At 37.8% G+C, this 140878-nt stretch overlaps 5 protein-coding genes and 2 pseudogenes across 8 annotated transcripts; 4 read left to right on the top strand and 3 right to left on the bottom strand.

Moving 5' to 3' along the window:
- Positions 1-8209: 8209 nt before the first annotated feature.
- Positions 8210-23789, top strand: chrna5 (cholinergic receptor, nicotinic, alpha 5). The gene is made up of 6 exons (XM_066701646.1): positions 8210-8386; positions 14700-14851; positions 15713-15757; positions 16976-17085; positions 20402-21239; positions 22424-23789. The coding sequence occupies exons 1-6, from the start codon at positions 8311-8313 to the stop codon at positions 22580-22582; spliced, it is 1380 nt and encodes a 459-aa protein (XP_066557743.1). The 5' UTR covers positions 8210-8310; the 3' UTR covers positions 22583-23789.
- A 4760-nt stretch (positions 23790-28549) lies between these two features.
- Positions 28550-32913, top strand: LOC136748147 (UDP-glucuronosyltransferase 2C1 pseudogene; annotated as a pseudogene).
- Positions 32914-34858: 1945 nt separating this feature from the next.
- LOC136748146 (UDP-glucuronosyltransferase 2B31 pseudogene) lies at positions 34859-38444 on the top strand (annotated as a pseudogene).
- A 12657-nt stretch (positions 38445-51101) lies between these two features.
- Positions 51102-63735, top strand: LOC136748143 (semaphorin-7A). Its single transcript, XM_066701641.1, has 14 exons — positions 51102-51248; positions 53864-54006; positions 54523-54558; positions 54803-54898; positions 55369-55462; positions 55629-55736; positions 56287-56429; positions 57197-57375; positions 57827-57935; positions 58761-58956; positions 60240-60355; positions 60652-60797; positions 61528-61583; positions 62485-63735. The coding sequence occupies exons 1-14, from the start codon at positions 51152-51154 to the stop codon at positions 62838-62840; spliced, it is 1875 nt and encodes a 624-aa protein (XP_066557738.1). The 5' UTR covers positions 51102-51151; the 3' UTR covers positions 62841-63735.
- A 1298-nt stretch (positions 63736-65033) lies between these two features.
- LOC136748145 (AT-rich interactive domain-containing protein 3B) lies at positions 65034-120742 on the bottom strand. 3 transcript variants are annotated; one of them, XM_066701642.1, is made up of 10 exons: positions 120447-120742; positions 117213-117863; positions 91926-92000; positions 91634-91706; positions 75862-76045; positions 74261-74517; positions 71846-72097; positions 71563-71634; positions 71379-71468; positions 65034-71171 (listed from the first exon to the last, which is right to left on the bottom strand). In XM_066701642.1, exons 1-10 carry the CDS (start codon positions 120480-120482, stop codon positions 71017-71019), a joined length of 1845 nt encoding a protein of 614 aa, XP_066557739.1. In that variant the 5' UTR covers positions 120483-120742; the 3' UTR covers positions 65034-71016. The 3 variants fall into 3 exon arrangements, with proteins under 3 accessions (XP_066557739.1, XP_066557740.1, XP_066557741.1); XM_066701643.1 differs by having other exon boundaries at positions 71846-72094; positions 120447-120741; XM_066701644.1 differs by lacking the exon at positions 71563-71634 and having other exon boundaries at positions 120447-120740.
- Positions 120743-125787: 5045 nt separating this feature from the next.
- Positions 125788-134350, bottom strand: fam219b (family with sequence similarity 219 member B). The gene is made up of 6 exons (XM_066701640.1): positions 134134-134350; positions 133226-133328; positions 132616-132706; positions 130326-130403; positions 129682-129730; positions 125788-129474 (listed from the first exon to the last, which is right to left on the bottom strand). Exons 1-6 carry the CDS (start codon positions 134185-134187, stop codon positions 129319-129321), a joined length of 531 nt encoding a protein of 176 aa, XP_066557737.1. The 5' UTR covers positions 134188-134350; the 3' UTR covers positions 125788-129318.
- Positions 134351-135793: 1443 nt separating this feature from the next.
- LOC136748141 (cytochrome c oxidase subunit 5A, mitochondrial) lies at positions 135794-140026 on the bottom strand. 2 transcript variants are annotated; one of them, XM_066701639.1, is made up of 5 exons: positions 139848-140026; positions 137670-137786; positions 137161-137282; positions 136422-136554; positions 135794-135957 (listed from the first exon to the last, which is right to left on the bottom strand). In XM_066701639.1, exons 1-4 carry the CDS (start codon positions 139918-139920, stop codon positions 136441-136443), a joined length of 426 nt encoding a protein of 141 aa, XP_066557736.1. In that variant the 5' UTR covers positions 139921-140026; the 3' UTR covers positions 135794-135957; positions 136422-136440. The 2 variants fall into 2 exon arrangements, with proteins under 2 accessions (XP_066557736.1, XP_066557735.1); XM_066701638.1 differs by having other exon boundaries at positions 136426-136554; positions 139848-140025.
- Positions 140027-140878: the final 852 nt, after the last annotated feature.

Genomic DNA, 140878 nt, shown 5'->3' with positions numbered 1-140878 from the left:
TAATGTTCGTGTTACTCTACTTTCTGAATTATTTGGTTGGCCTGATGTCAACTGGATTTGTTTCCACTGAAGCAGTTAGCCCATCTAGTATGATGGTAAAGTTGGCAAAACACAAAGTTAACTCTGAGGAATGTAATACTGAGAAATGTTTAGTCAATACTGCCTATCGTAAAGAAATTGAACTGCAGGATGCAGATTTAATTACAACAGGCCTTACAAGAGAAACAATATTACATCATTGTCAAACCCCAGAGTTTTAAATTGGTACTGCATTAGATCTAAGATGATAAAATACTGTAGTATAGTTTTATTGAGGTCTAGGCATTTTTTATGTTCCAGTAAGTAGGTTTATTTTAATTTGTTTTAACCCATTTCTGACACAACAGAAAATATGTATTTGTTCTCATATTTAGAATAATATGATAATAATGTAATTCACATATAGAAGACACGTATGTTAACTAGCCTAATTTGTTACTGTTTATGCATATTTGATGTGTCTTAATCCAAATCCATGCTCTAAGGGCAAATAACATTTTATTAAATCCTAATTAAAAATTGAAGGTAAATACTTATTTGAGAAGTGGAGACTATTGAAAATCCAGACCAAGAAAATAACAAACATAATAAAAATTCGTACACAAAATTTCAGACTTATTTATCTGTGATGTAACTTGAAATATTATTTAATGCTGCATCATCATCACAGTTTCATTTAAGAAGACAGTAAATCCTGTTTACTGTGGCACACATAATAACATTTAATCTTTCACACTTATAATGCTAATATTGCAAAAAAAATATGTATTGCATTAAAACATTTGTTTAAGAAATAATGTTTAACATCTTTACATTTATTCAAGTACATGCTGGTTGTCATGCATCTTTTTCAATGATATCCCTAGTATACTCAAATTGTGTACTTGTAATATACTTTTGACATACTAATCTGAAGTATATTTTATTTTGTTATACTGATAATGTATTTTTAATATACTTACATAAAGTATGCAGTATTTTTTTTACAAATACTGTACTTGGAATATACTTTCACAATGTATACTTTAGTTTTTAATACTAATAATGTACTTTGAATATACTTACACAACGTGTGCTTTAGCTGTACTTACTAGTAGTGTATTTGTATTATACTTACCTTAAGTATACTTTATATTTACTAACTAAAAGTGCACTTTAATTATACTTAAAAAGTATACTTTTCTTTTATTATACAGAATCACTGATATAAGAATCAATCATGATCAAAACCACTAGGACAAAATCAATCTAACCATGTTAAAAAAAAACTTTAAATACTTTTAAATACGCAAAAAAAAATGACTACCCAGCATCGCAGTTTGGAATTTGAACATCAGTGATGCCCCTGAAGATTTTTTTATCATACCATCAATATATATACATATACATAAATAAATACATATATACAGACATGCTCAAATGTGTTGGTACCCTTACAGCTCATTGACATAATGCTTCATTCCTCCTGAAAAGTGATGAAATTAAAAGCTATTGCATCATGTATACTTGCTGCATTTGGTATGTCATAGAATAAAGCAAAGAAGCTGTGAAAAGAGATTAATTATTGCTCATTCTACAAAGACATTCTAAAATGGCCTGGACACATTTGTTGGTACCCCTTAAGATAATAAATAATTGGATTATAGTGATATTCCAAATGAATTAGTTTCTTTAATTAGTATCACATGTCTCCAATCTTGTAATCAGTCATTCAGCCTATTTAAATGGAGGAAAGTAGTAACTATGCTGTTTGGTATCATTGTGCGCACCACACTGAACATGGACCAGAGAAAGCAAAGGAGAGAGTTGTCTGAGGAGATCAGAAAGAAAATAATACACAAGCATCATAAAGGTAAAGGCTACAAGACCATCTCCAAGCAGCTTGATGTTCCTGTGACAACAGATGCAAATATTATGAAGTTCAAGGTCCATGGAACTGTAGCCAACCTCCCTGGGCACGGCCGCAAGAGGAAAATTGACAATAGATTGAACAGAAGGATAGTGTGAATGGCAGGAAAAGAACCAAGGATAACTGCCAAAGAAATACAAGCTGAACAAGCTGAACAAGGTGAAGGTACGTCCGTGTCACTTTTAGAGTGAAAGTGGCCTCCATGGAAGAAGACCCAGTAGGACTCCACTTTTGAAAGAAAAACCTAAAAAAGCCAGACTTGAATTTGCTAAAATGCATATTGACAAGCCACAATCTTTCTGGGAGAATGTCCTTTGGACAGATGAGACAAAACTGGAGCTTTTTGGCAAGTCACATCAGCGCTGTGTTCGCAGACGAAAAAAAGCTTTCAAAGAAAAGATCACCATACCTACAGTGAAACATGGAGGAGGCTCGGTTATGTTTTGGGCTGCTTTGCTGCGCCTGGCACAGGGTGCCTTGAATCTGTGCAGGGCACAATTAAATCAGGACTATCAAGGCATTCTGGAGTGAAACGTACTGCCCAGTGTCAGAAAGCTCTGTCTCAGTCGCAGGTCATGGGTCCTCCAACAGGATAATGACCCGAAACACACGGTTAAAAGCACCCAAGAATGGATAAGAACAAAACATTGGACTGTTCTGAAGTGGCCTTCTATGAGTCCTGATCTGAATCCTATCGAACACCTATGGAAAGAGCTGAAACTTGCAGTCTGGAAAAGGCACCCATCAAACCTGGGACAGCTGGAGCAGTTTGCTCAGGAAGAGTGGGCCAAACCACCTGTTAACAGGTGCAGAAGTCTCAGTGAGAGCTACAGAAAACATTTGATTGCAGTGGCTGCCTCTAAAGGTTGTGCAACAAAATAGTAGGTTGAGGGTCCCATCATTTTTATCCATGCCATTTTCATTTGTTTAATTTACAATACTATGTTGAAAAACAAAAGCAAAAGCAAAGTCTGATTTTTATTAAATATGTAATAAACAATGGTGGATGTCAATTACTTTTGTCAGTTTCAAGTTATTTCAGAGGAAATTGTGCATTCTTCATTTTTTGTGGAGGTGTACCAACACATTTTTTTTCCAGAGCTGTATATAAGGAGGCTGACTACATTCATTTTCATTCCACTGGTTCTAAACCCATGGGTCTTCTGGCTTTTGTTTTACCTGAGTTTTCATTTACTTCATTGAACCCTTACATGAATGTACCTTATACTTCTCATTATGTTGGCCACTTCAGTAAACTGAATAAAGTGAGTGCCAAATATTCTTGTTTTGGTTGGGCCAAAGTCTGCAGTTATCCTAAAAAAACGGATTTATTTAGCATTTTGAAATGTAATGTAGTATTTATATTTTATTGAGGTTGTGTCCAAAAGTACATGTAGTATAAATTCAAGCATGAATTGTCAGTATACTTTGAATGTACTATTTTTTGACAAGGGATTCCCTGCATATTTTATATTGATTATTTATATCAGAGATTCACAATCAAAAGCTGAAAGAATTGCATATGTTAAAAGCTCATTGGCAGCTGTAATTTATCTAGAATAATGTGCATGTTGGTTTTATGGTTCAGTTAATGTTCTCTTTAAGAGGAAATGGGAAAGAAATAATCTCTTCAAAAGGAATCACAACAATCAAATGCGGCATGCATGCTTCACAATGCATGCTATTATACTGAAAACAGAATTAGGTGTCATATGTAATTGTATAGTCTATTCATAATTTATGCAAAAAAGCTCACCAAAATTCAATTATCGCTGTAACTGAATTCTATCATCCAGTTTGTAAACAATAAAATGGCAATTCGAACACACAAACACAGGAATGAAATCAGTCTTAAATATTTACATTATGGAAACAGAAGATAATCTGTAGAGATACATCAGAAAATATAGTTTAGAAGAGAGTTTCAAATTGCTTCCTGAACACAGAAAATATATCTGCTTTTACCATAAACAATACTTTGATGTTTGTTGTGTATGCTTAATGGAATGAAGTCATTCTGGGAAGCAGCACAACAGCAGTATTAGTTCACAACATTTATGCTATTACATTACTGCAAATTGAGAAACATGATACTTCAAGGTCCCATCCCCATCAATTTAGTAATACTAATTGTGATAGTAATACTAATAGTAATGTACAGATACTCACAAGTTATATAGCTTTTTGTTGTCAGTCAATCCTCTTCCAGAAAAAAAATAAAAATGTTAGAATCATTAATTGACCATAAAAACAATCAGATGTATTGAACATATACAATAGTATACATCTGTATGTAAATAGTGTGTATTATACTCATAGCAAGTCAAATTAAGGGTTCACACAATGCATTCAATCTACCACAAGGGGGAACCCAACCTTACACACTACATCTGTTATTGTTCAAACTAGCACACTCTCAGCTCCTTATCATGTTACATAAATTACTATTTTTTGCCAGTATAACATTGAACATCAGTGCACTATTAAAAATAAAATATTTAAAGAAAATCATACTCATTGGAAGGAGTGGCTGTATTGTACCTATATATTCGAGATGAGGCAATTTACATCTCTTTGCGCTCATTATTGTCTTTCTATTGTTTGTTTTTTAATTACCAATACATACCAAACTTTAAGAGATATAACAGAAAGACATGTCAAACACTGTGAGACAAGTCTAAAGAGCAGCACGTTCAAACACGGCATGTTTGAAGACACTTATAATATATTCATGAGGGCTTTTTAGAACCGAGTGTCTGAGTTAAATGCTGTCTTCCAGTGATTTATGAGAAGCATAAATAGATATTCCAGACTTGAGTGGTAGGGTTACTTGGAAAAAGCTGGTTTCATATTAATGTATGTATTGTATTCTTGTTTTTCTCAAATTGTCTGACTAGGCCTTCATTGTCTAGCAAAGAGAGGGCAGAAATAAACTGTCAGTGGTGTAAACTGAAATAAATGTATTAATAATAATAGTTTTGTTGTTGTTGTTGTTGTTGTTGTTGAGCTAATATGGATATATACAGACGGGTGACAAATTAAAGGAAAAACTTGAATAAATGAGTGGAGGAACATAACAAATGCAGATGTCTGCAAACAGGTGTACTGCATGATACAATTAAGCAATTAACATCATATCATGCTCTGTGGCATGTATACAAATGCTGAGCAGACCCAGTTGACCTCGATTTTGGATCAATATGGCAAGAGGAAAGGATCTAAGTGACTTTGAAAGAGGGGTCATTATTGGGGCACCATAGGCACTGGTCTACAGAGATGTGGAAAAAAGTGATATGGTCAGGTGAGTCATCCTTCACCATATTCTCAAAGTGGGCGAGGGCATGTATGGGACACCAAGAGAACAGTACAGGCCTGACTGCTAGACCCCTATAGTGAGGCTCTGTTATGCTGTGGGGGGCATTTTCCTGGCATGGTTTGGGTCCACTTGTCCCTTCAGAGGGAAGGGTCACTGCAAATCATTACAAAGTTATTCTGAGTGATCATCTTTATCCTGTGGTGAAACATTTCTATCCTGATGGAAGTGGTCTCTTCCAGGATAACAATGACCCCATCCACAGGGCATGAGGGGCCACTGAATGGTTTGATGTGAATCATATGCTATGGCCTTCACAGTCACCATATCTTAACCCAATTGATCACCTATGGGAGATTTTGGACCGACGTGTTAGACAGCGCTCTCCACCACCATCATCAAAACACCAACTGAGGGAATATATTTTGGAAGAATGGTGTTCATCCCTCAAGTAGAGTTCAGAGACTCGTAGAATCTGAGCCAAAAGCATCGAAGCTGGCGGTTCATGGTGGCCCAACACCTTACTGAGACACTTTATGTTGATTTTTCCTTTAATTTGTCAACCGTCTGTATGTATATAGTGCACCTCAAAAAAACTCAGCTGCATAGATTTTAAATAGATGAACAAATATAAATCATCATCATCATCATCGCTATCAGTCTATATTGATCCACTGCTGGATGAAGGCCTCTCCAAGATGTTTCCACTTCCTTCAATCTATAGCTTCTCCTTTCCATGTCACAACTGCAAAGTGCAAATTGTATGACTGACTCTTCCCATCTTTTATTTGATTGTCTTCTAGGTCTTTTTTCATCTCTTGGTGTCCATTCAATAGTTTCCTTTGTCAATCTTTGTTCTGGTCTTTGATCTTTCAATGATGTCACATATTTCAGTTTGTTCTCAGATCCATTCATTTCTTTTTCTATCTCTTCTTGATATTAAAAGGATACATCTATCCATGCTTCTTTGTGTCGTCTGCAGTGTTTGTATCATTTTTGCATTTTATATATATATATATATATATATATATATATATATATGTGTGTGTGTGTATGTGTAAATGTGCTTTACATTGTGTCCCCAATACTTGCACTTGCTGCTATGATTTCTTTTAGCACACCTACAACCCTATTGCATTAGCACAGGACTTTATCCATGCCTTTTATACTTTTTACTTTGTTAAGCCAATATGTAAATCAGAGGTAAGAAATTCACAGTGTGACAGCACGATACATTCAGGGGCTCATTTCTATACAGCTTTGTAATACCACCCTGTCAGCAAGTCTGCTAAAAACCAAATCACAATATGTGAGATATGGTTATCTGAGGTGGTGAAAGAAAAAGAGAGCATATGAATATGTAATCAAACAAATGAGCCATTATTATGCTGTTTTATCTGAGCTACAGCAGCGGCAATATAGAACTCTAGATTAAAGTACTTCAGCATATGCATGACTAGGGGGAAATTAAGGGATTGATTTTCTCTTTCAGTGAGATCTGATGCTTTGAATTTTAAATCACCAAGCAATGTGTAGATGGGGCTGAGGACAGAGAACAGGGAATAGGCAAGCGTCTGTGTCATTCACCCGAAATGTGATGAACCTGGTCCATAGCAAAAGAAAATGGCAGGAATCTGAGCCTGAACCTAAGCATGCAGAGAAATGTTCACACTCAGCAATTTGTGTTTAAGTATCAAGCTTCAAAATGGTACAAACTTTCTTACTTACCTATCTGTACCTCAAATGCAGTACATTGGTTTTCTTCTTTTTGATAGTTATTCCTGTGCTTCAATAATCATATTGAAATCAAGTATTTTAAAACTGTAAATTGTGTATTCCCTGTTAAAGTTAAAATGTATGAATAAGAGAAGGGAAATTATGTGAAAAGCAAATAAACCAATACAAAGGGTATCATGTTAGAACAGCTTGATTTTACGTGTATTATTCCTATTATTCCTATGAAGTTTTTATAAATCCATCAGTTAATTGAAAATGCAGTCTATGGCCTTCTTAATTTGTTTTAAAATTATTAAATCTAATATATATAGCATATATACAAATGTAATAAGTAAATAGATAGCTGTTGTTCATATGAGTTACCACAAAAGACAAAAGTTTTCTGTAACATTAAGGTAATTTTTATTATTATTACCACAATGACAATAATCCATCTTTCTACATACGTTGAAGAAATATTATTACAATTGCATTCTTTCTGGCAGATTAGCACATGACATATTTTGAGCATCTTTTCAGATAGTGGAAAAGATTAAGATTCCACCCACTTGTGTGAATCAGGCCAAAGACTGAAATCAAATCATTAAATTCTGTCCTCCATTGTAGCAAATGGACTCTTTTAATAAGTTTGAACACACAGAAGAACATTTTCAATTCCATTAGATAGACTGCCTTCTCTGATCAGAGCTGCAGATTCCTAACCACTCATACAATTTCAGAAGCCACTGCCAGGACGAAAACAAATGAATAAATTATAAATAATCTAATACATCAAAACATAAATAAATACAACTAAAATTGCCTTGAACGGGATGGGATGCGGATATGTTTCCTGATGAAGCACTGAATAAATGCCAAGCAAAAGGCACCTGGTTCCTGTTCTGAGGATGCTTTGTACTTGTGATTAAGCATCTGTGAGGGAGGGGTAGAAAAGGGGGAGGGCCTGCGCTGCTGAGAAGCGACTGTGCATTTGCCAATACTGAAGCAGCCGGCAATGGTTGCTGAGGAGGCTGGCTGCCTGACTCACTGTCAGACCTTTAGACGTGAGGAAAAGTGTCTATCCTCTAGCTCGCAGTTGCCTCCCTTGAGGTTAGGGGAGTGTATGAGACAGGAAAGAGGAGGATCGGAGGGAAGGGGGGAGCTGCTGGAGGTGGTGGTGGTGGTGGTGGTGGTGGTGGAGGGTGGGGGGGGCTGAGTCTGTAGCGCTGTAATCTCGCTCTTACATGCGCACGGCAGACACACTCAGCCGTGCTCATGGCTGCCTAACGAAGCCGCAGGGTCCCTCTCCCTTCCTATCTGAGGAGCTGCTAAGATGCTGAGGACAGACAGAATGTGTGTGGCAGTTCTGCTCTTGCTTTGTTACTGCCTCTACCTGTGCAACTCCCTGGGTAAGTTTATGTAACCTGCCTCCATCTCTCCATCCTTACTCTCTCTCTCTCTGTCTCTCTCGCTCTCTCTCTCTGAGAGGAGTGTGAGGGAATGGAGACAGACAGAGGGGCAGTGATAGGTTGACAGAAATGCAATCACAGATGGACAGTGACAGTCTGATACGGCAGATGGATATGAGGGAGATGCTGTCAGATTGATGGATGGAGATGCACTCGGATAAAGATTAGATACATCCAAGTCTAGATGAGACAGAAAGGTAGATGGGTGATGTGGTTTGCCAAGTTGTGAAATCAGTGGTCTAATGTTTTAGTTTCAGTTTTCCTGTCTTGTCGCTGTCCCACTGTCTTGGCATCACTGGTTTTGAAGTAATTGAGTTTGTTATGAATCAAACATGCTGTGGGCCCGGTGTGTAAACACTTCACGCTGCTGTCAGGTGTTACCTTGAAAACTCAGTCATTCTTTGAAAACATCAGCATTATGTAAGGTGATTCAAAAATGACCAGGCAACAGAACTGTATACTGTCATAATCATTAGTTGTTTATTATAATTATTATAGATACGATCTATAAGAAATGTGTACCTAACATTTTGGTTTAATATTTAAAATGAATGTTTGTCACAGAAATTAAAGTAAGGAAAACATGTAAAATCCCTCATATATGAATGGTGAAAATGTACCAGATGAATTTGACATAGATTACTGAAATTACTCAAATATTGTGTCATATAAGGTAGTTTTCATGTGTCTTTAAAATACGTTCAGAGTAACAAAATAAGTGACATATAAACATAAATACTAAAGGGTATATAGAATGTTCTGTTTATATTTACAGTACCAAAAGAAAACATTATATTTTTCTTAATCTTTTTCTTGTGTTTCTTCTTCTTTTTTTGTAAAAGTGTATTTCAGGAAATCCTATGACGTACTTGAATTTCACGGTAAATGCACAGTGTAAAATGGTTGTTCTTTACACATCTCAAATGTATAGCTAATGCTCAAATGCATTCTGTGCAGATATATATTACAATAATGAAAAATATATATTTCTCTTCATATCAGTTTTTTGGGGTGATTTAAAAGGGTAAAATGTAACAAGAATATTTGGTTAAATTTTAAATAATTTGTTGTACACAGAGTCAATGCTAGATTAAACAAATTACTGTTTATGAGGAGGTAATGAAAATGGTAATATTCTGAAATGCAGACGTGCAAGGTAAGCTATTTTGGAAGAAACCTTCACATTCTAATAATGACTTAATTCAAGATATATATTCCTGATATATATGCCTGGCCTTTGTTAGTACAGGAAGTGATTGATTTCTTAGATTTGCATTTAGAAATCTTATTCAAATTTAGTATTGTAATGGTCATAGAAGACTGACCTTTTTATGATAAAGATAATCTGAATTCTGAGATGTTAAGTGCATTTAATCATTTATACCTTCTTAAAAAACGATTTAACCAATTTCATAAATACGTTTCCTTCCATGTGGAACATGGTTAATTATTCTATAACTTAAACTTTTCCTAAACTTTTCCTGTAGTAATGACTCAGGAAACAAATATGCAGAGCTTACCCTGTCACCATTAACCTTAGGATCAAACGCAACAATCATGAGGTTCATATTCTAGCTTTAATTGTTTTCTGCCATATGGGCCATATGGGACAGATGGGAGCCTGTTTTTAATTAATTACTCTTTTTAAATAGGAAATTCAACATTACCATTCCACTTTTCTGACACAGAACTAGATCTTAGTCTATGTTATACTATAGTCAGTATTTGATACTGGTTTTCACTCAGATAAGTTTAAGAGCTGGTTTGCTTTGGTCTGCCATTTAGCACATTGCTGCATTTAATGTATTTCAGTCCATATTTGTCTGATTTATTTTAAATTAACATTTAGCTAGCAGGGAGACTGAAAGGGGTTATTAATGTGAGGGTCTTGATGTTGTGGCAGCATTTGGTGCCCCGTCAGTGAGACGATATTGGAAAGGCCACCTGTGCTAATGGCTTCTTTAATCAGCACAGCAGTACAAAGCATTCACTTCCCACCTCTGCACTCACTTTGTATTGGCTTCTCCTTATTGGGGGCAAAGTAGTTCCACAGCTGAAACACAATGACTGGACCATTTTCTGAAAATATTAGTAAGGTACTGACTGCGTTCTTCTGCGCTGACCTCATTATCCTTTTATATATATATATATATATATATATATATATATATATATATACACTCACCTAAAGGATTAATAGGAACACCATACTAATACTGTGTTTGACCCCCTTTCGTCTTCAGAACTGCCTTAATTCTACGTGGCATTGATTCAACAAGGTGCTGAAAGCATTCTTTAGAAATGTTGGCCCATATTGATAGGATAGCATCTTGCAGTTGATGGAGATTTGTGGGATGCACATCCAGGGCACGAAGCTCCCATTCCACCACATCCCAAAGATGCTCTATTGGGTTGAGATGTGGGGGCCAGTTTAGTACAGTGAACTCATTGTCATGTTCAAGAAACCAATTTGAAATGATTCGACCTTTGTGACATGGTGCATTATCCTGCTGGAAGTAGCCATCAGAGGATGGGTACATGGTGGTCATAAAGGGATGGACATGGTCAGAAACAATGCTCAGGTAGGCCGTGGCATTTAAACGATGCCCAATTGGCACTAAGGAGCCTAAAGTGTGCCAAGAAAACATCCCCCATACCATTACACCACCACCACCAGCCTGCACAGTGGTAACAAGGCATGATGGATCCATGTTCTCATTCTGTTTATGCCAAATTCTGACTCTACCATCTGAATGTCTCAACAGAAATCGAGACTCATCAGACCAGGCAACATTTTTCCAGTCTTCAACTGTCCAATTTTGGTGAGCTTGTGCAAATTGTAGCCTCTTTTTCCTATTTGTAGTGGAGATGAGTGGTACCCGTTGGGGTCTTCTGCTGTTGTAGCCCATCCGCCTCAAGGTTGTACGTGTTGTGGCTTCACAAATGCTTTGCTGCATACCTCGGTTGTAACGAGTGGTTATTTCAGTCAAAGTTGCTCTTCTATCAGCTTGAGTCAGTCGGCCCATTCTCCTCTGATCTGTAGCATCAACAAGGCATTTTCGCCCACAGGACTGCCGCATACTGGATGTTTTTCCCTTTTCACACCATTCTTTGTAAACCCTAGAAATGGTTGTGCGTGAAAATCCCAGTAACTGAGCAGATTGTGAAATACTCAGACCGGCCCGTCTGGCACCAACAACCATGCCACGCTCAAAATTGCTTAAATCATCTTTCTTTCCCATTCAGACATTCAGTTTGGAGTTCAGGAGATTGTCTTGACCAGGACCACACCCCTAAATGCATTGAAGCAACTGCCATGTGATTGGTTGGTTAGATAATTGCATTAATGAGAAATTGAACAGGTGTTCCTAATAATCCTTTAGGTGAGTGTATATATATATATATATATATATATATATATATATATATATATATATATATATATATATATATCAGCAGCAGCAGCCTATTTCAATCCATTGCTGAATGAAGGCATTCCCAAGATGTTTCCAGTTGCATCGATCTATATCCTCACTGTTTACTGCTTTCTCTCCACTTTGAAACAACAATACGTAAGCCACTGCCTTATGTGTGCTTTACACCTCACTGCAGCCAAGTACAGAGTGTAACTCTTGTCTTAAAAAACCCACTTCAAAACAACTGTTAATTCTACTAGTTTATATCCTGGAATAATACTACAATGTTCCTTAGAAGTCTTTTTGGCAATCCAGAGTGAGCGGGAAACAAGGCTTCAGCTAGAAGTGGGCCCATAGAGGTGATCTAAAGGAGAAATAGCCTGCAGCTCACAGAATTCAATTCTAGCAGGTGGCAAATTAATTGCAAAGTGAACATGAAAGTCAAGATGAGTAATGACATTACCATACTTAAGTCTCAACAAGGGGGCGTTAGATCTTTCTATTCAACCAGTCAGAGAAAGGCCTCCCAGGCTTGATGCCATCAATAGAGATGTGCTCTCAGAAAAAGTCATTACAAGTGACTGTCTTTGCCAAGCATGAAATAATAAATGTGAGTGTCTGATTGAGCAGGTGTAATGAACAATATGACAACATTCAAAACTATCCTGAAAAAGCGTCCTGCTCACAGAATGAATAGTCTGCATAATTTGTTTATAGTCCCATTATGTCAAGCCTGTAGAAGTGATGGATTTTCTGTTAAAATCATTGCTGGCTGTAAATCTGTCTGGAAATACACGGGCTCTGCTATTGAAGCAGGAGATTTCAACTGTAGGGTTAATTACAGTTCAGATAATGCCATCTACTAATTAAAGGAAGTTTGGAATAGGGCAATTTCCAAACATAAAAATATTCAGATTGAAATTTGATGACATTTGAAATAACTGATAATTTGTGTATGTTCCTTACAAACACCTTCATTAATACATACACACCATTCAATTGAATAACCCAAGTACAGATTCCAATTCCATTTATAGATGCATAAATAAAGAACCTAAATGCATCCGATGGAAGCAGGATGATGCTGTCACATGACTCCACTACAGATATCTCAAGGTTGACTGCCTATTTGTATGAGCCACCTGAGACTGGGTGTTGTCCATAGCCTGCTTATTCATTTATGGAAACCCTAAATCCCCTCTATGTTCACCAGCTCCACGTCCTCAACTATGGCCCATGATGGCAGTGATGCTGATTTACAGCCTTCTCGCTTTCTCGATTTCTCCTTCTCCAGACCTGCTTTATTAAATGCCATTTGGTTCAGCACTGGGGGGAAGTGAGCAATCGACTTCTGATAACTTTAAGCAATTTAATACATTGTCACACACAAATAGTACTGGTACGGCTGTCCCCAGAGCACTGTACAATATATATATTGAATAGATATGGTTAAATTCCCTACATTGCCTGGAGAAAGGGGGGTGGCGGGTACAAAAGCAAACATTTATGTCTGTCTGATCTATATAGATTTCTATATAAGGACATTTTAGTAGCCCACAACATTTTTTATTACTAGGTCTAAACAATGTATATGTTAGCTTTTTACAGTGTTTATATAAATGAGCCTTTTAAATAGACAGACAAAGTCAAAGCAAATTTCCTTAAGACTTGGGATGTTCACATGCTTTCTGTCAAATAGTAAGCAATTCATGAAAGCAATTGTTCTGTGATATATTCTGGTCTGCAACTTCAACTTTCAGTGAACATTCATATTTGTCATGGTTGACTACAGTCTTTCTCTGTTAGAAAATTACATAAAAAGCACAGGTCTGGACTCATACAAATGACTTTCTCCCTCTTGTGTTGACACATAGCTGCGTGGTGATTGATCCCAGACTCCTTGTGCTGGGGTTAAAAGGTCAATGCAAACTAATTGACTAAGATGCTGATTTCTGGAAACAGACTCAAATGGCTGCTTTACACACAGAGAAAGAGCTGACCTTTCTCTTCCTCCCATTTACTTTAATCTAGTTATGACAATGAATGGCAGCATGACTAACAAACAAACATTACACAGAAACCTGTTCCATGAAGTAACAGATTCAAATTCAAAGACGTGGTTATTCAAGTCCACATTGGACAGAAAATCTAAATATATTATTAATATTAATATTAATATGAATGCAATCTATATGTTCTACTGACCAACAAGAGAAAAATAAACAAATATTTAACTCTATAAATATTTAATCTTGTGATTTGTTCCATTTCACCCATGCATTGTGTTGTTTTATGATGTGCAACTTGTCTGATTCAATCAATCTGTCTGATTCTTTGTTATATTCCTCTGGACATTAAATGTAGTGGCAACGTGAAAACATTGATTACGCTCCAAAACAATGTAGAAAAATGGAAAAGCAGTGTAATTCAGGTAATTACAAATTTGTTTAGGGGCTCAAATGCGATTGATTTGAGTTGTATTTTATGGAACTATACAATAATATGAAATATGTTGGATGCTTCGTTCTATCTTGTTGTGCCCAGTAGCTTTAACACTGTGCTCATATACCGTGGTGAATGGGGGTCTGGTTTGCAGTGGCATGTTATTGCAATGCTAATATGCTATGTGAGTCATAGTGATGGTATACAGCGTGCAGACTTCTTTTTGTGTGGTTTGTTCATGTCCTTGTGATGAGTTGGGAAGGAAATGCAAAGATTAATTCTCCCTTGGTATATTAGAATATACCTGGCACCCCAGATAAACAAATAAAAGGGACAGTTAAGTCTTTTTCATTACAATCATCACAAAATAATCTTTAAAATTTGCTCTTATTCAGGATTATCCAACCTCTCTTCCTATGCAAAGACTGAAGACAAACTTTTCAAGCATCTCTTCAGCAGCTATCAGAAGTGGGTGAGACCAGTGGAACACCTGAATGGCACTGTGAGGGTGAAGTTTGGACTAGCAATCTCCCAACTGGTAGATGTGGTGAGACAAGTACATTTTTCAAAAGAAAGATTTTAATCAGTTTCTTGAGATGCAACATTTTGTCATGGCTCTTTTGGCCATTGTTGATGCTGTTGTTTATATGGAAATTCAGCATTTTAAATGTAATACACAGTGAAACTACACAATCAAATGTTTTGGTAGGACAGGCAATTCAGACTTTTTATATATATAAAAATAGGAAGTGAATCAGGTGTAGAGTCTGCAGCGCAGTATGCTTGGGCCTATGAGAGGGATGCATGTGTTTCAAGCTGTCTGTGTTCCTGAAGCAATACAGATTTGTAGATTACAGGCTGTGCTGTTTATCCCATTAACCTCCTTCACTGTGTCAGCTCCAGCCTGGCCCTACTTGTCAATCACAGATAATCCTACCATGGAAATATTTAAGTATACTACAGAGAGCTAAAACAGTGTTATGATCTCTCACTGACACCCATTTCCACATTAGCCACAGGAAATTAAATATGACCAGCTGTGATGTGTTGATTGACCTGCTTTTGGCTATAAAATTAGATTTCTCCTACATTAATTCTGTGTTTTGTGTAAGTTGTTCTGTCACCCTCCAGTAAAGTCCCTCTCAGTCATTATAAGATCATTACAATTTCCTTTTTTTATAATAGATAAAATCTGCATATTCCTTTTAGTCTCAGTTGTACAGAAAAAGATCTCTGAATGTTAAATATGCATAGAAACTGCCCTAAATAACCATTCATTAAAACAAATAATTGTTAATGGAAGAAACAAAACTCCTGTACCATTATGTTATAGTTACCATACCAGCTTGTGGCCGAATGTATAAGTCAAGTCCTTTACTCTTCTCCTCTTATTTTTAACTTGAAACAGGATGAGAAAAACCAACTGATGACAACCAACGTGTGGCTGAAACAGGTATGTTTGTAAAAGCATAAGCACCAATTCCATATGGGGCAATTAACTAAACGACTGTTTATGTTGACCAGGTTTGAACTACGGAAACACTTTGTGTAACAACAATAACATTCTTATTGACAACAAAAATTGCTACTCACATTTATCACCCTACAATTTATTATAATTTTGCATATTTTATCGAAGAGGGACATATACTTCTGTCTCAGTCATAGAGGCTTTCTCTGTTAGTGATAATGTATATATAAATTAAAGCACTGCTTGCCTTTATCAATCCCCCTCCTGTTCTGCCCACGCGGTTTCTGCAGTGCAGCCGCTGTGTCTATGGCAGATTTATGAGCGTCCAGGGAGCAATACTGCACTAAGCAGGCCGCAGTGCCATCACTCCTGCCCATTTCTGCATCAGGTCACAAGTTCACAGGCTCCTGGGCTGCTGGAGCACACATTGCTTGTACAAGCAGGGAGATGGAAAGTGTTCAGTTCATTACAGCTTCAGCATCCTGCCTTACCTTCCCATTAAATCACTAGAGACTTTTCTCTCCGACCAGTGTCAGCAAATCTGTAGTGAAGCACTCCCAAAGGCAATCAATTAATGTTAATATCCCTGCACCAAATTCCCATTAAACACGGAGTCTCTTTGTAAATCATGTCATCTAGTTACTGCAGATTAAACCAAGATTTAAAAAAAAAAGTCAGCTACATGGATTTCTTTCCTTTTTTAAGTCACAAATCATGGCCATTTATTGTATATGTTTGATGTAAATTCATTGGTAGCATTTTTTATGATAAAAACTATGTATTGAAACGCATGTCAGCTAGCAATTTTTCTATTGCAAACCTGTCAAGTTTAATCTGCTAAAAGAAATAATATTACAACCCATAGGGCAGTGTGAATCATTTTAGAAGTATTGGATTTTAGTTACTTACTACGACAGGTGTTGTGTAAACATTACTCTGCCATTCAACTGAAATCAATGTGGTCAGTTCAGGGTTTACACACCAACTGTCACTTCAGTCGACTATTTTCCAACCCTTTCATGCTTAAGGCAACCCTATTTAATTTAAACTAAATTAATCACCAAATAGTGAAATTGTTTCAGATTAAGGGTGTGAATACTTTTAATTTAAATTACATATCATAGAATACATCACATACTCTAAAAGGAAGGGATACATTGGAACAATTTCATGTCTCAGTTTTGTGGTGTTTGTGTTTAGGAATGGGTCGATGTAAAGCTGCGATGGGACCCTGCAGACTACCTAGGAATAACGTCAATCCGAGTTCCTTCTGACTCCATCTGGATCCCTGACATAGTTCTCTATGACAAGTGAGTACCCTGCTGCCACTGTACTTTTAATCTAATCAACAACACCACAATCCTTTCAATCAAATCCCATATGCAAACCAATATTTCAAACAGAGATTTTGTTAAATAATTGTATTATACAGTGATTCTGTCTAGAGACTATATTTCGGTGGTCTAGATCATCATATGATTATGAATCAGAGAGAGAGAGAGAGAGAGGGGGGCGCTAACTCTGAAAACACGTCAGCAGCCAGTGGAGAGAAACAGTGGAAACACGTGAAACATGACAGCGGCATTGAAACAGCAGCGACACTTATAAGGCTGCGTCCCAAATCGCACACTTGTTCCCTCGTTCCCTGTACTCCGGTGGCATCTTAAGCGCTGTCCCAGACCCTCAGGGAGCGAGTGAAGAGCCTAACCGAGCCGGCTGCGCTTCGATGCCCCTTCAGCGGACTGAACCGGAAGTGTTTAGCGCTGATCCCAGAACTCTTTGCGTTAAAGGCGGAGTCAAGACAACTGGGAAAATATAGCAGCGGCGAGTGCATGTACATGTAATGTTAGCTAGACAGTTGTAGAAATTGTTAAATAATGTATCAAGGAAATAATACACAGATAGATCAAATAAAATGATTATATAATCATGATTTAAATATACGATTAGAAAGTTAAACCAAAAAATGTTTTGGAAACTATCATTTAATTAATTACTGAAGTAGTATCCTATAAAACTAGGAGGTGATATTAACGAACAGTGTATTTCAAAATTATTATTACTATTTTAATTAAATACAAATACAAGAAAAGACTGCGTAGTCCTTTTTCAGACAAAGGCAAAGGCGCTGAAGTGAGTCCCATTGAGCGCTTTTAGTTTCACCTGCACCCTGCTCCCTCCAGTGCACACTCTGTGACGTCAGCACAACGTCACCCAAAGTGTACACTTGTCGAAGGTGTAGGAGCACGGGTGCGATTTGGGACGCGTGGCGGAAATAGGATTGTGAGGCGACACAGGCTCCTGTGGCGGCAAAGACATTTTCCCGCGTCTGCCATTGTGACGCATCGCTCTCGCTGTTTGTGGACAGTCTCTGCTGTGTTTAGGGTCACCAGGGCTCCAGAAATCGGAGGACGTGAGACCCAACGGGATTGGGACTAAATTGAACAACATGAATGTGTAAATTAACCATTGAACTAAATGAATAATAATAATAATAAACTTATTTAAGAGTATTATTAATAGCTCATTACCAGGATACAGCTCTGCAATTCAATACATCAGTAACTAGGGCTACCATATGGCTCCAGATAATTATACAGAACAGAATTTCCAAATTCCATCTAAACTGAACAGTATATTTACCTATAACCTAAACTAAACCTTTGCTGAGATTAATCCTGTGGTGGAATTGCTACAGAACACAGGCATGTTGCTTTGATCGTATTTACATACTGGCTAATTAAATATTAATAAAATAGAAAGTAAAAAGCAACCGGTTGCATTTCATTCTTAGTATAATACAATTAATTGGTGTTGATGGTAATAGCACCATTATTCATTTCAGTTAAATGGTTAATTTACACATGAATGTAGTTCAGTTTAGTCCCAGTCCCGTTCGGTCTCACGTCCTCCGATTAATGCCGGGGTCACACTACACGATTTTGAGCCTGATTTGGCCCTCACGACAGATCGGCCCTGATCGTCATGACAGGCAGCTGGTCGGGGTCCCGCCGCCGATGGTGGTGCCGTGAGAGTCGCTGCCTCCGATCCGATCGGCTTTATTAGACATGATTAGTATGTACGACTCGACCGGCGCCGATCGTGGAGAGTGACGTCACCCGCAGCCAATGAGAGCCGAGCTGACTGAAGAAGAGAAACAGAAGAATAAACATGACAGGAGAATAAGATTTTCATACGTATTTATTAAAATACCTCAAATACCAATGGTTGTTTCTTTTATAGAGTAAAAATACTCTAATACAGGGGAAATAATATTTTCAAATACCATTCAAATGCGCTAAATATCGACCCTACACTGCACTGTGGGATGGATGAGCTGTGTGTTGCTCAGCTGCAGCTCTGACGGCCATGTCTTCACACTCATCCTCTTTTCTCTTTGTGTGTTTGTCCGACACACGAACACGGACAGCAACAGCAGTTTGTGGTCGTGTTCTTGTTGCGCAGATTTCCGCAGTTTTGCATAGATCTGCAGAAATCCACTGATCCCATTGGTGGAGCAGCGCACATCTGCGCATGACTGCGGACGTGTCCAGTCCGTGCGTTTTTCTCTCTGTGCGGGTGTGGGGTGTGGAGGCTGTGACGCGGATCCACGACACGGATGTCAGATCAGTCAGTGCGTCTGTGCTGAAGCGCTCGGCTACAGTGACTACAGTGGTTAAGTGTGAGCTGCGCACTGTGCACAACATCGGGTCGGACTGTAGACATCGTGTAGTGACCCCGACATAATCTGGACCATGGTGACCCTAAACACAGCAGAGACTGTCCACAAACACCGAGAGCGATGGCAAACTAGGCGAGCTCTTGGAAAATGTCTTCGCCGCCACACAATCCCATTTCCGCCTCAGGAGCCTGTTTCCGCCGCTGTCATGTTTCAGGTGTTTCCACTGTTTCTCTCCACTGGCTGCTGACGTGTTTCTGAGTTAGCGTCTCTCTCTCTCTCTCTCTCTCTCTCTCTCTCTCTCTCTCGCCTTCTTCTGATGGGTTTCAAATGTTACAGCCCTTTCTCTCCTGTGGTCGCTGCAAACGTCCTGTTAACGAGTTTGATTTGCTTTTGCACTCCTCGGTTTCCGTAGATACCTTATTGGTGACAGAAGTCAAACCTTGAAGGGAGTAATGGGTGCTAAGTGTAATTAAAACAAGTCATTATCAAGAGCATAATATGCAGTTGCATCACAAAAAAGTGTTAACAGCTCAGGCAAATTCAGACAATTAGTGTCTTCTGCTAATGGTCTGTTAACTAATGAGCTATAATGAGTGAAATTCTCCTAATGACCGAAACAAACTTCCTAAGTTTGGTCAAATCAATACTATAGTAGTTCTGTAGTTTATTGTTTTTTAAAGTGTGGATACTGAGATCCTTTGCATACACTGAAGAAATATATTTGCAAAAGACTGAAGAAACAACAGACACTTTATTTTTTAACATTTGAACATCTGCTTTTTTTTCTTTTTTACTTTGTGTGTGAATTGGGGTAATATATATATATATATATATATATATATATATTGGTTTTAAATATTTTATGTTAAAAATATATCATGACTAATTTTAATTTGAATCAGTATCAGTCATTAATCCAAGCCTTTTTTTATTTCTCCCCAAAGCGCTGATGGGCGATTCGAGGGCTCTGTCACTAAGACAGTGGTTAAGTATGATGGCACCATCTGCTGGACACCACCAGCCAACTACAAGTCCTCATGTACCATCGATGTCACTTTTTTCCCCTTCGACCTGCAGAACTGCTCAATGAAGTTTGGTTCCTGGACCTATGACGGCACCCAGGTGGACATCATCCTGGAGGATTTCCACGTAGACAAGCGTGATTACTTCGATAATGGCGAGTGGGAGATTGTTACAGCCACGGGCAGCCGGGGAGTGCGGACAGACGGCTCCTGCTTCTACCCCTTTATTACCTACTCCTTCATCATCCGCCGGCTGCCTCTCTTCTACACCCTGTTCCTCATTATTCCCTGCATTGGGCTGTCTTTCCTGACCATCCTGGTGTTTTACCTGCCATCCAACGGTGGGGAAAAAATCTCCCTGTGCACATCAGTGCTGGTGTCCCTCACCGTCTTTCTCCTCGTGATAGAAGAGATCATTCCCTCCTCTTCCAAGGTGATCCCTCTGATTGGAGAGTACCTGGTCTTCACAATGATTTTCGTCACCCTCTCCATCGTCATCACCGTCTTTGCCATCAACATCCACCACCGCTCCTCGTCCACTCACCATGACATGGCCCCGTGGGTCCGCCGGATCTTCCTGCACCGGCTGCCAAAGCTGCTGTGCATGCGCAGTCACGTGGACCGCTACGCCACCCCAGGGAGAGGAGGTATCACAGGCCCCGGGTTTGAACCACCTTCTTCCAGAAACAACCTGCAGGCGGCGCTGGACTCCATTCGCTACATCACCCTCCATGTGGTGAAGGAGAATGAAGTCCGTGAGGTAGGGGGCTTCAGGTGCCTAAGCACTTCAAACAGCAAAACAAAGGAATCCTGAAACTTTTATCTGGTTCACCTAAAAAGGCATATAAAGCCTTTTTGTGAGAACTGCAGCAATGTTTAGATAGATTATATGTTTTACTCTACCCACAATATATATATAGATGTGGGAGGAAAAAAGTTGGAATTGGAACACAAGAAGAAAAAGAAGCAAAAAATAGGTAGACTTTTTTTTTTTAAGAAAGCAATTAAACAAAAATAGTAGCAGCAACAACAAAACACCTGCACACTCATTTAGTGACCTATGTCTTAATTGTAATGAGACCATTACTATGGTCTCATCTTCCTGTTCTCTGGCCCAAGGTCCACCGAAGTTCAGAGGTGGAGGGAGGCTAAAGGTTTTATTGGACCTCTGTATACAGCATTGCAGTGATAGAATGAGGTAGATGCATTTTTATTTGCAGCACCTTCAGCATAAAGTATTGGAGAACATGTTTAAGGTGTTATGAACCTCATTATTGTACAAATACACAGTAGTTTTCCTATTTGAACATTTTATTCTAGATTAGACCTTTGTGTTTTTATAACTACCTTTTCAGGAGGCATTGATCAAAAATCCAACAGAAACTACATCTTCAAAACATTCAGTATAACCTATTACTTGTTAAGGATGTGTTTGTCTCCATCTATTGACAGTTATGCCTCAGAGCAGCTAAAGACTTTCATTGATTCTGTACAATGGAAAGCCAAGGTAGTAACAATAAACATTTTATAGGATTTCCTGTAATCACAAACTTCCACATCGTATATCTGTCTTTTAATAAAAAAAATAAAAACATGTATCAGAACCTTGCCAGACTCAAATTCACAAGTAAGGCATCTTCTGTCTATTTGCATGTTACGACTTTCTCTCTATGCTGTATTGAATAGTGTGAAGTTCACGGAAAACCTTGAGTCTCAACTTTTGTGAAATGTAGAACAAACATTATTTTAACAATTGACAAATTAAAAATGTAGAACAGACTTAAAATATTACAGAGCAGTGTAAAAGTAAAAAGTGAACACTTCTACAGCTCATTTAATTAATTATCTTATTTAATTATATAACTACTTTATTTAATTTACAGATTCAACATACAGAGTTTGATTGTCCTTTGAACCACTTGATTTCACGTTTTTCTCTTCCAGGTTGTGGAAGATTGGAAGTTTGTGGCACAGGTACTGGATCGAGTGTTCCTTTGGACGTTCCTTCTTGTCTCCGTTTTGGGATCTCTTCTTCTCTTCATACCAGTAATTTACAAGTGGGCCAACATCATCGTCCCCAATTATGTAGGGAGCCACAGCTAAGTTCCCAACAGGATTGCAGGAGCCGTGCATCACAGCTCCCCATCCTGAGGACACTACTTACATTGCTCAGATATTTACTGACAAAGTCTCATTGAGGAGAATCATGATCTGGGATCAACACTGGACAGCCCCCAAAGCCTTTGAGATGCTTGCTTTTTACTATCTCTCCTTAAGGACAAACTGACAATACTCTTTTATAGACAAGACTGAAACAATTAGTGTCTACACAAGATGTTGGTTTTCCTCTTGTTCTTATGAATGAAGGCGCAGATTTGTAAATTATGTAAATTAAATACCATTTTCATACAGATGTTTGAGGAGGGCAACTTGAGAGATAGTCCACAGCTTAGAACTAAGACCTTGTGAAGTAGCTCTGGAACAAATACGCCTGTCATGTTGTGGATTTACAATTAATTTAAATAATTGTCTCCACATTACTGAAAAGGTTAAAATTATTAAATAAAATATGTGTAAACAATGCCATCACATATGGACCATATAATTGTAAATGCAGTGTCAGCAATAGCCACTCCTTGTTCTGGAGATCCACAGTCCTGGAAGGGTTTATATTTAACAAAATGGCTAAATGGCCATTTTGGAAAAAATAGTAAATTTTAGTGCATCAAAACCTGATGCAATCAGAATGAGTATATTTACTTTTGTGTACCTTGGGTTCTGGTATATCTACCTAAGATTTTGTATTTGATGGTTGTATTCTATAGAAATACATAATATATACATATATTAAAAAAAAAAAAAAAACCTGAGTATTTTGTCTAAATAAAAAATGGCATATCCACTGCTGTTTTGGAGAGCAGGGGGGCTGAAGACTGCAGCATTTCTCAAGTACATCGCAGTAAATCATTCTTGTTAAAACTTCATGTAATGTACAGTTTGCTTTTAATGATTGATGTGCTATGATGTGCATGAAGAATCTATGCAACTTCAGCATGATCTATCAAAATAAGTGAGCTCCCTGTGGCTATATGTGCAAATTGTTCCATTTGAATTGCCTACTATTTCTGTCAATACTTGACACATATGGTAAGTCTGGGCCGTGCTATGGTAATGCCAATGAATGTTATTACCAGAGACTCATTATGGCTTGAGAAGTAGAACAATGGGAATGCTTTTCAGCTGGATAAACAGTGTTTTTATGTATTTAAATACTGAACAATGTAATAAAGCTGCTGGAAATTTTATACAATTATTGTTCTTAAATGTGTTAATAGGAAAGATGGAAATTAAGAATAAAAAAGAAACTTAGCATAGATAACATTATAACAAAAACAACAAGCCCTGATACATTAAGTAGTAAGCATTGTGGAATATGTAGCAAAATTGCATTGTATTTTAAGGACTATAACTTCAAAAATAAATGCATTTTCACTGGGCAATAATTTTCTAATTTTAGTGCTTCAGTGTGTTTGCAGTTTTAGATCAATTTGTTTAACAGACTAGGAAATAAGCAAATTACTAATTTTGCAAAAACATGCAAACATTTAGTCAAATTCAACGAAGGCAAAATGTGATAATCTGTGCATTATCTGTATGATCCCAATGCTGTTCCCTTAAACAATGTTTCACTCAGTGAACTTAACTGCCTTTAAATACATGTATTAAGAAAAAAAGGGTTAAATAAAAATATCTATATCAATATCTATAAAAATAACTATATTAAATATTAATTATATTAACTATAATATTAACTGTTAATTATATTATGATGGTAATAAGACATAGTCCCTGAGGATATGTGCTTCACTATCAACAACAAAGGAAAACATGGAGACATGTGGAAGATGAGAAAATACTTAAATGATATTTAAATTATCCTTGGGCCTATAATTTGAAAATATATTTATTTAAACTGGATCCTAATTTTACCACATGATTCAATAATTTAAAAACCTCACTGCACACTGAAAGTGCAGCTGTTATTCTTAACCACAGTAAGTACTTGAGTTCTTGTAACAAAAACAGACCAGGAGCATTATAAAGACATGTTCCTCATGTATTTAATTGTTGGATAATTTGGATTTACATGTCCAGTTTTAAATAAAAAGTTAAATTTATGTTCATATGAAAAAAATGTCCCCTGCTTTCTGTAAGTATATTTTAAAATATAAAATACAAATAACAAGGACAATGTATGTAAAATTATTTCATACTGAGAAAAGATTAAGAACAATTAGCTGTTGGTTTGGACTGGAACACAGCATGCTGAAAAAGCTGTTCTGAATTCCCTTGTCCTATAAGGAACTTCACTCTCTCTGTTAAAAACCTATTGCTTTTTTGCCACTTCTGTGCAAATACAATAATCTTTCAACTGAACTTTAGTGGAGCTTTTCTGAATTTGCAAGTCTAATTTCTTTACAAGGTGTCAGTGTTAGCATCACTGTCAGTGGGATACGAGTTGTTTTATACATTTGCCTATGACAACTTGAATCCTCTGGATTTTCTTGGGAGTGGCTTTATCAACTTATGGTTATAACTTCACTGTTGGAACAATTGGAAGACACAGAGGTTATCAATATTTCCTGCATAAACATCTAAGGAGTTTTATTTTAAACTAGGACCTAAACAATTAGCCAGAAATGCACTTATCCTATTTCCTGGGGCTTTTTTCCTTTATAGTGGCTCGTCAAACAAATGCTGAGTTAGTTAAGACTTTCATAGCCTCAAAGTGCGTCTTATTTTTCAAAAATTCTTTAGAACCCATTGGACTGGAGCCTATCAGACATGCACGCATCTGCCAGATCTACCAAAAGATTCCTCGTTTTGCGACACTGTATGACAGAGAAAATCGCATTCCAGTGTACTCTGCATTCATATTCAGACCAGGAGCAGTACCTTGCCTGTTGCCTAGGAGCAAAGACTGGTATATTGAACCGCAAGTAAGTCATTTGTTTTTATTGTTGTTCATTGTGTGAAATATATTAGCCTGATTCTCCTTTAACATTAAGTCTAGATAAATGTATGAATGTTTCCAAAGAGCCTATTTATGATTGTGGCTTTATTAAGTTTACATCTAATTATGTTTCTAAATTATGCATGGAGAAGAGTGGTCAAACGTCATCCCTTGATGTTGATTAACATTTTAAAAGACTAAATAAATTGTCCCTCCAATGTTATCAAAGCTAGAGTGGGATCACAAACTTATGATGTCCAGCCCAGTATCTCTTTAAATATACATATAACAATTTTTGATAGATAAGCTAGCTATATATATATATACACCGATCAGCCATAACATTATGACCACTGACAGGTGAAGTGAATAACACTGATAATCTCGTTATCATGGCACCTGTCAGTGGGTGGGATATATTAGGCAGCAAGTGAACATTTTGCTCTCAAAGTTGATGTGTTAGAAGCAGGAAAAATGGGAAAGCGTAAGGATCTGAGCGACTTTGACAAGGACCACATTGTGATGGCTAGACGACTGGGTCAGAGCATCTCCAAAACTGCAGCTCCCAATACCGGCACGCATTCAGTTCAAGACATTGACTCTCACCTACCACTGTCTTGACCACACTGCACCAAGCTACCTTCAGACACTCATCTCTCCATACATCCCCTCCAGACCACTGCGCTCCTCCAGTGCCAGAAGGCTAACTCTGCCTCCTCCCTACTCCCCTTCCTCCAGAGCCGCTCCTTCTCATCCCTGGCCCCTAAGTGGTGGAACGACCTGCCCACCGAAGTCAAAACAGCAGAGTCCTTGACCTCCTTCCGGCGCTTACTCAAGACACATCTTTTCCAACAGTACTTGTAATATTTGTCCTCTATCCCTGCTAGATAGCACTTCTCAGTTTTATTATGCTTCTTGTGTTTTTGATTTGTTTTCCTCCTTTCCCGTAGCCCTTGACTGTGACCCTACATCTTGACAGCACTTAGCTTTTACCGTCCAGGATGTAGGACCTCACTTACTGTACTTGCTTGTTTAAATTGTAAATTGGAATTTGTAAAATGTATTATTTTGAATTGCTATGTTTCAGTTTAATTGAATTTGTAATGATTGATGACTTTTATTTACCTGTATTTTTGCACTTTGTTTTACACTTATGTTGTAAGTCGCCCTGGATAAGGGTGTCTGCCAAGAAATAATAATAATAATAATAATAATAATAATAATAATAATAATGGAAGGAGGTGGCCTGGTCTGAATCACAAGTTCAAGGTGTTGACTTGGCCTCCAAATTTCCCAGATCTCAATCCAATCGAGCATCTGTGGGATGTGCTGGACAAACAAGTCCGATCCATGGAGGCCCCACCTCGCAACTTACAGGACTTAAAGGTTAACGTCTTGTTGCCAGATACCACAGCACACCTTCAAAGGTCTAGTGGAGTCCATGCCTCGACGGGTCAGGGCTGTTTTGGCGGCAAAAGGGGGACCTACACAATATTAGGCAAGTGGTCATAATGTTATGGCTGATTGTGTATGTATATATATATATATATATATATATATATAATGTTGATTGTCCTACAATTCTTTACTGTGTATTCTTTATGTGTGTACATCTGCATTTTCTTGCTGAATCAACTTTTAGTTACACTTAATCAAAAGTTTGGATACATTTGGAGGCTACTGTGTATATATACGCCATCAATAGATTATTTACATTGCTAATTAAAAACCACGGTAAGTTTTGTTAATGAAAAATAAATAGCCTAATTAAATCCTGGAAAAATATTGCGTGTACTAATTTCATTTCATGTTTTTCAGCTCACGTTTCATAACAGGCCCCCAGATATGATGCTACTGGAAGATCTTTACGATTCTGAAAAAAAGCCAAAGCCGAAGAGTGATTTTAGCCAACCCATTGTAGACAGCCAAGCCACGGACTGTGACTACTCTGCTTCTGGTTTTGATAAAGGACCTCTCAGTCTCAGCTGTTTCCACTTCGGGGACAGTCAAGAAGCAACTTTCACTTTGACCAATACAGTCCCCATGTACGAGAACTTTTACCGGATTGTATGGAAAAAAGCTTATGAAAATGTTTTATTGATGGGACTTCTTGCAGTTTGCCATCCTCCTTACATCCCTTATGTCGTTACTGGTGCAGTGCCTTCTAACCGGTACGCACTCGGTCGGGTTAATGTGCCAGATTGGATCTGGTCAGCTGTTTGCTGTACTGGCAGAGGGTACAGTATTGCCTTTATTGGACAAAATGCCCCAAATGGGATGGTAAAAGTCCTATCCTTGAAGAAACTTGAAGAGAACCTTAAGATGTTGTATAACCATTTTGTTACAATTTTCCCTTCTGGGTGCTACTGAGTACCAGCCTAGTCTTTTAGCACTGCATGATTGAGGTTTGTTTCAGCTGTTCTGTTGATCTACTTGCCACAAAACATAACAATCCTAGGACATTAAACGATGCAATATATTAACAGAAATTGGTTACAGCTGTTACAAAAGACAACTTCCTGCCTCTAGTAAGCATATTGAGTATCGCAATGGAGAGGTTGGTTTAATTAATAAACTTGGACACTAGAGGGTATTGTTTCCATACATACCACCATACATGACAACAGAAACTTTGCTACATAGACAGATCATAAAATGACTCACTACAGAAGCTAAACAGTGGATGGCGTTTAGTAAACAAGTGTAACAGGAGATTGAATTTATTATTGTTAATTTTTTTTTATTAGTATGTGTTTTAAAGGCGTTTTTTCTTAAGGTTGCAGAGGGGTTGCAAAAAGCAATGTTTGTTTTAATCAGTGGTCGCGTTTGTGTCGCGCAGATTTCCGCAGTTCTGCGCAGATCTGCAGAATTGCACCGATACCATTGGTAGAGCATCGCAGACCCGTGCAGAACTGCCGAAACTGCGCTACACAATTGCGACCGCAGATTTCCGTAATTGTACGCAGACCTGCGCTGCTCCACCAATGGGATCGGCGGAATTGTGCAGATCTGCGGAATCTCTGGTATAACCAAGTAATGAACACTCCCCATTCGGAGTTGTAAACGTTACGTCAAGGCGATGTGTTTGCGAAAGAGAAGGAAGTGTGTGTTAAAACAGCTTTGAATCGTGAGTCGTACGTTAACTGAGAGAAATAGACATAAATGCATTACAGTTACCGAAATTACACAAAACTATTGGAAACTAGGCACTAAGGAAATGTAGTTTGTGTATTTAATGTATATATTTATAAAATACAGGTATTCCTAATTAATGAATTTGTTATTGTTGCGGGGAGGGTTGCTTTATTATTGTCCTGGGCTTCAGGATTTCTAGTGTGCTTAAAGGATATCAAACTAAAAGCGAGACCTGGTAAGTTAACACACTCAAATTTACACATTTACTGTTCACTACTTACTGTCACAAGACGTACTTGTTTATGATACATATAGTTATGCGTTGTAGATGTATGTTGATGTGAATTAATATTAATCGATTGTTAATGTGTGATTGTAGTAACATGTTTCCCGGCTTTATTGTTCCTTTTCCAAAGTGGTTGTTCTATGGATTTGTGTAATCATCAAGATACAGGGTACAGGCACTTCTGCAGGCGTCCTCTCTCTTTCTCTCTGCTGTCCCAATATCTACTCACAGCGGTCCCACTACGTTGTGTATTTGCTTTTAAACAAATGGAGCCAAGGTGTTTTTTTTGTTTGTTTGTTAGATTTTTTTTTTATGTAATGAATCAACCATTGTACGGTATGCACCTAAACGTAATGGTGTTTTTATGAGTGCAGAAATTAAACGTCAATGTTTGTGCAATATGTATGTATTTCCAATTGATAATCTAATATATACAGTGAGGGAAAAAAGTATTTGATCCCCTGCTGATTTTGTACGTTTGCCCACTGACAAAGAAATGATCAGTCTATAATTTTAATGGTAGGTGTATTTTAACAGTGAGAGACAGAATAACAACAACAAAATCCAGAAAAACGCATTTCAAAAAAGTTATAAATTGATTTGTATGTTAATGAGGGAAATAAGTATTTGATCCCCTATCAATCAGCAAGATTTCTGGCTCCCAGGTGTCTTTTATACAGGTAATGAGCTGAGATTAGGAGCACTCTCTTAAAGGGAGTGCTCCTAATCTCAGCTCGTTACCTGTATAAAAGACACCTGTCCACAGAAGCAATCAATCAATCAGATTCCAAACTCTCCACCATGGCCAAGACCAAAGAGCTGTCCAAGGATGTCAGGGACAAGATTGTAGACCTACACAAGGCTGGAATGGGCTACAAGACCATCGCCAAGCAACTTGGTGAGAAGGTGACAACAGTTGGTGCGATTATTCGCAAATGGAAGAAACACAAAATAACTGTCAGTCTCCCTCGGTCTGGGGCTCCATGCAAGATCTCACCTCGTGGAGTTTCAATGATCATGAGAACGGTGAGGAATCAGCCCAGAACTACACGGGAGGATCTTGTTAATGATCTCAAGGCAGCTGGGACCATAGTCACCAAGAAAACAATTGGTAACACACTACGCCGTGAAGGACTGAAATCCTGCAGCACCCACAAGGTCCCCCTGCTCAAGAAAGCACATGTACAGGCCCGTCTGAAGTTTGCCAATGAACATCTGAATGATTCAGAAGAGAACTGGGTGAAAGTGTTGTGGTCAGATGAGACCAAACACGAGCTCTTTGGCATCAACTCAACTCGCCGTGTTTGGAGGAGGAGGAATGACCCCAAGAACACCATCCCCATCGTCAAACATTATGCTTTGGGGGTGTTTTTCTGCTAAGGGGACAGGACAACTGCACCGCATCAAAGGGACGATGGACGGGGCCATGTACCGTCAAATCTTGGGTGAGAACCTCCTTCCATCAGCCAGGGCATTGAAAATGGGTCGTGGATGGGTATTCCAGCATGACAATGACCCAAAACACAGCCAAGGCAACAAAGGAGTGGCTCAGGAAGATGCACATTAAGGTCCTGGAGTGGCCTAGCCAGTCTCCAGACCTTAATCCCATAGAAAATCTGTGGAGGGAGCTGAAGGTTCGAGTGGCCAAACGTCAGCCTCGAAACCTTCATGACTTGGAGAGGATCTGCAAAGAGGAGTGGGACAAAATCCCTCCTGAGATGTGTGCAAACCTGGTGGCCAACTACAAGAAACGTCTGACCTCTGTGATTGCCAACAAGGGTTTTGCCACCAAGTACTAAGTCGAAGGGGTCAAATACTTATTTCACTCGTTAACTTGCAAATCAATTTATAACTTTTTTGAAATGCGTTTCTCTGGATTTTTTTGTTGTTATTCTGTCTCTCACTGTTAAAATACACCTACCATTAAAATTATAGTCTGATCATTTCTTTGTCAGTGGGCTAACATACAAAATCAGCAGGGGATCAAATACTTTTTTTCCCTCACTGTATATACATATATTATATTATATTATATTATATGTTATATATGTTTCACTGGTATTTAAAATGTTATATTTAGTTACTCCTCATTTTTATAATACTGTTTTCAACATTTTGGCATTATTTTCATGTTCAAACAATATAATTAATAATGATACCTTACTAGGTTGCACTGCCCACCCTGCTGAGAACTATGCAGAATTGTGATGTCTTTGTATTCTGATCAGTTTAATTCTGAAAGACTAAAACAAATGATAACTTTACCCTTTATATTTGTTTACTGATTATATTTCAGGCATTATGAAGTCCTTTTCCTTTTGGGACACTTACTCTGCATTCCTCACAGTACCATTCCTTATCTGCTCAGTTCCCTGTATCCATGGTGGAAAGGTCTTGATTCCCCCAGTGGAGGGCAGCCATTGGGTGAACATGAACATCCTCATTGAAGCCATGCATGCCCGGGGCCACACCATCACAGTTCTCCGGCCAGAGAAAAGCTGGTACATTAAGAAAGAGTCTCCACATTACAGTACTGTCACAATCCCTCATGTTGAAACCATAGATGAACAATTCATAAAAAATATGATGATACTGCTAGAGATGGATAGAGGAAATTCATCCATGTGGAGCCTTTTCAGTTTACAGAAGGAAATGTTAAGTAAGTTTACTGAAGCTCACAAAAGGATTAGCGGAATGGCAAGCAGTATGTTAGAGGACCAGCAACTAATGAAGAGCCTCCAGGACACTCAGTATGACTTGGTCCTTACTGACCCAGTTTGGGGTGTAGGAATTTTATTGGCCCACTATCTTCAGGTTCCCTTGGTTTACAATGTGCGCTGGACTGTGGAAGGAGAAGGTCATTTTGCTATTGCCCCATCACCAATATCCTACATCCCAATAACAGGGTCAGGTTTAACAGACCAGATGAATATCATTGAGCGGTTGAAGAACATGCTATTCTATGGCCTTATGCGCCTGCAAGATACATTTCTAATCAGGCCACTTTACCAAGCTGTATGTGATCAGTACTTTGGCCCAGAAGTCGACTTCTATGCTCTACTGCAGTCAGCTGACCTCTGGCTCATGAGGGTCGACTTTGTCTTTGAATTCCCTCGCCCCACCATGCCCAATGTCGTCTACATGGGCGGCTTTCAGTGCCAGCCTGCCAAGCCTCTTCCACAAGACCTGGAGGAGTTTGTGCAGAGCTCAGGGGAACATGGTGTCATTGTCATGTCCCTGGGAACTTTTGTGAGTGAACTTCCCAGTGATATCATGGAAGATATAGCCTCTGCTTTTGCTCAGCTGCCTCAAAAAGTAATCTGGAAGCACAAAGGACACAAGCCAGCTAACCTGGGAAACAACACCTTACTGATGGATTGGATCCCACAAAATGATCTCCTAGGACACCCCAAAACCAGAGTCTTTGTAGCCCATGGAGGAACCAATGGTATGTATGAGGCAATTTATCATGGTACTCCTGTGGTGGGATTGCCACTGTTTTTTGATCAGTATGACAATCTGATGAGACTTAAAGTTCGGGGGGGAGCAAAGATCCTCCAAATGAACATCTTAGACAAAAGTCTCATGCTCCAGGCCTTACAGGAGGTCATCAATGAGCCGTCCTACCGGATCAACATGCAGAGGCTCTCCAGCCTGCACCGGGACCAGCCAATGAAACCACTAGACAGAGCGCTCTACTGGATAGAGTTCGTCATGAGACACAAAGGCGCTGCTCACTTGCGCACAGAGTCCTACAGGATGCCCTGGTACATCTACCACTCTGTGGATGTCATAGTGGTCTTACTGGTCACCTTGTTTGTCTTCTTATTTACTGCCATTGCAGTTATCAAATTACTGTGCTGCAGGGTTTGCTCCAGAAGAAAAGTAAAATATGAATAGGCTAAATATATTAATGTGAAAACATGTTTTCAAGTTTTTATTATTAAATTTGCAATAAAGTCTCTGTATGTCATCAATCTAATTAAAAAAATATATTTAGTCTTTTGCTAGTCTTGCTTTTTGGGTGCTTTCATTACTTGAAGTTGGTCATTTAACTTAATCGCAGTAGTTGTTCAAAATTGACTATTCCACAATAAAGGAGTGTATTTTCAAGAGAAACTTTAATGTGAATACTAATTGTTCAGGCTGTATAGCTTAATGTACTTCATGTCAATTTTGAAGTAATATTGATATTAAGGTTTAGATTCCACCAATGCAGGGTTAGGACAAATTAGGGTTGTGTTATAATTGATTATATTTAGTGTTGACTAAGGATTAGGTTGTCACCACTGTTACATAAATCCCTCTGATATGTGTTTTCAGTTTAAGCTTGCACATTTAGCTTTCTTAGCCAAGCCCTCTCTCTTTTCCTTTTGGAACAATCCGAATCAGCCCATAATATAGCAATGAATTTAACAGACACACTATTATATTTTCTAATGTAGAATAATTATGTCATAGTGACTAACATTAACTTTCCCTTTATGTTTTTGTGCAGTAAGTAAAGTTCCTCTGTGTAAATGTTTAGAACATAGAGGTTGCATTCAGGTCACTACGTATACTAGGCACCAGTAACCAGTAATCTGTAGTTATTCTATAGGAAAATATAGCTACTGAAGCAGTATTTAATAAAGGACATTACTTTACATGAAAACACTACAGTTTTACAAAAGTACTGAAAACAACAAAGTAACAGTATTTTGTAATTATAACATTTTATAGTCCAGTAAAGTACAAATCTTAGTGTAGGGGAGTTACTTATATTCAAGTAAATATAATAAACAGCTTTTAATGATGCCTTGAAAAACCAATCTGGATTTTAATTGTGAAAATACTGGAACATTCTTTATATTTCACAATTACCTGTGACTTTGATTCCAGAGGTGAAAATCAGTAAGGGTAAAAAGCCCCTGAAATACTCTAGGGAAAAGGAGACTGAACCTGCCCATTGCCTTTTCCCCATACAGATAAGAAAGCATGCAAAAATATGTAATGAATTACAGAAAAGATAACACAGCTTTAATCAGGGTCTCATATCTCCATTAGATTACACAGTATGTGAAAGTTGAATATGTTGTAAGAGTATGTATGTCCCAGAACATGGTCCAGTACATATTTTTTGGTTTGTCAGATTCCTCTTGTAACTAATAAGAAATTACTTGGGACCTAGTCCTCTAGGCAAACAGTAATTTTCGAATGTGTAGCTCAGTTACTATGGAAGGATACTCTATAGCACACCCTCTGGATTACCCACACTGGTGGTGTTATTCACTGTGCCATGTCTCCCAATGGTGGATTGTGCAGAAGGCAACTGGTGAATATGTCAGCTAGTGCCTTCTACTGGAAAGAGTATGTCATGAGACACAAAGGTGCTGCTCACCTCCGCACAGAGTCATGCAGGATGCCCTGGAACATCTGTCACTCCATAGCGCCATAGTCTGATCACTAAGTTTTTCCTTCTTTTTTACTGCCTTTGCATTTCTCACATTTCTATGCTGTAAGATTTATTACAGGCAAAAAATAAATATATTTTGTATTAATATATCAAATTGTTATACAGTAATACTTTGTGTGAACACTTTTAATTAACACAGCAGCTTTAAATGTAAGCTGATTTGGAAGTAAATCGTTTAATCTCACTGTAATGTGGGCGATCTTAACACGATAGTGTTACGAAGGAAGTGCAAACAAATCCGATGTGGTGCAGCTTTTTAACTATTCATTGCATCCAATAATCAAGAATGCCATAAAATAAATATATATATGTATATATCAGCAAAAATGAAAAAATAACACTTTCATATTGCAACCTTACACTACATTCAGTACTGTAAATACTTCAGTCCATACGTCTCCATACTAGCTACAGTGCGACAGGAGAACTGACCCAGCTCCTCTCAGGAGCCTTTAGTCCCCTAATCAAGAATACCGCCTCCAGACTGCTCTTAACTGGAAGAGGGAGTATTATAATGCATTAAGTCACATTTAACCATTAACACTTTTATCCATAACTTTAACCAGTTACATTATAGCAAAAGTATAATAACTCAGCTAGTACAGGTACTAATGTACCTTAGTATAGTTACAACACACTACTATTGACATTTTATGCAATAAGTTGCATCCCTGCGCGCACACCTGCGGAACTGTGCAGCACTACATATCAACTCACACAGGGATCCATACATACAATCACATACAAGTGAAGAAAAGCAGACAGACTGTTCAAAACTAACTAACAACCTGCAAAGTCTCAGCTAGACATATGTGAACCAACAACCAACTTCTAACAGGACTGTAACACTGCTTGCGTTACAAAGAACAAAAACTCAGCAATAGCACCCTGCGCGTCAAGCACTCTTGAGGTATGTTATTGTACAATGTATGTATACATGATATTGTTCTTTGTGACATTACCATACTTTTAATAATTGCCATCTTGCGGTGTATTGTTCTTTTAAGTCTCAGGTTAACTTCCACTTCTCATTACTTGGACGTGATGAAGTGTGGTGCTCTCTGTATTGTGCGCTTAATCAGACTCACCAAATAATATACACCAGCAAATATAATTGTTTTTCATGCTTCAGAAAAATCGCTTTTGTCTTTGTACATTTAATGATATAGGTCCGCATGACACAAAGCGTATCCACAAGAAATATCAAATATATACTGCAGTGTTTAATCAAAAACAAATTAAGGAAAAAAGTATCACACTCAATTGAAAAAGTTACTAATTGCAATCGCTTCAAGTGATTAATTTATTAATATAATGCATAATCCTTCTTCAGGTTTCCTTACTAGCCTCTGAGTACAGTTTTTTTTAAGACCTCACAGAGTGTCTGGAGTGGATTTTGACCTCTGCTGATATGAAAGCCTTAACTGAATGACACTGATAAGCAGCTGTGCAATCCTGTCACATTTGGATTTTTCTAATTTACACAGTGAGTTATTTTTCTGACAGGTAGGTGCATTTTAAATACCTTTATTTAATATGTGTGTGTGTGTGTGTGTGTGTGTGTGTGTGTGTGTGTGTGTGTGTGTGTGTGTATGTATGTATATATATATATATATATATATATATATATATATATATATATACATATAGCTTTGGAAATAGATTTTTGTCATGGCTTCCTTACTATCCTTACTATCATTGTTTTCAACCGAGAGGAACAGAATTTGAAATTCATTGGGCATTTTAAGTGCATTAAATATTAAGAACATTAAGATATTGTCATAGATAAGGTTCAATAAGTATGGCTGAATGTGCAAGAACCATTGAATGTTTGCAATGTGGTATGTCACATCTCTAATTTTCTTGTAACTTTAATCTTTTTTGTTAAACTGTAGTGGTTATTTGTATATATAATAAGGCTTTACAGCCATATCATTCTCTTAACAGCACTCTGAAACATTTTTTATTTGTTTCTTTCTTTGTTTAGATACCATGAAGACATATAATCTATCAAACACTCTCTCAACCTTCACTTTTGTACTCATTATCGTCACTTTGCATTCTTATGATTGTGGTAAGGTTCTGGTATTTCCAGTGGAAGGTAGCCATTGGGTGAATATGAAAATCTTGATAGAGGAACTGTATTCTAGGGGCCATAATATTACAGTGGTAAGATCATCAAATAGCCGATACATTAAGGAGAGCTCACCTCTCTACATGTCAATCACAATACCTGACAATGCAGAAATGGATGAAGACTTCTTTGACTTGTTCCTGAGCAGGTATCTTGAGGTCCAAAGAAAAGAGAGAAACATATGGACTCTCCTAACAATGCAAAGGGATTTCTTTCAAATGCTTTCTGAAGCACATCGTGCATCATGTCAGATGGTGACTACAATGTTTGAAAATAAACCGTTGATGAAAAGTCTGGAGGACACTCATTATGACCTGGTACTAACAGATCCTGCCATAGCCGGTGGAGTTTTGTTGGCCCACTACCTTAAACTCCCCTTGGTTTTAAATGTTCGTTGGATCACCAGTGGGGAAGGTCATTTTGCCATTGCTCCTTCTCCAGTGTCTTACATCCCACTACCAGGATCAGGATTATCAGACAAAATTAATTTTATGGAAAAAGTGAAAAACATCCTTTATTATGGCATTATCCTCTACCAGGATATATTTGTACTTGGCCCACATTATCAAACTGTAATTGACCGCTTCTTGGGCCCAGGTCTTAATATTAAGAGTCTCATTCAATTAGCAGACCTCTGGCTCATGAGGGTTGACTTTGTCTTTGAATTCCCACGACCCACCATGCCTAATATTGTCTACATGGGTGGCTTTCAGTGCAAACCTGCCAAGCCTCTTCCACAAGAGTTAGAGGATTTTATGCAGAGCTCAGGGAATCATGGGGTCATTGTCATGTCTTTGGGAACTCTGGTTAACAGCCTACCGAGTGACATGGCTTCAGAGATAGCTTCTGCCTTTGCCCAGCTCCCTCACAAAATAATCTGGCGACATTTAGGGGAGAGGCCTGCTAATCTGGGCAACAACACCCTACTGGTTAGCTGGATGCCACAAAATGATATTCTAGGACACGCCAAGACCAAAGTTTTTGTAGCACATGGGGGAACCAATGGGGTTCAAGAAGCCATCTATCATGGTACGCCAATTCTAGGCCTGCCACTGTTCTTTGATCAGTATGACAACCTCCTCCGGCTGAAAGAGAGAGGGGCAGCCAAGATCCTAGAAGTTAATGAAGTGAACCACAGTCGGTTTCTCCAGGCCTTACAGGAGGTCCTCAATGAGCCGTCCTACCGGATCAACATGCAGAGGCTCTCCAGCCTGCACCGGGACCAGCCAATGAAACCACTAGACAGGGCAATCTACTGGATAGAGTTCGTCATGAGACACAAAGGCGCTGCTCACCTGCGCACAGAGTCCTACAGGATGCCCTGGTACATCTACCACTCTGTGGATGTCATAGTGGTCTTATTGGCTGCTGTGTTGGTCTTCTTACTGTCTATCATTATTACCTGTAAATGTTTGTGTTACAGAGTTTGTTATAAAAGAAAAACTAAATCTGAATAAGCTCAATTTTAGACTTCTCTACTTAGAACCACATAACATATGAAGTGTAATAAATGTAAAGGTAAAAATCGAAATAATGTTCTGTTGCTGCTGCTTTGGTCTGTTCAATAGGTGGCAGTATAAGCCAGTTTAATCAATAAAGCAGCTTCTTAATTGCTACATTGAAAAGAGCTGCATTAAATTCATGATTGTAGACAACAAGAAACCAATAGTATTTCAAGAGGGTTACTTGATGACAAGTTAAATGATATAACATCTGGCAAATTCAAACTTGCCATCAAATACTACACTTTTTAGTTTGGCAGGTGGGTGAAAGTGTTGATTTCATCTGGGCCAAAGTTACATTAGATTACATTACATAGTTACATTACTTTGTCCTATTGAGTGCAGACCTGGGTCAGTAACAGATTGTATTGAAAATACAATAAAATAACTATTTGTATTGGATATTTGAATATTTGAATAAATACTTCTGAAAATCAAACACTCTTGTCAAATAGTATTTGAATATAGTCTCTTCTTCTGAAAAACTAGTAGTAGTTTCAAATACTTTTATTTTATAATTTATATAATACTAAATAATATCAAATTTTCTTAACAAAAGGTTTCAGTAGCTGACATCCAAAAATGTTACATATCAATTATTTTATATCATTTTAATGACACACAGACCTGTGCAGACCTTAATGAGCTTGCCACTGAATTCACTACTGAAGAGGACCTGGCCACTGACTCATCCACTGAGCTGCCACCAGCAAGAAGAAATCCAATTGATATGCTGTTTAATTATAGGGACCAACCTGGTGCTCCTGACAAAGATGCACCTCTAAACCAGGAGGATGAGAAGTACTGCACCACCCCACATCTCCCGCAAACTGCAGATCCCTACAGGTATCGAAAATGCAAAGTGCCTTTCGAACTTTTAAGTTAAGTTTCTGAGGAATACCTCCATGTTCCAGCATCATCTACTACTGTAATGTAAAGTGTGGGCTGGAATGTGTGAATACAAAAAAGATCCACAATATTGTGTTAATTGTCATTCCAACTGATGCTATTAAGCATGAAAGATAAACAAAAAGTTAATTCTTAATTCTCAGTATAGTCTTTTTAAATACTTAAACAAAATGTGTGTTTTGTAATTGCTGCAAATACATTCAATTACTATCCCAAAGTATTTCCAAATACTTATCAAATTTCAAATAATGTAATTGCAAAAGGAAAATAAATGAAATGCCTTTTCAAATATGTATTTAACAGTAATTGAAAATACATCAAATAGTATTTGACACAGGTCTAATTAAGTGTACAGAACCTTTTGTCTAATTGTGTAATTCAAGTAGCCTTAGTCAGACCATGATAATGGAATTCAAATAAATGGACTGAAAACCAGAACAAGTTCGGTCTCAAGGTCTACGTTGGAGGTTCTGATACAGTGGATTTCACATCACATCACAATCAATGGATTGTCCATAAAGAAATCTCAAATAATGGCATCACAACTGCAGGAAAAATATTGTGACAAAAAAGAAAAAGAGAAGATAATTTACTATAGCTGCTTGGAAATGTAGTTGTGTTACATTCATTTTAAACTATGGTATTTTTTATTTACCTATGCAAATTCTCTAGAATCATGTTTTATCTGGTAATTCAGCAGTACTAATCAAAAATGTTCCTAAATTGACACACACACTTTTTTGTAGTTTCAAAATCATTGTTGAAGAAAGTATATTTTGGGTGTTTGTTTTACGTCTGTAATAGTAGTGTTGGGAAACAAGATTAGCTGTATTTCATGTTCAGATTAACTGAATTGTCAGTAAATTAAACTTAGTATACAGTTAGGTACATAAATACAAACTGGAAAATGTATGGACATAACTGTATATATTCAGTAATACATCTGTATTGTCAGAATTAAAGCAAATACATTGGTTTAGACATAGTTGACAGTTTCAATATTTTTTTGAAGAACTTGCAGATGTTTGCAAAACAGACCTGGTGAAATGTAGTACCCATGCAGCTAAGTCTATTTCTAGAAATAAAGGCCATGAGCACAAAAATAGAAATGTGGCACTGTGGTCTGCCCTTTCTGAAAACTGGTTTGACTGGTTTCTCAGAGCTTTATTAGCACTAGTCTAGGACTACTCTATCTAGAATAGCATTGAGTAGTCTGTGACTGGTGCTAATTTGGGGTCTATGAAACCTGCCCAGTGAGTTTTAAGAAGCATATGTGTGGAAATCATTTGAATGAACAACAGAAGTAAATAGATTGGAATCCTCATATCTCCAATTCAAGGCAATATTTTGTAAGCATATTAAAGACTTTGGTACAAACAAAATATGCACTATTGAATCTAAAATGTGTATTAACACAATCATGGTGAAACATGGAAGTTGTCTACTGCTGCGGAAGCTGACTGCAAAATAAATTCTGTGCTAGAGTTCATGACTGAGGAAATGTACTTTATGCTTTGAATCTTCAGCAAAGTTCTTTATTTAGCTACAGAAAGTTGCATGAGTTTATAATAATTATGTAATATTCTATCTGAATAAAAACTAAATTACACCTGTTATATAGTATCACCATCATCATCTTCATCATCGATCCAATGCTGGATAAAGGCCACACAAAGATGTTTCCACTTGTTTCATATCAGTATCCTTAGTAACTCCTGTGACCTGCTGGTGTATTTATTTTAGTGCTACACCCATTTAAGGAATTACACTCTCTTTCAGCTCTTCCAGTAGTTTTCATTTATTATAAGAAAGACTGTTTTATGATGTGTTTTTTTTTTTTTCCTGTCATACAGCTGTTATTTAACACCTGACAATATCCAACCACCTAATAGAAAAAAGGCTGCATTGTGTTTAATAAATGGTTGTGGATTTCTCAGTGGTACTGGGGTCTGTGCCAGAAATATGGAATATGAATGTATTGTATATGTGTTAATGTGGAAATGCTGATATAATGAAATACATTAGTATTAAACACATAGGCGATTCTAGGTTTTAAAACTGGGTGTGCAAATGGTAGTGACATTTTTTTGTGCTTACAAAAACACTCTCAAAATTAATAGTTGATCTAGAAAGGTCTACTATAGCCTAGTATAGCTACATAACTACATGACCATTGGTTATACATAGGTTTAAATGTTTGACATTATGACAACTGTGCATCACCAAAAAAGGCCACAACATTAGAGCCAACAACACAGTGTCACAGCAATTGTACATGAAAACCGTAATATCCTAGCTGAGAGTGCCACAGGAGCCACAGGAGCGCTTATAATGCAGCCACATCACAGCAATCACAGACGACATCATGTCAGTTTATCACTTAGGCCAAGTCAGTCTATCTTGTTCTAAAAAATGCACAAATTAATCGGGACCGCGTACAACGGGTCGCACAATACTGCAACCCTGAACTTTATAATTGTAAAGAAACAGGCAATAAAATTCAAGCAAAGTAAGAAGCTTCTGTTCTCATGATTCCACACAACAAATACAGATATGTTGAAACTCTTTCTCAGAATTAAAGTTTGATGTTGCTGTGAAACCAAACCCTGCCAATTTAGTAATCAGCCGCTGTGTGCCTGCAGTCTCAGAACTGTAGCAGGGCTGAAGACAGTACTGCATTGTGCCAGGTTTTGATAGTCAAAGCAGTTGTGTTCCTTATATGAACTGTGTAGCTGATGCTCTCAGAGTATGGTCCTAACTGTTCCAGCACACTAATATCTCTGTACTGTGCATCAGAAATACAAAGAGCATTCATATGATTCTCCATAGCATCTGGCTGAGGAACCTACTTAAGCTCCTTCAGAAAGATTCATACAAAAGGAATTGTGCAAAAATGAATAAGTATTCCAGGAATTCAATGTGCCAAGATTCTCAATTAGTTTCAGTTAATTGATTTATTAGTATGATATGAATGACTAATAACACAATATCAGTGCTGAGTTAGGCTGAGATGCCATTTTTGTGTGCAATCCAAAAAGTTTTGTTGTTGTTGTTTGTTTGTTTGTTTTCTATAGTTTTAACTCACTGTGACAAGTCTTTGTCTAGGACTAGGACTCTCATTAGCAGGTTGCTGGTGGCCATTTTGGCTCCAAACTGTGCCGGACTGGATACCAGCTCCCAGACAAGCACTCCCAGGTGTGTTGAGCTGTTTCAGCGGAGGACCTCTGTGTATTAACGCAGCCTGCACCACATAGGTTGTTTGTGGTAAGGAAGCCTAAATTTGGGGAACACACTTATTATACTTGGCTTGTAACTTGGAATTGGACTAAGACCTTACATTTTGAAACAGATTGCATTTTGTAAACTTGTGAAAAAAACATTTTTTGCATTTGTTGTGTAATTATTAGTTTTGCTGATATTGTTTGTATATGGTAAATTGAGTAGCATTACATATTTAGCTAGGAACCTATTGGAGGCATTGTGGTGTTTCTTTTTTTCTTCTAACTTTATCATTCACATGACATGATTTGGTACAACAATCCCTTGCACAATAGTTGAACTATATATGGATGAACCCTTGGGCGTATTTCCGATCACAAACCTTCAGAGGGTTGCCCTAGTCAGCCGAAGTTCTTAGGACATATTTGCATGTATCTACTCTGCCATATTTAATTATGATTAGTAATATAATTATTATTAATAATATTATTATGTTTAATTTGTAGTATTTTTGTAGTTCAGATGAGTTAATTTTAACTGTTTCAGTAAGCACTTTATGACCATTTAACTTTGTGTTCACTGGGACAGGATGGGATTTGAAAGTTCCCATTAAAACCAATTAAGCTGTAAATTAGGCATTACAGGCTTCCAAGATGCTTTATGACTTGATGACTTTATTTATAACATTATAGATTTGATGGGGAGTGCTGCAGATTTACAACAGTGCAAGAAGCACAATCGCAACGAGGACATTGCTGGTGTCCTGTTCGTGTTGTGTGTATTGAAGCGGGCCCACGCCTGCATGTACTCCAGTTCTCCTGTGAACCGGGCCAGGCCGGGTGGCAGGTAGACTGTGAGCGCAGGACCGAGGAGGGAGTCGCCGGGGCCCCGGGCAATAGGGATCCCTAGTTCTGTGTTGAAAAGGGCAATAAACTCCCGAAGTTGTTTTGAACAGTTGTCTGCTGTCCGTCATTTAAAAATAAATAAAACAGACCCCCGTGTATATATATATATATATATACACAATGTAGTGATTTAAATGGTAGCCCATATTGCGGACCGTTTCTCAAATAAAGAACACCTCAGAAAGTTATTTGTGAAATACCAATAATTACACGAATGCATAATTAAAACATTAAAATCAGTAATCAATAATTACATTGGTGAATAACTTGTGCTCCCCACAGCTGAACCCTTTACACCGCAGTAGAGGTTCTCTCTCTCTCAATGTCTCGATGTAACGATACATGTCTATATATCTATATAACTATGTATGAATCTATTTCACCTCACCCAATGATATTGTGTATGTATTAATGTAATGTTATTGATATAGGCTGGCAATATTGGAATAGCTGCCCGTGTCAGCATCTCTCGCTCTCTGGCTATTAACAGGGGGTGACGTCACATATCTCGGACAGGTGCCGCCCAATCAAAGCGCGAGGCTGTTCTGGTTCCGACCCAAAAGCCAGGCCGCTGTCATGGAAACAATGCCTGTCACGTCAGTGCGTGAGAATATTGGACTGGCGTGATTACAGTATTTCTGACATCCTCTCGAAAGACACAATAGGGCATCGATGGTAGAATTAGGATGGGAAACAGGGACGTGCAGAGGGAGGGCAGCGCTGTTTCTAGCCACTGCTGATCCGCCCGACAATTCATCCACAGCCCGCACTGTAGTCTAACCCCCCCGTTTGAGTCTCTGCACGGCCCTGTTATTGCGTGGTCTTCGTTATTAAAATAAATATATACACATATAGGCACCTTCAAAACACAACACGTTTAAAATGTAGAATATCAATTTTTCCCTCAATACGATCACGTAAAATGGGAGAAATGGAGGCTGTAAGAGAAGAAACTGAGACCAGTAAGGCTAAAGCAATATGGGCTTCTGGAGGCGCCGAGCCGGAGGGTTAAAACATGCACTGTGTGGCCCCTGGGAGCTGAGAGGAATAAGGCTGAAGCAGGTGTATTGCAGCTTCTGGGGGCGGCACCTAGCTTCCATACAGAGCGCATGAACCTGTCCTCATTCTGTTACATTGTCTTAAATACACTACATATGCATACAGAAATAAATACACACATGTATAAATAAATGCTCCTTCAAGACATCACATGTATAAAATGTAGCCTGTCCATTCGCCTCTCCATGGGATCAAATGAAGCGACAAATGCAGCTGTATACGGAACTGAGAACAAGGCTGAAGCGAGTGAATGCCAGCTTCTCGGGGGCCAGGAAAGCATAGGATAAAGCAGCGTTTTTATGCCTCTAGCGGGGACCTGCGGTAGTTGTTCCATAGACTACAATGGGGTCAATCGTGAAGGCTCAATGCATGTGCCTTTGTCTCCGGAGCTACAGCCCCCCCCGCCTCGATTGCATAACATTTCTTCTACTGGCGCTTCCATGCGTGTAGAATTGTGAGGGTACGGTAGCATTTTGTTGCCATTTGTTATTAATTAACTGTTAGATTATGACCGCAGAGCAGACAGAAGATGAGGGATTACTTAGTGAAAAATATTAGCCTTGATTTGTAATTTTTATTGCAGTGCAAGGTGACTCAATTCAGCAGTGCTGCAATGTATGATTTAAATGTTAATATATTTTCATTTAGTCTCCTTTAAAATGACATCCTGTCTCAAAGTGTCTCAAACACTTTGTGTTGTTCCCACTGAGCATAAATTCACCCTTCCTTCTGGCCCTATGTTAAACCTCTCAATATCAGAAGGCAAACCTCTGTACATGTGTATTTTGATTAGGTTTTACTGCAGTTTGCTTCTGAAATGTATGAGACAATGCACCTGGCATGAATCACAGGAAGCCGCACCCCTCAGACACTGGGGAGGAGGTTTGGGGATACTGACATCATAACAATAATTCTTAATCACTATTTCGTCCATATGTGTGATACCACTCTATTTTCTAATTACAGAAATATGTTTACACCTCAGCTATGGAGACAGGCGTGAATCTCTGGGACTGATTTACAATGACACCAAAAAATACACTAAATTTAATATAATTTCTATTTGTTTGAAAATCAGCATTTAAAATAACATTTGACCTGATTATGATTTGTAGAACAAGGACTTTTGACTCAATAAAACAATTATACACCATAAGTAAACACGTTTTCTACACCCAGTTAATTCTGAAAAGGAGTAGTAAAGCTTAACACACCTGGAAGACCAATTTCTACAGAAGATGGGAAAATCTGAACAACAAATCTTGATTTCTTTACAAGGAAAGATACAGACACTTTAAATGTAATCAAAGGTAACCTAGCAGAAGCATTGATAAAATAACAAAAACAAAACAAAAACAAGACTGTGTTATGATAAATGAGAAACATGCATGTTCCAAAAATGCTTTACACAATCTGAAGAATTGTGGGATGAGTGGTCTTACGTAAGACTGGTCATTTGACTGCAAAGTCATATATTTTTAAGCCTGCTGATCAGTGGATGCTGTGGCTCAAAATAACATGTTTTCGACCCTCTTCCCTGAGACCATGGGATTCAATGTAAGTTGAAGTGTAGGTTAGGACCTTTGACTTTTAACATGGCAAAAACTATAGAAGTAAATGGAAGAAGTTCAGTTCTGAAGCCATGGCATTTATTTTGGCCTTAACAAGCTTGGCTGAGTGAAAGACATGGTGGATGGGGCTGGGGAGCTGCTGTGAAGGCAGAGACTGGGGAGGCCGGATTTTATTCTTGAGTTTGAGCAAGAGGGAGTATGGAAGCAAGCTACTGATGCTGGGGAAAGTATGTGTTGCATGCTATTTATATATGTGTGTATAACCCCGTTCACACTGAAACAATTGCCGGCGATTTGCCGCAATATGCCGGCACGGAAAGACTCCTAGTCTAATTGCTGGCAATTTGCCAGCAACGGGTCTGCATGAATAGCCCCATTCACACTGAAATGCCGACAAATTGCGGGCAAATTGTTGCTCAGTTTACTAGTCATCTATTCTTCCAGTCTTCCTTATGTTAATGTCTTAATTGTTAATTGCAGGATTCTGAACTTACAAATAAACAGTCCCACCTTTATTAAAAACTGTACGGAAACACCTCCCCTTTAACATTGTTTCACTTCTGAATTCCTCCCACAACATCATATCCTTGGCCTTCATGTTCATGTCTGTTTGAAAAACACCCCCATAACACAAAAAGCAGCATACGTATGTTTATTGTAGTAAAGTGTAATATAGTTTTTGACAAGATGTTAACTTGCATTAATGTAAGGGATGTGTTCTATAGCCTGCTGTCTGTGTGCAATTCCTCATACCTGCTCACATACAGTGGGGGAAAAAAGTATTTGATCCCCTGCTGATTTTGTACGTTTGCCCACTGACAAAGAAATGATCAGTCTATAATTTTAATGGTAGGTGTATTTTAACAGTGAGAGACAGAATAACAACAAAAAAATCCAGAAAAATGCATTTAAAAAAAGTTATAAATTGATTTGCATGTTAATGAGGGAAATAAGTATTTGACCCCTTCGACTTAGTACTTGGTGGCAAAACCCTTTTTGGCAATCACAGAGGTCAGACGTTTCTTGTAGTTGGCCACCAGGTTTGATTCCTCACCGTTCTCATGATCATTGAAACTCCATGAGGTGAGATCTTGCATGGAGCCCCAGACCGAGGGAGACTGACAGTTATTTTGTGTTTCTTCCATTTGCGAATAATCGCACCAACTGTTGTCACCTTCTCACCAAGCTGCTTGGCGATGGTCTTGTAGCCCATTCCAGCCTTGTGTAGGTCTACAATCTTGTCCCTGACATCCTTGGACAGCTCTTTGGTCTTGGCCATGGTGGAGAGTTTGGAATCTGATTGATTGATTGCTTCTGTGGACAGGTGTCTTTTATACGGGTAACGAGCTGAGATTAGGAGCACTCCCTTTAAGAGAGTGCTCCTAATCTCAGCTCGTTACCTGTATAAAAGACACCTGGGAGCCAGAAATCTTGCTGATTGATAGGGGATCAAATACTTATTTCCCTCATTAACATGCAAATCAATTTATAACTTTTTTTAAATGCGTTTTACTGGATTTTTTTGCTGTTATTCTGTCTCTCACTGTTAAAATACACCTACCATTAAAATTATAGACTGATCATTTCTTTGTCAGTGGGCAAACATACAAAATCAGCAGGGGATCAAATACTTTTTTCCCTCACTGTAGCTGCTAGATTCATGATTTTCTCAGACTCAACAGCTTCCAAACATCATTTTTGTATGTGATTGTAATGGACTCGTAACATACAAAATGAGAGAGATGTCACCTTTACACTTGAAGTGGCGGTGATGTATATCAAGCTGTTTGTTTTATAGAAATGAGTGATAGGAAGTTCCAAATGGTGGGGGGCGGGTGGGATTTTTTTTTTTTTTTTTTTTTTTAGATAATTGTGATGCCTCATTGAACAACAGATTGAAGTGTCTCAATTTGCATCTCCATTCAGGAACAAGAATACTTGAAAAGTCTAGATATTGCTATCATTGCTAATTTCCCCCATTTCAGTAAAAGTGTCTTAATTTGGTGGGTAGAGTTGAGAAACCATGTTCCCGTAATGTGTCTGAAACTTCACACCAGCATCAACTGTGTGTGAATTAGGTTCAAGCAAAAGTCTCCATTAAGAAGATATATTTTATTGCACTTATATTTCGTACGTCACCCAGGATAAGGGGGCGTCTGCTAATAATAAACAATAATAATAATATGTTTTAAGAGCTGAATGAAGGCCATAGTTTTTAAGATGTGAGAGAAAGTTATCCCATTTCCATTAACCCATAATTTCTCATACATTGCACAATGGAAGAGGAGGCTACTCATGATATTACTGACACACTGAGGGCATTTTAAATCTTATTATTAACTACTAACTGCAAATATTGAAAAATAGGGGGTCTATGCTTTAGTGACAGGAGTTTTCGATACAAGCAAGGAGGAAGGGGGAAGAAGAATATTGAATAACAGTAACAGGGAGCTATATTGGGTCGTTGAGATTCCCCATCTCAATAATTCTGGGGTGGAGTAGTCGTTTAGGGTAAGCGTGTCATTGACCACCCATGACAACATCTTAATGTTTATAACAAGACATCATTAATCAACAAAGCATACAGTACATTGATACAAATAAACAGTTTCTGGGTCTTTAATAATTATCAATAAATTACCAGTGCAAGGAATAGGTGCAGTTCCAGCCCTCCCTATTCTCCATGTTGGATTGACATGATTCATTTAATTTCCTGAATTTCTCTGGATAACTGGTGTAGTGACCAGTGATTCACCTTGGCGTATGTGTAACATATGGTGACCATAAATCTTAAAAATAAAGATATAAAGATAGTCCTCTGGAGGTAGGCTACGTGAATCAGTTAGAAGAGGTGCTGAAGCCACAGATGTAGGAGATGGGAAATGTATTGCTGGTGCAGGTGGCAGGGAGTTTTTTTTATTTTGTCTTGTTTCACTTCCAGTGTTTCCATTTTGAATTCTTAAAAAAAAAATATCCATGATAAACATGAGGTAATGATTTTTAAACTTTTTTACATTTTGGGTTAGGTATTATATTTTAAAGAGATAATTAATACTAGCTAGTTCCCACTAAACCAATTGAATTAACCCGCGTGTGTCCTCCTATGCTGGGAATGTGAGCATTTTTGATAAACAGCAAAATCAGGATGTTTATATACTTTAGCTCTCCAAAGATTATATTTTCATAAAGAAATAGTCCTAAAAGATTACTCACCAATTCAGATTTTACTTTAAGTTCTTACAAAATAAAGCCATTAAAAAAGAAAATGGACCTGTTCCAGCTAGCTCTATTTATAACCACAAATAAGAGCCACAGTTGGCATTTTACAAAAGTGTGATAAAGTTGGCTGTACTCTGATATACATTTCCCATTTTGTTTGCTTATATTAATGTAGTATATTATCACCAATATAATATATAAAAATGCTGTTGTGTTCAAATCCTGGTGGAGCACCTGTCTTCTGAAAATCTCTTGATCATGTACTAGTACTTTGTTTTAGGGTCAGGAGGGCAGTGTGAGGTACATGAAGGTGTATAATACTAACTAATTTTAACTGTGCTATGAAGAGATGCTGTAGAACATTATACACTTGGTTCTGTAATGTTAAAATGCATTATAAAGCACTGTTTTAAAAGGTTTGTAAAAAATTAAATAATATAAATGTTCCATTGCTCTGTCTACAGAAAAGAGGGAGCGCTGCTGAACCCAGAGGACTGCCGCAGTTCCCCAGAGGCTAAAGTGAAGTAAAGATCAGTGAGGAACAAAACTAAAGCAAAATGATGAAAATCCAAATGGCAACTGCACCGTGCATGTGCGCTGTCCTTTAGGGGTCATTACATTCCTTTTGTGTTGTAATTACATGATTAAGCAAACATGCCAAAAAAAAGGAACAGCAATTCAAAATACAAAATAGTCAAATATACTATGGACAGAACCCCTCCCAAGTATCCTCCCATCATTGGCATCCACTGCTGTTAAGGTACAACGCTTCAGTTGAAGCAACCCTTCGGGTCCCAGTGAATCAGGCACCCCAGTGAGCGCTTCCAGTAACAGTGTAGACTCTCAGCAGGAGACAGGCCTGGGAAGTAAAGTCACTGACACAATGTCTGTTCGTTTATCTTCGTTTATTGAAAGTTTCACGCAGCCTTTTATACATCTACAAGCAATATTTCAAAGGAGGTTTGGGGCCGTCCCGAACCTGGATGATATTTTCTTGTCATATGTCCCGGGGCAGTTGCGAGACACGGGAAGCAATAATTGATAAGGTATTCTTTCTAATTGGGGAAACAATATTTCATCCGGACATGGAAGCACTGGTACCAAGGACACAGCACACACTGATACTGATAAGAACATGTTATATAGTTTAGGTTCGTTAACTAAATAATGTCCATGGCAGTAGACATTATCTCTATCTGCCACACAGATAAGTCTGAGCAAGAGCAAGAGCAAGTTTTAACTAGTATCTTACTGGAAAGCAATTTTACACCAACAACTGCTAACCTCCCCCCACCATACCCACCTCATCCCTCTGGTCTGGAGAGCATGTGAGCTTCAGTCAACTGAATGGATCTACTGCTGAATGTAAAACTGAATAAAGCAAGGGACCAAGACAATTTTGACCAAAATTATTATAAATATGCAGGTTCATTTTGTTCCCCATTCAATTTTTGCTCTCAGGTTTATTGTAAATGTACAGTCATTGAAAAATAGTAATAGCACTTCACCAATTTTTGGAATATGTCCCTTTTTATTTTGGACAATTTGAATCTTTAATCCTTCAAATAAGATCATTCAATCTTAATTGTATATAGTGGACCACCACCCCCAAAACACGTCACAATATAAACAACAATACATGCATCACACAATGAACACATCAGTTCAATATTGCAGTGTTGCTCCAGAGCAGGGGATGCATGAATCACATTTCATTAAGACATCGCGCAGGTACACTCATTTCCTTTCCAGGTGTCAAACTAATAAGGTTTGAGAAAATGTCCTTACTTGAACTGTGAAGAAGCCCCCACCTCCACTTTTTCTTGTATGTGTGGGTGGGATGGGGGGGTCTTGAGACTTCACAGTTCAAGTAAGGAAAGATTCTAAGGCAAACTGAAAACACAATAAGCCAAAATACCTAACATCATAAATATAGTTTGGCATCCTTTAAAGTGTTGAAAGTAAAGATCTGCATATTTCCATCTTGATCAACGTCTTAAATTACAGAGATATTTCATCCTTAACAAAACGACCAAAAGGCTGTATTTTGTATTTGGAATAATCCAGAATCATTTCATTTATACATGTGTTCTGAAGACAATAACTATATATTGGTAACAAACACATTTCATAAAAAGGGTTTTCCTTACATGGGTGGTTATTTTCAGGAAGTTACCCCTCCCATAAAGAGAAGCTGACACCCGCACTCAAACACCGCACATCAGTCGCTCTTGCAGCCTGTAGGTCTCTGACCAAAGTGCACCATGTCCTCTATCGCAGGAATTATTGCTGTACTATTTTCTTTCCATCTGAATATTTTGTCAGCGTCGACTTCAACACCTACACCAAGAGTGAAAAACGGTGAGTTTTCCGCTCCAAAAATATATAGTCGCAGCTTGTCTATCCCGAGGAAAAGACAATTGTACAATGACCTGAAGTCGTATTAACACCACTTTATAATAACATACGTCGTCGGTTTTGTGCTAGGAGGGTCAATTGAACATATTGAACACTATTGCTACATTATACAGAAGAGTGGTTAATGATGCTGAGAGCTTTGGCAGTTAATTGAGGATCTGTGTCAATTAAGAACACTAAACACATTATAATTTATACCACACTATCATATTTGATCGGTTTGTCTTTGGCTCGGATGGAGGTACAATGGACTTTAAAACTGCAAAAGTCTATATCGCTTAAAACAACAGTAACTGAGTTCAAATGAGTCTCTGATCACCTCCAATTGATCCTTTTTATTCAATTATCGTGGGGGATAGGAACGCACAGGGGCTTTATTGAATACAGTATAATTACACTTCAATACATACAATGACAGGAAAAAGATCAATAATTAAGGTGTTGGGTATCTCTCGTTGTCTCACTACTTGCTACTTTACATTACACCATCTGTTGTAACATTATTAATTCATGGTTACAGTATAGACCACCCTGTTCTTTGTGGCACTTTCTAATAGCTGTGCTTTTTTTCTGGTTTTGTCCCCTGTCTGAGACATGCAGATGATCTAATGATTATTATCTGGAATGTTTTTACCTTCCCAACAGTTTGCAGTGTCGGGTAATCCCTGTGCACTTTTTGCAGAGGCAAACCTTATATATAATGTATAAAAAACATGTTTTGCCTCGCAGCCTTTCAGTTGACCTCAGCACTTGTGTGTCCAGTATAGTGCTTTCATTGCTGTATAACTTTTCTTGAAATCGTGACTGACACACTAAGAATTGTGTCTTACTACGTGAGCTACCTTTCTGCAGCTTATGCTATGACATTTTAGGCAGGAGCAAACAAATGGCATAGCAGGAGCATAGTGTGTGTCTGTCTTGTGTCCACACTGATCACCCGTTGCCACATTGCACAGGCAACTGCAGCTCAATGTGGATGTTGCTATACTGCTGTGTAGTCCAGATTAACACACTCATGCTGTGAAAGAGGAAATGTTCATACATCACTATTAAATATATTACAGTGAAGGAGGAAGTTAGTAACTTCCTTGGAACGTTCTGCCTTATACTGCGAAACTAGTGAGTCTCGATTTAAACCAGTGGAATTCTTGAATCCCCCCAAATGGGGAATACTAAAACAATATCAGTTTTTAAGTTATCTCATTAAAAATATATCTGAGCATTTTTAAGTGATTTTTGTTTGACAATATAGGCCGTACTACAGATGTCTTTTCTTTCTCTCTTTCTTTTTCCTTTTCTACTCTTGCTGTAACACATCATTATAAATTTCATTATCAGTTTCAAGAATTGCTTGTACTAAGCTTTTTTAGATGTTGCCGTTTACGTCTTATCTCACACTTGGTAATGGTTAGAGTGTAATTTGAATTCTGTTTCTGCTATTTAAAAAAATACTAATTGTGGACTGCTGCCACCACATTGTGAATTGTAATACAAGATATTGCTGTATCTTGCCCTGTGAGACATGTCATTATCATTGCCTGTAGCACTGAGAACATATGAAATGTTTGTGGTTGATTTGTTTTTTTTACAGGGGTAAGTTGAGTGAGTAGTGGTGAAGTAACTGGTGCGTCATGTCTAAGGGATGAGGGTTATTTACCTACTATCTTTCTGTCATATTAAATTGCATTTGCAGTGGTACCGTGTTAGTGAGAAATTGGATCATGCAATATCTCTCTCTCACACAGACAGACACACCTTCTTATCAGGCAATCCCAAGTAACTCATATTTCCCCTTTTTGAAATACAGCAGTTACATACATTTTTGTTTACCACGAATTAGTGCATCGATAATGTTATAAATAAACCACAATATCAGCATAAACAACACAAACTATTCTCAATGAGAGCAGGCTATCTAACTGATCTAACCTTCAAAGTTGCTTTAAATCATCTAAGCAATAATACACCATTTTGGTTAACTGTGTCTTAAAGGATCCTGGTATTTGTTTTCTTTCAATATTAAGCGAAATAACATTAAAATAAAAACAATGCAATCAATCTAGTATCAATACAATTTAAGTAATGTTGAGTCATTTTGTAGATCCAAGTTGTTTTGATTTCTGTCAGTCAACAGACCAGTTTACAGTTTCTATATTACAAATGAAAATGCCTGACAGTGCACGGGCTGGGGCTGACTTATTAAACTTCAGCATATCTTGTTGACTGCTGTTGACTTAACATTGTCAGTAGGCAGTTCCAATTCGAAGTAGTATATACATTTGCTCAATTTTATGATAGCTCTCCTGAAAACTGAAAAAGCACAGATTATAAGTAAAAATAACATTTTATTCCATATTTTGTCAGTATTGCCAGCTTCCCACAGTCTGAATTTGAAAATAAAAATAAAAATGTGAATGATACAATTTATTTCAGCAACTTTTGAACAATGCTGTTTGTAATGTATGTGTTTGGTGTAATTTTAAAGAATTTTACTTTGAAATGAATGGAGGTTCATATACATTCAGGGATATTTGTTAATGTCTTTGCATTTCCTCCAGGTCAACATTTCATAACACGCCAGCTTCTTGGCCAGCACAGCCACACAGTATTCCTTCATGGTTTTCAAAATGACACACTTTATGTTGGAGGCCATAACAAACTGTTCTACCTTGACTTCTCTTCACGGAATCAGTCCAATGAGGTATGCTGGGTTATTTCTATTCAGTATATTATGTATGCAGAACATTTAGCTCCATAAAAGTGCTGAAACTTCCCTGTTAAGTAGGCCCACCAATTGGTTTTATATGCCTAATTATTTTACCAAAATATGGTGTATAGTGTTTGCCTTTTTTCAGCTGCAACTTTTCCAAAATGTATTTTTGTCTGTCTAACTGTCACTGCTGCAACTGTTGTCATTACAGTTGTTTTATACAGCTAAGCAAGACAGTACTGGCAGAACAGTACAATGCCAATAAACAACCATTGTAGCTCTTCACTCCTTCTGGATCTCAAGATCCTATTTTAATGGATGTTCCAGAGAAGCTGAGAAATTTCAAATACAATATACTATTCAAATACAAATTTTCATATCTGATATGGAGTTGAGATAATTTTTACATTTTCCCACAGTTTTAATTGGTTAGTATACATGTACTCTTGACAACCAAAATTAAAGTGGATGTATTTACTAATGCTCTTATTCATTGGTACTTCAAAGGTTAACCTCACAATTTCCAAGGAACCATGTAAAACTGTAAGTTATATTCTTTAATTTGGTTCTTATTTGACTATGAAACCAGTTTTAGAACTGTTTTGATGTATTTAGACATTTCTCACTGCTAAAACAAGGTTTAGCAGTAGTAAAGGTACCTATAGCTTTCTGACATATGTGGAACAAGGATGGATATAGTTGTTGGATTAAAAAAGATGACTATTCATGTGTAACAAATTGCATAACAGAAAATGTATCTAATTTTTACTTTTGTTATCTAATTCAGAGTCCGTGTTCATATGACATTACGATTATGCATGCAAATAAAAGCTTGATATTTGTCTGTGGAACTAATGGGGACACACCGACATGCTGCAACATGGTATGTGATAATGACTTGAAGAAGAACTCTTTGCACTCTATCTTTAACCCAGACACTCATATAGGTACGTACTCATGCTGCAGTCCTCTCTTTTCAAGTGGGGTCTCCATTACAGTAGATATAATACTGTCAGTTACAAGGTGAGACCTATGAACCAGCATTGTGCTGCTCCTTTGGACAGTGTAAAACTAATCTGTTGATTCATTGATTCAGCTTCACACTTCATCAATATTTTCCTAGCATTGTTAGACTGCAGTAGGTAATGACCATGTTACTTATACAAACTCTCAATTTTCAACAATAAATCGATATTGGCTCCAATTTTGATAGCTGATTAGCCTCTAAAGAATAAGGACAGATGCCGAAATGTGCATGAGAGTGTCCTTGGTCTGTTGGTCCACTACTTTCTGCATGTCCTTTCAGCCATTGATACATTTAGGATTTTTCTTGTATTCACATTTTTGTAACAGGACAAGAACCAGTTAGGCATCTGCAATGATGCATTCAAAAGTGAAGGAATTGCTCCATTCTCTGTAAACGACAGCGTGCCATCACTGTTTGTTGGTGAGTCACTGGATTAAAATTAGTATTTTTTCTATTCTTCTTATAAGGATCCACATTAAACATTATTATGTGTCAGTGGAAGCTCAATTTGTGTTTCTGTATGATTGTGCATATGCTCTAGACTGAGCTCAGTTTTGAATGATAATTGTGTGCTCTTATTTTATAGGTGATGATCTTTACAGCACCGCAAATAGGTATTCTAATGGAAACAACGTAGGAATTCGCAGGTTTCGCGATAGAAAAGGAGATGTCTGGTCAGCTGTGCCGAAGACAGGTGAGTTTCTTTTGCTCATCTGTAAGGGCATTATGCACACTGCAGCTTTTTGCAACACATTTTGCCAACGTACTATATGGTTCATGAGTTACCAGGGACATCCACACGTGGTCAGTTAACCCGAATAGACTGTGAGTAAGTTTATATTTATTAGTCTTTCACTGTAGTGACCACAGCGGCATATGGACATGTTAATTACACGTTCCAGTCAGGGGCCATAAATGTTCTTGCAAATAGATGCTGTTTTTGATGCATGCCACAAAAGTACAATATAAGGCTTCCACCATTGAATTCGGTGTCATACAGTACATTGTCCAATTACCCTATTCATCACACGTATTGAGATTGCTCTACTATTGACAATTGTCTCCTGTAGACAGCAGGTTGAATATTCATGCTATGAAACTGCAGGTAAAGACTATCGATTCAGGATAATGAGCAGAAATTGTTGCGGAACTTTATGTTTTTGCTTGTTTTTCTGTCTTTACAGTTGTTGAATTTGAACAACTAGCACGGCTATTAAAAAGTCACATTTCTTTTCACTTCTTAGAGCAAAAGTATATCGGATTGGTCCTGAGCAAAAGACTAGAGGATGAGCTGCACGATAAAATCTACTCTTTCCTCCAAGAGAAGAACGGAGACCAACACCCTGAAGCAGATCCCTGGATCGCCCGCGTGACACAAGTTTGCAGAGTAAGTGCCAGCGACGGGTACATGAAGGATTCTGGACACAATGTTTTTAAAGAATATTGGATAAAGAATATTCTCAATGCTAACAACTGAATTCCATTTATTATTTTTAATATTTAAGTATAAAACAATTTTACATTATAAACATATATTGATGTTTACTGGTTTTAAGGTATCACAGTATTGATACCGTTCCAGTTGTGCTGAATCGTGATTATTAGTATTACAGTATACATGGTACATGACCTTCTGTGACATGAGCCCTACTGGTCCTGCATTGCTTTAGAAATCTAAATGGATTGATAACATATTTATATAATCCTTGACAGTGTATATTTATATCTGTCACTTTAGCTTGTAAATAAAAAGATGAGGACTGTAGCACAGCATTGTTTTGAGCAACGGGTAAATATTAATAATATTAATACAACTTTTCACGTTTATTTCAGCTGTCACTACCTGTCTTTAAAGCTGTAAAAATAAAATAGTATATTATTTAAATAAGCTGAGCATATGTTTTTATTCTCTAAAATATAGTAGACCTATAGTGAATTAAGTTGCATGATTAGTACCGTGATATTAGTGTGGAATTGTGGAAAATGTATACAAACGTATCTTAATATAGCAGTGCTAAAAGGCTGGTTACAGTTTTCAAGATTCTCATGAGAATATCTCTGTATTTAACTTCCCTTCCTCAATGACGAATCACTGACTTATAATAGCTCTTGAAAGTATCCAATATGTCTCTGTGTTTTTCTTTTCTGCATCAGACCGATATGGGAGGCTCCAAAGTCATGTTGCAGAAACAGTGGACTTCAATTCTCAGTGCCAGGCTTACTTGTGGATTCCCAACTGAGAGACTTTATTTCAACCGACTTCTGGATATCTTTGTTTTACACGCCGATAACTGGAGAGAGAGCAAGGTCTATGGGCTCTTCTCTAGTCGCTGGTAAGTGGAAATAGTGATCTAGCTTTAATTCATTTTCATTCTTCTGGCGTCAGTATTAAACATTAAAGATCCTTAGCCGACACACTGGCTTTAACTGGCGGTGAACCTAGGAACCAAAGAACAGTTAACTACAGCAGTAAAGATACATTTGTGTGCTTCTGTATTTTTAACCAAGCTACTCTTCCTGAAAATGCAAACCCAGTCTATTTAAACCCACAGAACCAACTGTTAATACTTAATTTTCTTGAAATAGCACATTGTGGATGGATGAATCCCTCCCCCTCCATCTCATTTGTTAGTAAAATAATGATTTGGTTTATAAACATAATAAACATCAGGCTGATAATTAACTTACTCCTGAGAACACACATGTAAGTTCCCTTTTTGTTATTGTGATGAGCATGCAGTGTCACTGCATTTTGTGTTTAAACTAATATGTGTCTTTCAACAGGAATTCGACAGCAGTGTGTATTTACAGCATGGAGGACATTGACAGAGTGTTCACAACATCCAAAATTAAAGGATATTCAGGGACTATCCCAACACCAAGGCCTGGAACGGTAGGAAAGAATCATTAAGCAAATGATGACATTAGTACAATCTCATCTTTGTTACTTTTTACTCGTTATTGAATTTCAGCATAATTAAAATCCACCATTGCTAGGTTACTTTAAGCTTCTTTTATTTTTATTTGTAGTCTTTATCTTGACTCATGTTTTATATCTAAATGACTAATTTATTTTTTGACTGTGGTAATCTTACAAGGTCAATACCCGTTAGTTTGCTTCCTGTGTCATTTAAAGGAAGTGGCAGGAAATGAGGTCTAATTAGATGCAAAAAACAAAACAAAACCCACCATGCTTGGTTTAAAATCACCAAAAACATTTTTGTTTCTAAATCACTAAATAGATGTAAAAGGTCTCTAGTGCTTCATTCTGTGAAAGATACCAATGAGACCCACAGCCTCCGGATGGGCTGGACAAGGGTCGGCTGATAATGTGTTGACTCTCTGGGTAAAATTAATCACCAAGCAAAGCAGGGATACTGGGCTAGTCACTCCCCAGCAAAAAACTCCCATCATTGCCCTGGAGGCTGCAGAAGTGCACCGATCCCATAGCTGTCCTCCAGCAGGCATATGAAACTGTATCCGAGCATAACTTTAAAGCAAGAATACCAACAACAAAAAGGCTTGGGCTTGTAATACATTTTATGAGCTAATGTGTCTGTTCTCTGTTGGTTTGCAGCTTTGAGTCCCACCAAATAACAAGTGCTAATTTGAGAAAGGTATACCATTATAAAAATGGCAGATACCAGTGCAAGAAATGGAATTGAGCATCACAAAGATTAGTATTCAACAGTATTGTCTCTCTTCTTATTTGTTTTAGTGCGTCAGAGATAGTACAACGTTATCAAAGGAGGTGTTAGATATAATCAAAGACAACCCGGAGATGGAAGACTGGGTCAAGCCGATTGACAAGACTGCTCCTTTCATGGTCAGCCATAAGCATTATCGGAAGATTCAAGTGGACAGAGTCATGGGCCAGAACAACACATCACACACGGTCTTACTGCTCTCTGCAGGCGAGTACTGTGGCAATGAACTCCTCTTAGAAATAGTCCAATATATCTTTATATAGTGTCAATGATTTGTCAATGAAAAAGTAATGCCCAGCTAAACAAACAAACAAAACTGAGGAAATTTGTCATTTCTCTATTAAATAGTTCTTATTTGTATTATTTGGAGAGACTTTGTAGCATAGCCATATGTAAGGGCTGCCATATAATTTAGTAATTTATCTTAATTTTAATCTTGTTTCTATGCCATTTGTATAGCATATAGCCAGCAGAAGCTTCCTTCAGAGTACAGGAAAGGGAAATTATGGTACGCTAAATTTAGTAAGGGGCTTTTTTATCTTCACAAATGAGGGTCTTGATTTGCAGGTGAGTGTGTTCTGCTGTGGAATCGTGGCTCGCTTTAACTTTAAAGCTGCAGTCATGCATTCAAAATGAAAAAAGTTTGCAGGCTAAAGTGTAACTTGTGGTTAAGCTATTGGTTGTTATAAAGCACACAAACAAATTTAAAGAAAAATAAATCAACTTGGTGTGAACTGAAGTTTTATTTCTGTTGTTCATATACAAATTAATTCTATGATAGTCAAAATAAATAATAATAATAATAATAGTTGTTTTACATTCATTAGGTAAAACATAAAAAATTCGGCATTAAACATTTGTTAAAGGTGTCAGACTAAGGTTTTGAAAAGAGAGAAGGAAGAGAAGATAGAAAAAATAATTTGTTCTCCTTTGTAGATAATGGCTGTACTGTAGAATAGCTCTTCCAAGTAAGAATCATGTTATACTGCCTGATCCTTACATCATCTGTACTGTATATATAAGAAGTGAAGCACCTGACAAAAAAACACACACTTTCCATACCTACACACTAGTTTGACGAGATGCTAAATAAATAAAGGAAGTCTTGTTTTACTAAAGCACCTGCCTTTCAACACCTTAGTTGCTTTATGTTATAATAGAGGATGTGTTAAATAATTACAGTGCAAAAGTTACACAGGAGATGTAGGAATTGAACTCGTGTTTCAGCATCTGTGTTCAGAGAACTGTCTGTTGACAGAAAAGCAGTGGTTAAAATACAATAGTTCCTATTTTTTGTAACCTTTAACTAAAACAGTCCACATAAAATTAAGCATTTTGCAGTTGTATTTCCCTTTACATTGTTATTTTACAAAATGGTGGTTCCTTGTTCCACTTTCAAAAATATGAATACACATTTAAGACTAAGACTAGGCTGTAGTTTTCAATGTCGTGTTAAAAATGCTAAACCTTTGTTGTCTGATTTCCTGTAGATAATGGTGTTGTACACGAAGTCCTGCAGGTCAATGGTAGGCCTTTCATCATTGAAGAAATCCAACCTTTTAAAGAGAAGACCCACATCCAGTCCATGATTTTGAATCCTACTACAGTCAGTGGCCATTCTTTTCTTTTTACCTTTAATTCTTACTGGTTTCAATAGTAACTGTTAGATGGTAGACTGTCACAATGATGTGGTAAAGTATCTGTCAAAAGGAAAGATTTTTTCAAACTGAATGTGTAAATATCACACAAACAAAATCGTAAATAGCAATTATAAGTAAAATGTGGTAACCAACATCACATTTTGTGGAAACTGAAGCCAGTGAGAGGAAAGTGTTCTTAAACAGCTGCTTCACTGACTGCAAGGTGGACATAATTCAATGTCAATGTTTTTGGTTCTTTCAGAAAAAGCTTTATGTTGGCTCTGTTAATGAAGTGGTTCAGATTGACCTACAAAGCTGTAAGCATTATGGGAAAACGTGCCAGGATTGTGTTTTAGCACAAAATCCTTACTGTGGCTGGAATGGGAGTGAATGTACATCAGCAACAGAGTAAGTTTGCATTTCTATTGTGAAACTGGGCTTTAGGTTTTATACTTACACAATGATGCCATTTTCACAGTATCCAATGGCTGTATGATCTCATAATGATATGTGCATCTTGTGAAAACAAACTTTAACAGCTATATGGAAGATATTATTAATGAAACGGCTGCACTACCCGGTCTAAAATGATTGTCAAAAAGTGAATGATTTCTGGAAGGCCACCAATATTATAGCGATCTCAATTATATAACCTGCAGTGATTACTAATTAAAAATGTATTATAAATCACAATTCCTATATTTTGTAATTTAAATTGTGTTTTCCCCCAGATTCAGACATATTCCTCAATTCTTAAATCAAGTGATTGTCAGGTAGATCCCAGTATTACATTGTCAGTAAATTTACACTAGACATCAATGCACTTTTGTTTTTTGTTTTGTTTTTTTTAACCTTAAAAGGAAATATAACTAGTCAAGCCAGTTTTAGGAAAGTCCCACAATAGCCATTCAATACCAAAACCATGAATGAAAATTAGTATAATGTGCCCGTGTTTCTCAGTACTTCCGTTTTCCCCTCTGCACCTCCCTCTCACTGTGGGTGACTGGAAACCCTATACAGAGAAGAAAAAATAAAACCATTTCCATTAACAATGAACAAGATCAGTTAATAGACTTTAGCAGTCTGATGGCGTTAGACATTTTTGTGTGTATTTTACATTTGCTTCTCTCTCTGTTAGATGGACCATTCAGGATGTGAATAATGGACAGCATACAGTCTGTCAACAATCCTCAAGTAAGATGGAGATTTTAAGCTTTTTTTTTTTTTTTTTTTTTTTTTTTTAGTATTGTTTTGACCTCATCATTAATGTATTGTTTATAAGTAATAGAAGCTTGATTGTGAGAAAGGTCAGGAGATGCATGGTTTAAGATAGAGCTGAAGGCTGGTTTCATAAGAATAAATTACATGAAACAAAATAGATTTAATGTAAAAGGATTAAGTAAAAAGCTGTTCTTTTCCAGTAGGAAAAAAATATGCATGTGTGGGGGGGGGTTTACAATATGTTTGAATATTGTGAAACAGATTGCTAAAACAAGATCTTACCCAATATAGTTTACATGAAGCCTAATATTCCATTCATAATCTGATTGATAGATCAAATTGGAATACAATACCCTCATATAAACACCTGAATCAAAACAGACTAATCAGATTGAGCTCATTCTGAAATAAATATAATTCAAAATTAAGGGATGGTGTAGACCTTTGATAATCCATTCCATAGAATACTAGCATCTCATAGCCATGTAAACGCTTGAATCCAACAACATTCTCAATCAGAAATTATGGAACCCATAGCATTCCTCCATTCATTTTCCCTTCGATCCAGACAAGTGCATTAGTTCCTGCCAATGAGAAACATCCCCATAAGATGCTGCCACCACCATGCTTCACAGTAGGGATGGTGAACAGTAGAACAGATGTTCCTAGGGTGATGGCTGTGTTGGGTTTGTGCCCAGCATAACTCTTCCATTTTAGTTTAGTCAGACCACAATATTCCTTGCTACATGGCTACAGAGTCTCCCAAGTCTTTGGGTGGGCTTTCGGGCATTATGGCTTCCTTCTTGCCTCTATACCATACAGACGTAAAATAAGTTTAACCCAGACTTTTCTTTGTTCTTGTTCTCCCTTTCAGCTGAAGCTCAAAAAGCTCCAAACGTTCACAAAGTCTTGGCACGCTCCAGTGTGCAGGAAGAATCTCTCTCCCCCAGTTACTACCTCTCCTGCCCTGTACTCTCTAATAATGCGCAATACTTCTGGCAGCACAAAGGAAGTACGATTGAATGCCAGTTAGTCAATGGGGAATGTGTGTACTTGATGAAGGAAAAGACTAAGGACAAGGCTGGTGAATACATCTGCAGAGCCCTGGAGAAGGGCTATGAAAAGCAAGTGGTACAATACTCAGTGAAGTTCACAAACCGTGCCACTGCACTGCACTCCAGCTCCGCAGTCTTGGCAAGCATCCTTCCGTTCGCAGCCCTGTACTTCTAAACGTGGAGAAAGGAGTATCGTTATTTACATTTGTTTGTACAGAGGAAGCGTTTTTTTTTTTTTTTTTTTTTTTTAATGCATTTCAAGGAATCAAATACCCCAACCATGTGTGACCTCAGATAAGAAGGGTGGAGTACTGAGTTACTAGAACAGCACATTTAGAGGACATATTGCACAATTTAAGTGTTTTTAAAGATTGTAAGGGAAGGATGAAGCTGGTAGAATATTTATTCCAGTATCTTTTCATTTAAGTATTTATTAATTGAAAATGAAAATAAGTGTCTAGTTATTATAATACCTTAGAAGGGCTAGTATACACATACAGAATTCAATAAATACATACATCTCGCAGTACATTTCATACTGTAAGTCTAACCTGTTATTTTAGCAGGTGTTCATAAATGTTCTTATGCAAGTAGGAAAAATATTAAATTTAATTGTCATTTCTAAACCACAAAAGTATATAACATTGTTTATATATTGCACTATATTTATCTAGATTTTAAATTAAGCACTTTAGTTTGGTACATTTGTATTTATAAAGTATGTTATCTGTCCATCACTTTCCTTTGTACAAGTGATTAGACCTGTGCTGATTGGCAATTTTCTTTGCTGTTGTATGTCCAGAAATTAATAACTACAGAAAGATCATTTGTTTACATTGCATTTTCTAGAGATAGCTTCAACCTTCCTTATAAATGCACGTATAAGGCTTATTTCATTTACTGTATATTTTCATTAGCAGCAGCAGTTCCAAGTCATTTTATTAATAGTTAATTAACAATGAAAAAATTCCCACTGAATGTGAATGTAGAATTTATAAAGATTTATTAAATATATGGGTGTACATGTATAGCTCTCTAAAGGAAACATTTACTCTTTATAATAAAATTAATTTATGGAAAGAATCCTTGTTTAATTGTGCCATTTTGTTAATGTGCTCTTCAAACTAGGTTCTCCCTTTCAAACTTATACAATGTGTTCAATGCAATATTTGAAACATATTGATTTAGATCTCAAATGGTGTTTGTTGGGTCGTAGTTAATTAAGGAAGCGGACAGCAAACCAAAAGGTAAAATCAGCACCTGCTTCTCCTAAACTAGACACTGAACAATGTTTCATTTCCTCATCCAGAGACCACTAAGGGAAGTAGGGAGGCCTATGCATAGTTTTGCAAGAGGCATCTGAAAATACAACACATATGATCTCCTTTAGTCCAAGCTATCATGACATTTAGTTACTCGGTGAATGAGCAATAACAAGGACCACGGCTCTGGAGAAGCGGTGGAGCTGGACCCCCATGGAAAGAGTGACTCAAAAGTATTAGATGTGGGCAACTATCAAACAGTTGATTTTGAATTGGGAACTGGGGGATGATGCAGACTGTCCTGATGCATGCAACACCAGCAAAGTGGGGAAACAAATTTAAAGACTGACAATGTATAAGGGGGGTGCAAAAAAAAAAAAAAGTCATTCAAATCAATGGACATTACATAAGTGTGGGGCAATGTAGAATATTCTGTTCACTGCTTACCCTGGGAAGAAATCAACTGCAACCATACAACATACATGACAATAAGTTGTAATGTATATAAATCTTTTCAGTCAAGAGCAGGGAAGACTTGGAATACAAAATCAAATTCCTGGTAGGGTTTCAGAATCCAAAATGTATTACAATACACATTATAAATCAACATTAGTTACGGATTCACACCCCTGAAATAAATGAATGACTGCTACAACAGTGGTAAGAGCACTAAACACCTCCACAGTCACAGGACTGAAGTACGTGAAACTGTCGTATTGTGATGTTTACTGAAACCATAACAGTGTAAAGATGGGGGGGAGGGTTGTCGAGAAAATTTATTCTACAAAAGCAAAAGGTCTAACCGTTCTTAAGTCTGTTGAATTTTCATGCATTTGCCCTACCTCTTCATAATAGCCTAGAAACACTGAAGTATGCATGAGCTGAAACCCATCTAATTTAAAGTCCCCCAAAGAACACCTGAATTCTTCTGATAAATGTCGAGGCCTCATTGCACCATGTTTATCAAATACTACTTTCAGAGGCTCCTACTACATGCAGGCTGGAAAATACTGATCTACTGCATCCTGCACACATTTTGAAATTTCACATCTAGTCGAGATGACTGAAGTAAACAAAACCGCCAAGCAACACGCCACAAAACTAGATATAAAGTAAAACTTTATCATGACATACATGTTTAAAGCCCTGAGAACCACATCCTTGAATTACTAATGTGAACAAAACTGAATGTGTCAATATCATTTTGGTAAAAACTGCTCCACTTTTAAATACACTTTACAATCATCACAAATCAGTTCACAAGCATTCACATTTTCATTTTTCTTAGAGGAAATTTCATAATAAATCATAAGCACAAACCCCAAAACTGATTTTAAAAAGGAGCATTGTAAAGAAAAAAAATTCTATGTGAGGTATAGGATCACTAATCTTTTATGCACATGTAATACACAGATTAGGTTAAATAAAATTCCAATAATAATAATTAAAAAAAACAACAAAAAAAAAAACATCTGGAAGCAAAGTGTCAGGATCCCAGGTGCCGAGCTAAGTTACCATGGCAAAAATGTATGCATTAAACTAACATCTCAAAAAGCACATGGCAGAACATACAGATCTCGTGAATGGGCAAACTGTAGCAGCTGACTATCGGACACTGCATGTGATCAGAACAGCATTCCCAGAATAATAATAATAATAATAAAAAAAAAAAAAATCATTCGAAAAACCTTTAGGTCCTGATATATTCTGACTGATAAATAATGGGTAAAATGACAAATGGGCACAGAGGTGAGGTGGCAAGCAGCTGACTAGCTGGTAGTAATGGCACAACAACCTGGATAACCCAATTTATAAATTCCTTTGATATGCAGAAAACCTTTCCATTAAGTGATTTTCTTAAGTTTCCTTTCCCAAACAGATGTCCACATTTCACATTAAACCTGCAATCACTTTAAACCCTTTTGTCACAGTCCCTAGCAGCATTCAAAGCAAGTGCACATTTCCCCCGTATGGCAAAGACAAGTGAACTGGATAAAATTAAAGGAAAAATCAAGGACATTTCCAGCTGTATGTCTTTGTAAATCAAAATATTAAAACGGATTGGACATGCATTATAAAATGTGGTATGCAGATTAAGAAAAATAACCAAGATCTAAATTTCCACCACCTCTAAGTTTAGTATAATAAAAGTTTTAAAATTAGACTAACCTAATTGCCCACCACCTGTCACCATACTGTTAAAATCTCATAGCTCCAAAAACAGAAGACTGTCAAAAATTCAGAGCGCCCTGCAAAGACTTCAGTAAATCATGGCCAAGTCAAGCAGTGACTTGGACTAGATTTCAACTCGCTTTTCTTTCCTTTGTGGTTATTAGATTTGTCTAATTTTCTGTTCACAAAACACACATTCAATGTTGGCTAAAGCATTGCGATGGAACAGCATTATCAAGTCTGATTGAGTACTAAAACCAGGCCTTTTTTCAACAGCACTGCAGCTGACGGGAGACGACCAGATTGACATTTGACTTCTCTCAAAAAGAATAAAAAAAAAAAAAAAAAAAGGTTTGAAGGCTAATAAGGATAATGCTATAGAGGAGATGCCATATACTGGAGGTTTTAAATTACTATGGCGGAATTAAAGCAAAGCATCTGGACAAATGGTTTTCCTTAACTTCTAATCTTAAAATAATAAAATGTTTCTCAGCTTAAGGAACCAACAACCTTCATTAAGAAACCCTCAGACATAATCATTTGAGAGACTTTAATTATGGTAGGGCAAGGCCCATGTTTATGTATATACTTTATCACAAAGATTGCAAGAGGTGTGAGTGACTATTAGCATAGATTACAGCATTACAGTCACTAATAACTAATTGACAAAATACAATGATTGCTGTATTGTTTGAGCGTAATTAAACATGTTTAAAGCTTGGCTTTAATTTGTAGTGTTCCAAGCAATGATCTACAAAAAATCTTGATAAACCATGTACAAGGGCTCAAAGATGCTCTCTTTCAGTTTTATAGAATAGAAAAAGGATGGAGGGGGGGGGGCATCAAATCTGTACAAATGAGAATGAAATGAGTGAAATGAGTGAAACTTGTGAAATGTGATTGAAAGTAGGGGGATTAATCTAAATTAAACCTAGATCCTGTAATGAAGGTCCATGTCACCGTACGTCCACAGTAATGTGTTCCCGCGAACTACAAATTGTGAAATACCCATGTGCGCTCTCACACACACACACACACACCTCAAAAAGAAACGTCAGCTATTCTACAATGTAGTATTTGTATATTGTGCTGTGCACCATGCACAAGAGTGCACTTCTGGTCTCCAAAGCACATGACATGACATTTAGCACACATACAAGTAAACACATTTACAGAAACTGAATGCAGCATTTGAAAAGACTGCAGAGCAGCAGGTCTGATTCAGGCAGTCACATTTTCACTGAGTTTCTAGATCGGTTTCCGTAATGAGATGCAGAGACTCAACGTCAGTCTTGCCCTTTCACTCACAGAAATACAAAAGGGAGGTGTGAAGAATCCTAGGGCTGTGAAGTCCCTGTAAACCTGTCACATTTAAAGAACCACCCTCAACATTGTTCCATTTGAGTCAACAGATCATGAGAAGAATTCAGGATAGATTATTTCATAACCCTAAGTAAAATGGGGAAACTGTATTCCTCTTAGGTCGATTGCACAACTGTTTAGTCCATGACCTGATCAGAACTGTTGAAATGGCAGTAAAAGCTTAAGTCCAAAAATGGTTTAGCACTCTAACATTGCAATCCTGTTAAGAGGAAATACATTTATACTATTTGACAGAAGACATATTAGCTGCATGTGTAATTGCACAGAAAAGGTGTGGTAATAACAACTGATACAAGCCCTGGAAAACACAGACATGCATTCTCATTGCTGAAGACCTAGTTAAATTGCATAATATTAAAACAAACTACAGTAGACCTACTAATACAAATTATTCATTCGCATTAGAGAAACCGTAGCAACATTTCTTTGTAAAAACTTTCTGGGGAGGGGAAAAGCAGGTTGTGTAGCTGCTTGGTCATGTTTTATGCTCTGCTTGCCTAGACAGCATACAATGGCTAACATATGATGCATTATTCTGTGGTTGTGATTCAACTAGGACATTTCACAATACAGTACATTGGGAAAGACGTGGTCTGGTTGAAATGTGTGTAAGAAGGAACTTAAATATATAGCCTCAGGTGTCAATATAAAATATTTCTTAGGGTGTGTAATCATAAAACAGGAGGCCTACTGAGACACCAACAAGTTACAGAAGCTTTCACAAACAATGCAATTAGCCTTTTCATAGTGCCATGGAAATACATTTGATTTCCTGTTGTGGGAGAGTTGACTAAAGGTTTCAGTTTGGAATAAAAACTGCTATGTTGATCTCTAGGAGACATTCAACTATGAATGCCAAACTGAAAAGGACTGAAACCGTATTTGACTTTTGAACAGGTTACATTGTTGTTTGTTTTTAATCTCCCTGGGCAAACAGAACCAATGAAGCACTAAATGGGATTAAAATCAATTATATTTAGATAGGAAACACCTGCATCTTCCATTAATACTGGTCTGATTTTGAATTTTAAATGCATCTAAAAACAGGCATGTAAAAACTGGATAAAATATATGGTCATATAAAATGTGGACACGATAATTTCTACTTTGCTAGTGTATCACAGCCTGTGCAATTCTTCACAAAATAAAAAGCTATTATTTCAGGCAAGACCCCCATTATGTATTCCTTTCCAAAATTCAGGATCCATTTAAATTAACACTGTATAATTTGACTGGGAAAACACAATGCTAAGGTTGCATCAAAAAGCTATAGCCTCTTATTAAATGGTGCACCAGTAGCTTTTTAAATGCCTGTAAAATCAAAACAAACAAGAGTTAATAACCCCAGAACAATAAGACTGATTAATATTCATATTTCACTCTAAAATAGTCTAACCTGGAAATAACTCTTTAATGCATATATAGCTGGTTGGCCATTCATATAATTAAACTGGATGATTGTACCTTAAAACTGATGAATGACTAGGCTTCACTGTGAAACAGAATAATACATGGTGAACAAATTTGAAGGATCGTAAACCAAACTTTGAACATCAAAATGATCCATTCCAAAGCAAGTCTATTTAAAAGTAGAACAGGAAACGGACAAATCAAACGGGACCTATGACACTGGGGAGACCACTGTAGTTCAATTCAGCTGCTAAATTTAAATAACCTTTAATACAACAAATATCAGCTAAATGCTAAAAAGAACAAAGTGACACACTAATAACATTTTTGCTTTGTTTTGTGGCAAACTAATGTCTTTTTTCCAGGGTGCAAAATAAATAGCTGAAGATCTTTGGTATTAAACTGTGCAAGGATTTATATGCCAAGTGGAAGATTAGGATGTAAAATACTGGCCAACTGTTGGTGACATTTTACATAAAATTCCATGGACTTAACGCGTTGGGGGAAAAAAAAAAAAAAAAAGGTACAAGAGAAAACTGACAAGAACAACATTAAATCCCAAAGTCCAATGAGGTATTTATAACATTTTAAGAACCCAACCACTGAGTCTCTGAAGTAGCTTGAAGAGTCCAACACGTCCTTACTTCACATTTGGTACTGTGGAACTTTGACAAAAAACAGTCCTGAGTCTTTGGTTTTCAATGTTGCAGCATGGATCATATTGATCAAATGAGGTATGCTGTTCTCCAGAGAAATGGGAGGTATTTCTTCTTTCTTTTTGAGTTTCTATTGTGTGCGGTGGGAAGAAACTGTTTTAGTGTAGAAACGGCCTGCAAGACACCAGCATATTCCTGAGAAAGCTCCTTTCCAATATGGAAAGGCAGATACAATTTGAATTTGAATTGTAGATCAAAACTGGTCGTTCTGCACCGGCAAGAAAGTTGATTGTTTTTCAGTTTTTTTTTCCAGATTGCAATAGTTCTTGTTTTGTTTTAAATCAAACTCATCACAGAGTTTGAACCACAGCTCTGACAGCATTTGGAACACCGTTTAGTCCTCAAGACCCCGCCATTGCACCAGGTCCTAAAGATGTGCGGCGTTATCCACCAATGCACTGCCAAGTGCGCTGGGGGCAGATTTTGCAGTTTGAGTCAAGCAGTGATAACCCTCCAAACTCCCTCCACAAATTAAATGCCTTACAATTCTTTTCACAAAGTTTAAATCAGAAGAATTGTTGCTCTTGCATGGCATCAGTTCAATAGATGTCTTTTGTCAATTTGGAAGAAGAAAAAAAAGGTGCTTTATTCCCACAAGACAGATTTAACTCTTCTTGAAGTTGGTTAAAAGAAAATAAAAAGATTTCCAATTGGTGGGGCCTTGATATTTGCATTAAAACTAAAAGAAATACCAGTGATTATATTCTCCAGTTATATTATATTAAGTGTTTATGTGCATTAGACAACCCCCCCCAAAAAAAAGAGACCTGTAAAAATGTGAAAATTTTAGATATGTAATAGTAAGAGAGGAATAGCTTTTAGATCCAGACTAGATGCTAATCTGGGATTTTCATAGCACCAGTCATCTTTGTGCATGACAAGCAATTAGCACTACCATTACTGTACAAGAGCTGACCGTATTTGAGGCCCAGTAATAAACGTTCAAGTGTTGTGGTGCGAGACTTGGTCCTGCAACTGTACCTTATACAGACTGCAGGATTGTAATGCATATATAAGTAGGGAAAAAGCTTCCATCCTGAATGCAACAAGCAGAGTAAAGACTTCTGATTTACATTTTTTTTTTTTTTTAAATGAGAGTCAACTAAAAGGTATACTACAGCTCCTGAGGTATATATGCACTGCAGATGATTTGAGGTATGTAAAAGACAGGAAAAAAACAAAAAAACCTAAAAGTAAATCAAATGACAACAACAACAAAAAAAACATAAAAATCTTCAAGTTCAATTCAGAACGCCCATCGTTTTTGGCTGTTAGTTTGTTTGTGTTTGGACAGCCAGGCAGATGAGTGTGACGAGGTAATTGTTGTGCAACAGTTTGTAAATCCCTGCTGAGTTAGTTTCATTGAGGAGCCTGGGGAGCAGGTGGCAGCGTCAGAGGAGAGCGCCTGCTAGGGGGAGCCACTGGTGGAGGGCTCGGCAGAGCTGGGGCCCTTAGAGGAGGAGGACGGGCTGTGAGAGGAGGACAGGATCCCAAACCCCCCACTGGAGCTGGGGGGAGGCACACCAGCCACCATTGATGTAGGCTTCTGGGCAAAGAGTACACCTGAAAGAGAAGGAAAAGAAAAACATTAACTGACTGCATAAAAGGAGAGTAATCCATTTCCTTAGTTCCTAAGTCATAGGTGGCGGCTTCCAAAGCATTTTGTGAGTGAAGATTTGGTATAGTATCCTGCTAACAAATTACGACAGTTTTCTATTCATCCTGCCCCACAAACATCCCCTTTTGAAGTCAGGCCAAATAGATACATACCAGAGTACACAGTGCCATTAACCTCCACTGACATATTGATGCTGTTGGTTCCATTTGTGGAAATGTTCAGTGCCATGTCCTGTTTATCTTCTGTTAAGGAAAACAAGAAAAAAAAGGAAAATGAAGTACAGGAAGGACAAGACATCCAATCACAGAGTTCTCCTTCCAAGAGCTGCATAAATACCTTCCCCCGCCCAAGTGATTACAGAAGGAAAGTGATGCTTTTCTCCACTCCTGTAGCTTCGACAACTCAGTCCTACAGATGAGACAGACGTTTATATCATTATCCTTAAAAGTTAATTGGATGTCTTTATTAAAAAAAATTATATATCTACACGCGCCATGTGAGGGACTGCTCATTAGTCCCTTGACTGTAGCTTTTTCAGTCTAAGCAACCTCTTCTGGTCTGGGCTGTAGTGCCCATTATTATAGTGAAAGGACGAGTAACTTCTGTACTGTCCACTCACCACGGTTGTTGATCTTGATGTTCATGGGGATGTGTGATGCCATGGCAAGGAGATTCTGCTGGAAAGCCTGCTGCATAAGTCTCTGCTGCTCCTCCGCCAGCCGTGCCATTTTCCTTTCAGGCGCCTCGCTCGTCTCTAGCTTCTCCCGCAGCTGCTCCAGTGTGGCAGCACGTGCCAACCCTGCCACCTGCTGGCTGCCCAGCGCCATGGCCATGGGCAGGCGGCTGGAGAGCACACTGGGCGTACCTTCTTCTAGGGAGAACGTACACAGATCAGATCACAGCAGGGAACTCGGGCACACACAGTGATTATCGAACTATTCGGACTGCTTTCTCAGAGGAGTCCCGAATGCTGACGAGTGCAGCGACTAACACTTGCCATTGAAATAGAGCTGCAGGAGTGTTTGTGTCGGTTAATCAGGGAAGTGCCTAGAAATGACCGGTTTCAATTCACCTGGCCTGAGAAACAGCTCTGTGTGAACAACTTCTCTCCCTTCTGCCAGGTGAATCAGTTAACTAATTTCTTACCAATGGGCTGATTAATCCATACCAACTCTTGCAAAAACAACAAAAAAATGGTATGTCGAAGTATTCTTAAAAGAGGGATGGTAAAAACTATTTTCAATTGTAATAGTGATAGAGCTCCGCCTAGTGACATTTATAGAGAAGGAAACTTCCAAAACTCAAAACCAGAGAAATCAAAAATACTTCTTTGGCAATTTATTGCACTTTTCAGCAGGATATCAACCTGTATTGTGTATTTCTCCAATGCATTCAACAGGCTAATCCATTATTTGTTCCACAGAAGTAGCCAACAAGGATTAACTAGGAACTTTTGATTTATTCCGGATGTCTAAAGAAGCAGTTCAGCAATAAAATCTTTTATGAGAAAGTTGATTCATAGCAGAACAGGGAATAGCACATTCACAATATGAAATACACCTGGTAACACTTGAGCAGAATGTGCAGTAATTTGCACACCATATCCCTTTCTGGGGAGAACTTTTGATGGCCACACAAAGGCCTGTGAAGGCAACATGTCCCAACAAAGGAGTTGAATAACCTCTGTGAAGTTGGCACCCCATGTGTTCAGAATATGAATCAAAATATATGCATTCATTTGTGCCATATTTGTTTTCATCAGTGCAGTTATAGTTTTTTTTTTTTAGATATTCATTTTTTAATTATCAGTGATGACATCACCTAGCACCCCATCAAACTCCAAATCGATCCGAAGTGGCGTCATTCGTTTATGCAGCAAAAATAATTGTTTGTACTAACATTATTCTTGAGATATTACACATTATATTTTAATAACTTAACAGTGGTTTCTGTCCTTTATGCTACGATTGTGCCAATTTGTGCTGTAAAATGCACAGGCTATTTTGGCCGTATCTGGCTTCAAACGCGTATTCTGCTTCAATATAATTCTGCTTGTACGTGGCAGTGCAATTGCACAAGAGGGCTTTTATTCGGCTGAACACAGCAAAGCAGGAGAGTAGAGTTTGGACTGCCAACAACACCAATCAAGCCATGCGTTTTGCTTTAATAATAATTAAACACGTCATCAGTGCATATACGTCTCCATGGCTCGTTTTCCTACTTTACGGCTAACATCATTGTGTATAGGCTTCAGCCTAAACCCCTACCACGAAACCGCAAACAAACACTTGGAAATCATGACAGTTCACAAATTATTACCCATTATCAACAGGTTCACCACTCCATTCTGGGTACAAGGAATTAGCCTATAACTCTGAACCCTATACAATTGAAAAGGTATTTTGTTTTGCACCAGACATCAGTTATCCAGGGCAACTCCTTACTAGACGGTTGATGCTATTCACGCATTGTAAGTTATTTCAATCGCATTGCATTACAATCGCTCTCCTTTATTTCATAAAAAGCTGAGCCATGTACCCTAATAAAACAGTGGTCAGCATAGCACATAGACATGTGATAATGAAAGAAGCTGATTTAGACATTCCAGAATTAGGAATGATTCGACTGAAATAGATTGTTTTTTACTAAAATTTAACTAAATCCCAGTCACTCTGGGATTCTAACATTTGCAATCATTTCAATTTTAATTTGATTCAGCTGCATTTAAAAATGTCTGGTGTTTCCAGCTAACATTGTTATCATACTAGTGCTTTAAATGTTAAACCTAAAACTCCTACTGCGCCCTACAGAGGGCACTCCTGTGCCACAAATGCATACTTCAGAGTGTGGACACTAAACCATAACAAGTAATCCAAATTGTTTTGTTTATGGTTTCATCCATTACGTATCTATTTCCTCGTGAATACATAGCTGAGGAAATGAGGAGTTACCGATTGTATTTACACACTTGCTTTTGGCCCTGCATTACAAGACGCATTATGCCACGTATTCCTGTATTGGCTGGGGCTTGTACCTTTTTTCACCGAGAGGCTGGGGGAAGCCTGTAACCCAGTGTTTGCTCCAGGGGTGCCTGCCAGCATAGGCAGGTGCATTTTGGGTGGAGAGAGGATCTGCGGGGAGCCAGCAGGCGTTGGAGAGAAGCGGAAGAGGCTGGTGCTGTAGCTAGGCCGCCTGCCCTCCCGCCGATTACTGTCAATGGCGGCCTGCAACTCCACAGGCGAACTGAGGCCCTTCTTCTCACACTCATAGGGGTAGAGGTACTTCATATACCTGGGGAGGACACACATTTTTTTGTTTATTTGATGGGAGTAATGTTCATCAGAAAACTGATAAATAAAACCTGAAATTACAACCATCACCTTTTAATGCAGTCTGAAGTGTAATTTCAAGAACAAAAAAAAAGTGAAGACATTTTTAAATCCCCAGAGTCTCCTCTTTTTAGCTCATGTGATATATTGCAGCATGGGGGGGGGAAAGCTTGACATGAATAATACATGACTACATGTAATGGGCTCCTTGGCTAAACCGAGAACGAAAAAAACCTTTAAAAGTATATCTTATTCAGTATTTAGTTCCCCAAACCTAATGAAGATATTCTGAATCTCTGGAGTATTCTCGGTCATAATCAAGCGACTATGGCTTTTTAGAGAAGACCCAGAAATAAATCTAGCAATGACAAAATCATTGAAGGGAATACATGTTAAAAGCAACATGAATCTCAGCCTGAAAACTCATACCTTTTTTAAATAGCCCCTATAGTTAAATCAATTATTTCTTTTGACAGAAATACTAGCCATCACAAAAACATAACTACTTGGAATTCTTGTTACCATGAGTTATCATCACACTATAGAATTGACCCGATCACCATTTAGTAAGTAATAGTATTTGAATCTTAGGTATAGCTCAAAGTGATTTATCATAGCATTTCTAAACTCTATTAGATATAATTAAACTGAGATACTGGGGAAAATAGACATCTCCATTTCCATGCTATTGATTTTTCAGAGAAGCTCCATATTTCCTTTCCAATTTCAAACTCCGCCAACTTGGGGCCCAATGGCATGTAGCATCAGTGTCTCACAATCACACACGTACACCACTCTCCACTGTATAAATTAACACCAGCTCTTTTCTGCTTAGGCACGGCTCTGCTGCATATTCACACCTATAGGGAGATACTTATACTCCAGACACAGTGGGAACCCAGAACACATCATAAAGTGTTGACTGGTGGGCTGGAGTTGCTATGTCGTACTTGTCTACGTGGAACAAATTACATTTGGAGAGAGAAGAAGTCGTAGTAAGAGCCTATCATAGAATAAAACAAGCACTTTAGAACTAAAATACAGTATACTTGTTTGGTTTGCTTTACATATAGTTTGGCCATTTCCTCTTGGGCAGAGATTCCTTCCCCTTCTTCCCGATCATTTTTTTTTTTTTTTTTTTTTTTTTAAGAAAAAAAAAGTCCAACAAACATCAAGACATCTTTTCAAAATGTATTCAGTCCCATTTAATCTGAAATGAAGAAATTCTTGCAAACAGCAAAACTGGAACTGTACCATGGGATCTAGACAAATGCACAGTTGTGCAGAGGACTCGAGACGCTCTTACTGTGTGCGGAGGGTAAAAGCTGCACTGGTGATGGAGGTTGGCAGATTGAGGCCCTTGGTGATCTCTCTCCAGATCTTCTTATTGATCACTTCCACCAGTCCTCCCTTTTCTGTTACCAACTTGTAGAGCATGTAGAGGTCCAGAACCTGCTTGGCCATGATGGGGATACGGTTCACAGGTGTCCCTGCAATACCACACAAAACACCACAGTTACACAGGGGCGGGGGAGCAGTGGAATTTCTAATGGCCCTGGCAGGGAAAATCTCCAAGTCTAATGTTTAAATTAATATACACTCAGATATTAAGATAAGTAAAACACAAATGTATAGTGCTGACAACACATTTGCACGATTTAAAATTATAAATGGTTGTGCCCTTTTTAATCCAAATGGCCAAAAAATCCACCAAGTAATGAGAAACAAAACAATGGAGCCAAAATTGACAGTTATTTCACCTTAATGGTTTTCAATCCATAATAAATTAATCTTGGCTTAGAGAGCTTATCTAAAGTTGGAGGAGTCTTGAAGGAGAAAAATGTAAAAATGCAACAAACAAGTCTTCACTCCCTACACTGCACAGGAGCTTAATAGAGATCACCGCAAGAGACCCAAGCTCAGGTCTGTTTAATGAAGCTCATTTCTTTAAGCCTATAAGCAAATATACACACTACAGTGGCCTATTACTATTCCAGCTTTATAAATGTTAATACCAGCCAAACCTCCAGCCACACAAGGCTGCTCCAAACCTGGAATAAAACCAATTACTTAATTTTAAATAGCACACTGGTTTAAGATTACCCTGTTTTTACTTCTATATTTAGCACTACATTTCTTTGAAGGCTTTAATTAAAAATGCCTGGCTTCCCCCCCCCCGCTTCATTTATTTATCTTTTGCAGGCGATAAATATACTAGAACATACACTTCTGTCTCGTCTCTGTCTGGCACTCAATATTGCTAACAGGGCAAAAAGGAAAAACGATTCATCGCTAACGGCAAGCTAAACAAGCAATATAAATGGTGTGGAGATGAACAGATTAACTCTGAGCAGTTGCAGTAGGATGTGGATGGAGCAATAACTTATTTCACCATTTGACCACCCTCCCATTTGTCACTGGCTCAATCAAGGAGTGAGGAAGAAAACCAAAAATTTCACCATCAATAGCTTTCATTTGTCTTGTGTTGCCCCCGAAAACATTTTCAATTATAACAGACTGATGAAAAACTAATTTTGAACTAGTCTTAGTTCAGTCCTGAATTTCCTGTTGAAACTTATTTACCACGGTGGTACCAAGCCTTGTACAAGCCAAGAAGCCTATAGTACAGTGGCTCATTGACAACGCTTATATTTTGTGGTGTTGAGCCTGAACCCGGATTTAAATTCAAATTGAAAACTTCCAGGATATCCTAGAAAATTCCCTGAGAGAGACATCACTGGACCTGTATTTATTATGGAGGAGGAAGGCAGAAACAATGTACCAGATGGTTGTAGGAAATGGACTTTGAGCTGGTGACTACCAAGAAACTAATTTAACTAGCAAATCAAGCGGAATTGAAACCCAATGCTCTGCGATGAGAAACAATTGGAATGCTAGTGGGTTACCTCAGCCTCTCAAATCGCCTGCATTCTTAATAGAGTATTGGATATCAATTGTACATTAAACAATTAGTTCAACTGCAAGGAGCAGAGGTCATTTGAGATTTATTGACATATAGATTAAGCTGTAGTTTAGAAAAGGGCAATATGGTGAGATGTTTTCATAAGAAGCAATCTCAAGGAAGGAAGGAAGGAAATGAGAGACAACAAGAACAGAAACAGAAGGGCTCAATGGATTTATATTTGTTCTCATGGTTACTGGTCATTATTGCAATTTAAATGTCAAAAGACATTTGAGCACAATAAGCCAGTCTGATTATTAATGAGACACGTTTGTGTTTTCAGTGTTCTAAAATTGACTCCTCCATTGCCCATCTTCAGCTTGATCACTGCAAAGCCTGCCACCCCTAAGCCAAACCCAAATAACTCAGAAACCCCACGGTGTAATTTACCCCTTATAGTCTACAAGGAGCTGTGGAATGTGAATCTTGAAAATGTTTAAAAAATACAATAAAACACTACTAAAAAGGCCATACAATTGCTATTGGTTATGAAACACCGAGGCCTCTAACAACTGGCTCTTATCCACAGTGCAATAGCAATTGGTCATTTATGAGAGTCCTACAGGAGAGCAGCAAACATTGGTCCATGTGCTTTGAAAATAATTGTAATTGGCTGCTTTCCTTACCCAAATTTCACAATCTGCTGCCTGTCATGGTGGATTATGGAGATCTAGCACATGATGATTAATGACTGGTAAGGTCAGAGTTCATTATTGTAGAAGGAAGTGCTGAAGGCCTCCGTGCAAAGCGCCCAGTGATATCTTTCAATTGTATTTACAGTGCTGGTCTATTTTTTCCTTTTAACATAAAAAGGCAGGAGAGATATCTACACCCATTTCACACTGCAGCAGAGTGAGACGCGAGTATCTGATCTGTGCAATGCACAGCTGCAAGTTTAATTATGAGTGACGGCATGGAAAACACCAGGAAAATGTTAACATTGAGAAAAAGAAACATGAAGTCAAATAAAAAAAAGCACCAATTAAGGCATGATGTTTCACTCCCTTCTTGTGATCTGAAACCATCCCTTCATCCCCATAAAAACAAGGTCATTACATCTGACCTATGACCTATTTTTAGAGTAAAACAGCTGCCCACATTAAAGGGCTTTAATAATCAATGGCTGCCCCCGACGCCAGTGCAGTAAATTAAATATCGCTGATTCCACATTACTTGGATTCTTTAAATAATTAAGAGCCAGTGAATGACAGCCTTCCTCTTCAGCAGTGGGGATGACACTAAGGACGCAGGAAATTAATAACTTTGCGCCAAATGCGTATCTGCACCCACAGGGTGTGGGGTTTCACATCCCCCACTTCCTTTTGGCCTTCTATAAAAATGGATACACCACAGGAGGTAAAGCAAGCAAGCACTAGGCTTCGTGATTAAGGCTGAACAATTTACAATAGGCCAGAATTGTTGACCATTCAGATCTCTTTGGGAAAGCAACAAATTTAGTTAAAAAAAAAAAAAAAAAAAAAAATCTGGACTGACAAGCTCAAATTTAACTATCTCCTGGGGGGTGGGAATGAGCATACAGTAGCATCACATGTAATTTAACAGCCAGCTGAAATAATCTACTTGGCATTATATAGATCTACTGCTCACAAATTATCTTAACTCTTCTACGTTTAATAATTTCTTATCGCTTTCTTTGAATTTCCCAACTTAAATTGCAAAACTGCATGGATTATATGCATGCCTACAACCTTTTCTATTTGTGTCCAACACCTTCTATTACTCTAATAAAATCAAGCAATCAATGGGTATCTGAAAATGACCAATGATCTTTTTGCAGGAAGAGGAGGTAAAACCATATTAAAACACCCAGGACCTAGGTAATGTAGCATAACAATCTAATTGTCCTAACAGATAATTTATTCATCTCCATTACATTATTCTCCATTGAAGGATGAAACCCATTTACAGACTGTAGTCCACAAAATCTGCATCGTAAATAGCACATTTTGTAATTTGAATTCAATTTTATTAGAACGTTTGTAACTGATTATCTTGCAGGAGTGGTGTGGTGGCATGGGTAAAGGGGATGCTGAGGTTATACAACTAGAGAACTAACTTAGCCATGCTCTGACTTTACTTTATTTTATTGATGGCACAAAATGAGACCTGTACCTTTGAACCCCAAACTAGGCTAGCAATCCCCACCAAGAGATCAACAAAGCTTTCAACACCTGTTCCCATTGCACATGAAAAGCTTATGATCTCATCCACCTTGATAAGATCTCTAAGAGCAACAGCCAAACCTAAGTAGTGACCTTTTTATAGTTTTATCTGTAGTCTCAGCTGTAATCTGAGCTCAAAAGGGATTTTTAATTAATTCCACGATTAATTTGTATAAATAGAAGGAAGACCCCTCCGTTGAAACAATGCATATTTCCAAGAACCACCAGGAGGGGGACATTTTTGTTCTTTCAGGCCCCCAACAAACCTGTGAAAAGGGAGATGGCATCTTTAAGGGTAACACAATCTGCTTCTTTTCTTAGGGGTTAAGTAGGTCCCAACTAATCCCTTTGCCTCTAATCCACACCACAGCACTTGCAGCAGATTGGGAGACAGAAGATGTGTTATTAGAAAGCCAATATCAGAAAGCATCCAACACAACAGAAGGGACGTCAATTGGACCAGAGGAATAATATATATTGAAGTTAATTTGTTCAGGAATTTAGTTGGACTGCAAGAGCCTTCTTATATATAGATTGGGTATTCAAAGCTCACAGCTATGAGTAACATGGTAATAATAAATACAAAATATTACAGGCACAGATTAAACCCACCTTAACCCTTTAACTGCCCACTCCAGACAAAGAAACTGCAGATGAAAAACAGCTACAGATGCCAGTTGTGGGCTCGTCACTGACCAAAGCTATGATAATGATCTAAATTTCCAATTAAAATGAGACGACCCTCTTGCAAGTGTATCAACTACCTGGGCAGTGCAACTAAAATTATTTTCAACAACTGCAGCAAGAAAATTGGAAAATTGATTATCTCACTCTCTCTTCTCTTAAGAATCACTGGTAAGATGAGGCAGATCTGTGCAAGTAGTTTAGCATGGTTCGAAATAAGGGACCGTCTGAGTGCCCGACACAGGTTCCAAGTTCTGTAGGGCAGGCTTCTTTGCTAGATCATATACCTGATGAGGCAAGTAAAAACGTTACCTTGTCATCACGGCCGATTTGTTTACAATGGAAACGGAGATGCAATTTACCAAGTATTAATTTCCAAAGACTTCAAAACATCGAGGCACTTTAATGTCGTACTGGTTTACATGGTCTGCATCTGACATGTGGACATGGCCCCTGATTTTAGCCTGTGAATCTCAGCCGAAGGAAGGAAACATGGGCTTTACTTCTAGAATTAAAATAGTTTTCGGGGTTACTAGGGCAGTGTTAGTATGAAGCTTGCCCGTCTTTCAACTTGCACAAAAGCTTAGGAATTTATGTTCCTTTTTGCACTGCTATGTTGTAAACCACAGGAATAATATGCTCTTCCCAGAGAAGTACAACACAAAAGTATATATGCTTTATTGATTTGTATTAATCTATCTTAAGCATTCTATTCTATTGAATTCCTGAAAGACAACTGTGAGAAACCATGAATTGTTCTGCATTATTAGGCCACTAACACGGTGCTCGTCTTCAGTCTAGGTCCTATGTTTCCAGCTTGCTACTCAAACAATTGTTGTGTACAATGCCGTTCATGGATCCACCTGGTAACATCTCTTGTGCATTCCAACAATCCACACACCTCAGCTGACAAGAATGACTTATTATTCTGGTAACAATTGTAAATTGAAAGAAAACTGAACAACAACAAAGTGTTATCAATTTATTAAAACACCATAGTGGGGGTGTCACAATTACTCTTAAATCGTCACTTAGACTGGATATGATCTGTGGAAGTTGCTTATCCTCCAAGACCCAGTTTGTACTTGCCACAAACCTGACTCCAAAGAAGCATTTCTGTGTGCACAGCCACGTAGACTCTACATTGAAAAGTTGTGAAACGTCTATGGCTGCTGTCAAACCACACCAGCCGAACTGACATGTGGCAATGTTCCTCAGGTCTGCTTGTGTCGAGATTCTCCCGATCACTGCAGCTGCTAGCCGCTTCATTTGCTGAAAAACATTCACTAAATTAAACCAGCCTCTAAACTAGATCCAGCAGCAGTTGCTGCCATTGTAAACCTCTCACACATCTTTAAGGGGTCAACCCTAGATTATGATGCAAAGCTACTTTGGGGAAAAAATTAATTGCATTCAACGGGATTAAGTTGTTCCATTTTTATTTTAATGGGTATTAGCCAAAACAAGTGAGGAGAACTGCAGACAAGAACAGAGAAGCATATTTACTTGAAAAGCACAAGTGTTGACCTTGTTAGCCACGCCTTCAAACAATGCCAAATGTCAATGCTGAAACAACTCAACGGCCCATTTCTACTGAAATATTTCTATAATGATTTAAACATGAAACTTAATTTCAAATGACTTAACCCAAATTTGCCCAAAATAGAACCGCTTGGATCGTGAATTCAGAGAATACAGGTATACTCTGCTTTGCACAATCCCCTTTGCATGGGAATCATAGCACATGTAATTCATTTCAAAATGAAGTGATTTAAATAAAAAATGTTAGCAAAACTGAAATGCAACACTCACCTTGCATAGAAGATTGAACAGTTGTTAAGGAAAAAATACTGTTAAGTAATTTAAAAACTAAATTACTAAAACCCACAGTCAAAAATCAAACTAAATGCACACTGCTTAACTGCAATCACACTAACTCACTAGAAGAACAAATGTTAAAAAGGAACAAAGAATAATTACAGTGGGCCCAAAATGTGCCAGATGTGACAGTTCAGAGGAAGGATCTGAACAGGAGTAATGCTTCAAAAGTCAAAATGCTGCATCATAATGTTGAGGATGTTGTAAAGTTTGCAGTCTCAATAAATTGACAGGAAGCGTGCACTACTGTTGAACAGACACCTTAAAATCAAGAATATTGCGGTCTTCCTGTTAGCCATCTCCTCAACTTGTTCCCTCTTTACAATATCTTTCTCCTAGTAAGTACAAATATGAATACATGTCAAAGTTTATTTTAGATTTCTCAAACTGGACTCCACAATCAAATGATCATGTACACAATGAAGCAAATTAAATTAAATTGGGACATCCACCAGGACCACAGCGTTGTGTCTTCAGAATAGGACACCCTTGCACCCTTAATTGAATTGCTTGTGTTGGGAGTAAAGGTAGGATGCTGTGCACATCACAATGATCCGGAAAGACAAAAACCACAATAAGGGTTACAGTTTTCATCTCATTATGTACAGAGTGTTCTACTTACTTCATTGAAGAGAACAAGCTTATCGACTGTCACAGGTGCTCTTCTTATCCTCCCCTCCCCCCTGCTTATTTAATACACAGCTAGCTGTTAAAAATCGATGGAAACCAAGATTGACAGATAAAGACATTAGCTCATAAGCACCATTTCTAGGTCTGTTAAGATAATCAATAGACAGCGAGCAGCTGCAAAGGACATCTAGTGCTGTCACCATGGCTGGAAACCTTTTTAAAGGCTGAGCATCTAAAATAAACTCCAGCAGGGAATGCCGAGAGCAGGAAATGTTGTTCGCAGATTGAATCCTCACAATTATTAATTTGCCTCCCTATTGCAATTGATTCCCACACTACCATGCAAACGCTTTGCCAGAAAAGGCTTGATGTCCACTTAAATGTTTTGCTAAATTAGAGACTACTTCATAGTCTTTCCATTAGTATGTTTTTTGGTTAGTTTTATTTTACATTCATTTTCTGAGCTTGTCATCTCCCTGCAACCACTGGTTTGGTACAGCTTTGAAAATCACATCACTCCTCAGTGGTCTGACTAACAATCCTAACTGAATGGCAAAGCTCTGAAACCCTTCAACACTATTTCCCCCCACCAAAGTTGTGGCAATCGACAAGCAAAACCAGGTGCTGACTAAGCACTCGCATTCTCTCAGTTTTGTAAAGGTGAACAAAGCACCTAGGTCATATCCCTGAAGGGAAAACTTGCAAAACAGGGAGAACTGAATTGATCTTTCTGAAGTTCCATAAATACACATTTCAGCTCTATAGACTGTTTATTTAATCATACACTGCAGACATGGTCATAACTATGGTCAAACCCCTTGAAATGAGACTCCTCAGAGCTACTTAGATTTCAATTTATCCATTGAGACAAGTGCATCCTGGTGGTGCCAAGAAGCTGATCCTCAGCTAGCGAGCAATGAATTTATTTATAGTTCCTCTGATTAAGTTCTCCTTACAGGCCCAGCATAGACTTTTCAGCTTAAGAAAGCAAATCCCTATAGGTCCATAATTATAGGGAAAACAAACCTATAAACTCAGCAATTGCAGAGAGTATTCAACAACCAGCAGCTAATTTAAAGTTACCTTTAAATGTTGCTAGGAAGAAGAAGGGTGTGTGTGTGTGTTTCAGGTTGCCTGAAAAATGTATCCCTTTGAACAAAAAGCTGGGGAAAAGAATTCCAATGCTTAAAAAGAGGTGGACATGTTAAAGAAGCAACTTTGTTTAATAGAACAATTTATACAAAAAGTATTTCAAAAATCTATTCACAGGTCTTGCTTTACCTTTTTGAAGGGCTGAAGCACATGGCTCTGATCAGGCAGTCTGTACCTGAACTTACTACCCATTAGGGAACACAGTGGTGGGAGAGCTTAACTAACTTCTATCCCACAGTAATACTAAAGTCATTCAGACAACCCTGGGGCTCACAAATCTGTCTCTCAGTCTGACTGGGACTTGAAACCTGTAATCAAGATGTTGTCAAAGTCTGGCTCACCTCACACCACAAGATTAGTGGACCAATGCAGTCAAAACACAGATACTTGGAAATTCTGCATAAAACTTCCACACCCCATACCTTCAGTTCTCTAGGTTTAATAGTTTTCTACTTCATTCTGTTTAACTGGTTGTCCTCTTTTGTTTGGTCTTTCCTTTCCCCCTTCCTGTACAGATGATTTAGCAGATTAAAAAAAAGAACTTCCACACATGTAAGAATATAAAAATTCTCAGGTAGTACAGGAGAGAAAAACAAAAACTTTTAAATTACTGTACTTGTTAGCTGCTGCCAAAGGAAATATAACAAGTCTCTGAAAACAAATGTGAAAAATAAAAAAGCAGTGTCAAGTCAGATTTATGAATGTCTAACAAGTAATTGTCTGGGAGCAATGTGTGCACATTTATCTTGATTTAGCAGTAAGCAAGATTTTATTTTTTGTTAAATGTTCATCACTGAGGAACACTTCATAACAGATTGAAAATGTAATAACTTTATAGGAACACCCAGATAGCTGTGTTTAAATACTGAACATTTATGAAAAAATACTGCACTAGGCTCTCTCTATAACCTAACCTAACGCAGTGCTCCTTGTGCAGACGTCGAGTCTCCAGACAAACAAAGGCAGTGGGAGTTTTACACAGAGGAAGAGTTTATGATGGAGAACACAAGGAAGGTCAAATCACCTCAGGAGAGCCACAAAGCCAGGCAGTACTGAACACTGAGAGGGATGAAAGGACAATCTGAAAAACAAACCACCCGTAATTTCCTGTCTTTGGGTGAGTGTATGTACTGGAATGGAGATATATTTTGGAGATTATACTAGCATACAGCCCATGACACTGAAACAAAATACAGCAGTATTGCCATGCCCCATTCCACTATCAACCAGTTAACATCAGCCTGGTTTATTATCTGAATAAAAGAGTTCCCTTTCGCGAGCTGTGTCAGATTCTCCCTGTGGATCAAGCACAGAGCCTCCTTGTGCTCTGCAGGTTCTCCAGTCTGTCAGTCCAAGTCCTTCCCCAGTGATGGATGACCTATTTCCAGGGGGAAATGAAAGGGGGCCAGTTTCCGCACAAACAAGATCGCTCCCCCTGGCTCCCCCTGGCTCCCCCGTCTCTTGCCCTCCCTTGTCTTGTCTTCTCATTCCTGTGGCCTCTCACTAGACACGCGGCAGTCCCTCTACACGCCTGCTGTCCGTCACTCCCCTGTATCAAAGGCTATGCCCAGGTTTTAGGGGCTCATTAATCATCCTCTGTAGGACAAGAGGCCCCTTAATCCAACGCCCACCATCCCAACCCCCCCATCCCCAACACTTAATGGAGCAGTCCTCCTCTCGGCCCCTATCCCCCGCAGGGTTATCAGGTTTCAGCTGCTGCCACTGTAGCACAAAACACTGCCAGAGAGAGACACAGAGACTTTTTCCAATGATGCACGTACCCAAGTACTTGAACATTGGGCAGGCAGGTGCTATCCTTTGAACCAAAGACATCAAACCCTGATCACCCTAATAGATACTACAGATCACCTACAAATTAAGTCTTGCCATAATTTAAATACACTGAAGTTTTAAAAAGCTAATTTATGGCTGGATCCTGTCCTTTTCCATCTGCACTTTGTGCATATTATAAAATGATCGCAGATAAATATTGTGTACCCTATTAAAATCGCTTAAGTTCATATTACAAATAAATCCCCCTGGTCATCCCAACCACACTTTCACAAGGTATAGTCTACACCAAATTGTGCAAATAATGGTGAGAAACTCTACTTCAGATTTGCATACTCTCAGAATCAGTTTAATTTAAGGGTTAAAGACTAAGATACTTAATTGAAATATAAAAGTTAAAAGGTCAGACTGTATTACCATAACAAGCTGAGATCCTAGTATCTGCTCATACTAACTTCCTTCCAGGAGATGAACTGAACTTTTTAGAAGACAATCCTGATAAGTCTGATAATCTCTGCAGTGAATTTGCTTCAAATATTTAAAAACTAAATACTTCCTTGTGTAACCCCTTAGGCTGAATTCTCACTGCATACATTACAGTGGTCTACTTTTCCCACACTACTTGATTGTAGTTATTTCCCCAGTTTGGACTGATCAAAACCAAAAAGCCTGGGAGAAAAAAAAAGAATCCTTTTGCTAACTAATGAAAGGGGTATTTACATCACTAAATTCAGGATGTGGGTTCGACAGAACAATCAACATTTATCTTCTTCCCAGATTACAGCTCCTAAACAACCCTCACAACTCTATCGCTTTTAGCCTAGTGTGATTATGGCCTCATTTATGCCCCATGGCTTTCAGTGAAGTCTAAGGTCTTGCAATTTGTGAAAAACATGGAGGTTCCAGTGCTGAAAAAACCTTCTCCATGAGGACTGTCAAAAAGACTAACATTTCCTTAACTAAAGTCCTTCAAACTTTGTGAGCAGAAGAGAATAATCTTTTTTAATGTCAGTGATACTAGAGATCCAAAGAGATTGTTTATAATTCACATCACCGAGCTTGGTCTCACAAAATGCATGCAACTTTAAATCAAATTTAATGGTTTTCTTATTTGCATTTTAGATGACCTCGGATTAACATTGTGATATCAGCTATTCATGAATTACAAATTAAACTGAAATAGTTCAGTTCTGCATGTTTTTAAACTGAACCATGCAAAATGGAAACAAATTATGCATCTTGCATAACCAGCTCCTTTCCACCCTTCACAGAAGACTCCCACATTTGAATGTCTATCAAATGCAGTATTGGGTACACAACATTAATCATTTAAAGTGGACAGCGCTGACAGGCATTTGGCTAAATCGCAAGTTTTAGCCCTGTAATACAGACCCCCGTCCCACTCTTTCTGCCTGGAGGGGGAAAGGGCAGCCTAATACAAACAGTCACCCATCTGCTTAATTTACACCCATTGAGGGTTTTAATTGCACCATGAAAAGCATAATTCTAATGCTTTGATTCTCTTGCAATTTTCAAGCCCTTGTGCACTACAGCCTTCCAGGGCTGCATCTGGACAATTTGATTTGGGATTTTCAACTGCTGAATTTTTAAAATGGGAAAAATAAGTAACACGTCACATTAAGATAAGATAAGCTGTATATGTCATAAGGTACATTTTTGCTTAGTGAACATCTTTGGTTTGTTATAAGTGAACGATTTGCAAAACAATCTGTACATCAATGCAAAAACAGATTTGCATGTAAGGCTAAAATGACATTAACTAACTCAAAACCAGTCAATGAAATGCAAAAGATACATGCAGAATAATGGTCAGAATAGTTAGAATGTCAAACAATATTAAGCACAAAGTGTCACCTAAAAAAAATACAATACAAAATTTAAATTTGTCAGCTGGAATGCAGTTGAAGTAGTGGGAGGTTTATCTGCTGGTAGAAGGAAACTGCAGGACCCTCCGTTTGAAAGCCCTAATGAGATGCACTTTTCCAACAGGCAAGCGGGAGGCAGCCCGTGTAATTTGTTTTACTGATTAGAGCCCCATTTAGGAGAAAGGAGGTCAGCCAAGTGGCTTTTATCTCTGGAAGGGAGAGGCCTGTCGTTTCATCTTAGGTCTTAATGAGCAGCTATATAAAGCCACAGCCAGGTAGCAGACACAACTAGAAGGCATTCGCTTTGTCACACATTTGTAAAGATTAATACACCAGTGAGATAAACAGCTTAGCCAACTAGGCTTAAGTTCTGTGGTCACTTCATAAATACAGCTTGCATCAGACTTAGCATCACAATACTCTAAAGTTGTGTTCCCATAAACAATATACATGGTTAATAATATACACTATTTAAATGGTAATACATGTACTTCACTTGACAGAAATGTTTTGCTTTTCAAAACATTCACAAGGAATAGGTTCTGGTTTGGATAAACAGATCTCCCATATGCATTTATTTATCCGCACGATGTGTGTGGAACTGCAGAGGGATTCCCTCCTCATGAAGCCTTAAACATCGATTAATACAGTTCTAACACCCTTATTGCCCAGTATAAACCAAAGAATAATTTTCTGTCTTCTTTAAGGAAGGTCTTTACAAGGGGGGGGGAAAAGATAACAAAAATCTCCAAGGACAAATAACTAAATATGGACTTCCTTTTATCTTGTTTTGTTCCCATCAATACAGGTTAGTTTGACAAATATTCTTTTTATCTAATTAGCATTAGAAAGGGCCAGCCTGCTTCGACCACTTCAGGCACATTTATTCAGACTGCTGGACAGAAATGGGCCCACACTGCTGTTTGTGATAATGATTCTCTGATTCAAATAACAATCAAAGAGCACAGTCACACAAAAGGTGCAGCGTCTATTCCTAAAGAGAATGATGGTAGTCAGCCCAGTGTCTATCAAGATCAGAAACTACTACACAACAGAAACATAGGACTAGGAAAAACAAAAGTCTAGTATTGTACTAATCACTGAGCAGAGTAAGAAGTGAATGATCAGAAACTGTAATGACTCCTATAGGCCACAAGCCATTTTAATAGAGTTCAAACAGGAGAATGAAATAATGGATTTTGTGTCTTTAAAGGGGTACTCTCCACTCTTAAATCAGGTTCAAAATAAAAATTGCAGCACTTAAATCACATTTACCAGCATTTCAAGAAAGGAAAAGATGGGACTATAAAAAAATGAAATGATAAAGCAAGGTAATGTTACGAATGTTGTTCAAATTCAGGCAGGCTTATAGCACAGGCCTGAGCCAGAAAACTTCAGCTCAGAAAGTTGTTCAGCTTAATCTCAGGTTCAAAGGCACACGCAAGACATTCAGTATTTGAAGTTAAACACAAATTCAGGAGTTAGTTAAGAGTAGAGGTGAGGAGCGGTGCTTACTGGCTGACTGAAGCTGGAGGCAACAAATATGACAATACATTGACAATGTATTTATTTAGCTCAGTTACTACTGTAGATTACATTGGTGCCTCAAATACATATCTCCACTTAATGTTGACTTCACTTCTATCAATAACTTTAAATATTTACTGGTTCTTAACACAAATGATTGGCAGAAGGCTTAATGATAATGCTGGAGCCCATTCTTACAATACTTGTCTACAACCACATATTAAAAGTAGGTTATCAAAATGACCTTAGGTTTTTCTTCACAGATTCACTTAAAATTAAATAACTTTTTGCAATAGTTGGAAATGCACAAGATCTACAGATCAATTATTTAATCTTAAGGTCATTCTAGAAGATGCATTTCCATAATTTAAGATCCCGTCACAATGTTCATAATGAATGATGGAATTGACATTTTACATTTATTCTATACAAACTGGATTACACTCCTCTGCTTGACAAAAAGAAAAATAATCTTGATTTCAGCACACGTCTATGGGCCCTAGTCCGGCTGTAGCAAAGCTCAACTCTGCTAGCAAACATACTCACATCTGTCTGACAGATGTCAAACAAATGTGTTAGCAGGCTATGGTTGTTACAGCATTAAATACAAAGGAAAATCTCTACTAAGGATATGATGGGTTTGAATGTTTATACCTGTATGAAGAGAGAGTTTGTAGCAATCTATGACCTCTTTCTGTAACCTATGGATTGTTAAGTCATGCTTCTACTACTACAAGATGTGCCACTTTTGTCAGCAAATGGCTAGCAAGGCAATATGACCAAATTAAAAATGTAACGGCAGAATGCTTTGTGACATGATACCCCTAGTGTTTATTTTGGTGATATGCAATACGGTTTTCATAACTTAGACCACCAAACGTATCTTTATTATTTTTTTCATGGGGAGTGATGAAAGACCACAAGGGGACAAGAAGGCCAAGACTGACTCAAAAATGTGGGAGATCAAATGCATTTAGTGGTACTTTGCATGAATTTTAACTACCTGTATGAAAGCAAGTTCAAAATGGTTAGGATGAATTTCACTTCTATTTTCCTTTTTATTAGTGTTTCATGCCCTCATGTATGATAATCCCTACATGATCATCTCATCACTGCACTTTTTTTCACATGCCTACAGGTCAAAATACAATACATGCTTAACGTCCAGATGGCAGGCAACTAACTGCTTTTCACCTGCTTGCTGGAACTGAAACAAAGGTAAGCAAGAGCACCCTGTTCATCTGTAGTTCTTGCAAAGTGATTAATGCATTATTTGAAGAAGCACGACCTCAACATACAAAACTATGTATTCTCATTTTGTTAGTTTAAGAAATGGCAATAAAGGAAAAGGATGTTTGCAGTTTGCAGTTGAGTGAAACCTGCATATGCTTATGTTTAGTGTTAAAGCCTCTGATACCACTAGCAATGATGATGTTCGTGCAAAATGGGAACAATCTGAATCAGAAGAGTGGTGGTCAATCACAAGCCTACAGGCTGCCTTGGCAGGTTCCCAGTGGTCAGATTAGCCGATACGCACAGAGGTCAGGGGTCATAGGATTTAGACTTTAGAGCCACATTTAGATAACAGGCCGATTATGGCTCCTTAGGACCCTTCCTACAACATGTTTGCTCTGTGAATTAGGGACAATGGGGTGGGGTTTTCCTAAGGCTGGCTAAAGCACCCCTTGTTATCATTGGATAGGCAACAAGCTCCATGCTTTTATACAAGTGTATGGAAAAATATTTCCGTCACAATTTGCAACAGGAGCTTAGTGAAAAGGTTTTCAACTGCAGGTTATAGATTTCACATTAGCACTTTGTATATAAAAACGCAGCTCTGTATGTATGTAGATATGTATGCATTATGCCAGTAAAATCATGTTTTCTGAAGCAATATAGTATAAAGCACTCTGTAAGCACAAACTTCCCCATTGAAAAGCAGTTAATAATCCTTACCTTCAAAGCTAAACCACTAAAACTAACTTGAAAGCTGAAGACTTAATTGCAAGAACAAAGCAACAAGATCCAGAGACATTCTTGTTCTATAGCAAAAATAACTCATGAATATGAAATATTTAAACAATGCTGCAGTGAAGTAATTGTCCATAAATAAATATATAGCCTCATAGCAAAGAGTGCTTGACCTCTCTAACTGATGACGTGGCATGTCAAGATTGACAGCTAGCCAAAAAGATATGGTGCACAAGCTAATACACTAATATGGATTTTAAGAAGAGGAAACCTATTTCAGGAGGGCCATTTCAAGACTAGTGCTGCATTTTGTACATTTTCCTAAGTGGCACATTTGATGCACATTTGATGCACATTGGTGTAGAAAACTGTGAAAACAGGAGCAGGAGGGGGGAAGGAAAAAAAAAGACTTACCCCTCTTCTGCATGTAGGTAAACAAATCATCCAAAAACTCTTTTCGCTTCGGGTCATTATCCAGTTCATAGAGCTGCAAAAGGAAAAATGTATTGTATTTTTGCACATGTTTTACATTTGGCAGCTTAATTATAAAAGTTTTGGGCCCTTTTCACTCAGTGTACTGGGGATGAGATGTGCTTCATATAGTAATGTTCTTCAGGCTCTTCCTAAAATCTTGGCCTATGGTTTACAGTATACAGATGGTTATTTCATTCTAATATAATGGACCGTCTCCGCAGAGGGGGCTGACCTTGGCAAAGTCTCTCGAGGCTTCCCCTCTTCCTCTCCCTCCATCAGCTTCATCACTCCAGGTGGCACTGCCATTCTGCATGGAGAGATAGCAGACACTCAGAGATGCTCTCATTATGATAACAGAGAAAACTGTGTAAACTATTTAGGGTGGTTGGCTTTCCACTAGAAATTAAATTACTTTGCATGTCTTTAACATCAGTAACTGCTCCCTTTGCCACACCCTCTGAAAAATTTAGGACAAATACACTCAGACATGTTTTAGGGACCATTTTATTTTTCAGCAGTCTATAATACCATAATGACAAATATAACCCTCCTCTTCCTGAATACTGTACTTTTTAGGTGCTTATATAGGCAGCACCCAGCAAAGCAACAGTTTGATTAAGTTTATCTTCAAAGGGGTAACTGACTTCCCCCTCCCTTCCAGAGGAACCCTGCTTTATCTTACCAACTGCAGGTATGTTAACAAAAATCCCACCAGCCGTGATTTAGAAGCAAAAAAAGCAAGTGTGAACAAGACAGTTACTCTCCATGCCCCACCTTCGCCCCCTCTCTTACAGATAGCAAAGGCCCAGGAGCAGGGGCTCTTCAGCCGCTTTTGTGCCGAGCTCTTTTCATGTTCATAGGTGAATGGAAATGTCAGGGCCTGCGAGTGAAAACAAGCCCGTTTCTGACATTCCAGCAAACCTCGGTCTCACTGGCTGGCCCCTTCCATTGTCCACCCCTGCCCCCCTCAGTCAGATTATAAATCAAGCTGCAGTAGATCAAGGTTCAGGGTCGCTGACTGGAATTGCAGATCAGTGTATCTTGTCAGTGCCCAGTAAGGCAGCAATGCAAGGTATCTGCAGAACAGATATTCTAAAAGCAATCCCCTATTAATACATGAAGAATGCAAATGAGCCTTCTGTCTGTAATAGCTAACCAGTCTTTAAAAGTCTGAACAAAGAGCTAATTTAATTACAGGATCCTCCAGTCTTCATTTTGTATCGATTAAACTTAATTTTATTATTAAATTATATTTTTAGTGTCGAAATCTGGTCCCTCCATCTCACCCTCCAATTCCCCTAAATGAGCTTATTTATTAATTACACAAGGTCTCCCCACCCCCCACTAGCTCAGGGCAGGGCAAAGGCGTTGTCCTTTATGAGTACAAAATAATTTCAATCATAGTACAAATAAAATATAAAACTACAGCAAGATATAGGGCTAAACACGTCATGTACTGCAGCCCACTGGGATTAATCAAAGTTCTTGTTAAAAGTCCCAAAGGTTTAAACAAGTAGTAGTCACCATTTTCTCAAGACTGAAATCAAGACTAAGTCCCTCACTTCTCACCAAAAAGTCCTTCCAGCTGTAACATGCCTGCAACCTAGACCCTCAACATGGGACAACAGTGCCTTCCTGTCCCCCAGGACACAGAAGCAAAACAGATAACCATTCCCTAATCTACAAGATCTACACAGCACTGCCTCCTGTGCCAAAACTACACGCCATAGCATGCACCAATGCCTCAACACTATATATTTAGGTTGAAACTCCTTATGCAAATTTAAACTAATTTAAATCCTGCAAAAAACTAAAAGCAACTGTGTTACATACATATTGGGATAATGAGCTGTGAAATTCCTTGTATTAATATTAAAGAATTAATGCATTTTGATTGCATACTGTACAAAGCAGAACAGACCGTTCACTTCTTTTCACCTTCTCTGTTCCAGTGCCAGGCTTCACTCTAATTTGAGGTAATGAATGTGCAGTAAGACAATTAAAGCCCAGCTGAAAGATGCAGAATCTGGATTAATGCCAAACTGCTGTGTCATCTTTATGATAGTGTCTGAGCCTTTTAACCATAGGCCCTGAACTCAGGTTCCTGACTACAGATTAATATAGGCCTGCTTATAGCAACCCTTGAGTTAACCCCTCTCACACTGTAAAAGCCATTCGCAAACTCACTCAAAACATTTAATATGGGATTCTCTAACTTACAATGGGTCTTGAATTTTATTGCAGTTTGAAGGACAGCATTTACCTCTAACAAAACACGAGAAGAGCATAAAAACCCCTGGCAGCTCTGCCAACCAGAATCGTCTCAAAACACCCCGGCACCCATATCTGGACCTAAGCCAGGTGAAACCTATTTTATCCTAGTCATACACTAATTATCTTATATGGCTTATATATATCAGTTGAGAACGCCACATTTAAAGTAAACAAAGCCCAGTCAATTTAATTCAATTTTCTAACCAGAGAAGTTTTAGTCTAGGGGTATATATTTAAGTACACATTTTAAAACCTGAAAAATAGGCTATAACTGTTTAATATTTCAGAATGCATCTCCAAGACAAACACTTCTATAGCTCTGAAATTTCACACAATAACCAGCTATACCTTATATGAAACCTGACCACTTTAGTCCCCCCTCCCCCAATTGCACAGGGTTAGTTTATATATGCAATTCCCTTTTGTCTCTATTTGGTAAATTATGTTTTTTTCTATACATTTTTTTTTTCCCCCCACAGTCTACTAACAATGTTGTCAAGTTTTCCCTGACACTAAAATGTAACATTTTTATCTTCCATACGACCACAAATCAGGGACACTTGGGCCATGTGCTGCCTATCCCCCTAGAAACTAAAAAGACAAAGAGCAAAAAATAAATAAAAGATCTCATTTCCTCTCTTAATGACCCACTAACACAGATGCTCATCTGCTTAATTTCTATCCCTAATTGGGCTGCTAGCCAATTGGTCATGGGTCTAGTATAACCCAATTACCCATCTGATAGGTTTCCCCCAAGAAATACTTTAACGCATTACACAGGACTACAGATAAAACTCCAGAAAGGGTTGTGTGAATTTGTCTTTGTATGTCTATAAATGTGTGAAGGGTTAGGTGTGCAAGAACCTGTATAGCAATCAAACACCAAAACTGACAGTTTTCAATACTTTTTGGATAAAGATCAACTAAGAATGAGCTTTAAGTATAAATACGTTTCTTGTAATTCATGTTTTGACATTCCTCTCCTGGCAAATTCCTTGCTGAATGCGTCTGAATGTCTGTGCGAGTATTTTCATTTTAAAATGTATTGTTTGACAAACATCAGATGTAGACTACTCAAAAAAATATACATCTCAAAAACAGACTGAACACAATGAGCTGGCGATACAAACATCTGCAATGGAATATTTGTTAGGTAGGCTATATTTTTAACAGAGTAGTGGACTTAGAAATGGCCAGTCAGAAAGAATATTATGTTTCTTTGTTCATTAATTGAAACATAACCGTCTGTGGTGCAACAGTAAAATAAAGGTGGGGATTAAGAAACATTTAAAAGTAGAGACAGGACCTGAATCTACAAAAAGTGTGTGTGTGGGAGAGGGGGACATGATTGCTAAATACGAGAACATCATTGCAAAAAAAAAAATCTCAACACCATAAAAACAAAATAACTGCAGATTTTCAAGGGGGCTATAGATAGATTTGGACTAATTTTATGAGAAAAAAAAAAAAAAAAAGCACAATTAAACTGTATATCAACTTTGAATTTGCATGTGCTGTACTGTAAAATCATGAAAGGTCTATACCTCATATACAGGTCTATAATGGTTAAATACATATTAATACAATCCTCAGGTTCAGCAGAAGCAATAGCTGTATTTCACAATTGCAATAATCAGATTACAATCACCCTGTGGACTCAACAGATTTTCACAAAACAATGATTCAGCCCATTAGTGCTGGAGCCTTATGTATCCTGGAAGTGAAAACTATTAATGCGATGTTCAGATATATTCAAAATACTGAGCACACACTAGTCATACAGTATGTTTATAACAATGTACTTTCTTCCACTATTTTTTTGGTGAAACTTAAGACTAACAATTCTGGAAAATGTATCCTATACTTTGAATGGAATATTTTTAGTTAGACCTACATAGACCTTGAATCTGAAAAACTTAAATATTTTCACTTCTAAAATAAAATTGACACCTCAGTTGAAAAGGAACAAAATACATGCTGCCATAAAAGACTGGAATTTGGAATGCCTGATTTAGACATTAAGCATGGTTAAATACCAAGGTTTTAAAATCTGCCCATTTGCTTAGAGACCTGTACACATTTATCTTTGTATAAGTGAATATATGCAGTTGGCTTTACATCACCCAAAACAAGTCAGCACAATAAAATTAAACAAAACTGTTAAATACAGTTTATAAAAATGGTAAGCACAATGAAGTGATGTGATACACCTAGACTAGATCCTATAAGGTTTGAACGAGAAATAGTAATAAAATAAACACACACAAAAGCTTGTTTAGATTTCCTGTAAATATGTAATTCCTGTTCCATAATATGGTCGATTTAATCAGTGAAGCCAGTGGAAGAGAAAGGTAAACATAGGGCAAATAAACCCATTGACATCCAGGGTGTCCAGTTACTGTTAATAAATGGCAGGGCGTGAATAGCCCAGCTTTCGTTTCATGTCACCAGTGGGGTGCATGCAAATGCTTGACTGAAGGACTGGGCCTAAAACCAGGTTAAAGTGTCCAACTGGAACTTTTCTATATGTAGGGGTATTGTATACTCTACCATTTGTAATTTGGAGATCAAGTTTAAAAAAAAAAAAAGGAAACTGTTCTTAAGGAAGTCCTTAAGTTTCTTGTCCACATTTTCCTGTAACATTCCCAACCCTAACCCCAGATGCTGTTGTATACAACTCGTAGAGCCAGGATTAATCTACACGCAGTTAAATAGGCCACGTGGCATTTAACGTGGCTATAAAACTACACCCCTCCCTATCCTAAATGGATTCTGTGTTATAATGGAAGGGTTTAAAAAAACAGCCTATCCACACTCAAATCACTCTCAGATGAGTGTGAGGTTTAGCAAGAAGTTATTCTGTGCTCTATTATTTGGAGACGACAGCAATAAAAGGGTGAATTGGAGCCATTATTTCTATTTCAGGACTCCCTTATTTCCCTGGAAGAGTATAATTTTCAGAACGTTCTTTGGTCTTTCGTTTTAGAGCCATATGAACTGTTAAACAAATTCTGCAATTGCTATTAATTTGTCTGGACATTTTACAGGCCAATGTCATGCGATCATCCTTTTGCGATTCTGGTTATTGTACTTTAATATTTTTTATTCTTGGGGCAATTTTTCATACAAATTTGAGGTTGTACAATATTCTGAAGCAAGACAAGGACTTTGACAATCAAGTGATACATCTGTATGTAAGTTTGAAATGTAGGAGAGTATGACAAGATAAAGATGATACAATGCATCACTGAATTGTTACGACAAAAAGGCAGGTCTGCAACCTTATATCCCGTTTAATTAAAGTCTTAGGTATCTGCCAACTTGCCGACAGGGTTGTTAAGCCACCACCCCCCCACCACCACCACAACTCCTTCATAAGTGGGAGGTCTTTTACCCCACCCCCCACCTACCCAATACACACACAGCCCCCTGCCTCCTCTCCAGAAGCCCTTGGTTTCCCCAGCTGTCCTCATGTTTGCTGTAAACAGTGAATCTGAAGACACCTTTAGTGCTGGAGTGGGAGCCATGAATAATTCATCATTGTGGTGCTTTTCTTTTTTGCTTTTTTTTTTTTTATTTATTGACTTTACAACCTATGCCTCTTTTATATTGCATTCAGTTTCCATCTGTGACATTGATTACAGCACCATTACACCTCTTAAACTTCCCAATTTCTATATTAATAACAAAAACAGCAGTGAAATTACAGTTCAGATTTGGTTTTTAATTCTTACACTGGGGAGCATCTAATTTTCAGTTTCAGTTTTCAGTTTTGTTTTGAACATTTACATTCCTTTAATAAACAAGTTATTTCAGTCTGAAGACAATGGTGTAAAAGCACAGTGCACATAAATGCACAAACAGGAGACATTAATAAAAACTACACATTTCATTATGGAAACAAAGGTGGAATCAAATTCTATGCTTCTAGATCACTAAAATGCCAATTGAGCTGTTCAATCTGAATTATAGTTATTAGTGCTATTTAATGTAGTACTAAATTTGAAGGCACTGCAAGAACTCTATCACCATCAACAAGCACTGGAACCATTTATAAGATTACCACAACATTTTCCCTGAGGTTGGAAAATAACAGAACTGTAGTTTAATCAATGTCATAGCATTTGCAAACAGGAAGGTTAAACCACACTACGTTCCTGGACACTTTGGGTCAATACTCATCTTCCATCATGCTGTAAAAGGTTTATTACATTTTTTCTAGACAAATAAATTGGGTGAACATTGTGTTCTGAGGTGCAATATTATGAAGTCTAGTTTTTCAACATTTTCTTAGAATAAAACCCTTAAACTAGGATCCAAAAAACAGACAAGAATGTCAAATCAGCAACTATATATTGTGAAGCAAGAATACTCAAGAGCTACACTTGTCTGCCTTCCTTCACTATATACATATACTATAATACTAAATGACAGAATAAAAGGTATCATTTACAAATGGATCTGAAAACATTAAATGCCACTGACAAGTCAATAGTGAATAAATCTGATAAATAGAATTGTTAGTTTAAAATTCACATCTGCTTTGTGGCAGCATAATTTCAGGACCAGCTTATTCCATAAATTATGTAGAACCCAGCAAACATTTCTACATTCAGGGTATATTTACATACAGAATAATGGAATAATGATATTGCAATGTTTGATACTAAGTCATTACAGTTACTCCCCTACTAATCTTTGAAAATTGCTAGTTATCAAATGGCAGACAGTGAGGAAATATCCTATAGCCTATGAGTGGTATTTTATATTCAAAGCTGTTTCAAGGCTAAGCATGCCACAACAAGGAAATCATCCATCATCTTTAAGTCTTGATCACAGTCTTCTGTTATACCAAATGATACTGGTAATTGAATATCTGAAAGTACATAAACTTATCCACGTCATGAAGTTTATTTTAATATAAACCACCTTTAAAAGAAACCAGCAAAAACGATTGTGGATTGGTTTTTGGGCAGCTTAATTATTTAATACTGGAGGTCCTTGTACTATTTTCAGCTCCAAAATATTGACTGTAAAACCAGTTAAAAAGGTAACCAACTCCCAAATCAACCCTTAATGAATCTTAGTATGAAACCTACTCCTTTTCTATAGTGAAATAACCAAGTGGTTTGGGTGGAGAGGCTCAATATATTGAAGTATCTGTTTGCCAAAATAGCAGGACAATCAAAATGAAAGTCCCAAGCCATATTGTTTATTTATAATTTAGTATGGTTAACAATTATCTGAAAAGGCTTTTATTCCCCAAATAACACAGTGCAGTAGGCAGGTACAAATCCAAGGTTATGTCAAAGGTTACACAACTCTTTTGGAAATTCTACATTATTTTATTCACTAATAAATGGATCTTTCTTTACTCTTACTCTTAAGTGCTTTCAAAGGGAGTTTACAAAAACAACAAAAAACAAAAAAACTTGGGCAAACAGTATATTCAAAGATGTTAATGGCAGCCCTGTGCATCCCTTCAGGGGAATAGCTAACAGACTTGTGCAATAATTATCTCAAGGCTCAAATGTTGTACAGTATAGTCAAAAACAAAGACTCCGGTCCACTGGTAACCTTCCACATTCCAAAGAACTGCTAGTAAGTACGTGCTATGGGGAAGATGGCTTTAGAGGGGGAGGGGGACTACTCTGACTTATGAGTGGGACACCATTAGTTTCTGGCTAAATTAAGCACAGAGCTTAGAAATTAAAACAAGGAAGGGTCAGAATAACAATAGTGAAGAGAAAATTAAAGAAATGTAAATCTGACTAATGAGATCTGATCTGAAAGACTCTGCATTTGAACCAAACTAATGCCAACAATACTTGATACAAATACATATCATCACCATGAGCCTATTGATCCACTGTTGGATGCAGGCCTCCCCAAGGTGTTTTCACAAGCTTCGATCTACAGCTTCTCTCATCCACGTCACGCCAGCAAATTTTATTATTTCATCTTCCCACCTTTAATGTGGTCATCTTCTAGGTCTTTTTCATCTCTTGGGATCCATTCGATAGCTTCCTCTGGCCATCATTGATAATTTCTCAAAGTGTCCGGCCCATTGCAATTTTAACTCTTCAATGAGGTCACATTTGTATTTGTTCTTGGATCCATTCATTTATTTTTCTCTCTCTCTCTCTCTTCTTGTTATTAAAAGCATATATCTTTCCATGCTTTGTGTCATCCACTGTTTCTGTAACATTGTTGTGTTTAGTACCAGGTTTCATAGCCATAAGTTTGCACTTACAGTATGCATGGATAAAATACTTTTTTCTTCAGGCAAATGGGTAATTTCCTTTCAACAGCATGTGGTTTCCTCCAAACAATACATAGACCCATATAGACATATACTATACAATTTTAGATAGATAAAAACTATAGCCCAATAAGGATAATGTGGGGAAATCATTGGATCTTAAAACAGTGAAGTTTCACCAAGGATTCTTGAATCAAATCAAATAATTGCACCCCTCTGGTGGATTAAATTGAACAATTTATCATTCTTTCATTGGAAAATTCTGCCCCGATAAAACATTGCTCTTTATTCAATAATGGCACAGGAATCATATTTTTGTCCCGGAAGCAGAACTATTGACAAGATAGGTCAAATTAGATATGAATGACATATCTGCCATTGAAGGAAGGGAGTTTTGGGGGGGCTTCATTGAAATTGTTGAGCTGGGATTAAATTAATAACGCACAAAATAAAAATGATCTCCGAGATAGGAGTGATCTATTCAGTCTATTATGTAGTCTCAAATTCTACCCACCAAAGCTGTAAATCCAAGAAAAACACCCCCTTTGTTTTCATATGGGCCTCTTGAGTGTGAAAACCTAATGGATCCATGAGCAGTAAGGTTACAGAAGCCATTTCCGTTTCCCTTTAAGATGCACAGATGAACAGTCAGAATATAATTAAATTCAACCTTCAAACCCCCCTTGATTAACCCCTGTGTTACTCAGATCAAGGCTGTCCAAATCCAAACCTTTAAGTATCAACCCGCAATGCCATATGCAGGCTACTTTAGAACAAATACAATTTTAAGACTTTTCTCTCTCTACCTACACTACAGCTGGAGTCCTTTTTAAAATACTCATCACATGCTCAGCACTTTGATACAGAGGCACCTCTGCAGAGAACATTTCAAAGCATTGCATTAGCAATTTACAGAAAGGCAATCCATTGAGGCGATCTATAGCATGATCTAAATATTTGAAGAATCCTGCAAACCACAGTTCTCTCCTTCCTCTGAAAACAACGTGTGTGTACTTAAAGAAAGACCCCTTCAGTGGGGTCTGTTTCCATACTAACTCTTTTCAATAGGGGTTAAAGGCATAGAAGGCAATGCTTGTTAGCATGTGTCCATTGTTTGCCATGAGCAAGTTGTGTAGGGATGAACTGAGCTAAACAAGATAATTTAGCACTTGAGTGAAGAGATTTCTCCATTAAGTGCAGTAGAAATGGAACATGATCAAAGGATATAACCGAGAAAAAGCTAAAGTGCTAATCGAGATATGGACACTAGGAAACAGTTGTTAAAGGACCATAAAGGAATACTTTATGCAAATTGTAGAAATAATTAAAGGTGTACATGCCTGTCTAACAGTCACACAAACGGAACTGGAAAACATGCCCGACAGGGATGCCCACATTCGAAACCACCTTCAGCTAATATTTTGATAAAAAACAGTTACAGAATATACTATTATAGATGTATACTAATTGGAAATCTTACATTAAAGTGCACCAACTCAAAACTCAAGAATTTCCCCAAATTGGGCCTTAATTTAGGCTAAATTTGGAAAGAACGTGGAAAACGATATTGTTTGGATGTATAATGTTTTTGCCTTAAGACTGTACATGTGTTAAAGCTCTCAATTAAATTACACAGTTTGTGTTAAAACATTAAATCACAGATTCCTCACAAAGGTTTGGCTACTTGAATGCTTATGTATTCCTGTGACTGGCTTTAAACACAGCTCCCATTGACACTGGTTTGTTTAAATCAATGCTTTAATAAAACACAGCTTGCACTGCCAGCTCAATCGACTGTACTTCATGACCTTATCTTCATGTAACCAGCCTGAGGTCTGCTGCTTTTTCTTGATATTGCCATTTTAAAGATGTGAGGGCAGGAACTGACACAATAACTAAAGGTTCCATCACATTGCAAATGAAAAGAACGGTCTATCCTAAAAGTAAAATGTCCAATTTAAAACTGAGAACTTCTTGCCAAGGGACAAAGTCATGCTAGTCTTTCATTGTACCATTTCAGCTCTTCTTCTCTGCACTAGTCAGATGACATAAAACACTAAATTTAGCTGAAGCACTTTCACTTTCTTTGGGTGAAACTCTGAAGACTTAAAAAATGAACATTAAAAGGTTAAGAAGCTCCTCTGTGTTTGTATCATTGTACAGAATAACACTGGGATGTTGTTTGCAGTTTTTTGCTCCACAGGAAGTTTCTTTTAGCGGTTTTAGTTTATGATTGATGGTACAGATGAAATCCCTTCCTAAACGAAGTAATTCAAAAAACAGACAGCGTGTCTGCCACACTCAAAGTAGAATGTGCACAGAGGGGTTCGGAGATGTTAATTAAACTGCAGGGACACTGGAACAGAGCCCGGGGGTGGGGGGTGAAGTCAGCGGATGATATGATTTTCTGCACCATCTGGCTGACAGTGACCACACATCCACAAGGCTGGAATAGATCTTCACACCCTGAAATTACTCTACTGATTCAAAAGCCCATGACAATAAACAAAGCCTTTCCAGTAATGAGAGAAAATAAATAGATGCTGCACAATTCCCAAATTACAGAAGGCTACTTGAGAGTGTCAATTTTAATTCAGAACTGAAAATACAATACAAAATCTCTTCCATGTTTTTAAAATATTACCGACAATGACATGCCATCATTATACATACATGCTCTAGGCTCTGGCTCTGGAAAAGGCTTGCCACAAAGTCTGACCGTGAACATAAATCAAGGTCCATCAAAGCAGAAGCTGCAAAAAGTGCCACAGCACATTTAAAATCAGTTAAATGTTACTTAAAATCAAAAGCAACTACACAGACAGGCAGCAGTGTAAAAAAGTAGTTATGCAAGGAAAAGACATTTAAAAATACAAAAACTCACATACACATTATGAAAGAAACCCACAAAATAAACAGACCATATCATCTGAAAAAGATAACATTTCAATTGCTTACAATGTTTATCAAATCAACCACTTCAATTAAATTGTAAGATTACAATTTGACAATGCGATGGAAATTTCAGTTGAACCTGAAAACCCCTCCATGATTGTACTCAATGAATGACTTATTTATTTATCCAAAGTCCAACATTAAGAACACTACATTAAGCAATTCATTGTAGGCAAGTCACAGAACTGATAAAATGTCAACATGCAGATTATATATGGGTTTTTTTTTTCCCCTCAAGTTTTGAATGAGGTTGCAGACACTGGCCCTATAAAGTCAATAGTTCTATATTCACCCCTTTAACACTTAAGCCCATAAAGTGAAGTGTTACAATGGGAGACAATACATTTGTAAATGCATTGCGAGACAGCATCCATTCATTTGCAAATCGTGAGAGCATGAAAGTGAACAAAAATGAATGGATCATGAACAGTGCTGGAAAGACACCCCCCACTGTACTATTTTCTGAAGCCTCAGGACCAGATACTGGTGGAAAGGGGCTTAGTGGTTTCAAAATTTCAAGTTGAGTTCAGCAAAGATAAATAAGCATTGGAAGAAAGCTGGCCAACCAAAAGCATTAGGGGAAGTTACCCAATTAAGCCCAACAGGTTACATGTTTTCTTATAGATATGTGAAATCCAATAAAGTGGGTATTAAATCAAAGATTAATCTCTCATCTAAACACTTGTGGTGGATTTTGTTGTAAATGTACTAAAATTAAATGTAATTGCAAAAGTGAAGTCTGGAGTGGTCTTATAAAGGTAGATATGTACCCTTTAAGCACACGTGTCCCAAATAAGCCCACAAGAGTTTTAACAGTAAATTCTTCAAATTGCTTAATCAATACACTTAATATTTTAGATTGAATTCAGACCTCAAATAATACAATTTTAATTGGTTAGGTTGGTTTTTATATTATCTGAGACTATCTAATTTCCATCACATGGAATTGTTGCACTTGTAGAGGCAGTTTGCTCAGCTGGTGTGCTGGATGTTGTGGTTGTGGCCGGGGCTGTTGGGGCTGTGGAAGTCTGTACAGGTGCTTCAGAAAAAGGAGCATGATTTGTGGACACTTGTCTGTCCACCTGGCATATTCCAGTGCTCTCAAAGCCACCGATGTACTCTGGCTTGAGAGCCGTGGAAAGCACATCGAGTTTCGCAGGGAATTCCTCCTTTAAAATGTTGTCCCTTCTAACATAGTTCTTTCCTCCATTATCTTTTGACTAGGGATGCACAGATTGATCAGCCACTGATCAGTATCTGGCCAAAATGGCAAAAAATGACTATATCGGCTATCAGCCGATTGCTTTAAAATGGCTGATATTTCTGACCGATATTTCTGTCTGATGGTGCTGCTTTTATTGCATCTAAGCATCCGATTTGTTCAACTCTTGTACCTTTAAGAAAATATGAATGATGCACATGAACTGCAAAGCAGTTCCGCCCCGACCTGATCTCGTTCTATAGGTCAATAAATACTGGGAAAATATTGGTAACAGTATCAGCCGATCTAGTTATATGAATATCGGTCCAGAATTTTCATATCTGTGCATCCCTGCTTTTGACTTGACACTGTCTTGTCCAGTGGCTGGAGGATGTGGGTGAGGTGAGAATGAAGTCCATGAATGAAAAGGATGTATTCTGTGTAATATATTAATTAATTTAAGGCTTTTTTAATATGAGGTACAATGGGTTCTGGGCTTAGTGGGCTCATTAAGAACAACAGTGGGTCATGGGAAAATCAACCTCTTTTTTTTTTATAGATTTAATATAAACATGTAATATCATTATAATAAAATATATATTTCTTTTTCACAACTTCGATCATGTTTATTATTGGTAGAACAAATTAAATAATTATTCTGCTTTCATAGGCTTTTCAAGGGTGCTGTTCCTTTTAAGCCCATATGACAAAAACAATTACATTTGTAGATTATAATAGATAGAACATAACATTTTAGATGCTTCAGATAAAATATGTAATGATTTAAAGTTTCTCAATTTTTGTTGTTCTACTGCATCTATCTGTGTGACAATCATTCTGCAAAGCAAAGTTCATAAAGCAAAGTTTTGGGGTGACTTCTAAAATTGCTGCTGCATTGGCAGCACAAAGTCATATATAACTCCGGAACAAAAAAATGTAATTGACTCCAAATAATAAGTAACATGACAGTAACAACTTTTTTGCTTTTGCTGTGACACAGATCATCCTTCTAATATTTCCTGTATTTCGTATTTCGAAATAAAAGAGTAAGTGGGCTTATATGGTACGTGGGCTTAATTGGGTCACTTCCCCTACATATCCAACTTCAATTGTCCATAACCTGCCCATAGCTCTGGAGATGTTCTTCTGAAGTTGAGAAAGTTCAGGTTTTGTACAGTAAATATGCACAAAACAAGTGATAAAACACACCCCCAGTCTTATTTGTATTACACCTACATATTTTACAACCAAGTGATCAATTCTGTGGAGCAGAGAACAAAATCAATACAATTTTGAAGGTTCACAGAAATGACAGAAATAGGGTGTATACTTGCAAAATATATCTGTAATGACTTCAAATGTAATGTACAGCTTGTGTTGAAAAGCAGAGACAATAGCTGAAACAGAAGGCCAAATGGCCAGAAAGCGTGCTGCTACAAGCCTTTATTGCCACTCTGGGAGCCTGCCTCCAAGCACACCTGTTGAGGCCTGAGCGAGATCTGTGCCCCAGGCGAGGCCTAACAAAATGGAGATTAATCACAGCAATTAGAACATCACCCCACAACAGCAGAGAGGCCAAAGAAATCAGACCAAATGGCTCTCCACCCCACCCCAAACTCCCCTCTCAATAAAGAAGGGAAGCCAAGGACAAAGAGACAAGTTGGAAGAAGCTTATCAACATGTCAGTGCAAGGAGCCAAAGCAAACAGATTTACTGGTCATTGGCAGCTGAGCTAGGCAAACAACTAGCCACATTTGTTCTGCTAAATCCCTTTCACCAAGATATCACATTCCTCAGCCTTAAAGGTTTCCCTCTGATCAGATAAATGTAACTTTAACAGTTTGGGACTTGGTGGCGGCAAGAAGATAAACCACAACATGGTCATAATAAAGTAAATTAGGTGATTACATTTTAAATCAGCTTGACAACTTTTCTGAAGGTTGAAACAAACTCCAATATTCTGTAACCTAAAATAAAATGTATATAATGTATATAACTATTACCTTTCTACGATAGCTCATAATAAAGAACTACTATAAAAGATAGGAGTTAGGATGCCTTGCATATCTTGTATCTTTCAAATAGAAGTCATTTCAAAGACCATTGCGCAATCAAGCCTACGTAGAAAAAAAACAAAAAAAAAAACTTGTTTGGTAGTATTTCTGCCTTGCAGTCAGAGAGTGCAGTTTAAGGGGGGGGGGACCTGAAGCTGTAGGATGCATCTGGGAACTTTAAAACACCATCTGGATCACTTGGTTCAAGGCGTGTTCATACCAAACTACAAAATTCTTTAACCAGTGTGGCTTAGCTTGATTACTCCATTTTATTGTCTGTGCAAGACAATCATGGAGAGTATTTCTTTCAAACATGACATGTAGTCTACACCCAGGCAGTCTGATGGTGCTCCTTCCAACCAATTCAAGAGCCCGTCACCATTAGAAAGTTCTGTGCACCTTGGTCAGATGGTCATTGTGGTTCATAGTGGCAATGCTACACTCCCACAGCTCTGTGATGGACATTTTTGTAAAAGATGTCACATTTCCTAGATCAGTCATCCAAAACGCAGAGGCAAGATTATAATAAGGCCCTCTCCTGAAGTAATTTAAATCATTAATAAAGTACCCGTCAGCTTTTAAATATCTTAACAACTGAATACATTATTTGCGTATTTTTTGTCAATGTAGCACTTGTGAGAATGTTATATTCGGGTTATGTTCCACAATGTAAATTAATACTTTATTTTTCAGCAGAAGGCTATTACATCAGGGCATACACTCCTAAAAACAGCAAGTCCCATGTGCAAAGAGGAATGTTGCTTTTCCACTAAGTTTCTTTCTTTTAGTAATCAGACTTAATTACGGCACATAAGTTAAACATTAATTGTACATTTTAATCATAACTGACAACACCTACATATATTCTACAAAATACACATAGTATTTGAAGTATTTACAAGTTGCCACAGACAGAGTACAGTTGTTGTTTTCCTAGTTTCAGACCAGTTTTAGCATTCCTCATTTTGTTTTAACTGTCTTAATTGACATTAATCTTGTCTGTAGTTTGCCTTAATTGAAGTCAATTCAGTTCAGCTGCAGAGTTGGTGAAAGTAAATAGGTTGTAGAAAGGTGATTTAGTCAAGGACTAGCAGGAATTCTGTTCCAGGAGGAGCCAGTTAGGTGTGAATGGTGGCAGGTAGACAACCGCTACTTAAAGCAGCGGTTGAGAAAGAGCTGTACTGTTTCTCGGTCACAAAAATTTAAGCAGTTGACTAGGGAACAGGAACCAAGAGACTGAAAAAACGAACATTTAGAAGTATGTGGCCACTACAGTGTCAGGTTTGCAGAATGATTGCCTTCATCCGTCGTAACCGCAGATAAGCTAGAGCTAGAAATGCCCAACAGGTTCCAACTGCTGGACACCGAGTTAGACAGTGATGGCTCAGAGGGTGATGGGAGGGCAGTTGAGCACCAGAGAACCATGGTGCCCACTCCCCCCCAAAAGAGGGAGGTAGTTATAGTAGAAAAGACTCAATTCTTAGAGGTGTAGATCACACAGTGTGTTCTACTGATAAGGAGATCCAAATGGTATCTTGTCTGCCTGGAGCTCAGGTAGCAGATCACCCTAAACTAGTAGACGGGCTACTGGCCAAAGCCAGGGAGAATCCACTGGTCAAGGTCCACATTGGAACCAATGACAGAGGAAAAGGTTGAGCAGAGGTTCTGCAAAACAAATTTAAAGAGTTAGGAACGAAACTAAAGAGCAGAACCTCCACTGTAGTTTTCTCTGAAATACTTCTGGTACCACATGCATGGCCAGGGAGACAGGCAGAGATTAGAAAGTTTAATGTGGTTGAAATCTTGGTGTAGGGAAGAGGGTTTTAGATTTATGGAGTATTGGTCTTTCTTCTGTGATGGGACCTGTACAAACCAGACAGTCTACATCTAAACAGAAGGGGGTCTAATGCATTGGGAGTAATTGAGAATCTTTTAAACTAGGGACCAGGGGGGCAGGGAGCTCTGACAATGGGAAATGTTCCACTAAGGAAAGAAAACCAAGGGAAACTACTAGTAGGAAAGTCCTGAAATGCCAGGAGTACGAGGAACAAGATGTTAGACCTAGATGCCACAGTGCTTGCATATGACTATGATGTTGCAGGAGTGACAGAAACATGGCTTACAGAAAATTAAGGGGATGAGTACAAGTTGAAAGGATACACACAGTTTAGGAGGGACAGGCGAAATCGAAGAGGTGGTGGGGTAGCATTATATGTCAAAAATGACACTAAGGCAGAAGAACTCAAATTAGATCCTATTAACGAAACAGAATCTTTGTGGGTTAAACTTTTGAATAAAAGATCTGGAGGATAAGTGGTAGGAGTGTGTTACAGACCACCCAACACAGATATTCAGAAAGATGTTGCATTGTACAATGTAATCAGGACTGCATGTAGCAAGGATGTGGCTGTTATAATGGGGGATTTCAAATTCCCAAACCAACTGGGAAAGCCCAGTCGGGACTACAGAAGCAGAAATATAAATGTTTGAGATGGCAAATGACTGCTTTCTAACTCAATCTGTCAGGGAACCAACCAGGGAGAGTGCATGCATTGACTTGATCTTTTCAAATGACTAAGCTATAGTCAGAGGGACACTAGTTAGAGAACCAATGGCAAACTGTGATCACAAAAGGGATAGCTTTGAGGCATTCTTTCAAATAACAAAAAACTGCACACTAGATACAGATTCAGTTGAAAATGGATGGTTAGATTTAAGAATATACTACTTGAGGCTCAGGAGAAAGTTGTACCAAAACTTAGCAAATTGAGGACCAAAAAAACATTGGCCAAAATGGTTTAATAGAAGTATGCAAAAAAATAGAGAAAGAAAATGTTGTATGCGCTATACAACAAGATGTGGCAAATGTTCTAAATGAGTATTTCACAGAGGTTTTTACAAAAGAAAAAGCAGATAACATGCCACAGGTTAACAACCAGTCCAGTCAAACCCCGAGAGATCAGGATTAATGAGGAGGAGGTACTAAAGGGACTAGCAGAATTAAAAACAAACAAATCACCTGGGCCAGTTGCTTTACAACAGAAGCACCGAGCCGGTCAACTTGACCGATTTGGTTATTAAAATTTGAATTACTTGTGTTCCTAAATACACTGCACATACCCGTTCGTGACTTCTCCTAAATATATGCATTAAACATGCCTATAGAGTTTTAGCTGCATAAACGCAAAAATAAATAAGTTACAAACACATTTACCTAGAATAGCCAAAATCGGGTTAGTCTGGCAAGTGGCGATTTCTACCTGTCAAAGGCAAACACAATGTTAGGGTATATTGTCAAAAGTGTAGAATTGAGAACAAGGGCAGTGATGTTCAGACTGTACAATGCACTAGTTAGAGCTCATCTGGATACTGTGGACAGTTCTGGGCTCCACACTTCAAGAAAGATATCGCTGCTCTAAAGGCAGTTCAGAGGAGAGCAACCAGACTTATTCCAGGTCTGAAGGGATTGTCCTACTGAGAGACTGAGGGACCTGAACCTTTTCACCTACGTGGGGACCTGATTCGAGTCTTCAAAATCATGAAAGGCATCGACTACATCAAACCAGAGGAGCTTTTGCAGATCAGCAGGGACACACGCACCCGGGGACACAAATGGAAATTGGCATTCAAAACGGAAAACAGGAGACTTCTTCACACAGAGAGTCGTCAAAATCTGGAACAAACTCCCCAGCGATGTGTTGGGAGCGACAATTTGGGAACATTTAAAAATAGACTGGATAGGATCCTTGGATCACTTAGTTATTAATGGACACCAAACGAGCACGAAGGGTCGAATGGCCTCCTCTCATTTGTAAACTTTATGTTCTTAATTAAATTCCCCATTGAAATAGATTTTAAAGGGGACATTTACCATGAATACACAATTACTGTTGATAGATATCTATCTCCCTCACACACCCTCTCACTCCAAAAAAGATTCTAACAAGTGTTAACATGACAGAAAAGATGTTAGTCAGGCTAACTAAAAACAGATACCTTTAAAATTCTAGTTTCTTTATGGAGCTGAATATTCAAATGTGTTCACTGAAAACTGAATTTACATCAATTAAATAAGCTTATTTTCTGAAAAATATAGGCTCTCATTAATGGTTTATAATAGTAGAATATAGACTAGGCCCTATAGTGTATAACATACACAGGGCTTGAGAGACAATTAAGCAGATGAAACTGAACTGAACACACTGGCAGATGATAGTGTATGACACTGATAAACCAACTAGTAAGAGTACATTTTTAAGTTCTTCAGTAAATATTTAAAGAGCCAATATAGAATTGCTTGTGTCTTGTGTTTACAGATTCACACTGAGTATAGCCAGCCCTAATTCTGTGGGATAGTCTCCTTTTTATTGTGGTTCCAGAAACAGCCATTGACTGAAAACAAGCATGACTGCAGAGCACATCCCCGTACACTGAAGTACTGTTGCGTCATTCAGAGAGCACATCATGGAGTTTGAACAAACAGCTCTCGACTATGAAACAAGTTAGGCTAGCTTTACAATAGGGTTATTTGCTTGCTCAATTGGCTTTTTTTTTTTTTAAAGTAAGTCTCAGGGTACAAAATGAATCGAGAGAAATACAAACTGCAAACTGTAGTTCAAATGTTCCACAATTTCTTAAGTCTTAAGATTTCAAACATTCCATTAGCACAATGCCTCTCCCTTGCACTCCAGAAGTTTCTCCTAGATTATTATTTGTAACTAGAAGTTCAATAAACTCTTGGATAGTAGGAAGACTAGAATGTTTTTGCAAACCGTTTAGGTGTCGGAAAATTACATTTTATCCAATAAAGGCAGTCTGAATTAACAAGACTAAAATGTTTCAATTGAAGCTTCGTCTGAAGAAGAGGGAATGACAGTAATAAATGGCATCCTTCAGTTGAGTAAGAGCTACAAAGGAACCAGTGTCTTAAATGGCTTCGTGCCAAATTGCTTCAGAAGTTGAAAGTAGGATCACTGCAGTGGTGTTTAATGAGGGCTTCTAATACTTCCAGTAATTTAGCACTTCAGTCCAACAACTGCCTTAAATTGTGCCCACTGAGAGACATTAAACGACACTAAAGAGTGAAACTAACAATGCCTTTTACTGCCAAGTGTTACGGCCACAATTTTACTCTTGTAGAGAAAGATGGCAGCTCAGTTTTGCAAAGATGGAATTAAACTTGTTCATTTGTGCTCGCTGATATTTGTTCTGCATTGGAAATTTACAACAAAAAAAGAATGTGACAAAAACTTCACCAACAATCTTCATTGAAAGTAGATGGGAAGCAAATGTGGGGCCTGGATCTGGTCTCCTTAAGCAAAAATAGCATTTAGAAAAGTAGAAAATAACTGCAGTTGTAGTTAAAATAAACTATACACTGACAGGCAGATTGGAGTGAAGATGAATAAAACATGAGGGAAGACTGTCCACTGTTCACAGATCAGATTTCAGGAAAGATCTGCGATGGGAGAGCAGCTGAATGATCTACTAGCTTCCTCCTTTAATAAATAACAGTCCTATCCATGTTTGGCATGAATGGTCTTTTAAATAGAAAGCTTATTCGAGATTTGTTTAAAAAATATTTGAAGGAAGCATATGAAAACCTAGCAATAGCTGACATTCTTTGTATCATGCTTTCCCATCGCTTCCAGTTTTACTGCCCAAATTAACCCTTTCAAAGATGCATTCCTTTGATTATAATCAAGTGTCCCTAAACACAAGGTCATACTATACCACTATTTTGCAGATTGTCATTGAAAAATGCCACCATGCTTTGCCATCAAATTGTTTGTGTTGGTGACCATCTCCCATTCCTGGTTAACTGACAATTAACAACTTCTTGCTGACCCAATAAACAGAGAAGAAAAAAAAAAAAAAACTTCCATCACATAGCAAAGAAAGACAAAACGAGTCAGACAGATGAAGTGATAAACTTCCCCATATCAAAACTGAAGTTCTCCCAGACATCAAACCCAACAATCAGCTCTCATAGCAAAAAATGGGACAAGCCACTGTGGAATTAAGTACAAAGACCAGAATGAGGAAATGCACATAAATTAAAACGCACCGTCTTTCAGATTTCCCCCCGCTCTTCCCCCTAAACCATTTTTTTTTTTTTTTTTTTTTTTTTTAAAAACAGCTTCCTTCACATTTAGTGAAATGAATTAAACACAAATCACAGGAAGTCTGGGGTGTGGCTTTCAGTAGATTGAGCCCCATTTGAGAATGCTTGCTATTTGTAGAGTTAACGCTTTAATTCTGTCTGGAATGTTTCCTTTGGGTGGGGCAGTGCAATCTGGAAGCAGCACCCCCCTCAGAATTCCCTTCCCCCTCTGCGCTCAATTAAATACCTTAATACCAGGCTTAAAGATCCTTGAGAACTGTGTGGTCTGTTTTAAAGGCATTTCAATGTAAAAGCCAGAACACTACATTAAATTGCACTGGCCTACATTGATTATTAATGAGCCAAAAAGAAGGTTCATTAACAACAAACACGCCAGATTGTACTGGATTGTAAAGACAAATTATTAAAAACATTACCAAATGCATCTGTAAAGACTGGCAAAATAATATTCCTTTTCCAGTATTAAAAATGTATGGCTTTAATTGATCAGTTTAAGTTTTATTCTATATCATGATCAGAACTTATAGAAATGATGTAGGCCTATATGAAAGTTCCACACAGAGCAAACAATATTTAGCCTAACATAGGTTTAATTTTATGAATCTGCCATTTTGTCTTGTTAAAAAGTTACCAATTTAGACCTTTGATCAAGTGAATACCATAGTCTCAAATATACTACGTATACAGACACAAACCCAGGCATCTGCCTTAATCAATTACTCATGACCTATAGGGATTATGGTTTCAACATCATGCAAGGATGAACCATCCCAAAACTTAATGTTTGAAATGCCTAAATTGTTATACAAGACACAGCTGGCAAAATGCATTGTAACCCAATTAAGTCTCTTCTCATTTATAATTTAAGAAACAAAAATAAAAAAACCAAACAAAATCACACCAACTCAAGCTTGCATAATCTAGATCGATGCAAGGCAGCTAAGGAGTTCCTCACTTCTTAGACTGGATTCACAGAGATAGGTTGCTGGGAAACAACTAAATTATGCAATAGTATTCAACAAATAGGTCCTAATGCATTAGCAACACAAGGGCTCTGAGTTTAATGATCTGGAGCAAAGTACACGTAAATCTTTAAAACTCCACATTCAGTGGAGTGGTAGGTTATAGTAAATTTTTCATGTCTGGGAAATGCAAAAACCTGGAATAAATTGTACATACTTGTACGTGTTTTGGGCAGAGCAATCCAAGCCAACTAAATACAAATTTCAGATGGAGCATTTTGCCATTGTTTAACCCTCAAGTTTAATTATTTTTCAGACATTGCTTTAAAGAAAATATTTTGGGAAAATTAGAAACAAATAAACAGCATTCCATCCGCCAACTTAACCACTCGTCGTTTAATGTAGAGGGTCACGGAGAAGTCAGGCGTTTGAGATATCTGCCTCCCAAATTAAAAAGCAGGGCTTCAGGGGCTAGTGCCTCGGTGCCATCATTAAGACACAGCCCATAGACCCACTGGACAATCAAGCTCTGCATTTTGTTGATTAAAAACCTATTAATCATCAGTGATTAGTGTGTTCGGTCTTCACGCTTGCTTGTGAGGGGGTGTGGAAAGAAACGTGCCTGTCAGACTGCTCTAAAGGGATGGTCCAGAGGTCCCTGGAGAATCAGAGGAAGGCCCCGTTTTCCGGAATAGGCCTTGTCAACATGAGGCCTAAAAACGCTAGGCCTCATTGCTGTCAGCCCTCCATGACAACATCTCGCCAAGGTTCTTTTGTTCCCGCTCTTGTTTAACAATTATTTACTCTGCTGTTTAGGGCAAGGGCGAGGTCAAAAGACATACATCAATGACAAAAACTGACCCCCCACAACCGTAGCCCTCCCTTCCCTACACACATACATACAACCACCCCCCACCTTCATTTTAGGGAGCCTGACACAAAGCATGCGACATCTGTTGCCCTTCGCCCAAACCTTCATGCTGAGAAGGCAATCAAAAGGAATTTAATAACAGCTCCCTAAAATGGTGCAATTTGAAGCCGTGGAAGAACTGAAATTAAATGCAGAATAACTGTGTAAATATATTATACACACACACCACCCTCTTTAAACCTTAACCCCCTCCTTGAGAATATTGCATAACATCTACAGTATGAGCCTCCAACAACATTTCTCAAGAGGTTTATCCAAATACAGCCCTCTCCTGCTACCATTTCAGTTTGCAGATAATACTCCACCCTCTGTCAATCTGCTCTGCGACTGAATGATACAATATTGTGGCAAACTCCACCCTTCATCTGGTGTAGCCTGCGTGATATACAGCAGCTTCATCTCTTTATACAGATGAAGATATCCAACCACCCCCTCCACCATTTCCTTGTTCTCATAGGGGTGGGGATAAAGTACTATAAATGAAAATGGAATCTGCTGTTCAAAAAGTATTCAGATTGATTTTAGATTGTCCAAGTGAAACAGATGGAATTATGTGACCCTTTTTGAATAAAGAATTAAAAATAGAAAAAAAAGTGAGTTAACATTTCAGAGCTATGGAAAGATCAAAAGGCAACACTATAGCAACATGGGAAAAAAACTAAAACATTAATAATTGCCAAATTACCCCATAAAGATTAACCTGCCTAAACAGCGGAGCAATAAATTTAAACTACCTCACATTAACATAGGTTAAATAACTCAAGAAAACTGCCAATTGGTCTGTGAAACATGAGGTTAGGGATGTTTTATTTTCTAACAGAGTGAGGTCTGAGGTTTGGCAAGAAGTCTCTCTCAAACTGTGCGGGCACGAGCTCACTGATGAACTGTCAGAAGTGCGCTACTGTACTCTCGATCGGCCACACTCCCACACAGCGCTCTGACAGCGCCGACTCCTGCTCCATCGCTTGGACACAGGCCAGCATGCTACTGGATTGCCAGAAGCTCTTTCCTGGAAGGCCGGAGAGCGAACTTTGAGAGTTGATTCTGGCAGAACGCCAGGCCACACTTCTAGGATTTTGGCTACAAAGGCACTATAGTCTCTTGAGAGTAGCAGCATGACACAAAGACGACTGACAGGACACATAGAGACAAGATTAGCCATCCCTCACAGCAGGAGCAGTTAACCCCTTCTGTGAATCAAAACATGGCTCTAGAAAAATACAGAAAAGCTTGACGTTCTGTCACTCAGGTCCACATCTGACATCAATTTGACTTTAATTCAAGCCCATGTCACTGTAATTGATGCATGTATGAATTAAAGTACAATAGCCTACATGTAAAATTAAATTGCATACATTAATTTAATAATCCTGTGGAATTCCAATTCAAAATCAACAGGCTACTTTAACGGTTTTGCTGGAAGACTCAGCGTCTGTGTGGGAGAAGTACTTGTTTCTGTGTCTAGAGTAAGAAAAGTACCTTTAACATTGTTTGCTTGTAAAACAAGGCTGAACATGTCACCACTCTCCATCCAGATAAATACCTTCTCATAATGTGACAAATAATCTAAACGAAAGTGTCTTTCAATGATTATGAAATTAATTATTTAAACCCATCTTGAGGTTTGGGCTTATTTTTTCAAATTCTGACTACCACTCCTCAGATGCAATTCAATTTGGTTGGAGTTTCTCATCAGTTTATTCAAAAAGCTGTCAACTCTTGCCTGAGGTGTCCACTTCTACACTTTGATCACAACCCTCCATGTTTAGCTGCCATTTTCCTTCCCAACATTCAGAAACCACTCTTTATTGCAAGCATACATTTTCAATGTAGCATTCACAAAACAATCCAAAACAAACAGAGCTCCTTCAAATGAGTTTAAACAAGTATTTTAAAATTATAACAGTATAACAAAATATTGGGGGCTGGAGAGAAAAACAAATATCAAGCCACTGGTGCAACACAGCTGCTGCGATGCACCACAGACCGCTCTGCAATTGTTGATTCAGCTGGAACATTACTGTAAGGCAATTCGGGATCTTTGGTTGTGATCAAAAGGCACCGTCTTAGTCAGACTCAAGCTGATGGGCAGCAAAGCATGTTTTGCACAGAGCTTAGATATTTGCAATTTGACTGATTTTGGAGGAGTTGACATGTCTTCCAATTGTCACAAGTGGCACGTTTCCATCACTGAGACTAAGCACGGCAACAGGGTTTGCCAACAGTTTTCAACAACCAAAAAAGAAAAGAAAAACAGTAGACCAATGTAAAAGCATCTGAAAGGGTACACAATGTCCCCAGGCCCCAGTTCCTTGAAGAAGTCTTATCTGACATGACCTGATGCTCCTACCCTACCGAGAGACCTGCATGGCCTTTCACCATAACTGACATGTGTGACAAAACAGCCTTGCAAAACTAGGACAGAGATATACAAGTAGCATAGAGCTTGTTATGGCTTTGAAAATAAAGAATGTCCCCCATGCCCCAGTGATGTATAGAACACATTTTTAACCAACATTATCCTTTCAACTAGATATCTGTTCCTACAAATCCCACGCTTGGAATATTGGCATAAAGTTTTGACACTTGGCTGTAGAATTGTATTTTTAGCTAAGCTTTTTTTCCTCCCTTGTGTGCATCATGACAAACAGAACCCGATGGAAAATCTTTCTTCGTGTAACACAAAGCATGTAAAAAACATTAAAACATCTTGAGTATCTTGACTATAGGAGAGCTTGTCTTAGATCATGTCTTACCTGCTTGAACTGGTCATCATAGTTCCAGTCTGCCTGGCCGTTTGCAGACGTGAAGGAGTGGGGTCCGGCCGGGGAATGGCTCTCCTCTTCAGGCTCCTGCTTGACCTTGACAACAGGGGAGGGGTTGCTTGGGGGCCCAACAGGGGGGGTGTAGGGGTCTGATGGGATACTATGGCCTTGTTGGAGGGCTAGGGTCTGCTTTCGAAGGTACTCAAGTCCCCCTCCTTCCCCCTCCTCCTCCTCGTCGTCGTCCTCCTCCTCTTCCTCGTCACTTCTGTCATCATCGCCCTCCATCATCTCCTCTTCCTCCGAGTCCCGGCCCCGGTCCTCTTCGTCTCGTTCCGAATCGATGCTGCTCTGGTCGGATGCCCTCTGCCCGCCAGCCACCATTCCAGGCAGACCCTTGCTCAGGAAGCCTTGAGGCAGCTGGTTTCCAGATGCCCGGGCTGCGGCCAAGATGGCCTGTTGTGCCGCCACCTGCTGGGCGTACATGATGTGGGCCTCGCGCAGGTGACGCTCTTTCCTCTCGCGGTTCTCCATTTCCAGCCGTGCCTGCTGCTGTCTCTGCAGCTGCTCCATTACTGCCTCCAGCTTGACACCTGCGTGGGCATGAGGGTACCCCGGGCTCAGCCCCTCCTGGGACAAACTGGCCTGGGCGCAGAGAGAGAGAGAGAGAGAAGGTTAGTGTCCGTTTTGTACAAGAGATGCAAGAAAGGGTGTCCTTTCATTTGCATGCAATGCTTAACCTGCTCTACATCTCCATCAGGATCAAAGGTCTTCAAGATGTTTAACTAAAAGCGGCTTGGTAAAACAAAGCAGGAGACGTACTAAAGACTTAGTTCAATATTTGAAATATTGTGGTAGATGGGTGAGGAGCACAGCCTCATAAATGTTATTTCATTTTTACAAAATGATTTTAGACTATTTATTTGTATGCATTTCTACATTATGTCAACCAACGAGTCTGTGCTTCAATGGTCTTTGAAAAAGAACATCCCATGAAACACCTAAAGTAAAATCAATTAAAATGAATTCTGTATTTGGACATTTCAAGATTTAAAATAAAAACCCACTGGATTTCAAGCAGGAAGGTTTAAATATGTAATAAAACATTCTATACTAAAACAGACATTTCAACATTTGGTGGAGTTTTCACAATACATTATGCATTTTTTTTGCCAACCAAGAACTACAATTTAAATATTTACTACATTTTTCCTACAATATTGATGAATGTAAATACCACCGATTAAGGCAAATACCCCTAACACAGTATGTTTCAAGAAATCTGAAACCATCTGCCGATTTCTAAAATACAGAAGTCAAGACAAATGTCAGCTGTACCAAAATGATATGACATTCACTTGCAGAACTGTAAAATGCTGAATTATTGGTATGCTAGACGTGAAATGCAAACGCTTTACTATGGATTCATAAATATATTTTGATTAAAGGTCTGGTTTGAGGATATCATGAATCACTTGAGTCATACACTTTAGGTCATTTGTGCAGTTCACATTAGACATCTTTATCACGTCAGCTGCAGAGATGTGTTTTGGGAAACAAAAAGAAAGATGCAAGTTCTGTCTGGTAAAATGACAAGTAGTATCTGGCTCTGTGGATCATTATCCCTCAATTTGAACTGATTGCGGGGACTAATAGCAATGACACCCCACTCGGGCTGGATTGCAAAACAAAAGCAGGGAATAATACTGACTGGAAATGGCATTACAGATATGGTCTAATTTAACGTGGATTCGTAGTTAACTTTTAAGGCACACATTCCCCCTCATTAGACTGTCCAAAGTGTATACAGTACAACACTGAATTTGTCCAAACTGATGCAGATTTTATTTGGATTGCAGTCCAGGCGATCCCTTCTCGGACACACATTAACAGGAGTGAGCGCAGGTCGATATCGGGGGATGTCCACTTCGCGTAATGCCGCATGCGTAATAGAGACGGATAGCAGAACTGAGCTGGTCGCTCAACTGCTTGCACACATGGACACATTTCATTGGATGGACAATCGCAAAACAGCTGTGGAAATATTGGTATTGCAAAACTAAATGTTATACATGACTGAAGTTGGGTTAGTACATGGGAAAAAGTCAATATGATCAATGCCTAACTTTGGCCTATTTATAGTTTCATTTTCCTTGTGTGTGCATAAGATGTAACAATGATATAACTATAAATACAAAATCACAAACAAGTGAAAGATTTATAAACATTTATTACAGGACAAAGAGTGTGTGTGTGTGTGTGTGTGTGTGTGTGTGTGATATGTGATAGATGCATGGTGTAAACAGATTACAAGGCATTTTAACTTACAAAACAGATGTTGCCTGTAAGGGAAGTATTTGATTGATATTAAAATGGGAGACGTGAAAGCTTTAGGTTGCTACATCCAACAGCCATGCTTTTGTTTTTGTATTAAAATGACAGATTTAATAGCATTGACGTTACTTTTCATAACCTTTTTGTTTGCCATGCCACAGATCTCTTTCTCCCGGATCAGCGATTAAGGTTGTAATAGGGCTTGTGTTACCCAGATGAAATCGCCCACAATACACCACATTCAAACCATTGTGCATTAGGGTGTCAGTTTGTGAAATATAATCTCTATACGGTTTTAAAAAGAGAGGATCATGACAACACACATGCAGCAGTAGCCTAGACACATGCTTATAGTTCCTTAAAGCTCAGTTTGCAGCATTTCACCTCTTCCAACCCCTTCATGATGAATTACGAATGATAAACTGCAGTGAAAGACGCATGCACAGTTGGATTAAAAAAGAAAAAGCATCGAAATAAGTCGGCAGCTCGCACATGCAACAATGAATCGCATGATAAGTTGGAGATACATTAATGAATCCATTGTGACCATTGGTGCCGTTTGCATGTAGGCATTTGGGATTGTATCCTTAACTGTTGCTCTGGCTGCTGTTTGTTGTTGAAACCACGTTCAGTGAAAGACACGTCTATGTGGCGGTTTGCTCTTAAACGCAGTCTGGGTTCAGTTTTACATGATATGGGTACGTTGGAAGTCCCCCCAAAAAGTTGCACATTATTACAAGTTCAAATGGGTAAAAGTAGCGCTTGCAATTGAAGGAAACAAGCACGATTTGAATCATATTATATACAGAGAGAGTTGACCGTTTCCGTCCTACAGTGGGAACAGACCCAAGCCGATGCCATTTCTCCCAGTCCAAGCTGATGGGCGAAACTCACCATTTGAGCCTTGCTGCTGCCGGAGTTGTCCACCATCCCTCCCAAGCTTTCCTCTTTCTGGAGCAAATTCAAACACCAACCCGCCGGGATGCCGCAGTCCGCCTCTCGACCCGCCGCTTCTCACGCCGTATCTCAAGCGGAATCGGTTATTTTGTAACTAATTCCCGGATCCGCGTCCTCATCCCTCGCTTCTCTCACTCTCTCGTCTTTTTTTCTTTTCTTTTTTTTTTTTGGCCGAATTAAACCCCCAGTGAAGGCCCGCCCTGTCAGCAACAAGTTCCTGCTCCGGCGCCAGAAACACAGCCCAGTAATTACGGCACGTATGCAAAACACATGTAAATGCACGCAGTGAGGATTAAAGCGCCCCTTGGTGGCCACGCCCACCCGCCGCTTCGGTTTTGTAATTAAACTGAACAGATTAGTATTTAGTTTAGTTGAACTGTCCTAGAAAACAAGAACTAGGCTATTATTAATCATATTACTTTAAATAGCCTAATAATAATAACCGAGTTCACAAATATGCACACACAAAACGTGTTCTTGTTTGTTTAAAACGACCCCTCATTATTTAATTCGGATAGAACATTTGAACATAATGAAATACAGTATTTGTAACAGTAATTCATACCGATCAATAGCCTATATACACATGTATATACATTTATCCCCATAGAACACATGTAACTATGAAATAAATCGTAGTATCAGAATATTGATAGATTGGAAATGAAATGTTGAGTTATTTAGTTATGATTTGCCTCACTTCGTTTATTATAAATAATGCATGATTACTTTGTATTTAATTTATTGCAGAAATCGGAGAAATGTGCATACCTAGGCGATGTAGTACAATCCCTAATGCCACCACCCCACCTCCTCTCCAAAAAAGGTACACTGACATCTGCTAACTGCTACTGCTGATTAATAATAATAATAATAATAATAATAATAATAATAATAATAATAATTAGGTTAATATAATAATTACTATACTTAATTTAAAATATCTTCTAATATGATCAATCAGACTTACCTAAGCTTTATTATAATAGCAATATCATATTTATCAGTGCCAATTATTCTACTCATATTAGCATTTAAAATGGTCAACAATTGATCTTTCGGTCTTCACTGTCATCAGAAGGTAGTCAGCTTGTGTATGTTAATGCGCGAAGCATGTTTCTTCAAATATCTCTCTACATTGTGTTAGTGTTTGTGTGTGTGTGTGTGTGTGTGTGTTTTGTGTGCAAATATGTCAAAGGGAAACATTGGCGACTGGTCCTGTTGATTTTGCCCAATCTCAATATTTAGCAGACTGCCTTCTGTGAAACTATTAAAGGGCTCGCTTACGGTACATTTAATTGTAAAATGTTTGAATGCACTGTTAAGTATTGCAAAATCCCACTTTACTGAGCATCTGTCCTTCTACACAAACTGCACAAGAATGTTACACATAAGTATTAAGTGGGAAACAAAAACATCACAAATATGTAAGTCAATTAAAAAGATGTATCACCCAGTTAATTACGATTGGACCAAATTATTAGTATGATGATTATTATTGTAGGGGTGAAATAATCATGATATATTAATAAACTTAAAAATACAGTTATATTATTAATCTCATTGTATCAACACTATAATGGATTAACAATAGGGTGATAAAACAACATGTCTAAACAGGCTTATTCCATTTATTAGTCTTTGTGAGTTTATGATGGTCTTATCCACAGAATTATAAAATAAGTAGTGCATAGATTACAGTAACAATATTATGCTGTCAAACATGGTAGTAAATGTGCCCATACATATGTAATACAGTTGTGCCAGCCAAAGCACAAGTCATTTACAGATGAATAAATGTGATGTATTCTTGTGAGTGTTTTTTCACAGGCATTAGCATTTTTTTGTAACATTTATACTGTTGCCTTTCAAGCAGTCATTTCATTCAGAAGGACTGCAATAGTTTCAGGAATTTAAAGCTAGTAGGAAAACACTTAAATGAATTACCATCAAAACAATGTTGGGTAATGTCTTATGAGTCAGTTATAAAGAATCATTCTTCACATACCCCAGAAATGATTAACATCGACATTTTTTCCACCAGCTTTGTGAATACAATTTCATTGAATAGATTTGCATACATTACAAAATATCTGTAGAGAAAACCCTGAAACATTTGAAACGAATGTCAGTATAAGGTAGTGAAAAATCCAGCCATTTACCCGGATATCATATATTTAAAAATCTTTTATATACTAAAAGGAGACAATTGTACTTAGTGTGAAACAGGATATATAAAAGCAAAACATCTATATACATATAAGTAAGAGTTTTGTAATGAGGTGGAGAGAAACTGTCAACCATAGCGCACTGGAGACTTGGAGATGTTTGAGGAAATCTAGGGCATGGGTTTCCTGTCAGCAGAGGGTGACCTGTATTGGGTCCCCATAGTGATGATGAGAAACTATGAGGTGACAATTACAGATCTCAGCCCCACTGACAATATCCAGAAAGCTGCTGACAACACCATGTTTATTTCTGATGTTTGGGAAAAACAAATTATGAAAAAGAAACTAGAAAATATTCAGCAAACTGAACACATGACAGTTCCTCAAATCTGTCCCCTAGTGGGCATTTGATGAATAGGTTTTTTTAGTAGGCAGTTTTCACAAGACAAATTACATTTCTTTAATTGTTTCATTTATTAACATTCTGTTACTTGTGCTGAATTTGACATTTACATACAATGCATATCCATGGAGTGTGGATGGGTCCTACTGCTTTCCCGATTGGGGAAAAGGAAAAGCACCAACAACCTGACCGCATTTTAGTGCAACATGGTGGATATAGTCAATTATGATGAGTATTTGTAGACCTTCAACGCATACGTTGCAAATGTATTAATGAATGCTGTATAATAATGTTAACTGATTCAGTACATATTGTATCCATGTGTAATATAAAGAATGGGATAACTTGTATGTCAGGCATTTTAGCGTTTACATAATTTATAAAATACTCAAGGACAACCACAATATATGTAAAATATATTTATACTTTTAATGGTGGCGATGTACATAATACAGCAATGTGTTCAATCAGTTGTTTTTCATTTTCACAATTACCATTCACTTTTGAAATGCAGTTAGTGAATCCAATAAATTAGTTTATTTTAGGATTTAATTGGGAAATTCATAAACATTTCACAATCTAAAGCCTCATATTAAAATGCTCCCAATAGTCTGCCCATCCAAAACAACCCCCTGATGTGTCCAGTTAATTTTAAAGTAAATCAGTCAATCAACCGATCAATTAAATCAATACTAACTTCTGCCATTTCTTTCCCTCTCTTCTAAATAAAGGAGAAAGGAGAGGACACATTGATTTTCCTCTTGGAACCTCGTCATCAAAATACATTTATTGCGTCTCAGTAGATTTCTTGTTTGGTGCGATTCCTTGAGTTTCTTTGTTTCCGTGAATTGAAGAAAAACATATCTACACACTCAAAATATACAAAATGTGGACAGTGAACTGAACAGTGGGGCCTCCACAGCGGAGCAGTTCAGACCCAATGAAAGGCCAGCGTGCGCTATCTCACATAGTGGTGCAACTGCTCTCTGCACAGACAATAGAGCCGAGTTTCCACCGCTATCTTTTGAAGCTTTCATGCTTATATAAACACCTACACACACAAAAGTCATTACAAAATCTGGAAAGCTACAGGGCACAAATACCTGTATTGTTTCTGAACCGCGTGGGTGTTGGTCCTTTTGTCTATGGCGAATTCTGAACATGTCAAAAGAAGGTCATTTACACTTAACTCACAGAATGTAGAGTCACATCTAACCCAGCCTATCACCTGGTTTACTTATTTTTGCCATAAGATATCACTAATCGTGTGGTAAAAGGTTGGTGGCAGCCTTGAATTACCAGTGTATTCATCTTATGCTCACATTTTTATATGTGAATTCTGGACAGAAAGTCATGATCCAAGATGAGAGTTACATTTCTTTGACTGCTGATCAAGATGAGGATAATGTAACACATTGAGACCAGTAGAAAGAGGCATCCAGGGAAGAATAATCAGGAGACTAATTAAAAAAACATCCTAAACAACACATGACAACTTTGTAACATTCTTTGTTTTTCTTGTTTTCTCATTTGTATTAGATTTTTGAATGTCTGAATGGAATGGCATGCTGCAATCAATCAATTTTGGAGAACACTGTCGGCAGGGTCGACTATGTTTGTAAGATGAGGCCCATTATTCTTCATTTATTATTTGCTCTAGACCAGCTAAAGCCATTACTGTAATGAGGTCTGTGGCATACCTGTTGAAGGCAAAATTAAAAATCCTTGGCATACCTTAAGCAAACAATGTGATTTCAATATTTAGCTACACTAATTATCTTATGAAACATTTGGAAGTGTTGTTTCACAGAGATCTTTGTCTCAGTGTGGAAACACCCGGCCTTTGCTATGGACTCCTCTTCCTTTCCTTTAGGTTTCACAACTCTACATGCAATGAAGGTATACTACTATGTGCAGATGGAAACAGAAGAGCGGTATTTAAATGCCAGAATTGTTTTAGTGCACGATAACTGGAAAACAGAAACAAAGAAGCAGAGGTATCCCATAAATTAATGGGAAATTAAATCACAAGGCCTTGCATTTAAAAGACATACAAAAAAAAAAAAAAAAAAAAGTACAAAACAAATTTAAATTCAATTGTGTAGGCGGCTGTCATTTTGAACAGAATGAGAACATATTGCACAATATATTTAAACAAAACTGCATAAGGAAACAAACTCCATTATGAAAGATGTGCAAAGACCAGTTTGGAAATTTCTAAATTCTAAGATTTTCCCGCTTAGGTCTGGTCTGTTTGTCGAAAGTGTAGAGGAAATGTCATCAGTGAGTGACTCTCAATTTAACCAACAACCTGTCCCTTCTCACATTTCACACTGCATCAGTCTGTCATCTGATCTGCAGGGCAAGTAACATGGCCTCCCTCCTGCCTGTACATTTTGTACAGTCCATGTCCCAGAGCATTCTGGGATAGAGCTGGTGGTCTCAATGTTTAGTTTTAAGATTCTATAATCTAGTTTAACATGCAGATGGATCACATGATCACATAGTCCGTCCTTGAGCAGTTTAACAAAAGCGGGATATTTATTCATTTCTTTGGGGAATATCGATATTTGTTTTGTAGTAATATTATTATTTATATATATATATATATATATATATAAATATTATGCTCAGCCCTTTAGACCAAATACAGGATTTAAAAACAACAGGAAAGGTTGTCAAAAACAACAACCAATAAAGAGCAAAGTATGTTAAATGTATTTATTTATAAACAGCAACACATCAATTAAATACAAATATTAGCTTTCATTAATAGAACTATAAAGTATATGACATTATTGCATTCAGCACTCATTTACTTGTAAGAGCATTAATTAGCAAAGTGTTTAAAGAAAGGATTGTCAGGTCAGTTGCATAGTACAGATATGTGCAGTGACAGCAACTGCACACTGCACTGTGGGATAAACACTATCTATATAGAACACACTCACACATATAGAATACATACACAGACACGTGTTTGTAGTTCAAAACACAAATGTGCACATAAAAAAATCTAAACGGACACAAAGCTTGCATTCAAGATGCGGCACAAAGCACCCAAAACATTCTTCAGTCACAGAAGGAAACACAGTCGCCATGAAAAAGAAAGAATAATAACAAAACAAACAGAAGAAATACAATGAAGTTCCATGGCAATCGAATTTGTTTTATAAGATGTCATCAGATATTCAATACTACCAGTGTAACCATATTAGACATCTGTGAATGAGATGTTTATCAGTGGGATGCCTTAGAGGAAGCACATTTCAGTTATTGAATATTAAATCTAGCCGTTATATAAAAAGGCACACTCCTATGTACACCTGTCACTTTCCAGACATTGAGCGAAAAAAAAAAAAAAAAAGACTGTCCTATTATATAATAAAAGCATGTGAGAAATTACATCTTTACAACAGAAATGCCTACATCTCCAATACATCTGGTTCATTCTACTGGTGTCTCCAAATTCAGAGTACTCAACATTGTCTGTGTACTCTCATTGTAAATGAAAAACTTACAATCTGGGTCCCTCTACAGGCCACTCTCAGAGCTGCAGAGGGTCAGAACCACAAACAACATGTAAAAGAGTTTGGTTCCTCTTCAAAATAATTTAATTACAGATTTTCTTTTGAAAAGAGAAGATCAACCGATTTCTGAAGACAATCCCAAGCGCAATAACTTTCATGCATTTGCTGATTACAACAGCTTGGACAACAGAGTCACTGTGTGTTCCCTGTGCTTTTCACATGGAAAGAGTAACAGAACTCCCAACATTGAAAAGTGCTTTAACTTTAATATTTCAAAATGGTGCATTGTGTATACATAATATTGTTAGAATAACGAACCCGGGCGGGGCCTTCTACTGTAGCCATTTTGAAAACATGACCTTTTCAAACTTCATACATGCGTCAAAACAGACTTTTTACTAAATTACTTTATTTCTGTAGTAACCCACGTAAACACAGAGTATCCCAGTGTTGTCACTTGGATTATCACACCTCTATGCTTTATTAGCAGCTTCATAGGTTATCTATAACGGTTGTAAAAATGAAACGTCCAACATCTGTGATAGACTCAATGTTCCAATTGCGCTCATTAGGGACATGCATGCCGAGAATGAAAATAGAGTTTAGACTAAACTGAAAATAAGCTTTATACTTAAGTATAAACATCAAAAAATATGAATGGACACGGGGGGAGAATCTGCAACGAACAAATAAAAAATACAACGCAATCACTGAACTAGAGAGAAATGTAAAATTCATGTTTAACAGATTAACCTTTGTGTAAAAACATACATTTACTTCTGATGAGCAGTTTCAGTTTAATAAAAAGAGCAATTTGCTAGGAATGGGAAATTTGTAGTATTTGTAAAAGGCACTCTAAAGTTGTAGTATTCCTTGTTGCTGGTGCCAACCATCACTGATATGCAATTGAGAAAGACATAGTGCCTGTAACTGCATTGTGTGACTGTGTGCTGCATTATACGTGTTGTGCTATACAGGACAGCAGGCAAATGTTTTAACTATGTGCACAAAAGATACCAGTCATTTCTAGGAAGAAATACTATTAATTTTAAAATCGATTTATTTTGCCAGCATTCTTTTTCTTATTAGATTTCATAGTGCAGACTTGTATCTTTAGGGTCACCTTTAAAAACAGGATTTTTTTTAAAAAATTTTGAGCTACAAACTTTATGGATATTTATCAAATTATTAAAAAAATATTAGTTCCTGAAGTTTTAAGCATAAGAAAATTAGTTTTTTGAGTGCCTTCATAAAAAAAAAAAGTTACAGCGTTTGCTTCCAGGAACATATCATTATTTGCTTTTTATAGATAAATAAATTCACTTAATACTAAAAGAAAATTAAAGTTTGGTGATAATTCACTTTAGATATATTATATACTTAGTAGTGCTTCTGTGGACAATACTGAATAACCAATCTCTCTTGACTTTTCTTATAAATATTTCCATAAGGTTTCTCAGTACTAAAAATACTTTACCAAAATTAAATGTTTCAGACTCATTTGTTTTTTGTGGGGATATGCCCACATAATGTACATTTGGTTTCTTACAACAAAATGCACATCACTATAGAGAACTAGTTTGAGCCTGAATATAAAGAATGATTACAAGTGCAGGATAAAACAAATACTACTATTTCAAGGGAAATACCATTTGTCATGAAGTAAAGTAACACACCGCTCTTTGGTTTTCATACAAAGAATAACAAAGAACCTGAGGGACTTGCTTAGAGGTCCTCCCATCTTTTCTGTAAATCAGTTTTATGCAAATTAGTACTTGTATTCATACATTAGTGTTGGTTTCTTTCATTTTTTTTAAACAGATACTTGCAGTAAAGGTGTCATGCAATTTTGCAAGTGAATAAGATGGTAATTCCAAAGGAACTATATTTATGTTCGTAAACTGGTACTCATAAGATTAATTTCTGATAGTTTGTTCTTTTTATAAATGTAACTAATTCCATAAAGATTGACAAAAGTGGGATATTAACTGATGGGTTGCATTCTCCAAATGCAATATAATGTATGGAGCTGAATATCTATCCCCTAGAGAAAAAATTCAGTGCAGTTTAGCAAAATTCAGATTTTGCAACAATTGTTCTCAAACACCTTCAGCATCAACTGTGCATCAATTTTCTAGATCCTATAATCCCAGCGTCACTGTGGGATTAATTAAAAGTCTTATAAAGGCAATATTGCCTGAAATAATAACCACATAAAATGCTATAGAGGTGTGACCTGTTTAAATAAAACTTTACTATAAAGATTAAATCTCATATATATTTTTTTCCTCCACAAGGCATCTATATTTAACTATGAGTCCCATGTAAATTTGGGAGTCAAAATAGCAACTTTCTGATACCTTATAAATTCAGTAACATAAGTGATGATGGTAATTTAAATAGCAAATTGACTTACTTTTAGATTACGCTGTGAACATTTCTGACAATTTCTAGTTCACCCTTCAGTAACTGTTCAAAGTTCAAAAGCTGGAGAGACGTTTAGTAGAAGCTTCCAGTTATGGGCAGAAATCAAGCAAGACGAGGATCAGTTACAATACCAGACCACAGAGTGCCACCACATCTACGTACAGTGAAGGTGTCAAGAGGCAGAGCAGTGACCCACGAGAGACCTCTCCGCCTACACTGACCTTACCACCCATTCTCAAGACTGAAGCACCCCCTGCTCGGGCCACACTGTGTGCCCTGTGTTACTGGACGCAGCAGGAAGGGATCTCTGCACAGCAGCAGGCAAAGGAAGAGGAACCCATGGCTTTAGGAGGGATGAGATCCAGGTCCTCATCATCAGGGATCTCATCCAGTCGGTAGCCATCCTGCAGCAGCTGCCTGTTCAGATCCTGGTTAACCTGCAGGGATACACACAGAGCTGTAGGTGAGCATGGAGGAAGGGCAAGAACTGTTTGAATATGCATAAAGAAATTAAATTAAGTCTATTATGAGCACTAAAACAATCATATACAGGTACCAACCTTGGGGTAAGTATCTTATGGGCACAGTACAGTTGTGTATAGTGTCAAGGCATGAATAGACTTTCAGAGCAGCACTTTACCTACCTCTGCTGAGGAGTATCCTGAGGAATACTGGGATTCCAGCTCAGCATCACTGGGAAGAAAACATCACACGGTCAGAACGGACATACAAAGACGATATAAAGTCAACTGCTGGACTCCTGAAAAAGGTGGTCAGATACTCCTGGATGCTTAAAGAATGAAATGTCTTAGACTTCCATCTGGATTACAACGCACATTAGTTCACTGCTTGTTTTTCAGGACCTCTTCCTCGAATTCGTTGAATCCACATACACGCCTTATTGATTCACACCCTACTTTTAGTGCCAGACTGTGAGAAAAACCACACTAGGCTGTACTTAATATATGCACAGACACTTGGCAATATCATTGTGGAAGGAAATGGGGTAAAGACCAGGAAGACAGACTGTAAAAGTAAATAAGAGCACCTTGACCTCCTCCTGACCTCTCAGCCTGATAGAAACCATTCAGCATTACATTGCATTGCTTATAACTTGTGAATTGTTCACTTGAACGGCTTTAGAGTACAATTCAGCTAAGAGAAGAGATCCTTATGTCAAAACAGGGATAGTCAAGTGAACGTGAAATCTCATTGAAAGACACCATAATGCGGTCAGAGAAGCAGCTGGTACATTATAAAAGGTGGCACAATAAAACTCTTATCTTACCTATCTGAATCCAGTGATACAAGAGTGTCTTCAGAACTCTGACTCAAAGCAGCATAGCCCTTATTAAACTTCACACTCCTGTGAGGAGGAAACACAAGATACTTGAATATTAGCTGATTATATATAAACACACCCAACGAGATGGATGGTTTAATGAATATTATTTTGAGAATTAAGTTCCTTCATTCATAAACACTGCGTGAAAGTGCTGAGAAAATATTGGGGCATCTGATGAGTTTGTGGGTAATTTTGGCATTAATAACCAGAGAGTAGGTTCTCACCATTAGCAAGTGGAAACAGCAGAGCATTTATGTGATGAGATTTCAATCAAGAAAAACTGATATAAAATGTTTAAACTTTTCAAAACAGAACATAATAGAAAATAAAAACATTCTTGAATTTGAAAAACATACTCCTGCCCTGAAGTGAATGCGAAACCAGAGCAAATAAACAATGCATTTTTATAGTTATACCTGGTGCAGCATTATATAACTAATCTTTCCTGAGGTTTATATGCAAATTTCACCACAATGAAACTGTGCCAGATCTGCAAGGCTTTTTGATTGCAAGCTAAATTGCTTATTGAAGAAATTGATTTTATTTTTCAGGGCTGTAATTGGGTCCCATTGTACAGCAACTCAATTAAATTATGATTTGAACAAATTCTACCAATATAGAGGAGGGAGCTGATTATGGTGGTGGTTTGCAAGTTGCTGTGGGAAGAGCTGTTATATGAATGAAACTGGAATACACTCCATAGACAGGACACCAGATTGGGCTCCTGCTCCTCTAACTGAAGAAAAAGCGATGTGGTGGGTGACATACTCAGTATGACTTTATACCTTTAATTATTGAGGCAAAAAGACATAGAATGGAAAACTGCACACAAGGTAAATTTCCAGGATACCATTTTTTTAAGTTGTTTTTATATGTTTTGCGAGTGAAAAAAAAAAGGCATCAGAATTCAACTGATTACATTGACTATAATCTGAAGGAGCTGCATATATATATTTTTTTTTTACTGAAATTTCAACAATGGATGGTTTAACATAAAATGATCTCTCAGTTATAAAGGCTCACTGAAGATATATCCCATCTTCTAAAAGAGGTTATTTTAAATAGAAAGGGGGCATTCAACTGATGAAAAGCACAAAGCATAATAAACATAATAAAAGCTTGGAAGCAAAATGTATCTAACAAACATTGCTTTAATTTAGGATACAGTAAAGCAGGTCAGTGTCCACTAAATCCACTGTCTATGCATCACACAATTTGAGATTAACCTTAAGATAATCACCCATTAACATTAAAACTGCCCTCCAACTAAAATGTTTGAAGTCTCACAAATACAGGGCTCAGACACACAACCTGCATTAATACATCTATAGATTTAAGATCCGAGAAAATTCTGGTCAAAATTCAACCTTAATACAGACTCAAGTTGGCTGTGCTTGAAGACTGAAAAAGAAAATATTTCCTCTGGACAACTGGCTCATTCTCTACTGACATAACCCTTCTAGAGCCAAATGAGAAACTTAAGTGTAAATTAAGACCTAAAAAAACCAACAGTGTGCTTCCAGAAAGGACCAGTTTATACAGGATTATTTTTAAAGATACAATGAAAAGATAACTAATCCATAACTAATGACAGGGACAAAAAAAAAGCCTGCATTAAAAAGGGCTTATTAAACCAACTCAATTAAAAATGCCATTACAGGCCCACATTATAAAATCAACGGCAATTTAAATTTCATACAGGTTGTAGGCTTTAAATGTGCAGGCTGCAAATGAGACTTTGCTTAGTCAATTCAGCCTTATGAATTTTAAACTCTCCCTCTATTATTACATTCTGATTAAACACTAGCCATTTCCACAACATTAAATCGGAAAAATTACACATCTTCTATTGTAGCGCAACATTTTACAAGCCTCTACATTAACAGAGTAGTTAGAAGGCACTGGAGCTTGACGATTCTTGGTGCATGTATCCCTGGAGGAAGAACGACAACAATTCAGCCACAATGTAATCTTTCCCACTGAGCCCCAGTAAAGAGAGGACAAGAAACTTAATTTTCCTTGTGCTCAAGGCCTTGAACTTCCTCCAACGTCTCTCATTACATGTGCCCATTTAGGAAGCATTGATGGGGTCTAGCTGGAAACAAGATTTAATTTGTTAACTAACCTTTTGAGCTACTGGGTTGGAAAGAAATGACCCATTGGCAAAACGTTTTCCCAAACAAGATATTGGGTTTCTTTATTCATCTGCACCATCATTCCCTGCCTCCCTTACCTCTTAGCTCCCTGTTTGGGTTGCTGTGCCACGACTCCACCCATCATTCCTTTCTTCTTCAGGGCCTTGCGTGCCATATCTCTGTGCTTTTCTGTTAACATAAACCAGAGGGTTTGTGTATGTGAGTCGAGTTTCTCTTGCTTTTGCTCAGTGTATAATTCATCAAAAAGATTAACAGTCCTATATTTCTATATGTGAACATTGCGTTAAAAAGATGTCCTGGAACAGACTAGAGATTTGAAAAGTTATTCAGTAATACCCATGTCACAGAGATTTTCTGCTGGTCACCTGTCTTATGCCAACTTCACCTTCATTTATTTTACTCAATCAATAAGTGATTTCAGGACTGATGCCAAACTCTCAACAAGGTAGTGAAGAGATCTCTAGTGGCTGCAGGATGTATAGCAATGATGGCAACATGGATTCACCTCAACAATACATACTATGACACTTCATGTATTTAAAAAAACAACATTTGAGACAGATGCTAGTTGATACTATGTAAAGGGTGGCTGCCTTTACATTTCCAGAAAGCAGTACCAGCCCTGTTTGTTAAATGTATCCATAACCACTCAACTCAAGGGAACGGGGAGACGATGCCAGCACTTACGCAGTTTGAGGTGAATGGCAGGAACTCTGGACATGATGTAAGGGCCTCTCTTTTCCACTGGCCTCAGCCCACTCTCAGCCCGCTTTGGTCTGGTACTGGGACCCTAATGGAGAGGTTAACAAAAAGGGCAGCACTTTTAAAGGCCTTCTGGTAATCAAACATTTTCATAGTCACTGGGACCTGTTTGCAAATAGTAAACTGGGCAATACAGCACTAATCTCTGTACAGTTCCACACAATAAAGAAATCTTAGCATACCTGATTGACCGGTTAAGATATTTAAAGTGATCAACAGCCTCTAGTAGGTCTACATGGTGAAAATATTTCTGGTTCCCTACATATGGGGAAAACCCTCCCCAAAAAAACAGTTTTGATGAATGATAAGATACCTCCTTAAAAAGCTCTGTGCTGGTTTAGTAACTATTGCAGCAAGGACTTTGGTGTTATTTTGCTATTGCCAGAATCCCATGATAATTACCACTGGTGGTTTTTCATAACAGTCTAAGCTTTAAACATCAAGCTTGTGAAAGATATAATCTGGACGGATCAACTCAAACAGTAGTGTGTAGTTTTTGTGTTTTGAGATGTGGAACCTTATAGTTATTAAACCAGTAGTAATCCCATCGCAAACCCAACTTTAGAAAATAGTAAAGATGTGTTATAGTATACATTCTCATACATAAACACAAATACAAAATGCATACTTGCTCATGACACAGACACAGAGCTATACATGTTATCAAAAGATACTATTTTGCAAGGATACATACAGAAAAGCCTTTGCTGATTTCGTTTAGTGAAACTCTTAGAGCTAACCCTTAAACATAAAATACTTATGTATAACTTGCATACATTAATGTAACGTTTGAAAACTTCTATATAAATGACATATAATGTTTGTTTACCCACCGGTGTTTGTGACTCGGGTATTGTAATCAGCGAGTTTTTCTCCTGTTCCTCCATTTTCCCGTCTCACTTAGTTTTTCGCTTTAAATGTTCTCTATTCTCATTGCTTCTTCTTTATCGTCATGGCGCGTAAACACGTTAAATATTTAGTGATCACTGGATTACACCCTTCAGACTGGCGAACAATTTCCTAACTCGCTTTTGGTTTGACCTGCGCACTAGTTCCGCTTCCTGGTTACAGGGGCGGGGCTTCCCGAGCGAGCCACAGCGAATTACCGTATTTTATAGCATAAATACAAAGCAAATAAAACGGGTTGCAGTTACTGAATGGAACTCGTATTATTACCTTATTACAGTCTCTTTAGCTAACTCAGATTAATATTTGTTACAAATATCGCAAATTCAAAAGTAATAGCACCACATTGGAGCGCTATATTAAGTTTATGTTGACTGAAGGTACAGTGAGACACACATATAATGAGTGTGTATCGTTTATATAATAGATATTACGGTATGTCCCAGTTCAAGAATGGGCGTGTTAACTATCTACAGCATGTTTCCTTTGGGAAGTAGAATATTGATATATAAACGATTATGTACTTTTCTTTTTATGCTTTCATATAGAGGAAAATTTATATGAATCATGTTTTATTAAAAGAGTATATTTTGACTACATTATAACCTGTACACTGCCTAACTTATGGACTTGTAGTGAATGGACGAGTTCATTAATAAAATATCATTAGACAATTTTCAGTACCCTATAAATAATTTTATAAAGAATGCAAGTGACAGAGATCAGTCCCATGCACCATATCACATAGGATCCTTTAGGTATCTTCAGCCAAAACAAAAAAGCCACACGATGTATAAATGGAGAATAGAACACGAATAAATGATAATACATGCAATACTCCCATGTCTTTGTATTGGCATTAAGAAATGAAGCCTTTTGGCCAGTACATTGTGTTAACTTTCAGACCTATTTTGCAATTCTTACAGTAACAGGTGCTCATATGAATACCATTTACTTGTCCGTGACTGATAGATCTCAATAGAAGATATTCATTCCTATTAAAAAGGCATACCCCATCTGTCTGATTCCCTTAATACAAACAAAACAATGTTCAGTGTAGGTTATCAAGCAAATAAAGATATGCCAATCGACAGGTTTAGTTTTCCCCTTTCCCCAGTAATGAAAGCTTTCCATTGCAAACCTATGAACATGTTTCCTATGCATTCTTACATATGTATTCTTAAATTGAACTATGCACCCTGCTAATTGGGTATAGATGTCTTTTTTCCCACCCCCTTTTAGTCATGTGAAGATACACTGGATTAAAACAAAGCATAAAACATGCAACTCATCAAAACATGGAATAGTAATTAAGCATTACTGGAAATCCACAGCTTGGACCCAAGTTCATGTTGCAATAGTAGAGTTCTGTTCAGTCGTACTCCTCAATGTTGTCTTTGGTTTACAGGAGATTTCGGACAGCTTTTATAGTCAAGGAAGAATATGCATCTTAAATGCTAGTACACAAATAAAAATGTGTGTGAAGGATAATACATCTCGATCCATTACTAAAAAAACAAATGTGATAACACTTAATATGGGGCATTTTAATGGAAAGCAGGAGCAGGGAGCCTCGGAAGCACACACTTCATTAAAGATATTCCTCCTTTATTAGGTCCATATTTTTTTATGCACAGCAGGACACAACAAAGGCCAATTTAAATATCACATGAACATGGGTATATACGAGTCTTGGACTTGAAGAGCAGTGAACAACTGTCACATCATTCAGCAGACCTCTGAAGAAGTACCTATAAGATAAAAAATAAAGATACTTTAATACAAATATATTCAAAAAACAGTACAGGATTTTGTAACGTTTGTGGAGGAAAACTAAAAGTTGTGTGTACATCTTAAAATATTTAATTTCACCTTTCATCAGATAACTAAAAGGGCTGTGTAAATTGACAATTTCTACAAAAATATTCAGGCTTTGTATGAACCGCAAACTATTTCAGTGTTTATAAGTAGTATATTTTCATTACATTAACAAAAATATTGTAAAGTTGAATGCCCCATTTTTAAATGGAAAAGTAGTGTATTTTACATTAAACATCTTCAGTTTAAATTCATGCATTTATAGTATTTATCCATATAAAACTCAGTAGGTCTTTCAGTCAACAAGTTTTAAACTGTTTATTTCCCAAACAGAAATTGGTAACAATCTCCTGTAGACACCCATCCACCTAGGGCCCTCATTAGTGTTAATCTGTACCTACTGAGGGGGCTGAGGTCTATGCCTTATCGATGCCCAACTCTTCCGGTGTGGAGATGCCCAGTTCTTTCAGAGTGGGCTGCAGTTCCTGAATCACGTAGGGGTAGATGTCTTTGTGAGGGCCGGCTTTATCCTGCAGAAACAATGAATATGATATTGTGCACATGAAGGTGAAATAAAACACACATACCATTCAGTTAAGTGTGCAGGTAAATTAACTCCTTTACCAAGCTTTCAGTAATTCACTTTTATCCTATTTTTTCCCCCATCTAATCAAGTCTAGGCAAGGGGGATTTGCACAATTGAAGACAAATAGCATGAAAGCTACTAGTATGCATTTAGTTCTGCATCTGCTGAAACAGTAATTGTTATTCTTATCGGAATTATTAATATTGTTAACTTAAAACAAAAAATTAAATCTCAGTTTAAGGGCATGCAAAATTAGGTATTAGGGACTTGTCAGTTACACAGAGACAAAGATCAAAGAGTGATATGCGAGAACACACATTTGGGAACAAAAGTACACAACTTTGTTCTTTACTTGCTATAACATTAATGTAAAATGTCTCTGCTGACCCAGTTTTTATATGCCAGTCATAAGGTTCAGTGGTTTACCCACCTGTTTTTCTTTTGCGTCAGTAGGTTAAATTCTAATGTGAAATATGGTGCTAGTCTATGTTTAAATTACAATTGGACAAATGGGAGACTAAAGAGTGTCCCTTCGAGATGTCAATCTTACCTTGACTGCCTCTAGGATGCGGATTGCACTGGCCAAGTCGTTTAGCCTCCGGCAAGCTCTAAGTGCTGCATCAAGGATCTTTGGTTCAGGTACAAGGTCATAACCAACCAGGGTATTCATACCTGCAAAACGGGGGAAAACAATTTACAAAAACAAAAAACAAGGGGATGGAGCCACGACCAAAACCAGATGTCTGGAAAGATGCAGATTGCTGCTATTGAACTGTACAATCTGAATAACCCAAAGTCCCAGAAGACTAGAAATCAGTCACTTAGAAACTAAAATTTGAAGCATCACATACATAATCGGCAATGAATACATTGAAAAGCACACCTGAAATATAAACGAACAATTACAATCTTTACTTCTCTTTACCAATAGCATTAAACAGTAACACCTTAAAACACCTTCCATATGGGCAATTTCATATAAATAAACATAAGTGTTTGCAATAATATTTTACAGAACAGGTCATGGCAGGAGCGTAACCAAAGTCGCCCTCCTCTTACCTTTCCTCAGCTCCCAGGCATCAATGTCGGGTTTGTTGAAATAGGTAACCCAGCGGGCATCAAACTCTTCGTCTGTCTCCTGCTTTCCATGTGAGTAAAGCCGGGATGCCAGCGGAGCTGAAATAAAGAAACACTCCTGTGAGCAATGGGATGAGATATCAGGTGCCTTTAAAAAAAAGTTTCTAATTAGTATCAGCAGTGCGGTAGTGGTTAGCGCTCTGGACTCTGAAGAGGAGGCTCGTAGGTTGACCAAGGTACTGTACCTCAACTGCTCCAATTAAAAAAACAGCTGTAAATGGGTAATAGTATGTAAAAATGGCATACTGTGACAATTCTAACAATTAACTGTAACAATTCTATGTAGCCCTGCATAAGGGTGTCAGCAAATTCATATAATCATCTTTCCACTTTATATGCAGCAAAATGTTTACACAACAACAGTTAGGGGGTCAGATATACCCCCAATTCAGAGGATAACCCACTATGACTTATTACTGGAATCATATCTGTCCATATATGTTGCCTAATGCTAGAGATATGACAATTCTTCTAAAATGTTTGGCTAACGAGGCCAGCTGGAAAGAGGCCAAACAAATATCACATGACCACATGTGACACAAAAAGGGAAGGTGATACTCAACAGAAGAATCAAATATTTCATTCTATTGTTGTTTCTCGGCTGTACAGATGAGCCAGTGTAAAATCTGTAAACTATAATCAGAAAACCACAGCAGAGTAGCACACCTGTTTAATGCTGCAGTCTCACAATGTAACTCTATTCTACAGTGTTTCTAAGTGAATAATCTTTAATCCTGTGTTGGTGCTAATTTTGCTACAATTATTGATCAAGTTTGTCCTTACTACGTCCTTACTTGATTTCCAAGGACACAAGAAACCGCAAGATGGAGAGACCATGAAGGTTAGGCTTCTATCAATGCGACTGTCTGGGATGCTCTGGGAAGACTCACTGCATCCCAACAAACTCCTAAAAACATTTCACAGCTGATGACCGCACTGAGAGAAGCAGGAAAGAATGAGCAGCATTCATCAACACCCTGACTGGCAGCATACCTTGTCCTTGTCAGGTTCATACTGTGATTTAGTTTGACCACATATCGTAGGCAGGATTGGTAGGTCAGAAATATTTTATTTATAGTAAGACCTTTTTTGAATATTAAGGAAACCCTGACATTCTTGATTTTACAGTTTTAATTACTAAACCTGTTTTAATTCTATAAAAACTACATACATTCTAGAATGTGTAAATCAGACTGATAGGCCATCAGTTGTGTTCTGCACAAAACACACAGCCCTCTTGATTGACAGGTACCCTAGTTATCCAATCAGAACACAAATGTTCCCTGAATTACACACACATTTCATTTGTGCATCAACTTCCAACATTCAGGTGCAAGGGTACTTTATAATTTTAATTAAAAAAAAAAAAAAAAAAGTCAAGGAATAACCCTATGGCTGCAAAGAATGTGAATTAATTTTAAACTGCTTCCTCGATTTGTCTTTCGTTTTCTGGTACTCGGAGAAGACAGGTAACTAGGCCCAAAGCCTGACTCCAGTGGGTCATTGCAAGGACACCTTATAACAAAAACCGGCAAAATGTTTCGAGCATGCACAGAAAATCAAATGCAACACTTCATAATTAAAATATACATGGACTGAACTGCTTTACATCTGTGATCTTAATTGATTTATATTTCCTAAGGCTGACCGCTGTGTTCTTCAACCACCCGCAGTTTACAAGCAAAGATCAACACACAATGTTCAGATCGTGAACGGGACAAACTTGACGAGAACATGGCTCTCCTAGCCCTCAAATTGCGGTATTTAACCCGAGTGAAAACGGTAAATCAGACCTCTTCCCTGCGGTATTATCGAGTATTGCAGATCAATACGATGACACAACGGGGTAGGTCCAAATAAGGGTTACAAGAGACCAGTTAAAAATTTAAAAAATGTTTGTGGCAGATGATGCATTAGTTACAAACTAGCAACACAATTAACGGTAGTAATACGTTTTAATTTTTCTCATCAAATCACGTCTTGCCTTCGATCCACATTCACCCACCAGGACTGCATGACCCCTCGGGCCCGAGTCTTGCGCTCTCTCTGCCGGTAGGTACACAAACAAATGGACTCTAGCTCCTCCTCGGCCTCTCTTACCGGTGTGCTGGGGCTGGGTCCTGGCCAGACTCCGGATACCGACGGCAGTGTATCGGACGGCGGCTCTGAACATGTTGCAGGGGAGCGAGCTAGACTGAAGCGGAAACTCAAAAGGACTCGGTACAGAAGGGCATCGAAACCACACACAAGGGAAAGACAGATTCGCTACTGCGACTGCGCACCACAGGGAACTCTGGGTTGGTATGACGTACGTCCGTGTGTGTACGTGACATGACCATAGACCCAGGAAGGAAAGCCTATCTAGTTTGACGTTAATGTGACGCTTAAGAAGAGTCTGCCATCTTGGGTGAGAATAAACCCCACTCCTGAAAGTCCAACGTTCATGCTGGTAAATGCAGCGTTTTCGTATATTTTATTAATCTTGCATAAAATGCGATATCAAATCATTGATATTCGACTATTACATCACTCTACAACCTCTGATTTATAGTTATTCATATACAACCTACACATGTGTGTCATTATGTGACAGTGTGTGTGTATGTGTATCTGTGCCTGTTGTGAAAGTATGGATTAGGTCAAGGCTAGAAAATCAACAAGTCAACATGTACTGCAGCTTCTGTTCTTGGCCTCTCCAGTTCATTACAATAAATAAATAAATAAATAAATAAATAAATAAATTAGGTGTTTCTTTTTCTGCAAATGATTGTCTAGGGAACAAAAAACTGCATAGTTTTGTCACATATTAACATTCTAATGCCATGCAATAGTAGTTTATAACCTACTACTTCATCTACTATTACTGATGATAATAATAACAGCAACATCTAGGCTATTGTCCTTTTTAGGAAAACACTACATTGACTCGTTATTGTTTGTACATCAACTAAAAAAGTGATTACTTGAACATGATGTGATTTGTTCAACAACCGATTTCTTTGAAGCTTTCCAAATGAGTGGGAATGTTTGGGGGGTCTTAAGTTGTTAATGCTTAGCTCGGTGTGTTAATCTGATCACACACAACTGAAAATAGCATTTACTACAGCATTTGGGCTAAAGAAAGAAGGTGT

The sequence above is a fragment of the Amia ocellicauda genome, chromosome 4 (genome assembly GCF_036373705.1).
Source record: "Amia ocellicauda isolate fAmiCal2 chromosome 4, fAmiCal2.hap1, whole genome shotgun sequence".
In the NCBI taxonomy this organism is placed as follows: Eukaryota; Metazoa; Chordata; class Actinopteri; order Amiiformes; family Amiidae; genus Amia; species Amia ocellicauda.
Note: the sequence above shows the minus strand (reverse complement) of the source record. Positions and strands in the feature narration are given on the sequence as shown.

Coding starts and splice junctions, on each gene's coding strand:
- chrna5 (XM_066701646.1), top strand. CDS start 8,311: ATGCTGAGGACAGACAGAATGTGTGTGGCAGTTCTGCTCTTGCTTTGT. Junction 14,852..15,712: donor TCTCCCAACTGGTAGATGTG/GTGAGACAAGTA, acceptor AACTTGAAACAG/GATGAGAAAAACCAACTGAT. Junction 21,240..22,423: donor AGGAGAATGAAGTCCGTGAG/GTAGGGGGCTTC, acceptor TTTCTCTTCCAG/GTTGTGGAAGATTGGAAGTT.
- LOC136748143 (XM_066701641.1), top strand. CDS start 51,152: ATGTCCTCTATCGCAGGAATTATTGCTGTACTATTTTCTTTCCATCTG. Junction 55,463..55,628: donor CGTGCCATCACTGTTTGTTG/GTGAGTCACTGG, acceptor CTTATTTTATAG/GTGATGATCTTTACAGCACC. Junction 61,584..62,484: donor AGTCTGTCAACAATCCTCAA/GTAAGATGGAGA, acceptor TCTCCCTTTCAG/CTGAAGCTCAAAAAGCTCCA.
- LOC136748145 (XM_066701642.1), bottom strand. CDS start 120,482: ATGGTGGACAACTCCGGCAGCAGCAAGGCTCAAATG. Junction 92,001..117,212: donor ATGATGACCAGTTCAAGCAG/GTAAGACATGAT, acceptor CTCTCCATGCAG/AATGGCAGTGCCACCTGGAG. Junction 76,046..91,633: donor TACCTACATGCAGAAGAGGG/GTAAGTCTTTTT, acceptor GTGGTATTGCAG/GGACACCTGTGAACCGTATC.
- fam219b (XM_066701640.1), bottom strand. CDS start 134,187: ATGGAGGAACAGGAGAAAAACTCGCTGATTACAATACCCGAGTCACAA. Junction 129,731..130,325: donor GTATCACTGGATTCAGATAG/GTAAGATAAGAG, acceptor TTTTCTTCCCAG/TGATGCTGAGCTGGAATCCC. Junction 129,475..129,681: donor CAGGATACTCCTCAGCAGAG/GTAGGTAAAGTG, acceptor GTATCCCTGCAG/GTTAACCAGGATCTGAACAG.
- LOC136748141 (XM_066701639.1), bottom strand. CDS start 139,920: ATGTTCAGAGCCGCCGTCCGATACACTGCCGTCGGTATCCGGAGTCTG. Junction 137,787..139,847: donor GACCCAGCCCCAGCACACCG/GTAAGAGAGGCC, acceptor TCTTTATTTCAG/CTCCGCTGGCATCCCGGCTT. Junction 136,555..137,160: donor GCATCCTAGAGGCAGTCAAG/GTAAGATTGACA, acceptor TTGTTTCTGCAG/GATAAAGCCGGCCCTCACAA.